Source organism: Helicoverpa armigera, chromosome 14 (assembly GCF_030705265.1).
Source record: "Helicoverpa armigera isolate CAAS_96S chromosome 14, ASM3070526v1, whole genome shotgun sequence".
Lineage (NCBI taxonomy): Eukaryota > Metazoa > Arthropoda > Insecta > Lepidoptera > Noctuidae > Helicoverpa > Helicoverpa armigera.
The window spans coordinates 62,528-204,071 of record NC_087133.1 but is presented as its reverse complement, the minus strand read 5'-3'; the positions used below and the strand labels follow the sequence as shown (position 1 = coordinate 204,071).

The window sequence follows — 141,544 nt, the reverse complement described above, 5'->3', positions numbered from 1 at the left end:
ATTATATACCGCTGATGTAGATAATACAACTGCGTAATGTGATACGTTGTTAACAAATGCCATGCATGTAGGTATATTGCAAATCATCGGTTCAGCGAAAATCGCCCTTCACGGCAATATAGGTAGATACACTAACTTCACGAAGAACAAGGGTTCGATTTTGCAAATTTTACTAAGGGTCGATTTATACTATAAAAAAAATATCGCAGAGTCGAAGCGTATCGAAGTGTCTATCCAAATCTGAACATAGGTACCTAACAAATTCAACCTTAAAGCTTGTGGCACATTACATATAGCAGCACGGCGTCGCCTTGAATTAAGACCACGGCTAGCTGCCAGCGCGCCAACCACGCGCTGTCCGCTCGCCGTCGTCGCGCCGGCCGCGAGGTGTAAGCTTGCTGTCACCGCAAACTCAATATTATTTTAAGACGATTATGATTGAACACGACGTAATGACGTTGTTTCGCTGCCGGCTCGAAGTCGGCGCGCTGTACGCATGAGGACCGCTCGCTTGCAGCACGCGGGCGGCGAGTCGAGTTGTGTGGAAGCGGCAAGCACGCTGACTGCTCGCCGTTGGCTTTTTCATATTGACATTACGAAATATATTATAATATAATATACACGATTGAATGCTCTAAATTGAATGACAACTTAAATGCTGTTGCGGTGCTGCTGTAATGTGCCACGTCCTTAACTCCACGGCTTAACGCACACATTAGGTACGTTTCGGTGATTTTAAAGAGACGCGCGCATTCGTGTGGCTTCGCTTTAGTTGTAAAAAATTTGATTTAGTATAAATCGACCCAAGAATATTTGATATCCCAGGTTAGAACTGCTATTGACACTGCATTAATTGTCAGAAGAATCAAGCCCCTGCTGATATGTATGGCAGTGATAATAAAATGTAGGTAATGTAAAATAACAATTATCTATCTAAATATATATCGCCATGTACATACCTACAGCAAAGAAGAGGTGGAGCTGTAACCCTTGTCATCCAGTAAGTAGGCCGCCGCGCCAAGATGAGCGTAGGACGTAGCTACAATCATCTATGTATGTCTTTCATTGCACGATCCTGTCTTGATATCATGACTGGAGACAACAGTAGGTGAGCGTTACGTGGGAATCGGAAGCGCATAGTAGCGAGAAAAGCTCACCATGCTTCAGTTTGCACCATGCTTCAAATTTTTCTTCCCGTAGTACTACCATGCGGTCTGGCAGTACCACGGGCAAGAAAAAACTACCCGTGGTACTACTGGTAGTACTATTGGTAGTACCACGGGCAACAAACGGAAAAGAGACTTCCGGCAGATATTTGGTTTGACCAATAGATGGCGCTGTATGTCCAGAATATTTTTTATTTTTATAATATCCTACGTCCTTTCCCAACTATGTCTGTACCAAATTTCACACAAATCGGTTCTGTAGTTTTGGCGTGAAGAAAAGAGACACAGAGTTACTTTCGCATATTTTGTAATATTAGTTTGGATGTATGTAGGACTGACTTGTAAAAAGTAGACGTAAGTATATGTAGGTAAACGATTTTTTTAAGAGGACGAATTGGAATTTTTGGCGCCAAGGATGTCAATTTTTCTCAGTAAATACAAAACGGATCAAAATACAACTTGGTTACCTGAAAGTTCATGATATAAGCCTTATTTTGTTAGTTGTAGAAACATGATTAGGTAACTTTTATAACAGAGAAAAATATATCAAACATACCTCTTTTTAAAAAGAGATTCACATATTATGGGCAAACGGGACCGATTTAAGCCTCTTAACTTTTTTAGTAGTTGAGTATATACATACTCTTTAAAATGGTAGTAGGAATTTTTATTAAATTATCATTTCTAAATATTAAAATTACAAAACCATTTTGTCGCTTACGACTTTTAGTTATAAGCTAGCGCGCGTATTGTTATCCTCGCCCCGCTCAGACGCTCCGACCCCTTTTGGCGCCTTAGATGCGCGTGCCGGTTATGGAATTATTGTTGACCACTTCCTCGCCTTAAACAGCTAAACTAGGTAATCGTTTTAACGATTCCGTATCCAAGACGGCAGTCGGCACTTTTTTAATATGGTCCATCATCATCTCTGTCTAACCTTTCCCATGTTATTATATACAGTTGTATACTATATTGGGGAGGGCTGCATCTGGTGAGTCTGGTAGCTGACTCCAATATGATTGGGAAAAGGCTCGGGAGATGATGATAAGGGTCTGCTTTATATATATATTTAAAAATACTATTTGGACACACTTGGCCATAACATAAAAGCACTTTAGAATCTACAGAAGGTATTTAAGGAGTGATATCTCATTGGAATGACAATGCCAACCTTAGCAGAGCTAGAGGGGTTAATTACCAAACTGCTTCTTCCTGTTCCCAAGTTATTTGGCGTTGTTTTATTCTTCCATTTCTGTCTGTCAGACGTCATACTGCTCCTTTCTTTATTAATTGTCCTCTTTCGGGCAATCAATTTTTCCTTGGTCTACCTCTACCCCTCCATCCTTTCACATTCATAGTTAATAATCTCTTGGTAGCATGACCTTCTGGGGCCCGATTCTCCTAATTTTACTTAAGCAACATACGATTCACGTTCGACTCGATTCGACTGAGATCCGATCCCGACTCGATTACGATTGAAGCGTATGTGGCATTCTACTATTTTTTCTTTGAAATAAACGTTTTTATCATTTTCTGTCATTCAATAATGAATCATTTTGTCTGCAAATGATTTACGATTGCAAAATGATTGTACAGCAAACTACCGTATAGACCAAAATTACCAAAATAGCAGACCAATCGCACACCAATCAAATGTCAATCGAATACGATTGGTCTTTTATTAGTAGCAGAATGCCCGATATGGTTAAAACTGCTATTGCGATCATATTGCGATTCGATTTCTATTCGATTTTGTCAGTATTAACTTAAGAGAATCGGGCCCCTGATCACATGATCCTCGTCAAACGCTGACCTCTTATTGTTTGTCCCAGCTCGAAATCAATCCATCAGAACTATAATCAGGCACTTTTCACTTGTTTTCTTATTTACGTAAAAAATGCAAGAGCCCATGTAAGGTAAAGGCATTCAGCAGCGCGATGCAAGCATTCTCCAATGCCCCTAGTATTAGGTAGTCATATTAGTGATGCGTTGCAGTTTGTGGTTATAATAAATGTGAATGATCGTTGTAATATGTGTTACGCAGAGGCGCGTTTTAGCCAGCTCTGTATGGAGTGAATCTTCTGGTGACTGGCTGGTTGCGTAGCCGAGCCGGGGTGCGGGAGCGCAGCCACGCCGCGCCAGTCGGCCGCGCGCTCTCACCCCGCGGAGGACGCTCGCTGGCTACTTCAGGAATACGCACCGTGAGTACTATATCTTACTATACTATACACATATGTATATTCGAGTTGAAACACCATACTTTATACATTTATCAAATTTATTTTTTATCGGTTTTGATTAATCTTTTTCTGTTAAAGGACCTCACTATTCACTTATAAGTAGTTAAAATAACTTCAGAAGCAATTTTACTAAGTCGGTGTTATTTTCTGGGCTATGAAAATGTAGGATAAGCGCCAACTTCGCGAAAAATTCAAATGAATGCAAACCAGATGCAATGGCAACACGAGCAGCGTGTTTAGACGTTTAAATTTTGAAAACAGGTTTAGGGTGGTCAGACAGGTTACCATTTTTTTGGGCTCTGGTTTGCATTGATTTTCGCCCAGCTTATTATCTTCCAGAACGGCAATTTTCTAGTATTACCATGAAAGATTTGGGTTAACGGGTCTTTGGAAATGATGTCAAATCGGAAAGGAAGTAGGACGCAGTACGTAGACATCTTCACACACTGACACACCACATCTTTTAAAAATACCTAGTAAGTAAAACATGTGACATGTAATATATTATTCCCTTGCATCGGAGATCACGAAAATATCTGTCCTGCTCCTGATCGCTTTCCGGTCGTGTCGGTTTGTCGTCCCATCGGCCTATGAGAGTTAGGGAATAGTAAGAACAGCTGTGTCTGTGCAATGCTTGTGCACTTTAATGCCTATGTCCTGCGCAGTTCGCAGTTCACGTCTAATCTCCATAGGTACATGAGAACAGCCGCCATGGCCGATAATCGGCTAAGAGGACATCAATGTTTTATTCACACAATTCCAACTGTCTCATTTTGTCATCGGTAACACTACGTATATTGTAGCTATTGTAGCAGATCATTCTATCGGAACTTTGATGGTTATTCGATTCCTCATCGCATCGGTATTGTCTTAAGAATGTTATACTATGTGCATTTGCATTCCTGTAATTATATATAAGTAAGCAGGTTGTCGATTATGAATCGAATAGGCAGATAGACGTGGCGGACGACTTGGTTTTCATGGGCGATACCCAGAGGCGTCGTCCTAATTGAGAGCGATCGCACGATGGTGAGATGCGTTTTTCATCTCACGATCTCACTATCTCACTTGCGAGGTTCAAATAGGACACTCTGATGAAATCTGTATGTTTGTACTCATCGAACGACGAGAACGCATCGTGTCATCGCACGATTGCTCCCAATTAGGACGACGCCAGAGGGTAAAATCAGGACCCTCTATAGGCTTCTGCTGTCCGTAGAGAAAAGTTGAAATCTTCAAAGATAATGTACATATCTATTTCTGAAAAGAATTATCGATATGTCTGAGGTACTGATACGAAACCCTTCGTATTAATATAAGTAGTGGTGGAGGTCCTTCAATCCTAATTTTATTTCCGAAGTTTCTTATAAGAGGAGCAGGAGTATTTTTTTTGGAATTGCTGGTATTCCTACCTAAATTGACACCACAAAATCTAGTCCGCTCGCAAGTCTAACTAACGTTTAGCTGCAATTCGGTATTAGGCTAGTCGACCCGTAGATGACTAACATTATATCCAATATACGGGGTTTTGCCAGATTTATAACTGATTTACCATTTTGATAATACAGTAAATCAATAGGTATTATCAATTAAAGCCGCTGACGAATTGTGATATATATATAATTAATAACATTATTGATGACTGAAACGACATACGATGATGATCTGATTAAGTTGCGTACAATTAACTTGCCTAATCTGCCTGCAATAGCCTGCGTATCATACATCCATCATATTTGTGATATTTCCTTGCGGAACTACATACGTGTTTCTGTTTTGGTAATAATCTACATAAAATGAACCGGATTTTTGATAATATATACTTATTTTTCTGTAGTTGACTAGATATTTTTAATATTTGTTTTGTTGTTTGTGTTTCATGAATGAGCATCGTTCATCTTCGGTGCTTTTAAAGCATTGGCAACAATGCGGCTAGGTATGTATGAAGCGTAGTTAGCCGGCGCTTTGCATCATCCGCCATCAACAAACGTTTGTGATGCGTGTGTGCGATGAAATAACACTATTATGCAGGTTTTTGTTACATATTATTAATCGGCTCTTGTTGACAAACATTATACTTATTTGTCGTTGCGAAAATATTTCATGAGCGAGTGTTCGTTGTAGTGGAGTCATCGTAAACGTGTCATCGTATAGTCACAGGATGTATTGATATGCAAAACATGATCACGTTATTATAGCTATGCATTTGTACCTACACAATAGTACACAATTATTACTCGCAAAGGTATTCAGTTATATTTGGCATTTTTGTCGCAATGTGATCGCCGCGTGATTGCCACTATGGCTCAGCGATAATATCGTACCGGGTTGGGCGCACTGCACGCATATCGCGATACGATTCCGCATCACAACCCTTTGCCTATTTAATGTCTTGGATAGTTAATAGAGGCGTTACATCAGTCATCGTAACATTATCAAAATTCCGATTTAGAATTGATGATTAAACGGTGAACAAACAAAATAAATGTCTAATCAAAATTGTATCAAAGATCCGGTTCGTTTTAGTAACAAAATACAAAAACAAAATTAGCGTCGAAAATACAGGAGGAGACTTGTTCAATAAATAAAGATGTCGGTATCTGGTAATTAATACTATTTGATTGATATTCCATTCATGTTCGATATAAACTAAGATAAGATAATGAGGGAACGCTTTTTCAATCGAGGATTTGACTTAAAAATAACTATACTTACCAAATTAAATGATAGGTTCTGTTAGGTTATTATATCTATAGTGTATAGGTTGCCTAGTTTTAAATTAATAGAATGAGATGGAGTATTTCATCCAATATGTCAATATGTAAAATATTCATTTAATTCCAGTTTTAAGTATTTACACTGTTGCACCGTTTCCTCATAACGATAACCAATACAAAATTAGCTATAGGTAGGTACAGGATTATTAAACGGTAAGGTTATAAGGTTCTTGAATTCAGCCAGGGTGACACGTAAGTTGTGAAGTGGTGAACTAGTAATAGGGACACGTTTTATCCTTTGGGTATATAGCTTCATTATTAAAACAATCAACAAAATACAAACGGTTGCTTAGTGTACTAGAGCCTATAAGCTAATAATCAGATTGATCACAAGTTGAGAGGTTGCTCTCTTGCTGACCGCCATTGCAAGTGGTGCAAAAAGTTTTCATAACAATGTTGTGGATTATCAGGCGATTTTACAATATAACATAAAATACTTGGTAGTGGCCAGTAAGTGGCACAAAAACTGATGTTTTTAAATGGTTATCGCGGCAGGGTCATGTTATCAGCGGACACTGGCGCGAAGCTTCCGTCCGTGCTTAGCGAAACCGCCGCCAACAGCTATGACCCATTTACTCATTTATTATTCGCACGGATGTCCAAACAAAGGATTGCGAATCATCAATTATTATCACCTAGCGGGGCTTATTTCCTATTTCAGACAAAAATGCTACAAGAGCATCTTTGTTGTTGTAGGCACTAAGCTATTTAAGAATTAAACGAACAGGGAAGTAGTCCGAAGCAGTACTAGAACCAGAGCATTCTTTTTAGCACTGCTTCTGACTGACTTGTGACCTTCACAGCATGTCAGTTATTTTTTTACAGTCGACTTACCACTGTTACCAGCTAGCAATAATTCCGAGTGTGAATCCTGGGTGTTGGAGGCGACGCATGCGCAGTGTCATGTTATGCCTCACATTCATGTGAACACGCTGACTCGACTAGTGACGTCACCTTCTAGGTATTGAACGTTTAAATGGCGCGATGCTCACACATTTAGATAGGCAGGATTTAACAATCTGTGTTCATAGATAACGTATACAAGACATATTAATCAATCGTATAGCCAATTAAATTAACGAAAGTACCTAATCAGTTACTTATCCGTATTAAATCTGATTAAATTCGTACTAACGTCAAAATATTTTTTTTGATCAGTAGGTAGGTAGGGAGTAGGTAGAGGTAGTTAGTACCTATAAGTAGGTAGGGACACGGACACTAAATTTACTTAACACTTGTTTGTAGCCTTCTGACCCTATAAACATTTTATTTTACTACATTACTTGACAAGCATAACCCATTACCAAACCAAAATGCTCCAGAATGCTATTTTGTTGGTTTTATTCTCACGTGTATCGTCCAATCAAAGCCAACTGACAACTATTTAGTAGGGTATTGCCAGTATTGCTGTGTTGTCACGGTGTGTCGCTATAGCTAGTATTTATTACGATGTATTGTTTGTATTTATCACAATGTTTCTTTCATCCTCATTAAGAGGACGAATTGGAATTTTTGGCGCCAAGGATGTCAATTTTTCTCAGTAAATACAAAACGGATCAAAATACAACTTGGTTACCTGAAAGTTCATGATATAAGCCTTATTTTGTTAGTTGTAGAAACATGATTAGGTAACTTTTATAACAGAGAAAAATATATCAAACATACCTCTTTTTAAAAAGAGATTCACATATTATGGGCAAACGGGACCGATTTAAGCCTCTTAACTTTTTTAGTAGTTGAGTATATACATACTCTTTAAAATGGTAGTAGGAATTTTTATTAAATTATCATTTCTAAATATTAAAATTACAAAACCATTTTGTCGCTTACGACTTTTAGTTATAAGCTAGCGCGCGTATTGTTATCCTCGCCCCGCTCAGACGCTCCGACCCCTTTTGGCGCCTTAGATGCGCGTGCCGGTTATGGAATTATTGTTGACCACTTCCTCGCCTTAACATACAAAGTAAAACGGTGTTCACAAAGTCGGTGACTTGTATCTGTGTTAACGTTTGGTCGCTGTTGTTATCCAGTAATGAGTAAATTCAGTTTGAGTTATTTCGCCGTTGGTCGTAAAGCCGCTCCCGACACACTTGGAGCGCAAGGTTGGGAGGCTATCACGCCAGATAGTGCGGGTTCAAAAATACTGATGACATTATAATCTTAATTAAAAACGGCGATTAAAATACCCGAATTGGGTCTCTATTGATTAAATGTTTTATTTATACTTACATATTTATTTCCATTATAACCCAGATTATTATGGAACTGCTCTGAAAACAAATAGATATATCTTAGCGTTATTAGGTATCTGTAAACTAAGTAGGTACCTACGTAAACTTTTTACATAATTGCTAGCAATAATTCTTTACAACTTCAAAGAGACCTATAGTTACGTAGTAACTATTATATAATCTGTGCCTATAGTTAGCGATGGCGTTGAATAACTTTCAAAGATATCGGCGAACACTTGAACAGCCAGGGTGCGCACGTGCGCTCGCTTGGCGCGTTGTGATGTGCCTTTCAGAAATGAATCGTGTTCCGCTCTTCAGAACCGTACAGCGGCACGTGCGCTCTCTCCTCGCTTGTGTTCTCAGAGCTCAGGGGCTGCATTGATTAGAATAAGCTGGCATTGGCCAGGTGCAGCGCGTCTCCCGCCTCGAGGCGCGCACACGGCAGCGCAGGCGAGTGACGCATTCTCGCAACGTATTTAGGTCAATGGAAACAAATAGGCGCTCAGATTCAAACGCGCCTTCTAGACTGTTCCTCTCAGCCACGCGATGCAATTGGATCCGATTGCCAATTACAGTCATGTCGTAACAATAATGCATTGATTCCTCAGTGACACTAGCAACTAGTTTTCATGAAAAATGAATATTTCATAGAGATAGGTACAGTACAAACTGCTGCTGCTTTGAGTGAGCATAGACACTGTAATACCCATGCTAAGTTGAAGTCACCTGCTGGGACAACGTATTAATTTGAACTTTACATAAACTGATAGGTTCTTATGAACAAAAACTATTGCTCATGCGGACCTGTTCAGCTGTTTCAGCGGTTTATGCGGTGATCAGAAAAATACAAACCTGTACATGAGGAGTCACAAAAGGCTACAATATTTATAACTGATAGGTACCTATTTATAATCTCTGATAGATATTATTATAAATTAATTCTCTTTATAATAAGTAATTAGGTAATGAAATGAGTAATGATAAGTGATTTAATCTCTGATGACTATAACTTGTCATCAGTCATCAGTGTCCTAGAAAGCAATTTTCCTCAAAGATAAATTCTGTTAGTTATCGTCGTCATGGCTGTATTTTGCTAACAGTTAGTAATCGAGAAGACCTGGTGTCGACAGCTTCAGCTGTGACAAGTTGCAGCGCGCGGGCGAGCGCCGCGCAGGTCGATGGAGCGACGCTCCGCTTATGTTCTCTTTACAGCTCCTTCTTGCCCTCGATTGCATTTACGGTGGTTTATTTCAATATTCAGAATTTTAGATTTTAGTTAAGTCTATAGTCATCTCCGTGACAATCTTGACTATCTCGTAAAGATACGAAAATACATCAAAAAGTTCAAATTCATCGTTATTCATCAAAGCTCTTGCTTAGTGCTTACTTAATAAGCTGATGACGGATGAAGCTTCTGTCAGCAGCGCGGTACCAAGCCGAATCGAGCGCTCGGCCCGTGCGTGGCTGTATCCAAGCGGACCTAATGTAATACACAAACAATATTATTGCTGCTTATCAACGTATTTCTTCAATGTACCTAACACCTAACACTCAATAATAGGGTTGCCAGACGAGAATTATTTTGTTTGTAAATTCACATGATGTTTTGTAAAAAACAAAACCTATGCAAACCTATGAGGTTTAAATATAAGTTCAGAAAGTAGTGCACTGCATCGCTAGCATACCGTGACACGTTTTGCGCAGAGATTTCTCAGAACGGCCTCATAAAACCCATGCGAGCTGAATTGTGCAGATGTGGGGATGAGGTCACCACCATCCGCTGTCCGCGATCTCTGCTACGATCGTTAAAATTGAATAACTGTGTTATGTAGATAACATATCGTTGTTAGTGAAATCATATTTTTAAATAACTAGACCCCAGTGACCAACGATGGGTAGGTTATCGCAAAAAAATACGCATTTTTATTAAATATCTTGCAGAAGGTTTTTTCTAGAGAGACGGAAGATGGGTAACACTTTTCTTCAGACCGCAAATCTTTAGCTTTACGCTAATTTTGGGCATTCAGCAAGGTTGTTTAGCCTGCCCTCGGCCCTCCTGTCACAGCACGTAGATGACGCAGCGAGGACTGGCGCACGTTTCCTCGCGATAAGGTGTGACCGGCGCACGCGCAGCTTCCGAGTGGCGACACTGCGCCGGGGTGCGTTGCCCTCGCCCCCCGTGCCATTGACATCGTGAACCCAACCTGACTCCCTGCGCGAGCCAGCGAGCCCTGCTCCTCACTCACGCTGTAGTCATGCACTGTTTGTGCAAACTACTTCAAGCTAGAAAAGCTTTTATTTTTTTAACCCCCGTAAAAATTACGGCCTCTGATTATTCATCATCATCACGGATCAATTGCATCGCTCAGAGAGTTTTCTCTAAGTATGAATGAATTGCGTAAGGTTTTAGTTCTTTTTTTTACTGTCGATAGGCTCGCGTTTGACCACTAATGAATATTCAGCGAACATTGGAACAGAGGAACCAGGCATTGTTGCTTCCAATTTATAGTTTGTCAAGTCTGATTATTCCAAAGTCTATGGACACAAGCATTGCCACTATGAACATTGACCAATCAGAGAGCAGTGTGTTATTTTACGTATTTCAAAGATCGTATATTTAAAAGAGTTTCTGTGATTGGTCGAACCATATAATATCTTAGGAATAAATATTCGTTATTTTATAAATTTACTGTATGACGTTGGAAATTGATAAATTTACGAAAATGTGGACGTAAAATATTACAATTTATCTCCCGTTTAGAATCTTACGAAAGTTTATAAACTTCCTAGTACATTGATAAACTTACGGATCTTGTTATTTTCCGGTGACAGTGAAATGAAATGAAATGAAATGAAATGAAATGAAATGAAATGAAATGAAATGAAATTGTTTATTTTGCAAGTTGGACATTACATCACTTTTACACGTCATTTTAAGAACGCTGAGGCCGGCATTTCCTAACTGACTGATCCCTGAGAAGAAACGCCGAAACAAACTCAAGGGTCATAGTCTCTTTTAAAGTCCAAACATGTTATAAATGAAATAATTATGTGTGAGTGTCACCATGTACGCGGTCTGGAATGGCCTTTTGAGGAAAGAGCCACATCAGGCTGGAGCTGACCAGTCCCAACAGACGGCACGCATGCATCAGTCGTCGTGTAGCTCAACCATATCTTAGGGAGCTCAACGACCTGTCACACGACGATACCAGATCTGCAGAACATTTGCGTAGGCCATTTAAAAAATACTCAAACCCGCCAGACAGTATTTATGTTATAAGGATATATAATGTTGCTCGCATACACGATACTCACATTCACAATAATAATAATAAATTTAAAAAAAAAAAAAATACAATTATAACATATAAATGTCAATAAAAAGAATGTCATTAATAAAAGTTATCTGATGATAATAATATTTAAATGTCAAAAGTAACAATACACAGGCATTTAAAAAGATATCACTCACTAAGCGAGCAGCTCATTCCCAAGCTTCTTTATCATTTAAATAATCAGATATTTTGTAATATCCTTTTTTCAAGAGTTTGGATTTTATATGATTTTTAAATTTCCTGATAGGTAAGTCACGAACCGCTTTGGGAAGTTTATTGTAAAAGCGTATACATTGACCCATGAACGAGTTGCTTACTCTGTGGAGGCGAGTAGCATGTACAGCGAGATTATGTTTATTCCTAGTATTTATGCTATGAACATCAGACATTTGAACAAAGTTAGAAATGTTTTTACGAACGTACATTAAATTTTCAAAAATATATTGGGAGGCAACAGTCAGAATGTTTATTTCTTTGAATTTCTCTCTGAGAGAAACTCGAACAGCTCTTTTCTGTAGAATAAATATAGTTTCAACATCCGCACAGTTTCCCCAAAGGAGAATCCCATACGTCATTGAACTATGAAAGTAACTAAAATAAACTATTCTGGCTGTGTCCACATCGGTGATAAGTCGGATCTTTTAATAGCATAGGCGGCTGAACTAAGCCTTCCTGACAATTTAACTATATGTGGGCCCCATTGGAGTTTGGAATCAACGGTCAAACCAAGAAATACCGTTGACTCAACAGGCTTCAACTCTACTCCATTTAGTTGTACATTGGTGTGTAACTGCCTTACGTTAGGCGTTGAGAATTTAATTAACTTCGTTTTAGATTCATTTAAAAGAAGATTATTGACATTAAACCAATGAACAACCTTAGAGAGTGCATTGTTAACTTCGTCAAAATTGTCGAGTTGGCGCTTGATTTTAAAACGAGTGAAGTATCATCGGCAAACAACACAATCTTGTGATTATCCCTTACGTGATAAGGGAGGTCATTAATATAAATAAGAAACAAAAAAGGGCCTAGAATTGAACCCTGTGGAACCCCCATGGTGACCGTAGATCCAGAAGACCTCTTACCATTGACATCCACCCTCTGAATTCTATTATGCAAATAAGAAGTCAGAAGGTCAAGAGCCTTGTTTTGATACCATAGTGGTGAAGTTTCCTGATGAGTATATCATGGTGCACGCAATCAAAAGCCTTGGACAAGTCGCAGAAAATACCGAGCGCATCCTGCGAATCCTCCCAGGCCTCGAATATATTTTTAAGCAATTCCACGCCCGCATCCGTAGTAGAACGACCCTTGGTAAATCCGAATTGTTTAGTGTGCAACAAGTTGTTTCTATTAAAATGGCTCAACAATTGACGTAATATTAACTTCTCAAAAATTTTACTCAAAGTGGGTAAAATTGAAATTGGCCGAAAATTTGATGGATCGGTTGTACTACCAGATTTAAACAATGGAATTACTTTACTAAGTTTCATCAAGTCAGGAAAAACACCTGATGCAACACAAGAGTTGAACACAGTTGCTAAATAAGGTGAAATTATTTCAGTAACAAGGATCAAGATTTTAATAATAGCTAGAAAATCGTTTCTTGTATCGTTTGGTCCACAATAAATGGGGAGACTTATGGACCTTATAGAATAAAGTGTATGGTGGGTGTGGTGCGCGCACCGGACATCGACAATAAAGCCGATACGAGCGTAAATAGCACGCTCATGAAACACTAGCTACAGCTATTAAAAACATTCCTGTAAATAACTCAGTCATGGCGGCACTTATTTCCAATTCTCTCTCAAACCGGTTCATATTATACGTAATTGTTACAGGTAGTGCCATTATAACATGAGGGGTCTTCTCGTGTTGGCCCTCGTGGTCGCAGTCATATGCACAGCCGACGCAGAGGTAAGCTAGCTCATCAGCTCAGTTGCTTCTCAGCTATCGGCTGTGATAAAACCTAGAGACACATGCGTGCAGATTGTGATTGACGTGGTTGTATTGCAGCGGCACCGGCGGCGCCACCGGCGACTGCGCACCACCACCACGGAGCGGCCGGCGCCGCCCGACCTGGCGGCTCCCGTGCGCGAGGACTCGGAGGCCGAGCATCTTGAGCTCGGCATGGCGGAGCGACTCGACGAGCGCCGCTTCCAGGTGACTACGATACCCGTGTTTTTTCCTGTTCACTACTTACTAGCCAATCCTAACAGAATGTTGCTTTGAAAGTAATGACTAATTTCGCATTGCGTTGCAGGAAGCTGAGAGATCCCGCGTCAACGAGATCATGAACGAGGCGTCTTCTCACGAGGGAGGCGGCAGCGACAACGAAGTCAACCTGCTAGATGGTAACTCGAATGTTTAGATAGTACCTACCAGTGGCAATTTTGCCGCCCTCGATTTTAGTTATATTATTAGTTAAGGTATATACTTTTTGTCTCCCATTGAGGGGTAATGAAACTCCAACCACACGGGCCGTAGCCAAGCGTGATTGGTGGGTTATGTAATGGAGTATGTAGACGATACAGATGTTGTTGTCAAGAATTATCTAGTGATGCGGCAGGTGTTCAATATAACAGCTTTCTGGATGATGTGTGATGTGTATTATTATGTATATTGTTCTTCATTATTTATAGAAATATTTTTTGCCCGTGTACAGCCATTAAACAAGCGCCCGCTAAAAATTGAAAGATTATGACTAGTAAGAACAATACAAGTAGGTATTTAGAGCAGTTTCGAAGGAACTTAATCAATTTTACTGCTTGTCTAAATTGGTGGTTAATAAAAAAAACATGTCTTCTGAAATTTTGCTGCCTCATAATTCTTTCATGAATATGCGTAGCTGTAGAGGGAGGAAATAAGGGAAGTATATAAGAGTACTTAGGAATGTAGATAATAAACAAGGAGAGTACGTATGCGCAGTACATAAGAACATATAGGTATTAGGGAAGAGCACACAGGGAAAGTAGATACATGGGAGTTTATGAGGGGAGTACATAAAAAGAAGAAAAGAGTGTGTAGCTCCGGCAGTGAGCGCGTTAGTCAGGTGACGGTGGTGTGTTGCAGACCCGTGCCTGCGCGTGCACTGCAGCGCCGGCCGCGTGTGTGAGATCGACGAGCACGGCGACGCCGTCTGCAACTGCATCAAGGAGTGCCCCTACGAGACCGACTCGCGCCGCAAGGTGCGCTCTCCTACATATTCACTTATTGCTAGCAAACAGTCTATCTACAACATTCTCGCTGTTTCCAGGGCTCTATCTAGCACAACGATCTTTTCAATAGTAAAGTTAACAACGATGTCCAAGTATTGAGATTAGTTAGATTAGTTGTAAAGAGATATCTGGTACATGTTCTTTAGACTATACATAGTCTAAAGGCTAATTCCTGTTTCGTTACATGATGGAGGAATTCCGAGGAATGCGCGTACGGTGTGAGTTGACGCGTTGTGTGCGCAGGTGTGCACGAACCACAACGAGACGTGGTCGTCGGACTGCGAGGTGTACCAGCAGCGCTGCCTGTGCCTGGACGGCTCCGAGCTGTGCCGCGGCCCGCAGTACCACCACGTGCAGATCGAGTACTACGGCACCTGCCGCGAGATGCCGGTCAGTGCCCCGCCATTTCATATTATGAACACAGTTCTTCCAGAAATAATTCATCAGAATTCTTTTCCCGTTATCCCAATTTTATTTGTCGTGGGCGCGACACGTTTTGTATTCCGTGGCATTATATAATTGTCCATCACTTAAACCAACATCCATCACTTCATTGTCATCATATTGTCTTTAATTTATCACTTTTGTGGTTCTCGCCATTGCAGCATAGGAGATCAGAACTGACAATTATAATTTAGAGGATCTTTCCGTGCGGAAATAAGTTAAACATAAGTTTTTTTATGAAATCAGGAATGCAGTGAAAATGAGATGCTGGACTTCCCGCGGCGCATGCGCGACTGGCTGTTCAACATCATGCGCGACATGGCGGAGCGGCGCGAGCTCACGCCGCACTACCTGAAGATGGAGCGCGAGGCCGAGTCCAACCTCACGCGCCGCTGGACCAACGCCGCCATCTGGAAGTGGTGCGACCTGGACGCGCACGACAATGACAGGTGCACTCCAATAACCAATCCACTAGTCAGAGAATCCTTCATCCAGTTAGACTGGAAGCAGACCCCTACATTGCGTAAATGCTTTACAAATGATAATGATTGATATGTCGATCGATACTGATGTGTTTCTTTGAATATGGCAGATTCGTGTCCCGGCACGAGCTGTTCCCGATCCGAGCGCCGCTGATGTCCCTGGAGCACTGCATCGCGCCCTTCCTCGACCGCTGCGACGAGGACGACGACCACCGCATCACTCTCGCCGAGTGGGGCAAGTGCCTGCAGCTCGACGAGGTGCGTGTCTGTCCGTGCGCCGCACTCTAGCGTTCAACTGATAATGACATGTACTGCACACCTGCATGATTTCAGTACGAGCTGGAGGACCGGTGCGACGAGTTCACCGAGGAGGCGCCGGTGGGCGTGTAGACGCCGTCCGCGACGCCCAGCGCTGCCGGGACTGCGCAGCCGCCGCGCACTCCACAGAGATTCATACTTTAGTTGACATAAACTTAATGTTACGTTACATAATTTACTTTAAAATAATTCAACTTTCAAGTAAATCGGCTGTTCTGAGCCTTTGTAAATACCAATTACTGTGATGATGCTACCAAAAGTTTGATATTTTACAATAAACTCCAGAAAATTGTACCAAAAGAGTTTTAAATTTTCACCTGATTTTCCTCTTTCCTGTAAATATCATGGTACTCATACAGGGCTTGTATGAACTTTGTACGAACCAACACAACGTGGTCAAAGCGCGTCTAGAGTATTCAGCTATAGGTACCAGAAGCGCATATAGACAGACTACTTGATATTATATTCTTAGAAGTTGAAGTTCCACGTGACGAGCTCTTATACTGATAACATTGTGTGTGTCGAGTGGCTCGCGAGCCCGCCCTGGCGGCCCCCGCGGCGCCGGCACTGTCACTGTCGACTGCAGCATGAGCGCGCTCGTGGCGCTCGCCTGCCTGCTGGCGTCCAGCCGCCTGCTCGCCGCGTACGTATACATTATACATACATCCACGCACTACTTTGGGAAGTTCCTTATTGAGGTTCCGTATGTTTTTTTTTCTTTTTATGTTTGTTCGCGCGTATCGCTTACCGACCAACTCGAAGCATTAAGTTTATGTTTGACAGAATTAAGTTCATCAGTCCAGGATCTGATATTTGAAATCCTGAGAAATCCAAGGCAAGTTTCGAAAGTTGTGTGCATGCTTAGGGTGGAAACACTGGAAACAAAAGAGGGAATGCTTCAAGTGCAAGCGGAAAATTATTAAACTGTTTTTTTTACCTAGGTAGAAATAATATAGTCGGGACATCTTTTTTTTTTGTCAGGGGGGAAAATCCTCATGGACTGTACTCCACCTGGGGTAGGTGGAGGGGTGTGCCGGACTCTTAACGGCTAAAAACCCTACCTGGGGCTCGATTCTCCTAAGTTAATAATGTCAAAATCGAATAGAAATCGAATCGCAATATGATCGCATTAGCAGTTTTAACCATATCGGGCATTCTGCTACTAACATAAGACCAATCGTATTCCAACGACATTCGATTGGTTTGCGATTGGTCTGCTACTTTGGTGATTTTGGTCTATACTGTAGTTTGCTGTACAATCATTTTGCAATCGTAAATCATTTGCAGACAAAATGATTCATTATTGAATGACAGAAAAGGATAAAAACATTTATTTCAAAGAAAAAATAACGGAATGCCACATACGCTTCAATCGTAATCGAGTCGGGATTGGATCTCAGTCGAACCGAGTCGAACGTGAATCGTATGTCGCTTAAGTAAAATTAGGAGAATCGGGCCCCTGGTGTTGCCTCCAATTACCTGTTGTCGAGGGCACGGGTATCGCCAAAGCATTCTTCCGCACTCCCGACAGGTATTGGCCCGCCAGATGTTCGAAGTCGGGCTCCGTCACCCTCTGTGGCCGTCACCCAGCGGCCACAGTAACTCCACTAAGAGACGCGCGCGCAACACAACGCCACCGTCTCGAGGCCTGTTTCTAATCGGACGACAGACGTCCCTAGTCTGTCGCCCGCAGGCGCCCCCTACGTCTGCTGCAGGCGGGGCGAGAGGTAGCAGATTCTCCCTCCCTTTAAAACCGTCACATCCTCGCAAAAGGAGGCGACGGCATTCCACTCTTCTTCGCTGCTGACCATGCAAGACACGACGGCCGGCAGCGAAAGATTTCCCGCAGCATCCAGTACCGCAGTTAAATCACGGCGCTGTGTTGCCCATGCTGGGCACTCCGCCAACGTATGCAGCGCCGAGCTGTCGGTACATCTTTCACACAAGGTCGGTTAGCCCCATGCTAAGTTATTCATTAACTTGTGGGGTGCTAACACATAACAAGATGTACTACATAAAGCTACATATATACATATTTTTAAATACATATTGTAACACTGAGACCACGGCCAACAATCATGCTCATCACACAAATGTTGACCGAACCGAGAATCGAACCCGGGACCTCAGGTTCGGCAGTCCGGCTTGGTGACCATTGTGCCATCGAGGTCGTCAAACCATCCATCGAGGTAGTATCAATCAATCATATACCTCGAAGCATTTTTTGAAAATCTGGTTGGTTTAGTTCCAAAAGTTCTTAAAATTCAAATACAATGCGATACATTGTTATAAACTCTTTTGCAAAAAAAGCGGGCACTTGTGCGAAATCTTAGTTTTAAGGACTTTTCGTGTATTTCAAAGGGTTTTAATGATTGTAGTATGTTTCTAGCATCAAAAGAGTTAGCCGAGCATGCTCGAGGGTGTATTCTTAATTTGAATTTTGTACAATTGCTAAGAAATTGGTTAAACCTTGTTTTGGACTAATTGCTGACAAAAAGTTCGTCGGTGTTTCGAAAAGTTTTTGAAGTGATTTTCAGGAAAATGATAATGCAGTTTTAATTAACGATTAATGTTCTTTTTTATTAGATCAAAACATTTTTGAAAAACTATGCGTATTTGTTAAAATTTTCACCTGCTCTAAATGGGCTATACTGATGGTTGATGGCAATGTTAAGAGTTTCGGTATTTTAGTGTAAAGCGTTCTATTGTTTAGATATTGTACCCACGTGTTTTAAAATATCGCTTTTTCATAATTAAACACTATTTAGAAGAGTATCAGTACCTTTGGCTGCGACAAAACCAATTTAAAGTAAGCAGTGCCGATCACAACTCGTCTCCTATCGGACTTTGACATTAAAAAATACCAAATTTTGTGATAAATGTTAAAATTAACCCGATGAAAAATGATGAGGAGGGTTAAAGCTATCTGAAAAGTCAAATTATTGCCGCGTTGAAGGTCTCGATAACTCCATAGGTATCGGGTTACTAAACGACGATTTAGCTGAAAGGGAGTCAAAAATTCAAAATTATTGGCCAAACGTATGTTTCTTAAGAAATGAGCAGATAGCCAATTATTGTTATGATTTAAGCAGGAAAGTGCTGTAGATGCCAGAAAATCTCATTGTAGGCAAGTTTATTTAATAAAATGTCCATGGGATGAAAACACGCTATTTGAACGCTCAGACTCATAGATCTTCAGTGGTCTACGGAGTTTCCCAAGAGACGAGGTTGTTTAAAAATCAGTGATTACGAGACCTTAAGACCTCGTGCTCACAGTCTATGCGCTATTTTCTGTATTTTGTAGAATTTCAATACTTTTAAAAATGTCAAAGTCCAATAGGAGACGAGTTGTGATCGGCACTGCTTACTTTAAATTGGTTTTGTCGCAGCCAAAGGTACTGATACTCTTCTAAATAGAGTTTAATTATGAAAAAGCGATATTTTAAAACACGTGGGTACAATATCTAAACAATAGAACGCTTTACACTAAAACACCGAAACTCTTAACATTGCCATCAACCATCAGTATAGCCCATTTAGAGCAGGTGAAAATTTTAACAAATACGCATAGTTTTTCAAAAATGTTTTGATCTAACAAAAAAGTACATTAACCATTAATTAAAACTGCATTATCATTTTCCTGAAAATCACTTCAAAACTTTTCGAAACACCGACGAACTTTCTACTAGCAATTAGTCCAAAACAAGGTTTAACCAATTTCTTAGCAATTGTACAAAATTCAAATTTAGAATACACTCTCACGCATGCTCGGCTAACTCTTTTGATGGTAGAAACATACTACAATCATCAAAACCCTTTGAAATACACGTAAAGTCCTTAAAACTAAGATTTTGGAAAGGTGCCCGTTTTTTTTGCAAAAGAGTGTATTAACATCGCGTACCGGCCCACTACACCACAGTACAGTACAGTATACTACCTCGAAAATTCGAGAAAAATACATGGCTTAATGCATTATTTTCTTGTTATAATAATTTTTTATCGATTTTCAGCATGGCCTCTCCCATTTAAACACTTTGTGGTGAAAAAAAATATAGTGAACTATAGATTTGACAATTAAGGCAAATAAACATATCAAACGTCATTAATAAATCACCATGACGACAGCTTAGGGCTATACTATAGAATAGGCGGTTCACCCGCCGCAAGAAACTCGATTTAATGTAGGTATTGTATGCATACTACACTGCACGGTTTCTCACCGCGTTTCATAGGCATTGAAAATACGACCGCTGAATGCAGCGTCCAACCGCCGCTTCAAACTAAACGAACGGTTTTCGGAGGGTTTTCGGCTATTAAGTAATTTTGTAAGGGAGAATGGCGAGTCTATGTGAATGAACAATAGATAGCGATAAACCGCAGCACGTAAAATTTGATGGCCTGCGGCAACTTTGTGGGACTTAGTCCCGCGGCGGTAAAACTGCCCCTGTATAGTGTTTGCCTTACCGCCATGATGGGTTTTTGTTGTGTGTTGCAATTTAAACTGTACAATTTGTTATTTTACAGTAAAACAAAGCCAAAATAAATTAATTGAATCGTTGAAAACGGTTTGAATTATTTTTTCCTACTTTTTAGTATGGTGTTCAAAGAGTGTGCCGGGGTTCCATACCCTTTGAAATATCTCCTTTTGCAAGTTTCGGAGCAAAACAAAGACATCTCAAATTATTTTGAGGTATATTACTACCCCGATCGATAAGATCACGCTGCATATCGAATGTTAACTCAGGTAAAACATCAAAATAACCATTTTATTTTGAATTTCCCGCTACTAGGTAGGCGAAGCATTAACCTTAACACTCAGGTGTATGTCTCAAATAGTGAAAAGAAAAAAAAAAAGACTTCTAAAATAGTTTTCAGAAGTGTGCATTGTTACATAGGACAGTACAGATGGATGATGATGCGGTGGTTGTTGACAGGAGTTCTGCGGTTCGTGACATCCCAGCGGCGTGCGCGCGGAGCGCAGTGACGACGGTGCGGTGCGCCTCGCCGGGCCCGCCGGACGCGCTCATGCCGCACCCCGACCACTGCGAGCTGTTCTACTACTGCGAGCCCAGCGGCGCCGCGTGCCGCCAGTGCCCCGCCGGCCTGCACTTCAACCCGCGCCTGCACGTGTGCGACTGGCCCGCCAGCGCCGGCTGTACCGCGCATGCCCTCACCACCACTGCCACGGACATACCAGTAAAGGAGCCCACAGCTTTTGCCACTCAGTCTACCAACACACCAGAAGAGGAAACCACAGCGCGTGCAACTCGGTCTACTATCACGCCAGTAGAGGAGCCCACAGCTTATGCAAATCGCTCTACCAACACACCATTGGAGGAAGACACAACGTATGCTAGTCGGTCTACCATCACGCCAGTAGAGGAGACCCCTGCTTATACAACTCGGTCCACCAGCACAACAGTAGAGGAGACCGAAGCGAGTACAACTCGGGCTACCAACACACCAGTGGATGAGAACACAGACTATGTAACTCAGTCTACTAGCCCACCAGTAGAGGAGACCAAAGAGGTTGCAACTCAGTCTACCAACACACCAATAGAGGAGACCACAGCACATGCAACTCAGTCTACCAGCCCACCAGAAGAGGAGACCACAGAGCATGCAACTCAGTCTACCAGCACGCCAGTAGAGGAGACCACAGCGCATGCAACTCAATCTAAAAGCACGCCAGTAGGGGAGACCACAGAGCATGCAACTCAGATTAGCGATACACCAGTAGCTAAGACCTCAGCGCGTCCGCTTACAACCCAGTCTACCAACACGCCAATAAGAGCGACCACAGCGTTTACAAGTCAGTCTACCAGCACACCGGTAGGGGAGACAACAGTGTATGCAACTCAGTCTACCAGCACGCCAGTAGACGACACCACAGCGTATCCGAGTGCCGCCACAGACACAGTAGCAGTGGAGAGCAGCAAGCCGGGCGGGACCAGCCGCGCCATCAGCACCGGCAGCTCGCGACGCACCACCGTCGGCTGGAGGACGCTCAACTAACCTGACACCAGTATAACTGACGCCACTACGCCACTGTGGATCTCCATTATACATAATTATAATATACATATGTAGCTTTTTTATAATCCCAAAAAGTATAATTTGTTGATTTGGTTTTCATTTAATTTTTTTCTTAGCCCGAACTGGCCCATTGCTGGGCAAAGATTTCCCCATTTGGTCTCCACACCTCTCCATCCTTTGATTGTTTCCACCAACCAGGGTTGTAGGCTTCGGTTCATCCCGCCATCTTTTCTCTCTAGTCTGCGTTGGCCTTCTTGTGGCATCTACTTGGGCCAGTTTGTCAGTTTAAAAAAAGATAGCAGAGGGAAATCGATTACCACATCGAGAATATTCGAGAACTGCTGGAGAAGCTACTGAACAGATTTGAAAAATTCTTCCTCTGTTGGGAAGATAGAGTATCGACGAGTAACATCGGCTATATTTTAGGCGGCTACAGGCGGTAGTTTCCACGGGACGCGGGAAAACAGCTAGCAACAAATAACGGCCGCGCCACGTGCGACGACGAGGCGGGCGCTAGAGCGTCACGACGCCACAGGCGGTAGCATCGTTTGAACGCGGACATGACAATCTCGTAATCCGGTTAGATATTGGGTTTTCAAAACAAATAATTACTTAATATCTAAATTAATTATCCTGCAATCTGGAAACTGATTTGAGCGTCATAATCAGTATTATTTGATAAACGTAATATGTAGGTGCCGATGACGACACACGGTATGTCACACGTATGATGCGGCTACAGAGAAGCCCCTGCTTCAGGCACCACGAGCGCAGTTGTCCACTGAGCAGGGGCTGCATTGCAGCATGGCTCCTGACTGCCAGACACTCGTACTAGCAAATCGGAAATAACTCATCTAAAGTGCACACTCATTACTATAAATATAAATTACCGATACTATAGTTTATCGTGATCTATCTATAGCCAAACTGATAAGTACCTCAGCCTATGTGTGCGAATATATAACTTTATTAGGTAATTATTACGTAAATGTAACGAAAATCTTATAACGTCAATAAATATGGGAACGTCCCATTCAAGCTGCCGAAGGGAGAGCGGAGGGTGGTATCCTACAAATACATAAGTAATGTTCATGGCTAAAGGTACCTAAGTAATTAAATATATTTAAGGCATATGTCATAGGCGTAGGCACCTAGGTACCTATCTATTAAACTTAACTAGTGACCCGCCCCGGCTTCGCACAGGTGGTGGATGCTATTATAATACATTATAAACCTTCCTCATAAAAAAAAACCGCATCTAAATTCGTTGCGCAGTTTTAACATTTAAGCATAGGATATAGGGTCAGAGAAAGCAACTTTGTTTTATACTTTATAGGCAGTGATAGAATCTTAGCAATTACATAGCGTGATATACAATAAATAAAATATGAGCACTTTTTTATTACATAGGTACATATAGCAAAAATAATGAATATTAATTGCGGGAAACATATATGTGTCAGCTGATTTACTGTTAACTAATTCCATGAACAAGAATATTGGGAAAGCATTACAGTACCTATATGAAACAAATCACAGGTGACTAAACTGGTTAGGTACATTTTTGCAAATGACTACGGTATACTTATTGTGAATAGGGAAACTGGAAGGAACTGCCTCGCTGGTCTAGGAGTCACATATCGCGACTCGATTGTGCACAAGGTCTTGACGAAATTTTATTATTTTATAGAACTTCCCAGGAAGAGCTTATTAATAACAGCCTTTTTTAAAACCTCATACGCTCCACCTCCACAATTATTAAATATTATAATATACGAAGAGCTCAATATTATTGCATTTTGATATTGAAAATTGTATTTTTGCGTGCCGAACCCAAGGGGTGAAACGGGATCCTATATCTACTGTATTACGGCGGCCGCAATGTCACACGAACTGGTGTAGGTAAGTCTATGTATGACACATGTCGATATAATGATAAGAACTTAATGATACACAAACAATGATTTTAAGGATATTAGCAAATATAAAATCACTATCTGAGATCGCGCGTCGTGCTGATAACTGCGGTGCGGAGTCAGCAGAAGAAGGCGCTTATCAGCTCCGGTTCTGGGGAACAGTATAATTAGTTGTGCGAGCTGGCGAGTCCGTCAGTGCTCCTCGCCTCACGACAGCGCCGACATGTACAAGCTCCTGGCGTGCTGCTGTCTCCTCGTCAGCGTCCTGGCTGACCTGCAGTAAGTTACTCTCAAGTGTTTACACTTCTGCACCATTCCACCTAGTTAAGTCGGTAAGGTCCCTTCCTTACCGATAGACGATCTTCTTGGATGAGTCACTTGAGTGTGCAGGTGCAAACCTGCAAGTCTTATCGATAGCTTTTGAATAGTTATTCCCGGGAATGTATTACAGTGCTGAAGTCAAATAACAAGCCCATAGAGACAGAGTGTTTATTTAAAGTAGTAACTCACAGTCAAATTCTATTCCTTAACATTAAAAGTATCAGGTTATTAACAGGTTATTTATCAGTTGCAATAAGTTATTTATTACCTAAATAGAGTTCTATCAACCAAAACTGCTTTCAAGTGTTTAGCCTATTTCTAAACATTTGCTGTTCTAATCTCAAGGATGTTTCTTTGTCTCGTGCCCATATATTTGTGCACGCAATACCTATTCATTTCTACCAACTTCAAGAAAATAAAGAATGAATTGTTTGTTGTAGGTTTCAGCTGAAGGAGGAACCTCGGATATGGCGAACGGCTACTAGAGATCAATCTGAGAAGATAGAATCATCTGCAAATAGTTCCAAGTGGGAACATGAAACTAATACCACAACCTGGGCGCCACCCACGGCACCCACCAACAGCACTACCTGGGGGCCCGTAACGAACGGCACTACTTGGCAACCGACCACCTGGGCACCACCCACTAATGGCACTACCTGGGCACCACCTACCAACGGCACTACCTGGGGACCCATCACCAACCCCACAACTTCGCAATCGACCACCTGGGCGCCACCTACAAATGGCACTACCTGGGCACCACCCACTAATGGCACTACTTGGGAGCCCATAACCAATGGCACGACCTGGGGACCCGTCACTAATGGCACTACTTGGCAACCGACCACCTGGGCACCACCCACTAATGGCACTACTTGGGAGCCCATAACCAATGGCACTACCTGGGGACCCGTCACAAATGGCACTACTTGGCAACCGACCACCTGGGCGCCACCCACTAATGGCACTACTTGGGAGCCCATAACCAATGGCACGACCTGGGGACCCGTCACTAATGGCACTACTTGGCAACCGACCACCTGGGCACCACCCACTAATGGCACTACTTGGGAGCCCATAACCAATGGCACTACCTGGGGACCCGTCACAAATGGCACTACTTGGCAACCGACCACCTGGGCGCCACCCACTAATGGCACTACTTGGGAGCCCATAACCAATGGCACGACCTGGGGACCCGTCACTAATGGCACTACTTGGCAACCGACCACCTGGGCACCACCCACTAATGGCACTACTTGGGAGCCCATAACCAATGGCACTACCTGGGGACCCGTCACAAATGGCACTACTTGGCAACCGACCACCTGGGCGCCACCCACTAATGGCACTACTTGGGAGCCCATAACCAATGGCACGACCTGGGGACCCGTCACTAATGGCACTACTTGGCAACCGACCACCTGGGCGCCACCCACTAATGGCACTACTTGGGAGCCCATAACCAATGGCACTACCTGGGGACCCGTCACTAATGGCACTACTTGGCAACCGACCACCTGGGCACCACCCACTAATGGCACTACCTGGGAGCCCATAACCAATGGCACTACCTGGGGACCCGTCACAAATGGCACTACTTGGCAACCGACCACCTGGGCACCACCCACTAATGGCACTACCTGGGCACCACCTACCAACGGCACTACCTGGGGACCCGTCACAAATGGCACTACTTGGCAACCGACCACCTGGGCGCCACCCACTAATGGCACTACTTGGGAGCCCATAACCAATGGCACTACCTGGGGACCCGTCACTAATGGCACTACTTGGCAACCGACCACCTGGGCGCCACCCACTAATGGCACTACTTGGGAGCCCATAACCAATGGCACTACCTGGGGACCCGTCACAAATGGCACTACTTGGCAACCGACCACCTGGGCACCACCCACTAATGGCACTACTTGGGCACCACCCACTAATGGCACTACCTGGGCACCACCCACTAATGGCACTACCTGGGCACCACCTACCAACGGCACTACCTGGGGACCCGTCACAAATGGCACTACTTGGCAACCGACCACCTGGGCGCCACCCACTAATGGCACTACTTGGGAGCCCATAACCAATGGCACTACCTGGGGACCCGTCACTAATGGCACTACTTGGCAACCGACCACCTGGGCACCACCCACTAATGGCACTACCTGGGAGCCCATAACCAATGGCACTACCTGGGGACCCGTCACAAATGGCACTACTTGGCAACCGACCACCTGGGCACCACCCACTAATGGCACTACCTGGGCACCACCTACCAACGGCACTACCTGGGGACCCGTCACAAATGGCACTACTTGGCAACCGACCACCTGGGCGCCACCTACTAATGGCACTACCTGGGCGCCACCCACTAATGGCACTACTTGGGAGCCCATAACCAATGGCACTACCTGGGGACCCGTCACTAATGGCACTACTTGGCAACCGACCACCTGGGCGCCACCCACTAATGGCACTACTTGGGAGCCCATAACCAATGGCACTACCTGGGGACCCGTCACAAATGGCACTACTTGGCAACCGACCACCTGGGCACCACCCACTAATGGCACTACTTGGGCACCACCCACTAATGGCACTACCTGGGCACCACCCACTAATGGCACTACCTGGGCACCACCTACCAACGGCACTACCTGGGGACCCGTCACAAATGGCACTACTTGGCAACCGACCACCTGGGCGCCACCTACTAATGGCACTACCTGGGCGCCACCCACTAATGGCACTACTTGGGAGCCCATAACCAATGGCACTACCTGGGGACCCGTCACTAATGGCACTACTTGGCAACCGACCACCTGGGCGCCACCCACTAATGGCACTACTTGGGAGCCCATAACCAATGGCACTACCTGGGGACCCGTCACTAATGGCACTACTTGGCAACCGACCACCTGGGCACCACCCACTAATGGCACTACTTGGGAGCCCATAACCAATGGCACTACCTGGGGACCCGTCACAAATGGCACTACTTGGCAACCGACCACCTGGGCGCCACCCACTAATGGCACTACCTGGGCACCACCCACTAATGGCACTACTTGGGAGCCCATAACCAATGGCACTACCTGGGGACCCGTCACAAATGGCACTACTTGGCAACCAACCACCTGGGCGCCACCTACTAATGGCACTACCTGGGCACCACCCACTAATGTCACTACTTGGGGTCCCGTCACCAACGGTACTACTTGGGGACCCGTCACCAACGGTACTACTTGGGAACCTACCACATTGACGCCACCAATTAACGGTACCACTTGGAGCCTGTGGCAATAGTACGATGATACCTAGACAGACGTAGGCACGTCTGATTCGGCAATATTATGTACATTTTCAATGTGATTTGTATTATACCTTCCATGATTGTAAATACTATTCAATAAATATTTAGAGCAGAACATGTAGTTAAACCAACATTGTTTCAATCGGAACATATTTCTTCTCTTACCACAGATTTAGGATCCCACAACCGTCTACCGTTTGATAGATCGGCAATGCGGGGCAGATAACCAGTGTCGGGTCATGACACACTCAGTATAGGGTTCCGTAGTTTCCCGAGTATAGCCCATGCCCATACCTATCCCGACCATTAACTCAGAAAGAATCTTAACAACTCGAAGTAGCCCAATGTACAGCGACATCTCTCGGGATGTAAACTAGATGGGTTATGTATGTCTCGTTTTCGGTGGTTATTTTGGTTTGCTTGAACCGATTTGAATAATTTATTTTATTGTATTACTATAATTGTTTATATTTTATTTGAGTGAACATACCTTAATTAAGGCTTATAAAATATGTAAACTAAGTTAAAAAAATAAACGGTTAAATAACAAACTTAGTTTGGAAGTTAGTAGCGAGTTCGAGATGATTCAAAAGTTAAAGGGGGGAAGGGATTCACATTATTTTCAATTTACGAAGAGGTTAAGCTTCTGAAAATATCAATATTATAAAAAAAATCTGTAAACTCCTGTTTTTTTTTAATAGCTATTCAACGATATACCTCTTCGATGCTCTCGTGCGCGCCCGAGCGGCTTTATTATTTTGTAGACCATATGTCAAGGTAGTTAAAGATTATATTAAATTGTTGTCTTCAAATGCGCTCCGACGTATGTCGTATGTCGAAAAACAAAGCCGACCCGAAACCACTAGCTACACTTGTTCGGCTTGTGCCGACTGAAAACTGATTTGCTCGGTAAAAGCCGACCAGGGCCCCGATTCTCCTAAGTTAATAATGTCAAAATCGAATAGAAATCGAATCGCAATATGATCGTAATAGCAGTTTTAACCATATCGGGCATTCTGCTACTAATAAAAGACCAATCGTATTCGATTGACATTTGATTGGTGTGCGATTGGTCTGCTATTTTGATGATTTTGGTCTATACGGTAGTTTGCTGTACAATCATTTTGCAATCGTAAATCATTTGCAGACAAAATGATTCATTATTGAATGACAGAAAAGGATAAAAACGTTTATTTCAAAGAAAAAATTGCGGAATGCCACATACGCTTCAATCGTAATCGACTCGGGATTGGATTGGATATCAGTCGAATCGAGTCGAACGTCAATCGAATGGCGCTTAAGTAAAATTAGGAGAATCGGGCCCCAGCATGCGTCGACTCCTGAAGTTCTTAAGATTCCCGAGTAGTGTGTACCTATAGTGATTCCCGAGCATTTATATCTTCATATATTCGGTTTTATCGCCCAGATGCGCCGAATAATGCCGGACCGCTTATATGTATAGCAACCATTACTTCAATAAATACTTCTAGCTAAAATAACTTTTCATTATATTGCTAACCTGTTATCTGTAACAAAGCACCTTCACTTTTAAAATTGATTCAATTTATTATAACAGTTGTGAAATGTAGTAGTTATGTTGTATTTATAAAAAAATAAAGCGAATGAAGAAACCTTACTTTACTTTTAAGGAAAATCTACGTAAAACGGAACGCATAATGTTCCAATTTTATCCGTAACCTATAGAGCTTGGCTTGGCAGCACTGTAGCTATCGATGACCCGCCCGCCAATTCGGAACGCACGGATTGGTTGTACGCCTGCAAGTTGAGAGTTGTTAGTTTTTTACGCCACTTCCGCTTACGTACAATTGGCTGCCCTGATTGCAACGTACGAACGGCGGCGCTGCCATCTTTGTTTCTAGCGCTTTGGCTTGGCGCCTTTCCTGTGTTGGTTGTTCACTGTCTGTAGTGGTCATAGTGTGTTACACGTTTCAAAATGGTGAGTTTTGCAAGATTATGTGAAATTTAGTCATTGTTGTTGTGATTTTATTGTGTAATACGGTGGGCAGTGGTGTTATTTACGTACTGGCGAAGTTTCAAATCTGAACGAGTGAAAATAATGGGATTTTTCATCAATTTTAGGCTGGCGGTAAAGCGGGTAAAGATTCTGGTAAAGCCAAGGCCAAAGCAGTGTCCAGATCGGCAAGGGCCGGGCTTCAGGTAAGTTTATCGGTTTTCTTAATTTATAATAGGATTTTTCGTGATATTTGCAAACACAGAATCGCTTTATTTAACTAAATCATATAATTGAATAATATGAATGACCCTAGTATTCCATTATGGCGGCGACCATTACTTCGAAGGGGAATAATCAATACATAGAAGCTTAAAATATAATGTATGTTTCCAGTTTCCCGTGGGAAGGATTCACAGACATCTTAAAAATAGGACTACGAGTCACGGACGAGTCGGGGCAACAGCAGCCGTTTATTCAGCAGCTATTCTCGAATATTTGACGGCCGAGGTAAGCTTTGCGCGACGCCCTGTCAATATGGCGGCACGCCATTCAATCTAGCGTACTTATTTATACGTAATTTCTTATGCTTTAGAGAAACTAAACTAACTTGCCCCGTGTTTTGAAACATATTTTTCAATGCGTTAACGATTTCATTTAGTTAGTCGTTAAAAACTTTTTATCTTGGCCCTAAACAATTTTGGCGGGAAACACCAAAGTTAAGAATAAGTAAGTAGGTAAATAACTAGTGAAATATAGGCACCTACCTATGTAAACATCTTCAAAAGTGTTTGGTGTGGATGCTTGTTGATCATATTTTATACCTAATCGTTAATAACTAATAACAGTCTTACATTTGAGAAAGACCAAAACAACAATTATATTAAATCAAAGCTTGATATAATTATAGCTTCCTAACAAATTTTAGGTATTGGAGTTGGCGGGAAACGCGTCTAAGGATCTAAAGGTGAAACGTATCACACCGCGTCACTTGCAACTAGCCATCAGAGGAGATGAGGAGCTAGACAGCTTGATCAAAGCTACCATCGCCGGTGGTGGTGTGATTCCCCACATACACAAGTCGCTCATCGGCAAGAAAGGCGGCCCTGGTGCTCCCGTTTAATTATAGGTATGTAAACAATAGTCAGGTCCCTTTCACTTGTAAAGTCTAATAGAGTACTGTACGGTTTACTAATCGCAAGCTGCACCACAACATGACTAAACAGAAATTGATCTAACTCTAACAGAAACAATCTATTCAAAAAGTTGGTACTTGGGTAATCGCTCAACTCAGTTGTATTATTTAATGTATTGTTTTTTGTTTATTAGAAATTACTCTCTTTCTCAACTACAATTCCTCGACTGGTAGCAAAAATTTAGAATTAAAATGATTTCTTGATGTTTTGCCTAAATATACCCAATAATAATGTTGACAAAGTAAGTTTTGATGGCTTTAAAAAACTCTGAAAGTTCCTTCAATTCAAATTTGATCTGATAAATGTTTAATAAACATTAGTTCCAATTATATTTGAATTGTAACAACTTTTGGAGTCAAACAAAGACTTGAAACATTACTGTGAGGTATATCATTATTGAGAGGCCTATGTCCAGCAGTGGACTGCGATAGGCTGATGATGATGATGATGATATCATTATTGTGAATGATGAGATCACGCCTCATTTGAGCTGTTATTTTTTTTTATTTGAATCTCACTACCAGTCGTCACATTCACCTTAACATGGTGTTTCCAGTTCACTGAACTTGTCCTTTCACACAAACTGAATGCATTTCTGAATGAAACCTTTTCTCTTTGTCTTACTGGTAGTGCAGCCAAGTATGGGGCAACCGCCTACCTATCCTCAACCCAGTTATCTAGGAAATAAGTTTTTTGTGAGAATAGTTGTTACTTTAAGTTTCTGTATTGAATGCCAAGAATGTATATTATGATGACCATTTACTGAGACCCATTAATGTCACATGTTCTTATACGGAGAAACTCTTCACAACTTTTTTGCATGTATTGATTTTTTACATCCCAATTAATAAATTACAAGATAGTCACACATTCAAGGATTGACCATGCTGTGCATGTGTGGCTGTTACTTAGCCACTAGCTCCTATTCACAAGCTAATAATATATACACTTTTATAATCTACCCATACTCCATTTGAGTAGGTATTCACTTCACTAAAAAATCGTGTTATGAATTTTTATGAAAAACTCTGTTTAAAAATGAAATATGGCTAAAACCCAATGAAAATACATTAAAATAATGACTACTTAATATATTGAAACATTTTTTTAAGCAGTAGTATATATGTTACCTTTGGTAAGTGCCTACACTGCCTACTCAAATCTAGTGCTAATGCAGCACAATGTATAGTTATGAAACATTGACAGGTGCACAACAGTTTGAAGAAATAGATCTTATAATCATATAAAATTAATAATATGTTTTGTATACAGGTAATCTTCGATACCACCTTGCTGCATTTGACTCCGGGCATGTTTTCTATGAAACTTATCAGCTGATTGACAAATAGTTTCCAAACAAGTTAGTGATGTGAACTGTGGAGTGTTTCCAGGGAACTGTTGGGTCCGGACTAAATCGTTTAGTAGTTAATAAGTACTAGAAATATCTTAGTAATAAGGAGATTTAATACTATTGTAGAATTAAGTTTAATTTTCTTGTTTGTTCATGGGACATGATATTTTTCTAAAACATTGATTATTACAATGACATAAACATAACATTATAATTATCATGCTACCAGTTTCAGCTGATGTTGAACGTGTCTGTAACTGTCAAAGAAACTGGTGCTTTTTAATTTATGGTTTGAATTTAAATTTCATATTATGCAACCTTAATGAATACATAATTTGTTTGTAGCTATAAGCTGTTGTAATTTTTTTGCAGCATTTTGCATTTTCAAGTGATGGAGATGAAAAATTTGTAATTTGGTATGATTGAACTGTTACGAGTTGTAAGAAATGTATTTTGATCTTTGAAATATATTGAGAAAACACTGATGTCTGTTTATATTTTATTGTACTTCCTTCAAATTAATTGATGAAATGTGTAAATAATTCCCCTAATAGGCTTAATGTTGGACCAGAGGTATCCACTCTAGCCAACGATAATATTCTTGTAATATACCTATATTACCACAACTCTGACACCCAAGACACAGGCATAGCCTGGTTCGGGGACCACTGAAATACTCCATGTACTGTAGTTGACTCTAAGCAATTTTAAGGTATTATTTAAATTTTATAACAAGTACCTACCTACTAAATTATTGGGAAACTCGATTGGATATGTTAATTAAAACTTTGCAGAAGTATATGCGAAAGTAACTCTGTTTGTGTCTGTCTGTTACGCTTTCACATCTAAACCACTGAACTGATTTTAATAAAATTTGGTACGGAGATAGGATTATGACTTTTGAAGAGTTAAATACCACCAACCAATGAACCCATTTCTAGTATTTTCGAAATCTTGTCTGTTTATTTGTGCATGCATCACGAAAAAAAAAAATTGACAACGTTAATAGAATAAAAGTGTGCACGTCTAGGGCTATCACTTAGACTTTGTTTAATCAAAATCGGTTCAGTCGCAACGCAAGTACCAGCAACGCCATAATGAATGACTTGACAGTCAACTGCATTATCGATAGATGGCGCAGTAGGTAGTGAATTTTTTTTAGCACGATGCGGGAGAATGATGCTACTAATACAGGAATGAATTTTAAACAGTGCACAAAAAAAGTCTGGTGGTCCAGAATCATTAACAGAACATATCTGCATCATCAGAAAAAATTTTTTTTTTCATTCTTTTGTCCGCCCTAAAATCATCAAAATATGGATACTTACTATTCTTACGCGCTTGGAGCAGCGCTCGCGTCAGTAAACCGGTTTCGCGTTGCCGCCGCGCCTACTATGACGACTGCGACCGTACTATCAGTTACAAAATAAACATCTTTCGATATCAATAACTTTTCTTTTTTGTACTAAAACACGACAAAATATACGTATCTATAAAACTTATTTATCTATAAGTTGACAAAGTTTGCGCACTGGGGCCCGATTCTCCGAAGTTAATAATGTCAAAATCTAATAGAAATCGAATCGCAATATGATCGTAATAGCAGTTTTAACCATATCGGGCATTCTGCTACTAATAAAAGACCAATCGTATTCGATTGACATTTGATTGGTTTGCGATTGGTCTGCTATTTTGGTGATTTTGGTCTATACGGTAGTTTGCTCCACAATCATATTGCAATAGTTAATCATTTTCAGACAAAATGATTCATTATTGAATGACAGAAAAGGATAAAAAAGTTTATTTCAAAGAAAAAATAGCGGAATGCCACTTACGTTTCAATCGTAATCGAGTCGGGATTGGATCGCAGTCGAACGTGAATCGTATGTCGCTTAAGTAAAATTAGGAGAATCGTGCCCCAGGCTGTATCTCATGAACCGTAATAGTTGGAGAGTTGTCACAGCTGATATGTATTTATGTTGCCGCCATAACAACAAATACTGAAAACTATAACAAAATAAATATTTTAGTGGGCTCCCATACAACAAACGTGATTTTACGCTCATGTTATAAATAATGGTACGGGACCCTTGGTGGGTACGGAAACCAAGGCTTAAAAAACCGGATTAGCGCGAGTCCGACTCGCACTTGGCCGGTTTTTTAATGCCCAAATACAATATTTAAGACGATTTCATTGTAGATAAATTTTATTAAATGTCGCAATAAGTGCAATATTGAACGTGTAAAGCACAATGTCAATGTAATGTAGAAATATAATACATTTTTTGGTCCCTATGAATTTAAGGCTCGGGCCCACGGATGCAGTGGACACTGTCGTCGGCACCGCAGATTGCTTTGTGGACACCGCTCTCTTATGTAGATCATATCCATTGCAACTACTTATACGATTACTTATAAATTCTAAACTAAAAATATACCGATCATCACATTTCTGCATTCTGTGTTATTTTATTACTTTTATTATTTATATCCTATACCATACAAAACGTAGTGATTATATTTACTCTCTGTACCATACCTGGTTCATAGTCTGTGCTATTCGCCATTTTGTTTGAAAATACTTGCTTGCCGATGCTGCTGCTTGTGTTCTGTCAAGCGAGGCTATAGAGAATGGGAAATCTGCGTTTAATTCCGAGACTGATATTAATATTGTGGAAATGAAGTGAACATGATTGATACAAAAAACTAAAGTACTAATCGGCGTAACCTAACAGTTGCCACAAAATTATTTTTCACACCTAGTTGTTAATAGAATTCCTTTGGTAATTAATTGACAATATTTTCTTACATCGTGTCAAGTGTTTTAATTTAACAAACGCGCGGTATGAGTTCAAGACATCGTGACCGTAGCCGTTCAAGATCTCGCGACCGCGAGAGGGACAGGCACAAGGAGAGAGATCGTGATAAGAACAGGGATCGAGATCGTGATAAGGAAAGGGAGCGGGACCGAGACCGGGACAGGGACCGGGACCGCGACCGCGACCGTGATCGGGACCGGGACCGCGACCGGGACCGTGACAGGGACAGGGACCGTGATCGGGACCGCCATCGCTCCAAGAGGTACACGATTACGTGTCACAATATGTAGTTGATGATTAAAAGTAAACTGTGGTTAATGTGAGCACTAGAGGTGCAGTAAGTGATAGTAATGTATTGTGCAGGGACAAGGAGCGAGAGCGCAGCCGCAGCCGCGACCGGCATAAGGAGAAGCGCCGCAGTCGCAGCCGCTCGCGCTCCCGGAGCCGCAGCCGCAGTCGCAAGTCTAAGGACAGGTGAGCAGCCTCCTTCACATCTCACTCATGCTAGTCACCAATGTTAAAGTTCTCCCATTTGTATGCTAAGATCTTGTGTAGGCCAAGCTTTTTATATTACACCAATATCAAAGACGTTGATTGCTAGTTATTATTATGAAATAAATCAGAATATACCAAAAGTCCAATATTTTAATGTATGCTATATACCTTTCTCATTTTGGTAATGTTTTGAGTGGGCAGAAAGAAAGGTCTGCTAAAACAGACTGTAAATTTGACTTGAAAAATTAATCCTGATAAATCAAAAGCTAGGCACAACAAGGCAAATATAAATGTGCTGCTGCAACAACTGGCACATGCACATGCATTTAAATCTTTATTATTATACTCTCATGTCCATGAAATGCAAATTCTCAAAATAATGTATAGTCTTTTAAGAGTGAGCAAATGATATCTGTAAAGTGGATCAGCATTGAGGTGGGCGGTGATATCGATAGTGCTGTGTGTGCAGGGACGGCACCATCGCGCTGCTGGACCAGATGGTGGGCACCACCACCAAGGCCACGGCGCGGCAGGTGAGCAGCAACGGCGCGCTCAACCCCGCCGCGCACGCCGCCATCCTCGCCGCCGCCGCCGTCGCGCAGGTCACTCTCCACTCCAGCTTACTGCTATCAGTGCTGCCACACACTTTGAGCATGCCTATTTTTCAGCACATTGCTAGTAAACGACAGTTAACTTAGATGCAACTATTATATACTTTTACGAGCCATGATCCTAAAGCCAAGCCCGAGCCCAGGCTTTGATCTACATAATTCCTTAGTCAATCTACTTAGTACCAAAGCACTAAGGACGCAACAGAGAAAATATTTGCTAGTGGTCTGCCCGACTGTATACGATATTGTTATTTAGATACATAGCAATTACTCTTCTTTTTGAAACCATGTTTTAAATTGAAAATAAAAATTATAATTTAATTTTTATAGAAATATATCAAATATGTGGTAAGCAATAATTTCATTCTTAAAGTTTTATATTTTGAAGCGGTTACAGTAAGTAGGTAACTTTGTAATCAAGTACAATTATTATATTTCAATTGTATGAGGAAAAGTGCCCCCTCTTGACGGTGCGATCCGTCGTCGTAGAGCAATAGCAACGACGCATCAATGTTGCATGTTCAAATCGTAAGCGATCTATTGGTCGGTGACGTGATCGCAGCAGACACCGAGGTAGTTAGCGAGTGTGTGGAGCTAGGCGTAGCGAGCAGACGTGATACTGGCGGGCGTGCTACACAGACGTTTGTGGCGCAGCGGCGCATGGCGGCGCCCGTGCAGCCCGCCGCCGCCGCCGCCGCCGCGCTGTCGGCCGCCACCGCCATCCCGCCGCCCACCTCCGTGCAGCAGAAGCTGGAGCTGCTGCAGGCGCGCTCCGACTCGCGCTACCGCCCCGAGCGCCACCACGACTACCATCCCGACGACGACCACGACGACGGCCTCGGTCAGATATACATATTGTTCTCTATCTCTCAAATGTTCACTTCCCTTCCGAACACACTTCGCCTTTACACTGACTAGATGCATCCACTCAAATTTGTGTTATGTATGACGCTTTATTAGAAGGGCATTTCAGAGCTCGCATACATTGTCGATCGCTCACCAATACCGTGGCGTGGCGCAGGCCCGGCGGGCGAGACGGCGGCGGAGCGGCGGGCGCGGCGGCGCCGCACGCGCTGGATGGGCTCGGAGCACGACAAGACCTTCATCCCCGGCCTGCCCACCGTGCTGCCGTCCACGCTCACGCGCGACCAGGAGGAGCAGTACCTGCGTGAGTGTCGCCCCCCGCCCGCACCGCTATATGCCACATATTATACCCGCATACTTTACTACTATCATTGGGTTTCAAAACCCTCTTTTACAGTCCTTTCTTTACTTAATTTCCAAACAATATGTTGCCAACATTGCTTGTTAATTTGGAAGAAAAGTAAAATAAATTAGGAGAATTCAAATTGTCGTCGAAGCGAGCACATTTTCCTTACAAGAATTCTTCAGAACGCAAACCTCACCGACGCCGGTCCCTCGTGACGAGTCGTCGGCGGTCCGAGCAGCCGTCACCCGGTGCTGCCTAAGTGCCTACTAACTACTCTAGTCTTTATATTTATGTACAAACTTGAAAATTAAGAGAAAGGGTGTCTGCGAGGAATATAGTGTTCCGTTTCGACGTCACCGTTCTGTAACTAGACGTATGATGTACTTGACTTGTGTTGATAATGTAATTGTTGGTTTGATCGAAGCCAGTGTGCAAACAGTACGCTATCGTGTGATGTGCGTGGGCTGCGGTCAGTATTCTAATGGTTGCGTGTGGCCGCGGTGGGCTAACCCGTTCCCTTGCAGTGCAGCTGCAGATCGAGGAGGTGTCGCGCAAGCTGCGCTCGGGCGACCTCGGCATCCCCGCCAACATCGACGAGAGGTCTGTGCCGCGTACCCATGAGTATACGCCTTACTTATTACCGTAGGCGCCGCTCCACGAGCCCCACCACACCAACTACTACTACTGGAACTCATTGCTTGCTAGTTTTGAATAACTTTGTATTTAAAAAAAAACGTTATTCAGGCTACATTCAGTCATTTTTCATGAGAGATAAAACTTTTAAAAGTACACATTGTCATGTCAAAGTCAAATCTATTATTTCTCTTAGAGCTTTACAGCACTTTTACACAGTATGTAAAAGTAAAATAAAACATAATTTCTAACATGTGATTGACCAGCGCTGCGCCGCTAGCCGCGCCACCGCTCACTTCTACTGTCAAATGCAATAGCTATATCATTTTGTATTGTCTGCCTTTTGAACAAAGAGAAATATGCAATGTCTTAACACATGCCAGACTCTGGACTGCGGAACAGATGGTCCCGGGTTCGATTCCCGGTGCGGTCAACATTTGTGTGACGAGCATGCTTGTTGGCTATGGCCTGGGTGTTGCAATATGTACAGTATGTGAGTGGAGGAGTGGCGGTGCGGCTAGCGGCGCTGAGTGTGGAGTGTGGCGGCGTGTGGCGCGTGGAGTGCGCGAGCCCGCTACTACTAATGAGCCATTTTCTTCAGTTGCAGGTCGCATACAGACTGCTCATAAACACTAATGATTCAATTAATTCAACTTTAATAATAATTATTGATAATTTTCAGCAGCGACAGCTCAATAATAATATCTAATAATGAGATTATTTTCAGGGCTAATAATGAGCTTGATTAAAATTTCAGGACAAAATTAATTGAATTATTTCTCCCCCGGGCGTTAGGATCTAGGCGTTAGTATTAGGTCGGCCGCTGCGGCGCTCGGGTAGCGCGGCAGCGGCGGCATGTAGTGCGTCTGCGCAGGTCGCCGTCGCCCGAGCCCATCTACTCCACGGACGGCAAGCGCCTCAACACGCGCGAGTACCGCACGCGCCGCAAGCTGGAGGAGGAGCGGCACCGCCTCGTCACGCGCATGCACCAGATCAACCCCGACTTCAAGCCGCCGCCTGACTACAAGTAACCACACACACCTACACAGGCCGCACTCGTCTCTCGTTGTGAACGTAACCGCATGCGCCGGCGTGTTGCAGGCCGCCCATCATCCGCGTGCACGACAAGGTGATGATCCCGCAGGAGGAGCACCCCGACATCAACTTCGTGGGGCTGCTCATCGGCCCGCGCGGAAACACGCTCAAAGGTAACCGCTCCCCACAACCACTCTCTAACACGTTAAGCAATAGTTCACTTGTAGAAGCAGTCAATAAATTTTAAAAATAATCATCAAAGGAGTTAACTTTATCTTCACTAATACATAATATATACGAAAAATCTAATACATCGACCACCCAGACAAGGTTTATTTTAAACCTGTGCTTCAGGTTATCATTGAAGCAAAATAATATGTATTTATGGATATTGTAATTATAATTCTATGACATAAGTTTATCATAAAAGACTAAGCAGGACAAGCTGTCCTAAATTATTACATTACCACTACTTTTATTATATAATGACAAGCTAAACAGTTAATTGTAACACTTGTATCAATGTGTGTATGTGTGTACGAGCGCGTGTTGCGTGTGCAGCGATGGAGAAGGAGACGGGCGCTAAGATCATCATCCGCGGCAAGGGCTCGGTGAAGGAGGGCAAGGTGGGCCGCAAGGACGGCCAGCCGCTGCCGGGCGAGGACGAGCCGCTGCACGCCTACATCACCGCCACCAACGCCGACTGCGTCAAGAAGGCCGTCGAGAAGGTGCGCATATCCTTGTCTAAACTAGGAACCCCTTGTACCTTCGCCATGTCTGTCCGTCCGTCCGCGCTTAATGTTACTGATCGTTGCTAATATGTATATCGATCACGCCGACAAAGTGCATAAATAAAAAGTGGATAAAAATGTTTTATTAGGGTTCACGTGTAAGTGGAGCGTAACACGGCGTTGTCGGCGTGTTTGATATACATATTACCACTTTTTAAGTTTGTAATCTAACTGTATTTGCAAAAAATACGTTCAGGAATCCTGAACGTATTTTCGTTCTAATAAATAAAGAATTATTGAAATCATCTTTACACATGAGATACTTAATTTCCCAAGAGATGACGCTGTACAGTGGCCTACTTCGAGTTGTCAAGATTTTTTCTCGAGTTGATGGGGTCGCGATAGATACGTGCTATATTCAGGAAACTACGGAACCCTTTACTGAGCGTGACCCGACGCGTTCTTAGCCTGCTTTGAAATAAAAACGTACGTATATACGTACGTTACGTTGGGAGCTGATTTGTAATGTAAAGTGACACGCGCTATCGTCCGGCAGATCAAGGAGGTGATCCGGCAGGGCGTGGAGGTGCCGGAGGGACAGAACGACCTGCGCCGCATGCAGCTGCGCGAGCTGGCGCAGCTCAACGGCACTCTGCGCGAGAACGACGCCGTGCGCTGCGCCAACTGCTCCGCCACCGACCACAAGACCTGGCTCGTCAGTACCGCCCCACCCGCCCCACCCCGCCCCGCCCGCCCCGCCCGCCCCACCCGCGCTCACCTCGCGTCTGTTGCAGTGCCCCGACAAGCCCAACGTGACCAACAGCATCGTGTGCTCGTCGTGCGGCGGCGCGGGCCACATCGCGCGCGACTGCCGCGCCAAGCGCCCCGGCCAGGCCGCGCTGCACAACGCGCCCAACAAGGTCACTACTTCATGTTGTACGACCTACCGACCTAGTCATGCTGTTCTATAGTCGCCAGTATTTTTTTTGCAAAATAATATTGTTAGGGACTTGAAAGCATGCAGCGTGAACAGTGTTCGTATAGAGCTGATGTTGTGTCGTGATGTGCAGGCTAAGATCGACGAGGAGTACATGTCGCTGATGGCGGAGCTGGGCGAGGCGGCGCCGGGCGGCGCGGCGCGGCGGCTGCCGGCGCTGTTCCCGCACGCGCCGCAGCAGCCCGCCCGCGCCATCATGCCGCCGCCGCCGCACCGTGCGTACTCACCGCCACGTCGCTCAGCTTCTCACTACATATACTGTATATAGTGCGAGCATTTGCTCTGAAACAAGTCTACCCTATATTCCTTCACTCTCACGGCCCGATAGGATGGATGGATAGGAGGAACCTGACCAATAACTATTCACTACTATTGTTTGTAATACCCGTGTAACAAATGTCAGTTGCACAAAGCTCCATTAAAGTTAAAGCTTCATTAAGTCTATTGCTGACACTTTTTATCTTGTTGCAAAAGAAACAGTCAGCAAGAGATTTAAAAAAGCTTTAACTTTAAGAGCGTATACGCTCGGCGCGCGATGTCAACTTTAGGTAATTCAACGCAAAAAACCGCGCAGACTAGCGTCGCGGCTGTGTGCGTGCCTATCATACTTCACGTATAGTCACACAAACCATTTTGATCCTTTCGAGTGAAATTGGTAGAACAAAAAATATATTATTTAGTAAATAGTTAATAGCGGGAAAATAGTGTAAGTCTATGGATGTCTAAAATATAAAAGCATGAAAATAAGTCGTTAATACTTACACTCTTTTGCAAAAAAATCGGGCACCTATGAAAACCTTGGTTTTGAGGACTTTCTGTATATTACATACAATTTTCAACAGTACTAAATAGTCGACTGATGATTAATGACAATGTTAAGAGTTTCTGTATTTTAACCGATTTCAAAAAAAGAAAGGAGGAGGTTTCAATTAGATTGTTTTGTGATTGTTCTCGATTTCTCAAAGACGCCTGGACCGATTTGAAAAATTGATTGTTTATATGAAAGGTCCAGTCCATCCAGACCGAAAAATTGTGGTCAAATAACAACAATTGCCGGAAAGCCAAATATTGGTGAAGAGCTTGGGTTTACCATTGCAAATAAAGTTTAAGTTATCTATCCTATATGCTTCAAAAGTTATTCGAGATCAAAAGTCAAAATTTGGGTACATCCAAAATGAAAAAAAAAAAATAATATAGCTCGATTGGTAACAGACATCTGCAAAAAGTGATTTCTAGCCTAAGGAGTCCACCATATTGGATTTAGACTCGTGACACATTTTTTTTCGAGTTATTCATAGCAAGCCCTTTCATTTGATACCCATATCGTAGGAATGCATTAAAAACATTTTTTTCTCTATCTTGGGTATACCGCCATATTGGATATAGAATCATACATTGTCATTAAAACTGAACATTCAAACAACATTTCAACTCAATCGATAAAAAAAATATGCTTCAAAATTGAGCTTTAAATAAAATAGTAATGTATCAAGATTTGTTGGTCGCGCTTGAAATGTACTATATTCTCGGTATCCACGGCAGAGGTTATTCACCCTACGCGATGTGACGGAGCGACACGTCCTCTCTCTGTGAAGCCTTGCGGCGGTCTGGTTTGAGTTGACTCGCGTGCAGCATTTTATAGTAGTTTTTAAATAATTTATAAAAAAATAAAAACGAGAGATAAAATTATAATATAAAGTTTATGTTTTAAAGAAAGAGTTATATTACTATAGTAAATAATTGTTATATTAAATTAAGTAAGATAGATAGGTAAAAAAAGCATTTGAAATTCACAATTTTTCACATTGTTAAAATATTTTTTTCTGAAAGATAGAGACCTAAATCAAAAAATGTTTTCAACTAACTATAGGCATGGGGATTTCGTCTATGAGTAAAAAAATAAATATGATTAGATTTGCCACTGTTTTCACATGAATTTAAGCTTCGAAATAGACGCTGAACGGGAATATTATAAAACATCTGTTACGTTATAGGGGTTTTAAGTATTTAAACTACACAAATTGAAATTTATGTTCAATTAACTATATAGACAGTGAAATTACCTTGCGTTATTAAAAAATAACATAGTTATAGGATAAGTAGTTACTGAGAAACAGTGGTTTGAAAAGTACCATTTTAGGCCAAATGGCGCGCGGTTGACGTACACGCTCTTAATGGAACTTTGTGCAACTGACGATTTCAAAACTCAGTTTAATAATAAAATGCGGCTGAAAATTATTATGAATACAATAATAAAAGTTGTCTCAAATGGGCTTCAGCATGTTGACTTCGGCACTTCGTGGACTCCCTATACCTTCACTCTCATAACCTGATGGGACGGCAATCCGACACGACCGGAAAGAGATCATTCAATTAGTGTTGTAATAAACAACAGTGACGTATGATGCTCCCGACAAATATGTACGTGACGCGACTCGATGCGAGAGATGTTGCAAGCGAAGTAACAGCAGTACCGCGTGTGTGTGCAGGCGAGCTGCCCGTGTCGCTGCTGCCGCCGCCCGGCGCCTTCCCGCCGCCGCCGCCGCCGCCCAGCACGCAGCCCGCGCCCTGGCTCGGTCCGTACGCCCAGATACATATCGTCACATACTCATGCGAGCTTCATATTGACGCGGTCATCGCGCCATTCAAAAATACATCTCTACTTTAACTAATGGACAGTCATTTCGTGTAGAGTTGTAACATTTTCTACAATCATGCATCAACCATTTAATGTTCGTCGTGTGTCAGGAGGCGCGGGGGCGCAGCCGCCGGTGCCGGGCGGGCCGGCCGCCTACCCGCCGCCGCCGCCGCCCGCGCCGCTGCTGCCCGACGCCAAGCCGCCCGCGCCGCACCTGCCGCCGCCGCCGCCCGGTCAGCGACACCAGCCTATGCTCACTTATTTTTAATTATTTTACACGTGTATTTGTTGGTTACGCTTACACAAATACTTTGATTTTAATTATTTAGAAAATCGATAGCAATGCACACGATGCATAACAAAAATATAAAAAGCTAATAGATTTGTGTTTATAACTTGTGTTTACGACATGAGATTGCCTGAAACATGGTCGGTTGTGAATGTGTCGTTGACATGTAGAGCCGAGTACTCACCTGCGAGCTGTAACATAGTCGTCGTGTGGACGTGGCCGCGTTGTCGTCACTGTAAGCGAATGGACGCGCAGTAGTCGTGCTGAGGTCGCGGAGTGCTGCGGCTGCACCGCTGCACAGGCGTACACCTGCCGGCGACCGCTGCGGCGTCCGCGACCTCACTGCAACCCCTTTGAGTTCGCAATAAACCCGACAAACAGCTCGCATCGATCTACAACTGGCTCGCGAATTACGCCCTCGCCTATCTGATACTGTAACGTTTAGAGTAACAGCTTGCAGGTGAGTACACAGAGCTTAGAATCACAAAAACCATGAACACGTGTGTGAGCGATTGTAACCGAATGAACATGAATATGAATATGTGCAGGCATGATGGGCATGGGGTGGCGCGGCGGCTTCAACCCGCCGCCGTGGACGGCGCCGCCGCCGCCCGCCTTCCTGGCGCCGCCGCCGCCGCCGCCGCCCGTCTCCGGCGACTAGCGAGCCGCACACGCGCTATCTACAGCGTAGATGTTGACGATGCAATTATTTTGATCGACCAGATTTATTTAATTTGTAATATAATGAAATTTAATAATTGAACGCCATTCGTTTCCTTTTTTCCAAGTCACCGTTGTCTACTGATTTCCAACAGTGTCCGTTCCCTTTTTGTATGAGGAAAAGCCTTGGTGAAGCTGTCCCAACGCGTCGAGTTTGCTTCGTATTAAGTATCGTAGTACACAAATCAACTCAGGAAGGGGAGGAACTCGAGCCGTTTAGTATCAATTGTACGAAACTCCCTGCTGCACACTAATCGGAATAGTAACGTAATCGACTTGCAGAACCCGCGCTCATGGCCCTCCGTACCCTCGCTTCTTCTAGTTGATTGTAGATTCTAGTTTTGTTTTGCAATTACACCTTTTGTAACCCTGGCCTCCTGAAAGCGACTGTTCATTTGCAAGCCCATATATTTTCAATATCAATCAGTATAATTCATGACACACAGAAAAGTGATTCCTTGAGAACATTTCCTCAATAGTACCACGAAATTACGCAACACCTAACATTACCCAGTCAGAGTTGGGTAGACCTAGGTGAGCATGGGTAAATCCCGAATTGAAATTTATTTTACTTATTATTCGAACTTTACCCAAGAAGCTTGGGTAATACTAAGTCAACCCGGGTAAACCTAGGTTTACTCCACCTTCTAGCATTACCCGTAACATCTACATTGTACGCGTGCGAAGTCGGAGCGGGTCGCTAGTAATATATAAACTGGACAATAATAAACAACAAATATTAAGAAAACTTAATGTTTTATTCAGAAATTGTCTAATTTTAAATTAAATACATCACTTTTCAGTCGCAACATAGATCGATATGATTGAACACGAAATCAAAATATATTAAATGCACAAAATATATCTACACCACTAATATTAATGCTACAAGAGATTATAATTGCATTAAACCATAAATACACATGAGACGTACGAAATAAAGATTTAATCTAATAAATACTCTTAGACTGTCGTCAATCATCAAATAATAAATAACTTAGCGAATAGCACATCACATAGTGGGACATCGTCACGGCGACAGTCGCCGCTGCTACCTAAATATACCATTATACTTCATGTATCAAATCTAAATATTTTCCAAAGTTAAATTGCATCTATATATAAACTTATTGATAGGAAGGCCGTCCTGTGGTCTCTGTAGCCGCGGGTCAGTGCTGGCGGCTCCAGGGCGACGCCACTCCTGCCCACATTGCCCGCTCAGCTTCCAAGAGAGCAATGTCTACATGAGCCGTCCGCTGTACGCTAATAAGATAGTATCATTTACACCAACATATTAAAGAGGAAACATTTCTTGTTTGCACCCTAAAGCCATTACCGCCACTACTGGACCGATAAAACTATTATTATACTAGCTGGTGCCCGCGACTTCGTCTGCGCAGGTTTAGTATTTCGAACAATATGTTTACAAATTGTAGCCTATGTATTATTCTGATGTATAAGCTATATTATTGTAAAGTTTCATTAAAATCCATTCAGTAGTTTTTGCGTGAAAGAGTAACAAACATCCATACATCCATACATACAAACTTTCGCGTTTATAATATTAGTAGGATACTAGCTATTTTGTCGCGGGTTCATTCGAATCCCGCAAGATCCTCTTCCTGTTCCCTATAATATAGCCTATGTCACTCGGGAATAGTCTAGCTAGCAACAGTGAATAATTTTGACCATTTTTTTTATTCAAATCGGTTCAACAGTAGCCTGTGGGATACAAAAACAATTCCTCTTCAATATATTAGTATAGATGTATATTTACTTTAATTATTTAACACCAGTATGTTCGAGTTGCACAAGTAATAATGTTAGACTTGTCGTTTTTTACGATTTACGCTTACTTTACTAGTATAACGTAAATAGCATAAACACTACTTAGGTAAACAAAATTAATTTAAAATATAGTTATCATGCCAAGTACCCGCCAAACCTTAGGGAGGAGGCATTTTAAAAGTTGTATACTCGCAATACTCGTGAGTTCGCGTGGGGCCGGAGTGTGTGTGTGTGTGTGCCGGCGGGTGGTGGCGGGCAGGGGGGGGGACTCATCGCGCCTCCTTGGCGGTGAGCTTCTCGATGAGTTCCTGCAGCGGCGCCAGCTCCCGTCGCTCGATCAGGTTGAATTCCTGCACGTTAATAACAATAGTAGTACATCCATGAAGACAGTTAGCCTTTAACTACTATTGTAGTACTATTCACAGCTGCAAATCTAACTCGTTACACAGGAGAGTGTCACCTGCACGAAGAAGATGAAGTGCTTGAAGGAGGTGTTGAGGTGCGCCTCCTCGCCGAGCTGCACCACCTCGGGGAAGTGCTGGTGGTAGATGTGCGCGTACACGCGGAACAGCCGCTTCAGGATCGTCTTCGCCATCGCCAGGAAGTTCTTGGGGAACGGCACTCCTGCAAGAGCAGACACACGTCACACGAGTGCTGACTGCCGGCCTGGCGCAGTCTGTACCTACCTACTCACTTAGCAGTCCCCTTCTATGATCTGTCTAGTGACGATACTTTCATATGTACATAGTTGTTAAACGATGTCTATTTTGCCTATCTCCATTTTTGTGATACGTGATAGGTACATAACTATATCACAGACAAGTACGAGACTTATATACTTCTTAGATTATATCACAGTAAGACAAAACATTATAATCTATACTTCTATACTAAAGAGAAAAACATTTTTTGTTTGTACCCTGGATCGATTTGAAAAATTCCTTCACTGTTGGGAAAGGTACACTGTTTCTGAGTGACATAAGCTACATTTTATCCCGGTACGGACAGCAGCCCCCACGGGACGCGGGTGAATCCGCCAGGAACCGGCGAGTGTGAATGTGAATATTGAACAACTAGACGGAGTCGTACCTATCTTGGAGGGGAAGAGTGTCTCGTCGTCGAGCTGGTCCTGCGCCCACGTCATGAGGTAGTCGATGTACTTGGGCGCGGAGCACTTGATGGGCTTCTTGACGGTGTGTCCGTCAGCCCAGTGGTACTCGTACTTGGGCCCCGCCGACATCACGGCGCACGAGTCCTCCGTGCAGAACTCCGTGATGGTGCCGTACAGCATGTTGATCTGGTTGAAGAAGTCCACCGCTGCACACACGCACAACCGTCACTAATCATTATCATTCATCATCTTTTCTTTTCTCAATTATTAAAAGATAGTCAGTAGAATACAATTCTTCCATATGGTTTCCATGGAATTTGGATATAGTCTTGTCTGGTCCCTATGGAGTAACAGCTCTAGGGAGTCAGTGAGTTATCGTTGTATCATGGATAGATTGAATCCTAGCATTGTGTAAGGATACTGTGTCCAGGTGCATGAAGTAGTTCATTGGGAGGTGAGTTCAATCACCAATAGCAGTATGATGTTTTTCAAATATTCATTTTTATTACTGAAGGAATATTCTACGATGTGCGAAATTCTCTGTGTATTAAAAATGTCTATTGTGTATTTATAAATGCAGAACTACACATAATTACACCATTTTCAAAACTGATCCTCTCATAAGTTGTAGTGACGAATGTGAACATAGCAGCATTTAAATAAAGTTAATCTACCTGTGGAGTTATATTCATAGTCAGGGCTAAACATACCTATGTAAGTTCATCTACTTGTATTGTATGTCATTCAAATAAATGTATTGTTTTCCTTGCAACAATAGTCATTTAGTCATATAACATGGAAAGGAAACAGTAGAGGAAGTTGGCTTGATAGCGGCGCGAGCGGCGCGCGTGAGTCAGCCGCCCGCGGCACTGTGCTCCACGTCATGTTCACGCCACAGAGACAGTGCACTCACATCAGATCCCGTCAGCCCTCCAGGACTTACTGTCACGACATTCCTAGCCTTACTACAATGTCATGACAACACCCACATGATGCTCATCTACACTAGAGCTGAGCTGTGTACCAGCACTCCTAATAAATAATGACTAAGGTAGCTGGTAAATATTCGATATTTTAAATTGATACGGGTATTTCCTGCATTATGACCTACCAGTTGTTACTTATTAGGAGTGTTAGTACAAGGCTCAGCTCCAGTGTAGATGAGGGCATCATGTGGCTGTTGTCATGTCATCATCCTCCAAGACTTTTACCCAACTATGTTGGGGTCGGCTTCCAGCCTCCCTATCTGACCTCTTCAACCCAGTTACCCGGGCAACCCATAACCCCTTGGTTAGAGTGGTGTCAAACTTACTGGCTTCTGACTACCAATAATGACTGCAAAGGATGTTTAACAACAGCCGGAACCTACAGTTTAACGTGCCATCCAAAACACAGTCATTGGTGTCTAAGATATACTTAGAAAAGTTGCAAGGGTACTTGCCTGACCTGGAATCAAACCCGCACACTCATACTTGAGAGGTTGGTTCATTTCCCACTAGGCCGCCACCACTATTCATCATTAGCGTAATCAAAGTGAACTCAGTAGGTGGTACTAACTGTTGACGGCCACCCACTCGTTGAGGTCCTCGCCCTCCGGCAGCATGACGGCCAGGCGCAGGTTGCCGGAGCCCAGCGTGGCCGCCGCGTGCCGCATCAAGTCGTACTGGTGCGTGCCTTCCGGTATGTTCTTCTTCGGTTTGAAAGTCTTGTTGGAACGACTCCCACTGCAACAGGATTAGGCTAGTCACCGATTGTCTTGCGGTAAACAGACCAAATTTATGCTGCATTGTTAGTCATGCACAAAGACTGCAATATAATATAGGGGTCATGCAGCAAGCTGCGCCTCGTAGGTAATGCCCACCGGCACCTCTTATGGTCACGACGCCTAATACTAGCGCCGTAAGCGCAACGAATAAATGATCAATTTTGTAACTGCACCATGAAGGTAAACAAGACGTCAGCGCAGTACAACGGAAGACATTTAGTTATAAATAGACACACACATGACTGCTGCACTGCAACCTCAGATTACTTACAATAAAAAGCTCATTTTGAAAGCGTTATTCCAGCTTTCGATGGTAATAGGTATTTTGTTCACTAGGATAGCACCGAAACATTAAAATTAGGTTATTTCTATAAAATTAAATCTTTGCAGTTGTCAAACAGTCACAAGTAGTACCTATTTCTTCTCTGTGCATTGTTATTTTTTTTATTTTAATTTTGTTATTTTTTAGCAATATTGCCAATAGAAAAAAAATACAGAATAAGCTACATGCATGGTTTTGCGCAATTTAATTGGTCGTTCGTCTAAGGGGTACCTAACGTAAGAAAGAGTCGGTTTTGAATCGCGGGATGACACTCGCGGATGACAAAATTTAATTTAAATCGCTTTTGTTAGTATTTGTTACGTGATTTGTTACATATAGTTTAAATTCGTTGTATATAGTGTTAATTTAAGTGTTGTTAACAAAAATATTTGAATAATGAATCGACTATCTACTTATAAAAAATACTAAATTGACCGACTAACTTACTAATGTCATTGTCAGATTTTTTTTCAGCAAGAAATAAAATCGCTATTGCAAAGGGGCCTGACTGCTCTGCACCAGAGTATACTTGCTTGTATTTCAGCCTTTTGGGCGTATTGTTGTGATTTCTTTAATATAAAGTTACCAAAATGCAAGGTTTATCAATTGAGAGCTTGAAGAAGCACAAGGCTGTAAGTTACACGATTCTTTGTTGATCAACGTTACTTCTCGTCTTTACAGTTCTTACATTACATAATTAACCTCTTACGTTTATGTTATCAACGGTGTATTTTAATTCTCACTGTTGTTGATTACGTTCTTGAATAAATAAATTTGTATAGTCTTATCGGTACTTCTTGAAAATATGTATTATAGTATAAAATATAGGGCTATCAAATACCCATTGGCTGCCATTTGTAAAATCTAATCTGAGTGCTGAACGTTGCAGTAGGGTAGAGCTCGAGTACTGAAATGTAAAAACTATAAATGTATGCCTTTTATCAGAGGCATGTGAACATTTTCTTATATATCGGATGTAGCCTTGCCAGCATTAAGCAGCTGCAACTTAGACTTATTTTATCACTCTATCAATGGAAAAATATATTAGAATCCTGATTAGATTACCAAGTCGCTATAGTATAAATAAAATATTGACAGTTTCTAAATATTGATTTAAACTACAAAATACTACAGATATTCAACTGCCCCTTAGATGTCCCACTGACTGAGATTTGCTGATTTTTTGTATATTTTAGGTGAGATAGACATATTGTTTTAGTGTAAAGACAAGTTTTGTGCTGCACAGTAGACAACTTGGTTTAGAATTTTAGAAGAAGCGCACAACCAGCACTGTGTAGTGTTCTGTGACTATACCTGTAATCTGTAGGGCAACAATCGGTCAGTGGGACGTCTTAGGGGCAGAGTCTAAAGAAACCTGTTATCAGATACTAGTCTTATTTAGAGTAGTAGTTATACTGCATAGCAGTTCTATCTGGTCTAACAATTGAATACCTGTCTCCAGCTGATCCCATTGTACGTGTGTGTGGGCATTGGGTGCGCAGGGGCAGTGTTCTACATCGGCAGGTTGGCCACACGCAACCCTGATGTCTCCTGGAATAAGAAGACCAACCCTGAGCCCTGGGAAGAATACAGGGCCAAGCAGTACAAGGTATGCAAGTTGTCCAGTTTCATGTCTGCTAGTCAACTGGTAGTCACAGTTCCACCTGCAACTCAGAGAAGTACTTCCTGTTCTGGGTTAAGTTGTACCATTTGTTAATCAGTCTATCAAGAGCTTGGCAAGCTTGTTAAAGACACTTCCCTGGTCCATGCGGGGAGCGGGATCTAGGTGACGGTGGTGATTATAGGGCATGCAGGATGGTGACATACAGCTCACAGGACAGAGGTTTACTTTATTTTTTTGTCATATTGAAAATAGTTTTATGAATGGCATTGGGAACAATGAAAGGCAAATGAAAATTCTTTCACTACTATATAGCTTGTTTATCAATATTGCTATTTATTCAGGGTGCGCACAGTAGTCCCAAAACATTAAAAGTGCTATAATTTATCAAAATAATTCCCAGTTGTTTAGATTCTCTTTATTAATAGTAGGGTAAATGTGGCAGATAAATAAGAAATATCAGTACATTAAATAACTTCCTGTGCTTGGAATAAAAGTATTGTCCTGTGATGTCACCAGGACCAGTGAGCAGTGTACACACATTCTGCACTGTCACAATGAACTTGTTGCTTGTTTCAGTTCTACTCGCCCATCAGAGACTACTCGAAGGAGGAGTCTCCCGCACCCAAGTACTAGCCTACTGCATACAAGCTAACTTAATCAAGTGTTAACGCGAACTTTAGATGGTATAATTTAATAAATAGCAACAATTATGTGATAAAAATATTTGTTTTATTGAGTTACCCAACTTCGGGAATAGGATAATAAACATTGGAACTTCAAATTGTTAGTTTGTTCTGTTGACTATCCAAAAAAAAAAAGACAAAATGTATAAAAATCAGTGGTTGTTCTGCAGGACCTGTTTGACGGCATCACAGTGGCGTACCTAGGTAAGCAAAGGCCTTGAAAAATAAAAAAAATGGAGTCCCATCAGTCGGTGCAGTCCGCAGCTTGCTTCCAAAACTTCCCTTTAACTAGGTATAGCCTGGTCAAAATCTGTAGACATTTGAAATAACAATAATTCCCGAAAAGCCAAATTGTGATGGAGAGCTTGGGTTTACTACCTATTTCAAATAAAATATTAAAAGTCCCCATCAATCTCATGTGCGCTAAATTGAAGGGCAAAATTTACAAATCGTCAAGACCTGGGGCCTGATTCTCCTAAGTAAATAATGTCAAAATCGAATAGAAATTGAATCCGCAATATGATCGCAATAGCAGTTTTAACCATATCGGGCATTCAGCTACTAATACAAGACCAATCGTATTCCAACAACATTCGATTGGTTTGCGGTTGGTCTTCTATTTTGGTGATTTTGGTCTATACGGTAGTTTGCTCTACAATCATATTGCAACCGTAAATCATTTGCAGACAAAATGATTCATTAATGAATGACAGAAAAGGATAAAAACGTTTATTTTAAAGAAAAAATAGGTATAGCGGAATGCCATATACGCTTCAATCGTAATTGAGTCGGGATTGGATCTCAGTCGAATGTGAATCGTATATCGCTTAAATAAAATTAGGAGAATCGGGCCCCTGTCGTCCTGTATGGATCGGAGTGTTGGGCATTGAAAACGAGGGATGAGAAGAGAGTGCATGTAGCAGAAATGAGAATGCTGAGATTGATGTGTGGTGTTACAAGAATGGATAAAGTGAAGAATGATTACATTAGAGGAAGTCTGAAAGTAGCGCCAGTTACTGAAAAGATGAGAAGTAGAAGATTGTCATGGTACGGGCATGTAATGTGGAGGGATGATAATGCAACAAAGTCTGTGCTAAGTAAGAATGGATGGAGAGGAAGACCTAAGAAAAGATGAATGGATTGCCTGAAAGATGTCATGAATAGGATAGGAAGGGAGTGAGTGTCAGTGGTGACATGGGAGATGGAAGAGAATGACATAGGTATTGCGCCGACCTCTCATTAAATTGGGAACAGGGCAGGAGGAAGAAGATCTCATGTGTGTGTCAAAAGTTATTCGAGGTCAAAAGTAAAAATATAAAGTTTTTTTTTTCAAAAACTAAGTTTTATCAAAAAACACATCAGACCACAGTTGTAGATCTTATAATTGTCTACAAATTGTTTTTTTGATTTTATTTATGAAAGTTACCATTCGTATTCTAGAAATCGCGTTTCTTAGCGTCACACTATACATGTCATGCACAATTGCATACTCGGCGCGTTACGTACCTACTTGATTGGTAAGGTAATTGAGTCAGTCGTGATTGGATCTCAGTCGAATGAAGATCGTATGTCGGTTAAGTAAAATTATATTTTATTTGTAATGGTAAACCCAAGGTGTCCATTTCGACCGCGCGGCCACCTCATAATTTTTGATGAAACTTTGCCAGGAATTAGTAGTAATTTGTTACTTTTCACTCCTCTTTTCCTGAATTTGTTACAAAAAAAACCAAGCCGCTATGACAAAGAACAGTTGGCCGCTAGAACCGCCACTTGCCGTAGTCATCGCCCGTGATTACTCAGAAACTATACAATGCAGATAGACGAATGATACATCAAAAGAAAGGTCTTAATTTGTTAAATTTGTTACAAAAATAAAAAAGGTCAAAACGTAGATATACAAAAAGTTATGCAATGTTAAGTTTTCAGGTTATGAGTAGGTAAGTATATCACCGTAGGCACCAAATTAATAGAGGCTAATGTGTATAGAAAATTAGTCTTTAATTTGTTACAGCGAAAAAGACAAAAATACTAGAAAGCAGGTTCAATAATATGTTAGAGTCGATTTTAGTTGGCCGCGCGGACGGCAATATGCCTAAAATACAATTTCGTTTTCTCGTTATTAAAAGTAGGTTTTAGCTTAATTAAAGTACTAGTCGATGGGTAACGTAACCTAGTTTGAATAAATATAGCGAATTTAACTGCAGCATTCGTATTTTAGGAGATATTTACAAAAACACAGTGGTATGAAACTGTATGAGAGTAGGGTGTCCATGCATTTTCACATATTCGAAATTTTCGTTATTCATGTCTTATTTTTTTAGGGAGAGTGCATACTTTATAAAGATCAAAGTCACAAATAGATTAAAATTTCTTTATTCACAATCAACACAAAGGCAAACAAATCAATTGTTTGCCTTTGTGTTAACACAATGTGTCAAAATGTGACACAGAGTTGAAAGGTGAACTTAAGCTAGGCGAGATCATAACATTTGATTTAAACGGAGCTGCAGACTCAGTTTTACTCACTGAATTGCCGATTACTCTTAGCATTAAGGATAATTATTATTTCTTAGTTGGTACTATAGAATTTATACCAGGCACAAAAATAGGCCACTATAAATGTAATTTTTTAAATAACAATAAATATTTTTGTTACGACGACAATTCTTTTAAAATTGAAATACACACATTTTCGTGTCTAACTGACACGAAAATATGTGACACAGAATTTATAAATATTATGTTAGTTTATGAAGATTTTATATTTATCTGGTTGTCTTTTATTACTTGATTTGTTTGCCTTTGTGTTGATTGTGAATAAAGAAATTTTAATCTATTTGTGACTTTGATTTTTATAAAGTATGCACTCTCACTAAAAAAATAAGACATGAATAACGAAAATTTCGAATATGTGAAAATGCATGGACACCCTACTCTCATACAGTTTCATACCACTGTGTTTTTGTAAATATCTCCTAAAATACGAATGCTGCAGTTAAATTCGCTATATTTATTCAAACTAGGTTACGTTACCCATCGACTAGTACTTTAATTAAGCTAAAACCTACTTTTAATAACGAGAAAAACGAAATTGTATTTTAGGCATATTGCCGTCCGCGCGGCCAACTAAAATCGACTCTAACATATTATTGAACCTGCTTTCTAGTATTTTTTTGTCTTTTTTCGCTGTAACAAATTAAAGACTAATTTTCTATACACATTAGCCTCTATTAATTTGGTGCCTACGGTGATATACTTACCTACTCATAACCTGAAAACTTAACATTGCATAACTTTTTGTATATCTACGTTTTGACCTTTTTTATTTTTGTAACAAAGGACAATGGGCAGATTGGTATACCCCACCAATAGCAATGTCATATATATCATTGGATAGGCCTTTTTATGTAGAACAACATTTACTATGACAGCTTTGCTGAAATGTTTGTCCGTTCTGAGATATAGATGAAAAACTGTGCAAAAGTTAGAACTAAGTAATCTATTGATAACTCAAGTTTTTAAAGGAAAATCTAAGTACTACCAAGTGTAAGTCTTGTAAGTGCTACCTGCTGTGCCCGTTAGGGTCCATAATTGTTACTATTATGTAGCATTTCAACCTTTTATTGTATCAACTGGATTTTGGGCGTAATGAGAAACCGCACCAATAGCAAAGTCATATATATCGTTGGATAGGTCTTTTTAATTGGAACAATATTTACTATGACAGCTTTGTTCTATTGTTTGTCCGTTATAAAAGGTTGAAATGCTACATACCTAATAGTAACAATTATGGACCCTAACGGGCACAGCAGGTAGCACTTACAAGACTTACACTTGGTAGTACTTAGATTTTCCTTTAAAAACTTGAGTTATCAATAGATTATTTAGTTCTAACTTTTGCACAGTTTTTGATCTATATCTCAGAACGGACAAACATTTCAACAAAGCTGTCATAGTAAATATTGTTCTACATAAAAAGACCTATCCAATGGTATATATGACATTCCTATTGGTGGGGTATACCAGGTCCCATATATTTGTGCCCATTGTCCTTTAACAAATTAAGACCTTTCTTTTGATGTATCATTCGTCTATCTGCATTGTATAGTTTCTGAGTAATCACGGGCGATGACTACGGCAAGTGGCGGTTCTAGCGGCCAACTGTTCTTTGTCATAGCGGCTTGGTTTTTTTTGTAACAAATTCAGGAAAAGAGGAGTGAAAAGTAACAAATTACTACTAATTCCTGGCAAAGTTTCATCAAAAATTATGAGGTGGCCGCGCGGTCGAAATGGACACAACCCAAGCCCTTCATCAAAATTTGGCTTTCTGGGAATTATTGTTATTTGAGCACTACTTTTGTCTAAATTGACCGGACTATAGCTTCTGGTCCATCCAGGTCACTTCAGCGAAGCCTGATTTATTTTTGAATTAGCAAGGGGTCCCAAAAAATAACACAATAATCTTAAAAAAATTGTCTCTTCCACATTTTATTTACGAAAATAATAACAAATATATTTTTTTACATAGTTATAAATGAGGTTGCTGTTTACCAGTGAGAAATATATTCTTATAAAGCACCAGCGTGCGCGGGCGACGTCCCGGCGCCGGCTTGCGGCGGTCCACACCTTCCCGCGCGGCATATCCTTAATACTATACGTGTCTCCTTCAAAAGCATAACTTCATATCTAACATGCGTACTTTATTCCTTATTACAAACTATTACGTCGGAGTGACGACCGAGATTATACAAGTATAACAATGTTAAATAATTTATCTCATTTACATCACAATTCCCTCTCATCTCAAATTCATTTTATAATAAAAAAAAAAATATAGATAAATGATATTATGATATTTGGTGGTCTGAGCCAGCCAGTGCATGCGTTTGAAATGCAAGGAGCAGGTGCGCGCGCACTACTGCGGCGGGTAGGGGTTGTAGCCGGCGGGCGGCGGCTGCGGCGCGAAGGGCGCGGGCGCGGGGTACTGGTAGGGCTGGTAGGGCTGCGGCGGCGGCATGCGCGCGTGGCTGGGGTAGGGCAGCGTGGCGTACGGGTTGTACAGCTGCGGCACGGGCGCGCCGTAGTACGGGTAGGCGGCGCCCGCGCCGTACGGCACCGGCATGCCTGCGGACCACGAGTCACTTACAGCACCCTGCCTTCTGACTGAACGACGTCATTCAATCACGTGTTTGTACTTATATCGAGTGTGTCCTACCTAATCACATTCAATCCTATCACATATACTTTATGATATTCTATGGGTATTTGCAAAAAAAACCTAATCCATTCAGTGGTTTGACCACAGGAGTAATTTTTCAGTCAGTTGACAGCTGTCAGTTTTCAAGAAAGAACTTCAGTTTGTTGTTATGACTGACTCTTATACGGTGTTCTAATTCTCGCTCATTTTTTTTCTATTTACTTTAAAAAAAAAACATTTTTTTATTTTTGCGTATTTATTTTTTGACGTGACAACGTCTTATAAATTGGTTTGCCGGGTGACACTTCAAGAAACTGCGTTGCGCTCCGCTCACGTTATGCGCTCACAATGAGAGCGAGTGAGAGGCACGCGTCCCTTCCACTCGGGCATGGTTAGCCCGCCTAAGAGCGAGAGAGACAGACATAAAAAGTGAAAGGCACGCGTCCCTTCCACTCGAGCACAGTTAGCCCGCCTAAGAGCGAGAGAGAGAGAGAGAGTGAGAGTGAGAGAGATAGAATTGTTACTATTATTTCATCCTTCTTCCTACTATACGAATGAATATTCACATTAAAATTATTTTACCACTCAAAGTCGTTGTCACGTAAAACTTTCGCCCGTATACCGACTTTACAGGCAACCAATTTTTTTCTTTATGCTAATCGACATGTATCAGTATATTAACGTACTAGCTTCTTCCAGCGGTTTCATCCGCATCCCGTGGAAGCCTCTGCACGAACCCGGATAAATAGTATATTCTTCCTCGATAAATGGGCTATCTAACACTGAAAGAATTTTTCAAATCGGACCAGTAGTTCCTGAGATTAGCGCGTTCAAACAAACAAACTCTTCAGCTTTTAGTATAGATTGAATATAATATGATTAGGTTGTACTTTGTATGTATTTGTATTAGGTACTATGTATTAAGAGCGTGTACGTCAACCGCGCGCCATTTGGCCTAAAATGGTACTTTTCAAACCACTGTTTCTCAGTAACTACTTATCCTATAACTATGTTATTTTTTAATAACGCAAGGTAATTTCACTGTCTATATAGTTAATTGAACATAAATTTCAATTTGTGTAGTTTAAATACTTAAAACCCCTATAACGTAACAGATGTTTTATAAAATTCCCGTTCAGCGTCTATTTCGAAGCTTAAATTCATGTGAAAACAGTGGCAAATCTAATCATATTTATTTTTTTACTCATAGACGAAATCCCCATGCCTATAGTTAGTTGAAAACATTTTTTGATTTAGGTCTCTATCTTTCAGAAAAAAATATTTTAACAATGTGAAAAATTGTGAATTTCAAATGCTTTTTTTACCTATCTATCTTACGTAATTTAATATAACAATTATTTACTACAGTAATATAACTCTTTCTTTTAAACATAAACTTTATATTATAATTTAATCTCTCGTTTTTATTTTTCTATAAATTATTTAAAAACTACTATAAAACGCTGCACGCGAGTCAACTCAAACCAGACCGCCGCAAGGCTTCACAGAGAGAGGACGTGTCGCTCCGTCACATCGCGTAGGGTGAATAACCTCTGCTGTGGATACCGAGAATAGAGTACATTTCAAGCGCGACCAACAAATCTTGATACATTACTATTTTATTTAAAGCTCAATTTTGAAGCATATTTTTTTTATCGATTGAGTTGAAATTTTGTTTGAATGTTCAGTTTTAATGGCAATGTATGATTCTTTATCCAATATGGCGGTATACCCAAGATGGAGAAAAAAATGTTTTTAATGCATTCCTACGATATGGGTATCAAATGAAAGGGCTTGCTATGAATAACTCGAAAAAAAATGTGTCGCGAGTCTAAATCCAATATGGCGGACTCCTTAGGCTAGAAATCACTTATTGCAAATGTCTGTTACCAATCGAGCTATAATTTTTTTTTTTCATTTTGGATGTACCCAAATTTTGACTTTTGATCTCGAATAACTTTTGAAGCATATAGGATAGATAACTTAAAACTTTATTTGCAATGGTAAACCCAAGCTCTTCACCAATATTTGGCTTTCCGGCAATTGTTGTTATTTGACCACAATTTTTCGGTCTGGATGGACTGGACCATTCATATAAACAATCAATTTTCAAACCCGTCCAGGCGTCTTTGAGAAATCGAGAACAATCACAAAACAATCTAATTGAAACCTCCTCCTTTCTTTTTTTGAAATCGGTTAAAATACAGAAACTCTTAACATTGTCATTAATCATCAGTCGACTATTTAGTACTGTTGAAAATTGTATGTAATATACAGAAAGTCCTCAAAACCAAGGTTTTCATAGGTGCCCGATTTTTTTGCAAAAGATTGTAAGTATTAACGACTTATTTTCATGCTTTTATATTTTAGACATCCATAGACTTACACTATTTTCCCGCTATTAACTAAATAATATATTTTTTGTTCTACCAATTTCACTCGAAAAGATCAAAATGGTTTGTGTGACTATACGTGAAGTATGATAGGCACGCACACAGCCGCGACGCTAGTCTGCGCGGTTTTTTGCGTTGAATTACCTAAAGTTGACATCGCGCGCCGAGCGTACACGCTCTTAATCAGTGTAATGTTCGGTTTGGCCGCTAAGGCTGCAAGTCTGGCGGGAGTCGCTCACCTTGCGGCTGCTGCGGGTAGGGCAGCGACGCGGCGGCGGCGGGGGCCGAGCCGGGGGCGGCGGCGGGGGCCGAGCCGGGGGCGGCGGCGGGGCCGAGCCGGGCGCGGCCGCGGGGGCGGGGGCGCGGGGCGGCTCGCGACGCGCGCTCGGCTGCTATATAAGTTTCGTCAATGCTTAAGTTAGGATATAGGCTACAGCACTTTTATATTTGGAAAGTTAATAATTGCCAACCTAACTATGTGAGAAAGGAACTAATTTATGTTTTATTTTTTTACGACGAAAATACAACTTAAATAGACTCACACTGTATATGTAAGATTAAAATACATAAATTAAAATTGTAGGTAAGCTTGTTTTCGGCTACACATCGCACTCATTATGATATAAGGAGCGTACCTCTGCGGCGGTGTGGTGCTGCGGCGGCGCGGGCGCGGGCCGCACGGAGCCGCGCGACGCCTCCTGCGTCAGGTCCTTCAGCAGCTCGTCCTTCTCCGTCTTCCGCGCGAAGCAGAAGTCCGACACCTTGTTCTGGAACGCCACCAGCAGCTGCGGCGAGAGACACGCGTGAGTGCGGGCGGCGCGGGACGGGGCGGGACGGGCGGGCGGGGCGGGGCCTACCTGCGTGAGGTCGTTGTAGAACTTGATGCCCTCGTTGAGGTTGGCGGTGAGCTCCTGGAAGGCGTCGGCGGCGGCGGCGAGGCGGCCGAGCGCGGCGTCGCGGCCCGAGGCGCCGCCCCGCGCGGCCGTGAGCGCGGAGTGCGCGGCCTGCAGCGCCGCCAGCAGCTCGGCCTGGCGCGCCAGCGTGGCGGCGGCGCGGCGCTGCAGCGGCGCCAGCGCGGCGCCCAGCGCGCCGGCCGACAGCGCGGGCTCGTCCACGGCGCCGTCGGCCGCCAGCGCCGCCAGGAAGCGCTCGCGCAGGTCCACGGTGGTGTCCTTGAGCTCGGCCTCGATGGCGTCGCGCTCGGCCTTGAGCTCCTCCACGTCGGCGCAGAGCTGGCGCAGGCGCTGCACGGCGTCGGGCGCGCCGGCGTCGCGGTCGCGCTCGGGCGCGTCGGGCACGCCGGCGCTGAGCTCCTGCTCGCTGCCGCCCAGCAGCGCGATGTTGTCGCGGTGCTGCGCCAGCTTCTGCTGCACGATGGCGTCGGCGCGCACGGCGTTGTCGATGATCTGGCGGTACTTGTCGGCGTTGGCGCGGAAGGCGTCGGTGAGCTTGGCGGACTCGGTGCGGGCCCAGCGCGCGCCGAACTGCTGCCGCAGCGCGCTGTCCGCCTCCGCCTCCTCGCGCAGCATGCGCTCCGCCTGCACAAGCCGCCCGGAGCTACACTCACGAGTCTCTACTTGCTTTGCTACTACAAGCATTCGCACATATTTCTTACGATTACAAAATATATAAAAAGGTAGTGAAAGGCGTCTCGGGGCGTCTGCCTTTTCTCGTATTTGACATTCAAAAATACCGGATTACAGCCGAGTTTGATTAAATGATAAGTTATCTTTAAGTCAGTGAACATAATTGGTGAGTAAATATTGGGAGGTGTACATATCTGACCGGGCGTCGGTCACCTCCGGTGTAGAGCTACCTCATCGAGGATGTCGCGGTTGCGCTGCAGCAGCTCGGGCAGCTCGGCCATGAGGCGGCTGAGCTCGGGCAGGCCGCCGGCGTCGCGCACGGCCTGCGCGCGCGCGCGGATGCTGTCGGGCAGCGCGCCCGCGTCGGCGCCCTCCAGGCAGGCGGGCAGGCTGAGCTCGGCCAGCACGGCGTTGAGCAGCTGCGTGGCGTCGCGCAGCGCGGCCACCTCGCGCGCCACCAGGTCGGCGCGGCGCGCGGCGGCCGCCTGCAGCGCCGCGTGCACGGCGTGCGGCACCAGCGCCGCGAACAGGTCCCGCGCGGCGCCCCAGCGCGGCGGCGGCGGCAGCGCCTTGGCCACGGCGGCGCGCGCCAGCGGCTCCAGCGCGGCGGGCTCGGGCACGCGCTCGTGGTAGATGAAGTCGTTGTCGCGCCGCGCCGCCGCCAGCGCCCGCGCGGCCCGCGCCGCCTGCTCGCCGAGCCAGCCGCCGCCCCGCGCGGCGCCGCGGAGCAGCTCCTCCGCCAGCGCGAGGCGCGCGATCTCCTCGCCCACGCTCTTGGCGGCGTGGCAGACCTGCGCCTGGTGCAGCTGCGCGAGCCCGCGGAACGCCTGCTGCTTGGACGCCATCTGCCGCACACCGCACCCTCACTACTCTCGCGAGACACCACATCGCGCATGCTTATGTCTACTTACTGACTTTTACAGATAAAGTTTTAGTTGTAAAAGCAGTACGTAGGTAAATATTATTCTGATATGTAAGCTACCTACAGTACTGCCAAATTTCATAAAAATCCGTCCAGTAGGACAAACATCCGTGAAGAATTAAACTAGTTGTACACAGATATGCTGTGTGGCACGGAGTCGATCGCACGAATGCCTCGTCTACGCTGCACTTGAAGGTGTCAAGGCCGAAGTTTTTTTATTATTATTTAAAAAAAAAAGAAGATGCACATGCATGTACTTGTAAAAAATTTGGGAGCCAGCGATTTTATTTTTATATTATCAATATTTGAGTAGATGGAGGTAGGGCGACAGTACAGTAAGATATAGTCACTGACCACGAGCAGCCAGTCGCGCTCCCACAGCGACTTGAGCTGGTCCTTCTGCATGGCGCGCAGCGCGTCCGTGTACAGCTCCTCGCACTGCGCGCACACCTTCGCCACCATGCTGTCCTTCATCTCGTCTGCAACACACGCGACACTGTAGCCCGCGCCCGCAGTGCTCAGCGCCGCCACCGAGCGTCACTCACCGCGGATACACTTGAAGGCGATCACCTCCTGCGCCTGCGCGAGCATGAGCTTGGCGAGCGCGTCCAGCGTCTCGGGGTGCAGGTCGGGCGTGGTCTCCTGGTGCACGGCCATCATGATGTTGGCCTTCAGGTACAGGAACACGCCGGCCGCTTGCTGCACAGAGAGCGAGTCGTGAGCGGCGCTGCGGCGCGGTGAGCCCCCGCCGCCCGCGACCTACCTGGAACAGCTTGGCGGCCTGCTTGAGCGACTCCTCCGTCTCGACGGGCTGCTGCGACGCGATCAGGCTCTGCATGGCGGCGATGTTGAACAGGATGCACATGCGCTCGTACGCCAGCGAGCTTATTGCTGCAACATACGTGTCCGTGTGCACACTCATACAGGACTAATAGCTCATGCTAGCTGAGAGAGAGCGGATGCAACCTATAGCTTCGTAAAGAGGGTGTATGTCATCCGCGCGCCATTTGCCCTAAATTGGAACTGTTCAAACCACTGTTTCTCATTAACTACTTATCCTATAACTATGTTAATTTTGAATAACGCCAGGCCTGTCTATAGTTAATTGAACATAAATTTCGATTTGTTTAGTTTAAATACTTAAAACCCCTATGACGTGACAGATGTTTTATAAAATTCCCGTTCAGTGTCTATTTCGAAGCTTAAATTCATGTGAAAACAGTGGCAAATCTAATCATAATGTTTCATTTTTACTCATAGACAAAATCCCCATGACTATACTTAGTTAGTTAAAAACATTTTTTTATTTAGGTCCCTATCTTTCAGAAAAAATATTTTAACAATGTGAAATATTGTGAATTTCAAATGTTTTTTTCACGTACCTATCTTACTTAATTTAATATAACAATTATTTACTAAAGTAATATACATAACTCTTTCTGTAAAACATAAACTTTACGTCATAATTTAGGGATGATTTATATTAGGCCGGGCCGTGTCTGGGGCGTGCCGTGTACGGGCAACCGTACGGGTAGGGCTGCCACCCGTCCGGGTTTCCCCGGATTTGTCCTCGTTTTGACCCCGTCCGGGGGTCGTCCGGGCGGGTTTTCAAGAAGCGTCCGGGGAAAACCCGGACACTTTTCATGTAACTACGGGGCACGGGCGTGAAACGTTACATACAATTTGTATGAAGTAAAAGCCCGGACACGGCCCGTCCGGGCCACAAACGACGCTCGTCATACAAAATGTATGTAACGTTTCACGCCCGTGCCCGGTACGGGCGACGTACACGGCACGCCCCGGAAACGGCCTGATTTTTTGCGTTGAATTACCAAAAGTTGACATCGCGCGCCGCGCTTGTACGCTCTTAACTAGACAGAGATTTGGCTATATACCCTATTCACTGAGCAGTGAGCCAAAATGTAAACAAAGGATTACACTTTTTGAAGATGGCGCGTATAATACGACCAATGACAAAACGTCACTATTTTATGTAAAATGTTTGCAGTATCTGTGGTCTACAATTTAGTAGGGTTCTATGTTTGACAAGTCAAGTCTTTTAGGTTCTTTTACATGTAAACGATTTAATACATATGAAATTAAAATTAAGAAAATAATTTACGACATTTATTATATTTGATTACAAATAAGTCTGAAAGGATTACATAAGTTCTACAGATATCGTTCTAAAATATCATTTCTAATATTGTCAGTGTCTTACTTCCATGGTTATTTTTATAAACTACTTCAATTGTGAATTATACAGAACCCTTTTTATGGTTTGTTTACCATTTGGCTCATGGCTCCGTGAATAGGGTATAGTTATTATTTCATGAAACTTCACTATCTATTCACATGAAATGCAGTGAATCCTAGGCACGTGAACATGTACAAGTGGGTGAAACATTCTACAGCACAATAGTTTTTACAGCCGACCACGCTATTCTCTGCGAGCGTTGTGCACACCTGTAACTAACTTATTTACACAGAACTAACAATAATTGTAAACTTATATATGCATAAGCAATTGTAAATAAGTTGTTGGTGTGCCTTGTAAATAAATAAAAAAATGCAACAATGTTGGAATTACACCAAATTCTATAGAAAACTATCCGTCACTTGACTATGCTTACATTCATAGTGTGTCAAACTATGACTTGAGTAGACACAGAGTATCACTTCACAGTTAGTTAAATGTAAACAATCTTGATAGCACTTTCAAACAAATAAACTACTGTTTGTACTGTTTATAATTTGTTTAAAAGCGGGACATACCATGAAAACACATTGCGAGGATAATCATTAATGTTTTTTTCACATTCATGAGTCAATAAGTGCACATGTACTTGATGTACTGACTCATTGTAAAACATAACAATATTCATGGACAAGTGCAATGGATGATATTGTCTACCTAATGGATAGTATTATTTATGTATGTAATGGTGAAAACGTTAATCCTGAACACAACTTACTGAGACTCATCCGGCCGCCGAATAAAGAGCCCTTGTCGAAGGCATCCTTCCACTTGAAGGGGATCTGCACCTCCTGCGGCGGCACCTTCGCCTCCAGAGACGCCAGCTGGTCATGGTAGCTGCAACACCGACCACACACATTAGTATCGGGCGCGCGTCGCCGCATCCTACGATATCTTTGTTTGTGTGTGCTGTGATGACATCATTTCATTAACACCTCCATCACAATCAAATACAAATCAGCCTCAACTCTTTAAAACCTTTACTATTAGTGATTCAACCGTCTCGGATGACTCATGAGACATAAATATTGAATTTACTTGTAGATAATATCCAGCGACGTCTTCTCGAACACTTTCCAAATGGCGTTGGCTCTCAGACGGCTTAGCTCGTTCAGCGCTTCTGTGTAATCCTCATGGTGGTCACCGGTGTTATATGTCGAATTTATCAAGTTCCGCAATGGTTTCACAATATCTACGTCTGAAGACTTTTTAAAAGGGACAAACAACAACTCCGCAGCCATTTCTACGAACGAATATGACAAATGATGACAAGCATGTGACAGTCGTGACAGCCGAGACTGTCAGTCAGTCAGTCAGTCACTGACTATTTAGTGTTGCCAATGAAAACATTAGGTTTCTGACTTTGGTGTTGTTAAATGTCAGTGAGGGATTTTATTTTTATTCTTTTGCTGATGCCTAGATGCTAATTTTGGTACGGCACTGCAAGGAACGAAAAAGGAGAAAAGAAGTCAATCAGATTATTTATTATCCGAATCTCCCATGAGATTTCAACAGTTTGACCAGAAATTTGACTTTCTTGAACCAAGTCACATTAATAGTAAGGTCAATTTAGACATAAAAGAAGTGGTTAAAGAACAATAATTCCCGAATAGAATTTTGGTGGAGAGCTTGGGTTTACCATTACAAATAAAATGTCAAAAGTCCCCATCGATACCATGATGTGCGCAAGTTATTCAGGGTCAAACGTCAAAATTTAAGGTTTGTTGGATTTTTCTCGAAAACGGTAAGTTTTATAAAAAAAACCGGCCAAGTGCGAGTCGGACTCGCTCTCGAAGGGTTCCGTACCATAATTAAAAAAAAAAAACACGTTTGTTGTATGGGAGTATTCTAGCTTTCAGTATTTGTTGTTATAGCGGCAACAGAAATACATCATCTGTGAGAATTTCAACTCTATAACTATCACGGTTCATGAGATGTCTGATGACAGATGGATGGACGGACAGAGGAGCGAAAACAATGGGGTCCCTTTTTACCCTTTGGGTACGGAACCCTAAAAAGACGTCAGACCGAAGTTGTAGACCTTAAAATTTTCTACGAAATGGTTTTGTTCAAGTGAATATGCGTACTTATTAAATAACATCTGGGACCACTAATTGAAGAAATGACCGTTTATCACCATGCATCACTATGCTCAAGGCGGATTGGTAATTCCAGAGTTTAGGTATCAGACGTCCAACATAGATTAGAATTCACACATTCGTACTGGAGAGGATGAGGCCAACGGAAGGATACATAAAGCATCTCTAGATCGCTAAAATAGTAAAAATCCAGTACCCATGTGTTGGGAGATATGAGATATACTGATTGTACATATTTCAGGTGTTACAGTCTTTTTTATGTAGTACACAACTGATTTTTATTGTTTTATTAGTCTGGTTACTGGTTATACTTGTGGATTAACAAGGGTCGGCGGAGTTGGTCTGTGAGTGGGTGACCATCTTGTCATGACGAGTTCCTCTGCGTTTCGGATGGCAGATTAACGGGTTCTGGCTGTCATACCTTTCGGTTTTAGCAGTGGTGACGAGTTGCCAAAAACCCTTCGAGGACGGGTAAAGCGCCGAGTATACTATCTCACATGTGGCTTGGAAATGTGTGCAATTGTGCATGTCATGTATAATGTGAGTCTTAGAGTCGCTATTTCTCACGAATGGTAAATCTTAGGAAAAAAATCAAAAAACAATTTTGTAGAGAATTTGAAGATCTATAACTTTGGTCGGATGTCTTTTTTTAATAAAACTTACCGTTTTTGAAAAAAATCCAAAAACCTTAAATTTTGACTTTTGACCTTGAATAACTTTTGACGCACACATGGCATCGATGGGGACTTTTGACATTTTATTTGTAATGGTAAACCCAAGCTCTCCACCAAAAGGAGATGGCCAAAAAAACACCCAGAATCGACAGGAACTTCATATGTATGATTGGATTCAGTATAATTTGTGGATTTTAAAAAGTATTTCAAATCATCTAAAAACCATGGGGTTCTCTTCTTATAACGTTTTTTCGATCAAGATTTTAGTTCACAAAAAAGTTTACTTTTACTGTTTGATGTTCGTTAGAAGTTGAATGCAGACTCGTGATTGGACCGTTTTGCATTGTTAAGTCATTTGTTATATTTGACAATGTCACATGGCGCGATTTTCAAAGACAATTTCTCCAAAAACATTTCATAGCCAGTTGTGAAGGTTGCATGTAACTGCGAAACCTCTCCAAGTAGGTAAGGTCGGTGCTTAATCGTATCTGGAGTGGTTAAATACAAGACCTTTTAATCTCCAGGCAAATCTGCTGTAACTTTGGGGATATTACCATTGGCTTGTATAATGTTAGTGTACCTTGTTTTTTATGTGCCTTGATGTAAATAATCTTATAAATCAACATAAATTCAACATAACCTATTTTTGTGAAAATATGATATAGCTCCTTTACTCCATGGATTTTAGGCTGGATTTTTTGGCACCATCAAAGGTCAATAATAATGAACCCATTGGTACCCATTTTGTTGCTGTCGATTCTGGGTTTTTTTTCTATGAAAATTTGGCCATCTCCTTTGGCTGCCCGGGAATTTTTGTTATTTCAGATGTCTATTTTGACCGGACTATAAAGCATTTTGGAAAAAGGCCCAGTAGGTACCGTAGTAGGAACAACGCCATAAAAACTAGGATTTCGTTTTATTTTCGAAAAGTGATAGCTTTAATTCTTCGAAATTCCACTCTCACTCTAGTCACTAAAACAAATGTATGTGCATAAAGTCCTTAACACTAAGTTTTTCTTAAATGCCCGTTTTTTTGCAAAAGGGTTTATGTGGTGGAGACTGGGCCCCGATTCTCCTAAGTTAATAATGTCAAAATCGAATAGAAATCGAATCGCAATATGATCGTAATAGCAGTTTTAACCATATCGGGCATTCTGCTACTGCTACTAATAAAAGACCAATCGTATTCGATTGACATTTGATTGGTGTGCGATTGGTCTGCTATTTTGATGATTTTGGTCTGTACGGTAGTTTGCTGTACAATCATTTTCCAATCGTAAATCATTTACAGACAAAATGATTCATTATTGAATGACAGAAAAGGATAAAAACGTTTATTTCAAAGAAAAAGTAGCGGAATGCCACATACGCTTCAATCGTAGGTAATCGAGTCGGAATTGGATCTCAGTCGAATCGAGTCGAACGTCAATCGAAGGGCGCTTAAGTAAAATTAGGAGAATCGGGCCCCTGGTTGTCATAGAAGAGAAGCCGAAAATCGATCTCAGTGGCGTGCACTTGGAGACGCCTATGTCCAGTAGTGGACTGCGATAGGCTGATGATGATGATGATGGTTGTCATGGTATGGGCATGTGATGTGCGGGAATTTTGTGTAAATTGGTTGTTAGACCATTATGTCAAATCCATGTAACGGAACCATAGCGGTAATCAGTTTACATGCAAACATAAAAAATAATACATGTATATGTAGGTATTTAAAATTATGCAGTGCCATGAAATCGTGTATAATCATGAAGCTGAAGAGTAGGTACGAATATACAGTGAAAGTAGGGGACGACCAAAAAACTATGGATAGAATTGTCTCAAAGTCGACACGACTAGAAAGAATGTTACATTCTTTCTACTTTCTTGTTACTTGTGAGATGACGCTTGACGGCAGACAGAAGAGTATGGAAGAAGAAAACGTGCTGCGCCGACCCCAAATAAAATTGGGATGACCATCGGTGGTACGAGTTGATGGTGTGATGAAAGTAAACCATCTACATTAGCATGATTACTTGTGAGCAGTAGCGGCTTTAGGGTAGGGCGCGGTTGGGCGACGGCCCAGGGCGCCGGGCATAAGGGGCGCCGCAGGCGCCCCCAACCAAACCTTGATCAGAATTTTACTCCTATTTTTGTTTTAAATTTCATCAAAGATCGCAGCTTACAAGAACGGTATCCAAATGTATGCATAGCATCAGGGCCGCCTTAACCTATGGTGCAGGTTGTGCGAATAACCCGGGCGCCGCGGGCTCAGGGGCGCCGCGGTACGCTCCTGGACCAAGAAATTTCAATTAAATTAATGTATTGTCATACAATGCTGGGCGCGTTACATATACTACTTTTATGTCCCAAAACTCAAAAATTTTCGCGCTCGCTTCGCTCGCGGTTTCTTTACTTTACACTTACATTTTTTTCCACATATAGCTACTTTTAATTTAATGTCCCAATACTCAAAAAAATTCGCGCTCCCTTCGCTCGCGGCTTCTTCACTTTTCGCGCTCCCTTCGCTCGCGGCTTCTTCACTTCTCTTTTTCGTATGGGTTTGAATTGCAGTTGGGGGCGCCGTAGAAATCTCGCCCAGGGCGCTAGTAGAGTTAAAGCCGGCACTGCTTGTGAGCCACATTCGTAGAAATACTAGCTATGGCCCACAGGATGAAGCATTCTAATGCCGTTTAACGGGCAATGGTAAGCAGTAATCTAGCAATCACTGCAATGTAAAAACGTACAGGTCAGCGTTATATCGCTGTGCCGAACCGCACAATCTTCAAAATTCTTGGTTATACCCAACGGAGGCGGGAAAACTTCAATTGTTTGAAGTCAACGAGTATATCTATGAATGAGTTTCTCAATTTAATTTTTCGTCTAGACATCGTGACGTGTGAATAGAAAATTTACAAAAATATGATAAATTGTTTGTAAACTTTGTAGGAAAAAATGGTTATTAAAACTATATCCGTACCGAAACCGTGAGTGTTAACATTAAACTTAGTTCACTATGCATTTAGCTCAAAGTTTGGTTTGTGTGCACGAGTGTATTTATGATATCCTAGCAACATCTCCATAGGTTCGGTAGTAATAGTTGGTAAGTAGCTTGCGGTGGACCATCCTGGTGACGACTACTCACACATGTGTATACAGCCTGCACTGTAGTCGGAGTAACGAGCTGACGAGTACAATGCATCGGCTGTGGTGTTGTACATGGTGCAGTCGACTGATGGATGAGACGGGAGTATCGGCGACGGCGCGCGTGCGCGGCCGGGCGCAACAGTTGCTCTGCAATCAATACGGCACACTCGCTGTGCTTTTGTTTATGTCGCTGCTGCCCAACAGCTGCCCTCCGTGACTTTATGTTGCACGATCAGGCCCGAGCGCTGATCCGCCGCTCTTAATATGTGATACATTATTGTAATTCGCTTCACTACAGTGCGCAATATCTTTGGGGTGAGTACTGCTATCATGATGGGTCCCCGTTTGAGTAAATTCGTAACAATAAAAAATTAGGTAAAACAGAGTTCACTCAGATTACAGAAAACAATAATTATGTTAGTTTTGATATCGAAGCAGATATTATGGGTTGTAGTTGACTTATTGAAGTACTTCAATAGCTGAGTGTGGTCGAGTGCATCGTTCAGCATTTAATTTGTGATTCAGCTGCGGCCTGCCGGGGTAGGCGGCGACATCAGTAGAATTAGCGGCTGGCTGGCCTTACTACGTCGTAGCACCGTGTAGCCTACGCGGCGCTACGACGTAGTAAGGCGAGGCAGGCATGCGGGCGCGTGCACCGTGCACTGCCACAGGCGGCTTCTACCACAAAATGAATACACGTAGTCCGCAATACAACTACATCTTATTTACATTTTAATTAGTATCACAACATGTAAGTAGGTACATATTATTTGTATTATAAAACCACTGTACCTAGCGCTCTTCTGATGATCTTGAACGCAATTAAAAATGATATGCAGTTTTTACCAGTAAGTAGAAAGAAGGATCACGAGGAAGGTTTAAGTATACTATAATTGACATCCGCGAGTAGTCGTCGGGTCGCTGTCTGTACATGCTAATATTAGTAAGAGGAAAAAAAAATATTTTTGTTTATTTGTAATTGATAAACTCAAAAGCTACTAGATCGACTTTAAAAAATCTTTCAGCATTAGAAAGCTACGTTATGTATTTATAAGTAACGTAGGGTATATTTTAACTCGGTACAGGCAGTAGTTCCCACGAGACGCCATTTTACATAAATCATTCATCATTCGTTACTAAATCTAAAATAAAAAGCTTGGGTGCATCGGTCGTGGAGTCAGTGTCTAGAATAGGCGTAGCTACTAGGAGGTGACCAGCAAGGGCCCTGGGGCAAATAAAAAAAATGCTTAGATTTTATCAGGTAAACAATATTAAATAGAAATACTTTTAAAATGCTGTTTGATAGGGTATATCTCCCCGGTGATCCCATGATTAGGTCAGGATCTGATGATGGAAATCCTGAGAAATTGAGGGCAACTTTCAAAAATTGTAGGCATGCATAGGTTAAAAACTTGACAATGAGGTGTACGTCTGATAACACTAGTGAAGGTTTGGAGCTGACCTGATGATGGAGACTAGAGAAGGTCGAGGGAACTCGACAGCTGAATGTGTAAACTACCTCGTGTTTGGGCTCATTCATATTGATGAGAACTTACTAGTGCGGATAGTGACAACTAACTATGCTTGTAACTAAAAAGCAAAAATAAAAAACTTTTTACAAAAAAATAAAACCGACTCCCAAAAAACACTGAAAACCAAAACAAAACTATTGTAAGGTGCATCGGCGTAGAAGTCGGTGGCGAAACAAATCACCATCCAATACAATACACACATCAGCACACCATAGCTATCCAATCATCGCGTCGAACTAAACTCAAATAAAATTGAACCACTATATTGATCAGTCACATTAGCATTAGACATTAGCTGACTTACTGCTGATTACATCATTTTGAGATTCCGACACGTATAATAGATCGTCTGCATAAATAATCTCAACAATCTGTGCACACGATACTTTAGTGCTAAAACCTTACAACGCGAACTGTGTGGGCGCAAGAACATATTCTTGGAGAGCGCTTTATAGATTAGCAGATTTTTTTCAAGTTTGTCATTTTATGCCATACTCTTGTATTTGTCACAGGTCGAAACGTGAGGTGGAATCAGAACCTGGGGACGTGATCGACCTGGGCGCGCCCCGGCGCACCCGCCGCGCGGCGCCCGCGCGAGCCAAGCCGCGCGCCGCCCGGCCCCGCCCGCCATACACGCCCAACCCGCGCCTGTGAGTAAGCGTCGCCGGCCCGCCTCTAGCTGCTCGCGCCTCGACTGACGCCCAGGCCGCCGCAGGTACCCCGGCCCCCGCCCCAAGCCCAAGCCGCGAGCCAAGCGCGCCGAGCCCCGCGGCGGCGACGCGCGCGGCCGCCGCCGCGTGCTGCGCCGCGCCGTGCCCAACGCGCGTACCGCGCCGCTGCGGCCCGCGCCGCCGCCCGCCTGGCGCGCCGCCTGGCCGCCGCCCGCGCCCGGCGCGCGCTCGACACCGCCTCGCGCGCCGCGCTGCGCCTCGCCGAGCAGCGCTGCGCCCGCCCGCGCGCTCCCCGCGCCGCCTCGTCGTCACGCTGCCCGCGCCGCCCGCGCCGCCCGCCGACCCGGCGCCGCGCTACCGCCCCGCCAGCGACCACTTCCGTCTGCGCTCGCTGGACACGGACTCCGGCGCGTCCACGCCGCTGGCGGGCCGCCCGCCCGCTCGCGCGTCGCGCCCCGCCCCCGCGCCCGCCATGGACGCCGACAACCGCCACTCGACCAGCCCGGAGGACTGCTCCGAAGGCAACGAGACCCTGTCGGCACCCAGCGAGTTCCTCGCAGAGGTAAGCCTGACGAGCGAGGGTCTGCGGGCGCGGGTGAGGAGTGATGCGTGACACGAGTCTGCTCAATTTCAGTTCCTGTCGGCTATAATGCGTCGGCAGTACGCAGAGGCGCTGAAGTACTGCCGGCTGATCCTGCAGTACGAGCCGCACAACGCGACGGCCCGCGGCTTCTTCCCGCTGCTGCAGCACAAGGTGGCGGCGCGCTCCGCCAGCCCGCGCGACAGCTCCAGCGAGGACGCCAGCGCGCGCCGGCCGCCGCCCGCCGTTGTGAGTGCCGCGCCGGCCCCGGTAGCCCCGGCAGCACGGCAGCGGGCACGAGGTAAGCGTGGTGGTGTGCGCAGGAGCTGATGGAGCAGGGCGCGGACTCGTCGCGCTCGGGCTCGCGCTCGTCGTCGCGCGGCTCGGTCGCGTCGCAGTCGTCGCTGGAGCTGGACTCGTCGGGCAGCGCGCCGCTGTCGCAGCGCTCGGACAGCGCGGCCGTGAGCTCGGGCGCGTCGCGCTCGGAGCCCGACGACAACGGCAACGAGCCGGCGCTGGCGCGGGACCCGGCCGCCGAGCTGCGCCGCCTGCGCGCGCGCTTCACCTGCTCCATCAAGTGATCGTTCCGTGTCCTTGTCTACTATTACAAGCGTCCATTTTTAGTTTCGAGCCTGTTTTCTTTTATTTCGTTGTTATTTCATTTGTTAGGACAAAAATTAGGCGGTCACATAAAATCTTTTGGCCTTACTACAAAAACTAAACGTCTGTTTTACACTTGTCTAAAATAATTGTGGCTGCAAAATGAACCAAAGTCAACATCATAATCTGACATTTACGTTTAAAAGTTTTTGTGGTAAGACGGTTTATGTCATACCTTGTAGGACCAAAAGTGGAGCATATCTGTTACTACCACGGAGGAAGGAAAGATAGCGGAGATGTCATAAGGAAGGTAGGTCGGGCGCCTTCTTGGATCAGTTAATAAAAAGGCGAGGCGTTTGAGTTTCTTCTTTGATTATGATTTTGATGAAAGATTAGCCTAGGTGATTGATTGGTCATTTTATTTTGAAAAAAGTGGGCGGGTTCTAATACATGCGTGGGAATAGTATGTAATGCTCCTCGTCCCCCGCCACATTTTTCCGCGTTTTCTTAGGAGATATTGGCTATTGCGTTGTGACATCTTCGCTCGTCAGTTTGTCCTCCATGGTTACTACGTATTATAGTTGTCTAGTAGTTGTCGTGTGCATGAGCACGACTCGAGCACTTGTAGGCCTATAGGTACATACAAACTTGGTGTGGTGTGGATAGCAAACGTCACATTTAGTTGTAACTTGTCCAAGTCGTACCTGCCTACTTGGCACTCTCATAGTCCACGCGGGATGGCGTGGTTTCGACTGAAATCAAAACATCCTTTTTGTTGATGTACTACGTATGCATATAATAAGCAATTTGTTTAAACGGTCTAATATATATAAATATCTATAACATACAGGGTTTCCAGTGTAGTTAACAGGAAGACATACTCACTGGGCACGTATGTAAACGTCTAATATAGAATAAATATTTTAGGGGGCTCCTATACATACCTACAACAAACCGAATGTTTGAGCTTGTTCCAAAAATAATGACATGCGCGACTTGGCTTAGCGCATTTCGCTACCATTTTTATGAGTATGATCCATCAATCCACTTGAAATAAGTACAGGGGGGTGGGGGGCTTGTTGGCGGAAAAGATATGGTCTGCAGCGGCCGCCGCGACGCGTCGCTGCACTCTGCAGCCTGCCTAGACGCGCACTGCGTGTGACTCGTGTGAGTCGCGCCTCCACCGCTCTCCGTAGGCCCTAACTTCCAAATTCAAATGCGGTATATTTTTTACTGTTTTCGCTTTCGCACGTTTTTGTTAAAATATGAACTTAGAGGTGCATTTTACCATAATGATACAATTATTAATTAAGAAATATTTTAATAAAATAAGTACCTAATATGAATTGTGACGATAAGTAATATTTTTTATTTAAACTATTAAAAACGTATTTTTTATTGTATCTACTTAAGTACAGTTATCGGCACGGATATCGAGCCATGACCTTCACCTGCGCAGAAGCGATTTACTGCCTTATTGCCTTATGCGTACGGGTGCGCAAAGCGATCCCCACTCTTCCGCCGAGAGACCAATATCCGTGCCGGTATCTGTAATGAACTAAAAGGGTAAAACGGTAAAACGGGACCTTATTACTAAGACTTCGTTGTCCGTCTGTCGTTCTTTCTGTCCGTCTGTCACCATTCTGTAGATATCTCATGACCCGTGGTAGTTAAGGCTTCACCGATGATATATTTCTGTTGCCGCTATAACTAAAGATACTGGGGCACGATTCCACTAATTTTACTTAAGCGACATACTTACAATTCACATCCGACTGAGATCCAATCACGACTCAATTACGATTGAAGCGTACCTATGTTGTATTTCGCAATTTTTTCTTTTAAATAAACGTTTTTATCCGTTTCTGTGATTCAATAATGAATCATATTGTCTGTAAACTATTTACGATTGCAATATGATTGTAGAGCATAGGTATCTACTACCGTATTAGACCAAATGGCAGACCAATCTCAAACCAATCGAATGTCATTAGAATACGATTGGCCTTAAATTAGTTATATTAGTAGCGGGCCCGATTCTCCTAAGTTAATAATGTCAAAATTGAATCGCAATAGCAGTTTTACCATATCGGCCATTCTGCTACTAATATAAGATCAATCGTATTCCAATGACATTCGATTGGTTTGCCATTTTGGCCTATAGGTACGGTAGTTTGCTCTACAATCACACGACATAATGGCTGCTAGATGTAGCATAGTAGCAGCGGGCAGTTCAGCAGCGACGTGACATATTCGCCTTTTTCACGAGCGTTTACAGCCAAGAATGCATTTGTCACAGTAAGATTACAAACATCGTTAGATTACAATCTATCTCGAGAGATTGTAAACTGTCGAATTATTGTGAACCGTAACATCTGATTGCAATTTAACGTATTATTTTTCGCTATATTATAATCTATCAATGTAGAGGCGGTCAAATTGTCAACTGGCGTAGAACGGAACGCATCTAAAAGTCTCTTATGTAAAAAAGGTAATTTTGGCCTCAGACAATTTAAATTGGACAATTATTAAAAAAAAAAGTTAAAAAAAAAACAATTACTTTGTCTTGTAACACAAATTAAAATTAAAAACATAAAAACCTCAAACGCAAATTAAAATAATGTGACAAAGGACAATGCTCAAAAAAAGCCCAAGCCCGGCGCAAACGAAAAGTAACTCAAATAATAGGTAATAATAAGATATGAAATACTGCATAGGAGGCATCATCAAAATCAATGGCTATATGTGTGAAATTGCTATTTGATTTTTAAAGGGGTAACATGAGCAGCTTGGGGCTTATAGTTTAATTAAAGTGCTATCTGAAACAACAAACAAGTACCTAATATGGCAAGTAATAAGCCTCTCCAAAAAGATAAATCAATACCGAAGTACAGCTCGGGATTTTGGGATGCGACGCAAGCCTTGTCCAAACCGGGTTAAGTTCACTTTAGCAGTGTTCCTTTACACCTAAATTCTTTATACGAGGGAAAATGGCAGGAATGGCATATCAGGATATTACTGCTCCTGTATTCATGGGTGGAGGACGTTGGGCTGCAGCGCCCACGTCATCGCGTCAAGAGCGTTTTACATTACTTAGGGTGGGCTAGACATGAGGAACAGTTCGCGCATCTCGCAACATTTTTGGATCATGTCGTGTTAGAAATAAAGAATCGATGACTTTTAAGCGTTATTATTAAAATGAAAAGTACATTCATATCGTGTTTTAGTTCTATCATCCTATTATCTTGTAAAAGTAGGTAGAATAGTGGAGAAGTTGCCCTAAACATGTCATTATGTAAACCTTTAAACCACAACTGTATCTGTTTGCTGTTCCTTTTACTAATACATTATGTTACCTCTAAAATCTCGAGTAGCAATGTACCGCAGATGTTAAAATTCGAATAGCAATTTCACACATATAGCCACTGATTTCGATAATGCCCCCTATATTTTGAGTTACATTTCTTTTGCGCCGGGCCTGGGTTTTTTTCTCATACTTCATGAGCATTGTCCTTTGAGTCTTAATAATTAAATAATTTGTTTTTTATAAAAAATTAAACCGTCACTTATTTTTGCACGTCAAAGAGCTGTGGCACTGGGAGTTGCAAAGAACATTGCCTTTTTTGACGTTCTACCAATCAGCGCGCAAGATGCATTCCGTTCTACGCCAGTTGACAATTTGACCGCTCTACATTGATAGATTATAATATAGCGAAAAATAATACGTTAAATTGCAATCAGATGTTACGGTTCACAATAATTCGACAGTTTACAATCTCTCGAGATAGATTGTAATCTAACGATGTTTGTAATCTTACGGTGGTGACACATTCAAACTGGAGTAATTAATATAAACAGGGTAATTAAAATGAAAACAAATTACTAATAAGAAGGCATTCATTCAAAAGTGAGAATATTTTCTGTGTAAGAAATGTGGTACCTATTTAGCTTGTTTGTCCGTGCTTGTTTCTAAGGAAAAATTTAAAAATAATTTCTGGTTTGACCGTACTACTTTCAATTTTTTTTTAAACTTTATTTATACTACGCGCGGCGAATCATGATCCATGACGTTTCGAGTTGTAATAGTATATTATACATACAGTCATGGACACATAATTAAAGACACCCCCGACTCGAAGTGAAATAAATAGTTATGGTACTGACATGAGCTTAAGCACGGTATAAGCTGTAGTGTAATAATTATTAAAACAAACATTACATTGTGATCTTTAAATTAAGGACAAAAAATATATTTTCTTTCTTTAATACTTTAGATATAAAGCTCTATGGGAAATGAACACTAACTTTTGTAGCTGATACTTGTCTGGTCAGCTAATTAAAGACAGTTAAAGCCCAGTTAAGAAAAAAACGAAAGATACAAATAGCTGCCATACTTTTTTTTAGAAGTGAGTAAAATACGGCTTATGTTTAACTGATCACCAGATATAGTAACAAACAGCAGACAAAAATAGTAAATGATCACCAAAATGAAACTCGCATTTTAATGTAAAACTATCACCAAAGTTTTAACACTTTGCTATCCTATTAAGGTGAAATTACTCCAAAATAAATCATGCGTAAGCCAAAAATAGTAAATGATCACCAAAATTAAACCACCATTTTAAAGTAAGATGATAACCAAAGTTTTTAAATTCTGCTATCCTATTTAAGCAAAATGAGTCCAAAAAAATCATTGTTATCCCAAAAGTAGTAAATGATCACCAAAAGTAGTAAATGATCATCAAAAAAGTTTTTACATCTTGCTATGCTGTTTAAGTAAACTGACTCCAAAAAAATAAGTTCGGCCTGATAAAATAAATGTAATAACATTATGGGGACCCTTTTCCTGAACTAGCGTGGAAAATTGTCTATTGCATGCCTCTAAACAGTGCGATAAGAGTGTATTGAGAAACACATTCTTCTTCTTCTTTCTCCTGCCCTGTTCCCAATTATACTTGGCGTCGGCGCAATATGTCATTTTCTTCCATTTTCCCCTGTCACTCGTCATACTGACACTCACGCATGCATTGCAAGCCGGACACATAACTTAATATGGCATCATAATACTTTATTTGGTAATAAGCCTACATTTTATGGCAATCACAGTGACTTATTTAGGCAAAAATAATACATTAATTTGGTCGTCAAGAGTTGGTGATCATTTACTAAATTTGGTGGTCGAATACAATTTAAAGTGAAGTCGTGACTAAAATAGCTGGTACTATTACATTTTTAGACTTTATTTTTCTGGTGTTCAGTAAATATTTCTGGTTGCAAAACTTAGGGTATCAAAGCATTTTATGGTGGTCGTTATATTTGTTCCCGTAAAATACTTATGAAAACTCGAATTAGGTAATAATTTAGGTTTATTTCATTAAACATTTTCATTTTAGTCCTATCAATAAGACTAGAACAAAAATTCAAGTAAGTAAAATGTTTTAGGCTTTTTAATATTATATTTTGACATACGGATTTATTCATACCACTTGATCTATAGTAAGGACATGGTAATAAATTTATTATTAAAGATTTCTTATCAATGGCACTAAAAAAGGCATGGTCTGAGAACAACTCTAAACCGACCCCAAGGGAAACTTGTCCGCAAACAGGCTTTAAGGCGGTGCTATAGGCAAATAGTGAACCATTTACATGATTCGGTACTGGTTTTTTTGGGAGTCATCTGATGCTAAAAGGACGAAAATTGTGTCTGCAGAACTTTTAGACTACAACCGGGTCGGGAAAAGCTGTAAGGCATGGGTATCGGAAGATGTTACTTTTGGAAAAGCACCGCGTGTCCATACTGTAGTTGGCTATTTCTATCAAATGTGAAAGGTATAGTTAACAAGTGTTCAAAAATGTTTTTTTTTCTCATTAAACAAAGGGATACGAATAATTCTAAAATGATGTATCGAAATTAGTCGCCTCCAAAACATGAGATGGAACCAAAATACACTAAGAAAGTTCTCAAACATAGGAAGCGAAAAAGTAATAGTGTGGGGCTTCTCTCCACTACTTGGTGTGGTGATCTTTTAGAAAGATATTATTAAAAATAGGCGAATTCAAGTACTATTATATTTTAGAAATAGCATTTTGTTATATGCTAAGCATAATTTACCGGTCCTTAGCGCTTTCCAAATTAGAAAAGTTCTGAAAAACACTGTAAGAGTAGTAAAAAGGACTCTTTGATCGGGCAACTTATGACGGTTTTGGTTTGGCCCATCGCAAATTTAATAGAAAAAAATCTGGTGATCGGCCAGAAAACACAATGGCGATAAGTCATACATGAAACATTGATCAATTTTACACAGATTTTTATGAAGCATGGAAGAAAATTCCCGTAGCGACTTAAAACAAAACTGACCGCTTGCACGCTTAGGGATGTCGTGCTGTCATTGAGGTAAAAGGAAATAAACCAAATATTAGTACTCATTAGAGTATGCTTAGTTACAGTGTAGGGAATGTTGTTATAGAAAAGTACCATCAATAATATTAATAATTTGCATTTCTTCCTCTGAGCAAATGGAGTGTCTTTAATTATATGGCCAGGCCAAGTTATGGTTCATACCGCTCGAGATTCGGATAAAGCGAAAAAAAACTTGTCGCGAAGGATCACTGAAGATAGTCTTTAGTTTTAATATTTCACAATGCCCTCTTAAATATTTTAAAATAGAAAATAAAGTTCCAGTAGCAATCAGAAAAAGAAATACAGATGAAATGCGGCAGCAATTTAAGATTCCAACAGTGTCTTTAATTATGTGTCCATGACTATATGTATACTAGCTTTCTGCCCGCGGTTTCACCCGCGTCCCGAGATAACTGCTTCCCGTAGCCGGATGGTGACAAAAACTCAAAATCCTATGTCCTTCTCCTGGCTCTTAAACTACCTCCCTGCTAATTTTCAGCTAAATCGGTTCAGCCGTTCCTGAGTTATAAGTGGTGTAACTAACACGACTTTCTTTTATATAGGTATATAGATTATTATTTTTACTCAAAGCATTTGTTATTTTTTTCCTACAAATTATCGATATTTTGTTTATCGATGTGTCCCTTTTTTTCGATAACAGCTTGGCGACGTAACTTTTGCAGGACGTACCATGTACATTTGCTTTGATTTTTTTTCCGTTATTTCTGAACTATAGTCTGTTTTTTAATCTCGTAGACTAAATTGACACTTGCAAAATGTCAAACTTTCTAATAATTTTGCTAGCTCTGTGGTGCAGTGTTGTACTTACGACACCGGTTCGTTGAATCGTAACTTTTTATCTATAATAGACGAATTTAATATTCATTCAAAGTTTTATATTTAAAATTCACGTACGTACACATGGCTGTACGACGCGACGTGCTACAAACTGCGAGGGATATCTGACCACGCAAAGCCATGCGTTATCGCGTCTATTATAGATAAAAAGTTACGATTCAACGAACCGGTGTCGTAAGTACAACACTGCACCACAGAGCTAGCAAAATTATGAGAAAGTTTGACATTTTGCAAGTGTCAATATGGTGTCAATTTAGTCTACGAGATTAAAAAACAGACTATACGTAATAATTTCTTAATATTCATTTTTATAATTTATAAAAGTACACAATTATGATTTTTTCGAATTTTTAATGGTCCTGTAAAGGATTTGTTGTGACAGGACGTCACTACAATGTTAAGCGCTAACGAACTGTCACAGGGATCATCATTCGCCGCGCGTAGTATAGGTAGGTAACGTACATATTTTATAGTAATGATCGTATCTTCTTTCGCAGATCGTACCTGTCTTTTTTTACGCAATCCAAAATTACCAGTCCATCCAACATACCTACCTATCCCATCTAGTATAATTACGGATGAGTTACCCAATTTCCTGAGAGATGTCGCTGTACTTTGGGAAGGCTTGATGGGGTCGGGACGCTTAGGTTAACTATAGATAGTGCAACTATGATCAGCTAACTACGGAACCCTACACACCCGATACGCTCTTGGAGGTGCCTGTTTGCCTATTGTCTACTACACGTTTTTGAAGGTTTCCATTATAAAATTCCGTTCGTGTGAGTTGCCTAAATAAAAAATATTGTTTTAAAATGTCGCAATCCGCCATCCCTTCGTGTCAGTCAAATTCGTGCGAATTAACTACTAACCCTTTGGATCCCAATTTAGTTTCATAACAAGATCCCTCAATCCAGATATTGAGTCATCTTGGCGATAGCGAGTACCTAGTCGCGATCGTACGACTCCGACTTGACTCGATCGTCTACTCCAATTCATATCATAATATTTATGTAGATAGGTACTGGAGTGTAAGTTCTGTGTGAGCTGAGTGTAACGAGAAGACTGAATGAAGGGTTGACTAACATGTTGTCACTGCACCTACTTATTATACCTAAGTAGATCTTTCATGTAATATACGGTGTATGTGAAGCATATAAATCTTTGGTATGAAGACACGACACGAAGTACCGGGTTTCGGTTCAGAACATAGGTACAATACCTACATAGGTACAAGTATACCTAGTTATCGGCACGAATCTTGAGCTCTGACCTTCACCTGGGCATAAGTAATTTATTGGGTCCCTTTTGTGGTATGAAGCGCGGGGGCGGGCTAAAGCGGTGATTGGCCCGCAGTGCATCGCGTCATAGCCGTCACTCGGGATTGGTTCTTTCCTACGACCGCCGCCGACAAAAAAAGGTGCTCAGAAACGGCCATAATTATTAATCGTTAGGTTTACTGTAGGTACTCAACTATTTTTGTATACCTACTTAGGTTTTTACTTTTTAACTTTTTGATGTGCATCGTAGGTACAGTCGGCAAAACGGGTAGGTATGCAGGCCACACGAAAAGAGCGGATCTAGCTTCGCGAAAGGAGAGGGTCACACACTCGTTGGCCGTTGATTGTGTTTGTGAAGCAGCACTTATGTTAGGTATAAATATGCGAAGTAAAACACGTTTTGCTTTACGCACACTAACACTGTATGTTTGTGTGTGTGGCCTGCATACCTATCCGTTTTGCCGACTGAACATACTTCCTACGTTTGAATACCTACCTGCCTATCTCTTAGTTACCTAGGTATTGTAGATAAATTGTGTACATAGGTAGACATACCTAGTCTGGTTTTACAGTCACGCTGACCGTCAGAGCGCCGACGCGCGACGCCGCAATAATACCTATACCTACTTACCTAGTAGGTAGTATGAAAAATATGAGAAGAGTTTTAAATGGCACGTACCTAGCTATCAGCTTAGAGCATGCAGACGATGTTCAGACAGGCTTTTAGCTGCCTGTGCGCTCAGTTGTCTGCGACGACCATCCGACAAACGGTCAGTGCGACTGCAAAACCTGTCCAGGGGCCCGATTCTCCTAATTTTACTAAAGCGACATACGATTCACGTTCGACTCGATTCGACTGAGATCCAATCCCCCGAGGCCCCAACTCGATTACGATTGAAGCGTGTGTGGCATTCCGCTATTTTTTCTTTGAAATAAACGTTTTTATCCTTTTCTGTCATTCAATAATGAATCATTTTGTCTGCAAATGATTTACGATTGCAAAATGATTGTAAAGCAAACTACCGTATGGACCAAATTCACCAAAATAGCAGACCAATCGCACACCAATCAAATGTCAATCGAATACGATTGGTCTTTTATTAGTAGCAGAATGCCCGTTATGATTAAAACTGCTATTGCGATTCGATTTCTATTCGATACGATTCACATTCGACTGCGATCCAATCACGACTCAATTACGATTGAACCGTATGTGGCATTCCGCAATTTTTCTTTGAAATAAACGTTTTTATCCTTTTCTGTCATTTAATAATGAACCGACCAAAATCACCAAAATGGCAGACCAATCGCAAACCAATCGAATGTCGTTGGAATACGATTGGTCTTATATTAGTAGCAGAATGCCCGTAAAGGTTAAAATTGCTATTGCGATTCAATTTCTATTAAATTTTGACATTTTTAACTTGGGAGAATCGGGCCCCTGCTTTTGAATTTGCATCCATTATACTCACATTTGGCATTCATCATGCCTAGTTTTGGTGATGCAACCGGCTGTCAATCTATACTAACTGGTAATAAATATAACGATATCTGTTTGTATGGAAATATAAAACTGTTATAATATATATTTAGAATATTATTGGCCACCCTAGCATCCCTTCCCCGTTTCTCTGGCGGCCTCTTAACAAAAATACCCGTTACTGTCTGTCACAAATAATTATCAGTCAGTATTATCAAGGTATAATATTATCCCATAATAGTATCCCTGTTAGAGAATAATATCCTCCCTAAACGTCAAACTTTCATAACGAGCTGTGTATCGTAGCTGTAGTCTACTCAACTCCTTCTCGGCAGCTGTTCTCATATTAAGGTAAGCGAACTGTGCAAGCAAGCACGAGCATTTGCGCAGACACAGGTGCATTCTCATAGCCCGATGGGACGGAACTAGTCTAAGACGAAAAAAAGGGCACGACCGGAGAGCGATCAGGGACCGACCGACGCGACGTTTACGTGCCTCTCCGATGCACGGGTGTACCTATCATTTACCAAATTCCAGACAAGGGTCGATTTATACTAGCGCAGAGTCGAAGCGCATCGAAGAGTCAATTTTTTTTACAACTAAAGCGAAGCCGAGCGAAAGCGTGCGTGTTCGCCGGAATACGCGAAATCGACCCTAAGGGCGGCCTTGTGAAAGTTTCTGAAACCCAGCTATGGCTTTCAGCTCGACCCGTAAGTATATGTAGGTATACAGGGTGTGTCGTACCTACCTACCTATCACATCAAATCCTATCATATACAACATGTAACGTAATTAACGCACACCCTCAAACACCCCAATTAGAATATTATGTTACAATCCTATCCTATCCTAAGGTATTAACCTGTATATGCATTCTTATTTACTAAATTAGTTATACCAATTCTTGGAGAACTTTTTGGTCATACTACTAGGCACGCAAATACCGCGCCGCGCGCCGCTCGACTCGACACAACATAACGAAACTACGGAAAAAGCCGACAATACACGAAGTCTTATTACTTTGAGTTACGGTCTATTTGAATTTGTTTTGACTGTACAGGGTTAATATGACAATAATTTCCGTAGTTTTAATTATTTTTGGGATAAAAAATTACCTATATTAAAAATGATATAAATCGATTCAGTAAACGATTCTGAACAAACTAATTTCAGGATGTGCGTTAATTAAGTTACATGTTGTATACTTTATAATATTCTAAGGCGAATTTTAAAATAAATTTTCTAATCCATTCAGGGGTTTAGCCACAGCAGTCATTTTTCGTTTTTTATATTTACATTTATGTACAACATCGTGTCAAGCAGCGCGATCGATCACAGCTGCGCGCGGCCTACGAATGTCGTCGATCGCTCGCGACAATAGTCAAACCACAGCCGTACATTTACGGCACCGCTGCCGATGCTCGCGACAGTCGCGCGCGGCCGTACGCATCAACATGGCCTAGCGCTTAATAACATCTATAGGATCTAAGTAAACTCAGATTTGAAAAAAAAAAAAGATATATAATTATAATAGGTACTAATTTGAGGTGCATCGGCCTTGATGTCGGTGTCTAATGGATGTAGGGCTGCCATTTCGAATTTCGCTAAACCCGGACAAACATTAAAAAACCCTGACATTTGGCGTAGATAAATCGCATTTTTTCCCCGGACGAGTCCGATTTTTTTTTAAACAAAACAAGACCAAATTTTCAATATTACCATACCATATAGGTTCTTAAATTCAATGAGGTGCTTCCTTACATGAAAAGTCGTGTCCATTTCGACCGCGCGGACAACTCATAATATTTGATGAAACTTTGCCAGGAATTAGTAGTAATTTGTTACTTTTCACTCCTCTTTTCCTGAATTTGTTACAAAAAAAAAACCAAGACGCTATGACAAAGAATAGTTGGCCGCTAGAACCGCCACTTGCCGTAGTCATCGCCCGTGATTACACAGAAACTATACAATGCAGATAGACGAATGATACATCAAAAGAAAGGTCTTAATTTGTATAATTTGTTACAAAAATAAAAAAGACAAAACGTAGATAAACAAAAAGTTATGCAATGTTTAGTTTTCGGATTATGAGTTTCGGAGTATGTAGGTATATCACCTTTTTTTTTAACGACGTCAAAAATCATCAAATGACTCCTCCCGCTGTGGGTTAGCAGCGGTGAGGGAGTGTCAGAACTGTCAGACTCTTAGGCGTCGTCCTAATTGGCAGCGATCGCGCGATGGCGCGATGCGTTTTTCATCTCACGATCTAACTATCTCACTTGCGAGGTTCAAATAGGACACTCTGATGAAATCTGTATCTTTGAACTCATCGAACGACGAGAACGCATCGTGTCATCGTACAATCGCTGTCAATTAGGACGACGTCTTATTAGATGAAAAACACATCGCGCCTGCGCGCGATCGCTGCCAATCTTCATGAATTTCATGTCATTTTATATATAGGTACTTAATAATTATAAGGACGTACCTACTACAGTTTATTACTTTATACAAGTCATCATAAAATGGTTAAAAATAAACTTACCGCAGTCGATTTGGATCCCTCTGCAATACACTTTTTGGTGGTGAGTTGAGTTCCAACAAACAGTGGGCACAACTGATAACTAAGCACTTTTGGACACTTCTGGATTTGGAATGATAAGTAAGCGAGGGAATCAAAAGAGCACGAGGTGAAAAATCTTTGCACTCGAGTGCAACACGTAACCTTTCATCCCACCTCATCGAGGAAATTCTAAACTCAAAAACAGAAAATGGCATGCACGTTACACTTGGCAAATTAAAAAGATGTACCTATTATTTATGCAAAAACTCAGTTTAAAAATGTAATGAGGTTTAAAATCACCTCAAAACAATAAAAAATAAAAATTCCATCCCACTTCATCAAGGAAATTACTAAATGCAAAAAAACAAAATGGCGCGTACATATGAGTATCAAATTAAAAAGTAGTAGGTACCTATTAAAGTTCATTTAATTGAAAACTCAGTTTAAAAATGAAACGAGGTTAAAAATATACGTAAAAACAATAATAAAAATTACTTAATTAATTGAATAATTCTTTTAAGCAGTATTTTATTTGTTTAATATGTATTTGTTTGAAGTCTTATCAAGACTGTCACAAATGGAGTATTGCACACGATATTCTAAATTCAAATCACTTTGCCGCTCTAGAGGATAAAAACAGCTTTTGCGCTCAGATGAAAAAGGGTAAAACTACTCCTTCCGAGATGGTGGGATGAAATAGTTATTTGTTATACAAGAGTGCAAAGTTGCTTTTTAACCGCGGGCTCAATTTTAATGACCGAGCAAGCGAAGGATTCTAAAATTGAAACACGAGCGTAGCGAATGTTTCAATAATTAGAATCCTGAGCGATAGCGAGGGAATCAAAAGAGCACAAGGTGAAAAATCTTTACACTCGAGTGCAACACGTAACTTTTCATCCCACCTCATCGAGGAAATTACTCATCGAGCAAAAAAACAAAATGGCGCGCACATTCGAGTATCAAATTAAAAAGATGTACCTATTAAAGTTCATATATTTGAAAACTCACTTTAAAAATGAAACGACGTTAAAAATCTGTGTAAAAACAATAATAAAAAATACTTAATTAATTGAATACCTAATTATTTTAAGCAGTATTTTATTTGTTTAATATGAAATTGTTTGAAAAGTCTTATCAAGATTGTCGCAAATGGAGTATTGCACACGATGTTCTAAATTCAAATCACTTTGCCGCTCTAGAGAATAAAAACGACTTTTGAGCTCAGATATCAAAGGGTAAAACTACTCTTTCCGAGATGGTGGGATGAAAAATGAATTTGACCGTTACTTTTGCTTTAGACATTACTTTGACTTTTACTTTTGATGAAGAAACTGGCTGTTAGTGACTTGTCCCTTCTGCCTGCGCCATCCTGGTCATGCACATATGTGCCGACCGAGATGGCATCCCCCCCAAGATGTGGTACCCGGGGCGGACCGCCCCCCCTCCCCTTACGCCGCTACTGATTATTTGCATAAAAAAAATTATCGCTTTTTAAACAGCTTGCGACAAATATTTTTAACAATAGATTGAAAACAAAGAAATATTTTTTCTGGAATCGTTCCCATAATAAAACACCTGCGGAAAGTCAATGAAACGAAATTTTTATCAGTAAACTAGCTTCTGCCAGCGGCTTCACCCGCATCCCGTGGGAACTACTTCCCGTACCGGGATAAAAAGTAGCCTATATATAGCCTTCCTCGAACTACCTTACACTGAAAGAAATTTTCAAATCGGACCAGTAGTTCCTGAGATTAGCGCGTTCAAACAAACAAAGAAACAAACAAACTCTTCAGCTTTATAATATTAGTATAGATGGGTTCTTTAAAGACCGCAAAAGGAACCGCATATTCGCTCAGAATACAAAATTAACAACTTGCCTTTGTACTAATGTAATCATGCATCTACTAGTATGCACTCTACAGTTTCATACCACTGTGTTTTTGTAAATATCTTCTAAAATATGAATGCTGCAGTTATATTCGCTATATTTATTCAAACTAGGTTACGTTACCCATCGACTAGTACTCTAATTAAGCTTAAACCTACTTTTAATAACGAGATAAACGAAATTGTATTTTAGGCATATTGCTGTTTGACTTCTTATCCTCTCAAATCGAGTGATCGTCCTCTGAAATCTGCTGGCCCTAGGCCTGTATGGCGTTGGCGTGGGCGCTCTGCGGCTATTTTGCAAATATGGGTACACAAAAGTTCTTCGATGCCCTCGATTTCTCAGGCTTTCCATCATCAGATCCTGACCTGATGATAATGGGACCACCTCGAAGATATACGCTATCAAACAAAAAAAGAATCATCAAACTCGATTAATAGATGGCTGAGTAATCGCGTAACAAACATACAAAAAAATAAAAAAATACGATTGAATTGAGAACCTCCGCTTTTTGGGAAGTCGGTTATAAATAGCGGAATGCCACATACGCTTCAATCGTAATTTAGTCGTGATTGGATCTCAGTCGAATGTGAATCGTATGTCGCTTAAGTAAAATTAGTAGAATCTATCAATTATACCTTTGTATATGTTGTGTAATAATTATATACAATTATTATATAGCTGGTAAGTATATAACAAAAAAGGAAGAAAGAACACGCTTCTATTTTATAGTCGGGAAAATAAAATAAATACTAACTTCTCATTTTTGTGTTTTTATTAAAAACGTTAAAACCTTTGCATTTTTTGTTCGTCGAAAAACGTAACATTGCATTTGATTCAACAAAAATGTATAGTTAGTGGAAGAGCGACGGCGGCGGCATGCGGCAGAGCGATGAGAGCGATGAGAGCGACGCGAGCCGCTGCGCCGTCGCCGTCACTTCACAAACGGCGTCAACACCAATATAATTTATCTATTACAGTAGAGTCTGTAGCGCTGAGCCACCGGGACCTCTCGCCATTCCTGCACTCGACACACAGACCACTCATGCAACACTACATACTTAAAACTAATTCAATCTATTTAATGAGATATAAAAATCATTTCAAAAATGCCAAACTTCACTATGTACGTACCTAAGTATTAAAGTTAACATCGCCGAGGTACTCCCCCGAATTAATTATAATGGATGTACATAATTATTATTATTTAAAGCGTATGATCCATTCAGTACCTTTACATAGTCTATTGCGGAATGTGTGTTGGGCGGGACGCGGGCGAGGTGCGACTCCGCCGCTTCTCATTCCTGCGCTCTAGTCAAGTCTCGCCGGCTTAGCCGCAGGGACAACCTGGGGCGCAGACCACCAGGCCCCATTTCTACATGATACCGCATCACTTAAGCGAGCTTATGACGGGGACAAAGATTTTGTTGATGGGCGCCAACAAGATCTCTGATAGCGCGCTCACGCGTTATTGGAAGAGTCGGCTATACAGATACTAAGGCACTGATAAATAATATTAACAATCAAGCAGCATCGCACTGTGGCAGCGCGGCGGGCCCCGCACCCCGCGCCCCGCGCCCCGCGCCTCGCGCCTCGCCGCTCGTGACTGCTCGGCGCCGACCGTGCTGCGCGTGTAACGCTCGATAGTTTCACTTCGCTCATCCGTTGGTTGTTGCGATTTGCTTTATGGTCAGATAAGTGTGACATAATACATGTCATCGGAAAATAACCAGCTCTGCTGAGTTTATATACATTTCATAGGAAATTATAAACCTTCGTAGGATTCTAAATGAGAGATAAATTGTATTATTTTCGGACATATTACCTTAAGGATTCATGTACAAAAGAAAGTCGTATTTATAAGTCAATGCGGCTGAACGATTGGCTTGACATAGTTGAGGAGGACGCTTACAGCCAGGATATGGAAATACATATATTGAACTTTATAATCCCATCCGGGTACTGCATTGCTTTGCAGTTTTGCATGGATTTAGATTTTAACACGACAGCCACGAGCAAAATATGTGTACTTTCACAATTACACATTTTCACTTTAACAAAATGAAAAGCAAGTTGCATTGATTACCGCTTAATGTTTTCTCTAGCATTATATTTTAGAAGCCACAATATTACAAAATAGCTGTCGTCTCTTACTGACTTTCTGACTTTACGACACATGTACATGTCAGGGAAACTGCACCGGCGCCGACCACTACTCGCGACTTCGTGGAAAGTGTACAACAGCTACGACAAACATAACACTAGTATATCGGTATTGCATCAATACAGTAAACGCACTCGCCAACATTACATCACCGAGCACAGTCTGCTTGGAGTTTGACAACAAAGTGTAAAGTTGCGCAACGACATTATTATTAATTACAACTAGTTAGTGACGACACTCTGAGTAACTGCTCCGCGGACATGCGGCGGACATGCGGCGGACCGGCGGCGGAAGCGCGGCCGACAGGCGGCACACCCGTGTCTCTGTGAGATTGCCACTCCACATATTATCACTCGAAATAAACATAGAGCAGCTGCCATTGCTGCTACGAATTGCTGTTTCGTAGTTTGAAAAAAATCATCTTTTAAAGTCGGCAGAGTTTCTGTAGTAGTAGTTTTTGAGTCGTTTACAAATAGGTAGTCGGGATGATATGGGGAGCGACAGTCATTCTGATGCACAGCCGTGCGTGCTCGAGTACAACGTGTCGGCTGCCCTGGGGCCAGCCGTCATTATCGTATTACTGCTGCTCGACAATATTTCTACCGAAGTCCTGATGACGGACCATACTCGTCGATTCACTTAAATTAAGAGAGCACTTGAGACCTTTTCTGATCGAACAGTGAACAAACAGCCTTGAGCTGCGAGCAGCGCCGCGACGTCAGCCGCCGTCTGCCCGCACTCGCTAACTTCACTTATCAACTATGTTTAGTTATTGGCACCTGCTACTTACTTTGGCTTTTTATCGGTTGCAAGCCGAGGCCCGAGGCACACAGCTGCGCCGACTAGTCTACCTAATAATACTTAGCTTACTGGCCCACTCAACGAACGAGCCGTACGGCTTGCATTGTCAGTGTATAGCGATGCCGGAGGTGTAGCTAGCGGGGACGGCCGCAGATAGTCCCTTCTCAAGTTTATCTTACGGAATTAGTCAACGGTGGTTCAAAGCAAAACGCGCTTGGTGTTCGTTGAGTGAGCTATACAACTGTTAGACGTTAGGGGCGCCTACCACTAGTGTTACAACTAAGTCGTCCGACGTCCGCTAGCTACCGTATCATAAGATCCTAGTGTGGGGTTATCCTAGTACATTAAGAACACGTCGGTGTGCGAGCACGCTGCTCTCAGCGGTATTGTCTGCGGTGCTGCGGCGCCGGTGCGGCTACACGAGCACGTCCATGCGCGAGCCGCGGCGCAGCAGGCGCGCGCCCGCCGCGTCGCCGCCCAGCGCGTGGAACGACAGCGTCACCAGCTGCTGCCCGAAGTTGGCCTCGAACCTGCGCAGAGCTCGGTCACCCTCCGTGCGTCCCCCGCACCCCCCCGCGACCCGCGACCCGCGCTACTCACTCGGTGGCGATGTTGACGTGCGGCGGCGCGCCCACCGCGTTCTGCACCACCAGGAACAGCTTGGTGGCCAGCTCCAGCACGTGGCACGTGCGCACCACCACGTCGCCGCGCCGCCGCCACGCGCCCTCGCCCTGCACACGCGATCGTCAGCTCCGCGCCGGGGCCAGCCCCCCACCCCGCCCCGCACTCACCCCGAAGAGACAGCCGGGCGCGTCGGCGGCGTCGCGCTCGGAGCACTGCGACAGCTCGTCGGCGGCGTCGAGCGCGGCGGCGCGCACGTGCACCACCAGCAGGTCGTCGCGGTGCGGCGACAGCGACAGGCGCCACACGGCGTGCGCGGGCACGCGGCGCTTGAGCCGCAGCGAGCGCGCCTCCAGCAGCAGCAGCGCGCCCGTGGACAGCACCGCCAGGCAGCGCGCCACGCGCCCGCTCGAGCGCGCCACCTTGCCCACCACGTCCGCGAACACCACGTAGCGGTCCCCCGCCGCGCCCAGCCCGCGCCGCCACGCCGCCGACGCGCGCAGCCGCACGTAGTCGCCCACGAACGGGTGCGCCACGCTGCACGCGTAGTTGGCCTTGCGGTCCTTGAACAGCACGCTGGCCGTGACCTTCTCGCGCATGCGGTTGCGCGCCGTCTGGTCGAAGGCGGCGCGGTACAGCCGGCAGCGCCAGGCGTGGTGCAGGCGGCGCAGCAGCGCGTCGGCGCGGCCCAGCAGGCGCGGCGCCGGGCACGCGGGCCAGGCGGCGCACGCGGGCGACAGGTGGCGCGGCGGCAGGCGGCGCCAGAGCCGCAGCAGCAGGGGCCGCGCGGTCGCCGCCCAGGCGCGCCAGCACGGCGGCGGCGGCGGCGGCGCGCGGCGCGGCGGCGCCAGGCGCGCCAGCACGGCCTGCGCGGCGGCGCGGCGGCGGCGCGCGGTGGCGGCGCCAGGCGCTGCGCGGTCGCCACGAGCGCCGCCACGCGCGCCGCCCGCAGCGCCTCCAGCTCCCACACGGTGCGCGGGCTGCGCACGAACACGCGCGTGCGGCCGTACGCGAACTCGGCGCTGGGGATGGGCAGCTGGCGCAGCAGCGCGCGCGCGGCGCGCACGGGGTCGTCGCGCGCGGGCGAGGCGCGGGGCGAGTGGGGCGGGTGGGGCGGCGGGTGGGGCGGGCGGGGCGCGAGCACGCCGTAGCGCGCGAGGGCGGCGCGGGCGCACATGGACTCGCACCAGCCGAGGCGCCGCAGCTGCGCCATGTCCATGATCCTGCGCACGTGTGCCGTACAGAGCGCGCGCCTCCACCGGGTGCGTCCGATGTTATCCAAGTCATTTCATGTATTTAAAATTAAATTTAAAAATGGCTCATCGACAAATGTTTTTATTCAATATCTGAATTCATATCATGTACTACAATAAATATACAGGAATACATTTTAAGCAGTGCAAAAAGATATCTGAAAAGATATATCCAGAATCATTAACAGAACATATCTGCATCATCAGTAAAAAAAGATTTTCTTTGTTTCATCCGCCCTAAAATCGGTATAGTGGAAGAATACCAATGTAATGATGTCATGCTATTCCTAGATTCTAAGAGTATATTAAATAATGTAAGTATCGATTATATGGAGTAATAAATCATATTCGTTGCTAACTGGACGTGTTCTATTTCTCTCCCGAGTCGAACCTTTGTAGTAATAGGGGTTAAAGTATGAAATTGCCGATTTGTACTGAAAACCTAAATTGTATTTTTTTTTAATTTTTAACAAACTTATTTAATCAAAATAGTTGCCATTATTATCTATACATTGCGGTCATCTAATAAGAAGGTCATTTATGCCTTTACGATAGAACTCTGAGGATCTAGACTGAACAAACAGTGTGAAAGAATTTTGTTCTGCCTCCTGGGAAGAAACTTCTTGTGACGTAGATAATTGACCAAATCACAAAAAAAATGGTCGTCCGTTAGAGCAAGGTCTGGCGAATATGGAGGAAGACGAATAGTTTCCAACTGCAGTTCCTGAAGAGTTAAAACGGTTTATTTTGCTGTATGAGGCCTCGCGTTGTCATGGAGCAATAGCGGTGAAGATCGATTCATGAGTCGTGGCTGTTTTACTGCTAATTTTTTCAACATTATTCGGTGTTCGGCTGGGTATCTGGGTAGTTTGACTAGGATCGGCGTTCACCGTCTCTCTTAATTTCTCGTTAATCACCTGTCAGGCGGTCTTTCTCATGGCTCGTTCTTCAAGTCGAAGTTTCCACCACGAAAGCGTTTAATCCAAAATCGCACGGCGCGTTCTTTAGCAGACACCTCTTCAAATGCAGCATTGATATTGCGGGCTGTTTCTGCCGTTTACTTCCGCGTCGGAACTCATATTCAAAAATTACTCAAATTTTCGCAGTATCCATCTTTCTTGTTTAAGTTGAATAACAAAAACAATTGAACATCGATAATCAAATGTTTCACATTTTTTAAAAGAAGAACATCACAGAAACCACGTGAAAAAAGTTCCATTCGAAAACCTCAAACCATGAAGACTCTATGGCAATTCAAAAACCTACTTGAATAAAACGGCAATTTCATACTTTAACCCCTAATATAAACATCGAAGATCTGGAACACCTGATGTGGAACTTCAGAGCAATACTACACTTGAAATGTATAGAAATGAATGTCATGAAATAGGTATGGTGAATCAAAAAAAGTAATTATTCCGTCTTTTAGATAACCCTAAAAGAATGGACACGCATTTTTCTTTTCTCTCTCTCACAAACAAATAATAACGAAGATAGAACAAAGCTTGAATTTCGTGTTAATTAAGTCACTGCTTAGTACAAATTTTACATACCTAGACGTGGCGTCACGAGCCCCCACTCTCTAACTTTGTTTATTTATTTATTTAAACTTTATGCAACAAAAATATTACATAGGCGGACTTAATGCCATAGGCTTTCTTTCCATTCAACCTTAGGGTGATGCAGAGAAAAACATGGTAGGTGCATTAGAAAATAAAACGAAAAGTTAATGATGAATAAAACACTAAATACTAATTAAATACAACAATATTAATACAAATAACAATAAATACATACATACATACATATATACATATAATATACCAATAAATATTATGATGATGATTCTGCCAACGATTTCTTAAGCAAGTACTTCCGCACAGCACTCTTGAAAGATTGTTTGCTGGGTGACTTCCTGGTTTCTGATAGCAGCGCATTCCACAGAAGAATAGCTTGAATGTGAAAAGAAGAGTGGATAGTGTCAGAGGTATGAGCAGGACAGTGAAGAAGAAGATTGCGAGAAGAGCGAAGATTTTTGGAATGACCGGAGCAACGGTATTGAAAATGAGGAATTAGATCGATCTTCTGTGACGAATGGACATCCATTTCAATTGCGTCCTATACTCAGAAACATGATCGTACTTCCGCAGGTTGAAGACGAATCTTATGCAGCTGTTGATGAGCCGATCAAGTTTGTTGAGCAAGTCCGCATTGAGGTCGTAGTAACACACGTCACCATAGTCGATAATAGGAAATATTAGGGACTGCACAAGCATTGCTTTGGTTTTCGGCGGCAAAAAGTTTCTTAACCGATTTAGATGACGTAAGGTTCCAATTACACGCTTACTCACACTAGCGACCTGAGTTTGCCAACTAAGCGTACTGTCCATATAAAGACCCAGGGGCCCGATTCTCCTAATTTTACTTAAGCGACCTTCGATTGACGTTCGACTCGATTCGACTGAGATCCAATCCCGACTCGATTACGATTGAAGCGTATGTGGCATTCCGCTATTTTTTCTTTGAAATAAACGTTTTTATCCTTTTCTGTCATTCAATAATGAATCATTTTGTCTGCAAATGATTTACGATTGCAAAATGATTGTACAGCAAACTACCGTATAGACCAAAATCATCAAAATAGCAGACCAATCGCACACCAATCAAATGTCAATCGAATACGATTGGTCTTTTATTAGTAGCAGAATGCCCGATATGGTTAAAACTGCTATTACGATCATATTGCGATTCGATTTCTATTCGATTTTGACATTATTAACTTAGGAGAATCGGGGCCCAGGTTCTTCACATTGAGATTTGTTGCATTATATCTCTTGAAAAAATAAATAATAAAAGGGTGTGTGTTTTTTCTTGCCATAAATGTACGATGCGCAAAGCTATCCCCACTCTTCCGCCGAGGGCTCGATATCCGTGCCGGTAACTGTACTAACTATTCTCACGCGCTTGGAGCAGCGCTCGCGTCAGTAAACCGGCTTCGCGTTGCCGTCCCGTGCCTACAATGACGTCTGTGATCGTACAATCGGTATAATTATTATTCTTTGTACTAAAACACAACAAAATAAAAATATACGTATCTATAAAACTTATTTAACTATACCTGGACAAATTTTAGAAAATTTCAAATTAATTAAAAACGAAGTACTAATTAAAGTTATAGTACGCGCCAAATAAACTTGCAATAAAGGTCATTCAACCGCCCTGCCGTCAGGGGCGCACATAGACATAATATTAGTAAACAGGACTGCGCATATAAACCCAAAAAACGAGCCGAGTGAAACAGTTAGTACGGAGGCTGTCTGTCCCTTTCTAATAGGGTGACTATGAGATTAAGCTATGTGAGACAAATCCGAATTTGCTAAGATTATTAAACACAGATTAGTATTGAAGTTTTAACTTAAGCAATTTGTGACCTTAAGATACTAATAAAGGCTTTTAATAATTAGCGGAAATTAGCAGTATAAAAGCAGGAAGATTCGAAGTGAAGACTGTTTTTTTTGTATTTCTACTTCATATATAGACTGCTGAGCCATTTATGTCGCCTTTCTTCATTTTTTGGGAAGCTATAACAATAGTACAACAGTTTTAAAATCCATCACCCATATTTTGACTCGTTACAAGAATTCATGGGCACCCTAGTTGTTTGGTTTACGAAAATGTTATTATTAGCTAACCTGTGGAACGATATATTGCAACCACCATAGGATTCACTTTTGCAAGTAGAAAACGCAACACTTTTTCACCATTTTAATAGTTTAAATTGATTTAATACAAAAAAATATAAACAAAATTTTAAATGCTGATTACGCGCCAAGAATGTTCAGGGTTACCGCTAGAAAATAAAAAAAAGCAAAATAAAAATTTATGTTGTTTATGTTTTAATAATAAATACGAATAAATTAATGCGATTGTTATTAATTTGTTGACTTACAATTGTTAAAATAAGATAAAAATATAAGTGATTCAATTGTTTTTTGGGAAGACAAAACTTTTGATCACAACATTTTTTTATGCTGGCAAGGTGTTAGAAAGAGACAAACAGCCTCCGTTCGAACTATCCCTCTCGGCTCGGATTTGCCTCTGTGTATTATGCAACCAATTTAGTACCTTATTGCGTTAGAATAGAGTTCATTTTCTCAATGTCCTTCCGTCATTCCGAATTTGGAATGCGCTTGTCTGCCCATATTTGAACTAAAAACGACTGATCATAATTTTGACCAAAGGTTTGTAATCCTTTGCGACAAGGACGCCTCTTACCACGATACACTTGTATTGATCGTGTTAGCGACACTGCCCATACATTTTTTTCGTATCGTTTTGAAATATTGGGATACATTAGTAGAAGGAGGTGAACAAACTTTATTGCACGCTTATTTGGCGCGTACTATAGTATTGATATATTTTGTACTATTTGAAAAGATAATTAATAGGCCATGTTATCTCACAAAAATCTAAAAGCCTTAGATCTTATGAGGGAAAATCGATCAATAGTCTCTTAAACGAGATAACAGTTTTTGGGACAGTATGCGAACGAAAATATCTCAGATTTGAAATTTGATTTTAAACTATAAATATTTATTATTTCCCTATAATTGTGATTACAAATACACAGGACATAATAAGACTTTACGTTCATATCCTTAGATGTAATCATATGGGGTGAGATCAAGTTAAAAAAAATGGTCTGGGACATTACAATTTCGCATAGGTACACTTTTTCTCAAAAATGCCCTAATAATATGAAATAGTTTTAAATTGTAATTCCACATTATGATTATGGCCATATAAAATTTGCATGTCGGTTAAACGGCGAGACATGTGAAACACTTATATCTACCATGTTTCTAGGAAATAAATTTTCTTATTCTTATGTCAAACACATAGGTATTGTACGGGACGTGACGCGGCAATGAGGCACAAGATGCGGAGCCGTGCGCTGTGCCTGCTCACCACTCAAACCCTGATACTACTGTTCGGAAATATTAACCTGATACTACCAACCTCATTTAAACCAATGTTACTTAGCAACACTGGAAATGTCAAATATTAGTCCAACAAAAACAACAATAACAGACTGTCGTCAATAAATGTCTTTGGTCTCGTAACAGCATAGCATCTGTTGAACATGGGGTCTCAAATTCGATTCCCCATCGGGCCGAAACAAAGCCCGCGGTCGAATGGGAGTATGAGAAAGCGGGCGCGTCGCTCACCCCTGGTCCTGGATCTGTCGGCGCAGCAGCGCGGCGTCGAAGCGGTGCGGGCGCAGCGCGGCGTCGGCGCGCAGACAGCGCACCAGGCGCGGCGCGGGCGGCAGGCGCCGCACCAGCGCGCCCACCAGCGCGCGCTGCCGCGTGCCCAGCGCCGCCGGCCGCCGCGGCGACGCGCCGCCCGCGAACAGCGCGCCCAGCAGCGCCGAGTCCGCGCCGCCCAGCACCGCCACATCGCGCGCCGCAGCGCCGCCGCCGCACACCGCGCGTGCAGCCCGTCAGTCGCGTGTGCTGTGCGTGCACTGGAAGTGGTCGGGCGGCAGCACGAGCAGGCGCGGGTGGCGGCGGCGCTTGAGGCGCGCGAGGAAGGCGGCGTCGGAGGCGGCGTCGGCCAGCGCGCCCAGCACGGAGTCGGGGCCCGCGTCCAGCAGGTCGGCGGCCGCCTCGTGGTCGGCGTAGCGCAGCGGGCGCCAGGCCAGGCCCTCGCGCGCGTACTCCTCCTGCTCGCGGCGCAGCGTGAGCGCGGTGACGGCGGCCTGCACGCGCTCGGCCGCGTAGTTGATGAGCAGCCGCTCCAGCCCGTTGTGCGCCAGCGCCTCGAAGCCGTACACGTCGAGGATGCCGAGCGCGCAGCGGCGCCCCGCCTCCGCCGGCTTGAGGTGCTCGTTGACGGCGTTGATGAGCCACGTGAAGAGGCGCGAGTACAGCACGCGCAGCAGCTGGTCGCGCCGCGCCGCCGGCCACGCGGGCGCCGGGCCCTCGTCCGCCGCGCCCAGCGCCGCGCCCAGCGCCTCCGCGTCCACGCCCACCAGCGCGCACGCCTCCACCAGCTCTGCGGCACACGCGGCACGTCAGCGGCTCGCTCGCCTGTGCCTGTCCGCCGTCACACGGCACACCTACCGTAGCGGTGGTGCAGGCGCGTGCCGATGCTGCCGTCGATGTTGTGCTGCGGCTCGAACTCCACGTTGCCCAGCTTGAGCAGGAAGGCCAGCACGCGCAGCACGCCCTCGCACGCGCCGCCGCTGAAGCCCAGCGCGCGCATCGCCTCCTGCCACACGCGCTACGTGTCAGCCACGTGGTGTCGCTCGGGCGGCGGTGTGTGAGTGAGGGCGAGGGTGGTACCGTGGTGAAGGCGAAGTGGTCGCGGTCGTGCAGCGCGGCGGCGGCGGGCGGCGCGGACGGCGGCGGGGGGGGCGCGCGGCGCGGGGAGGCGGGCGGCGGGGCGGCGCCGCGCAGCACGCGGTACTGCTCCCAGCCGCGCTGCAGCCGCAGCCGCTCTGCAAAGCCTCACGCTACACGAGACCACTACCTCCGAGACACTACTACCTAATTACCTACACCTCGTTTACAATAATGCCGGCTAAATGCACGAATATAACACAGAATGCAAATCAAAATGTCGCCTAAAACAAAGGATTTATCGTTTGTGTTACATTATTCTGTAATGATAATTTTGATAATCAAGTACAATATGTAATTAGTGTGCGAGGCAGAAGGCTCGATGTGACTCACTGAGCAGCGCGGCGTCGGCGCCGGCCAGCAGCTGGTACAGCACGTGGAAGTTGCGCTCGCCGTCGGCGGCGCCGCTGACGCGCTCCTGCAACAAGCCGCGCTACAGAACCCGCCGCGCGCTACTCACCGCTCGCCGGCGTTACCTTCTCCAGCAGGTCTGCAACACAAAGCAAGCGTCAGCCCTCGGCCTGGCCGCCACTACACTACCTAGCGCGCGACACTCACAGTGCGTCAGGTGCCCGCCCACCGGCTCGCCCTTGAAGTCAAACTCGATCTCCAGCAGCTTGCCCTGCAACACCGCGCCGCTTAGCTCTGTCTCTGCCGCGAGCCTCAGTACAATGTTCAAGTAGCGGGAACAATATGGAAAGTGCTTTTACGACATGTCACATAGATTAAGTACATCAGATACGAGGGGTGATGTTTTCATTTGTGCTAATATTACTAATGGGCAATATTTAAATAACGTTTTATTATAAAAAGAGTTGATCTAGGTTGTGATACTGAACTTGTCACTGTTCTTCCAATCCGAAATAAACATTTATAATGTTTAAAGTTCGAACAATTCCGCAGCCTACAGTACCTACTTAGTTCAAAGTGGCCCGCCCCGGGTACCGAACCCGAGACCTCGAGCACAGAAGTCGATGACTCATCAGCTATTATACTCGTAGGTAGTACAACCAAGTTTTATCAAAATCCAATTGAAACAAGTTTTCAAGTTTATCTGTCTCGTTGGTATCTTGGTTACAAGTCCGACTTCTGTGCTCGAGGTCTCGATGAGCCTATCTTAACAAAACCTCGGCCTGATGATATCTAAGCACTTAACAGCAATAACAGAATGTAAAAGCGAACGAATGAAAGTTAGACGTATGCAGTGGAGTGAGGAGTGTGTCGTGTGGGAAACAGTACAAATCTGCTGGCGTTGTGGTTGAGCGCCGTGGCGGCGTTGCCGAAGGCCTCGAGCAGCGTGCCGGCCGCCGTGAGCGCGCCCGCCGCGCCGCGCTCCTCGCCCGCCACGGCCGCGCACTGCAGGCACACGCGAGCCGCCTCCGTCTTGCCGGCGCCGCTCTCGCCTGCGACCGCACACACAGCTCTCATGTTGCATCAAAAAAACATATCTTGAAACAATCAATAACAGTTGCTAGTTGACGCATCGCTAATGGCGCCGCGGTCCGCGGTGGTTCTATCAGCTGTAGCGTTGAGAGTACGGTTACGACAGCGAGTATTGAAGTGCGTTGTACAGTCAACGAGTTGTTGTTGCTGGTGAGACGAGTGCGACATATGAGTTGTCCTCACCGGTAATGACGATGCACTGAGTCTCGTTCCTGTCGCGCACCCAGCGGTAGGCGGTCGCCGTGATGGCGTAGAGGTGCGGCGGCAGCTGGTAGGGCGGCCGCGCCAGGTAGGCGCGCACCAGCTCGGCCGAGTAGAGCGGCAGCGCGCGGCACGGGTTCACCGACACCAGCGCGTTGCCCACGTACGTCTGCAAGAGCGGCGCGTCAGCGTGGCGAGCGGCCCACGCCGCGCGGGCTGCCGGCGCACACTCACGTATATGATGTCGCGCTTGTAGCGCACGTGCAGGTTGTGCAGGAACGTGTCCTCGGACAGCGGCGCCAGCAGCACCGCGTCCGCCTGCCCCGCGGCCTCGGCGTCCGCCATGCCGGCCCGGCGCCCGTCACCGAGCGCCGCGCCGCGTCGCCGCTCGCGCCATGCTCAACACCCGCCGCTCTGCACGTCACATATCATTCTTATCTCCCTGTTGCAGTTATTCATATCGAGCAAAAACATTACCGGTTTTCAATTTTCACCTTAATAAATGGTATTTACTTTAAACTTAGTTTTTAACTCGTGGGTAAGTCACACCATGCACTTGGAGAGGCCTATGTCCAGCAGTGGACTGCGATAGGCTGATGATGATGATGATGAAGTCACATCATAAGGTAAAGCAACGCTTGGCACAGTCGGTTCATGGATGGGTGACCGTCTTGTCATAACGAGTTCTTCCGTGTTTCGGAAGGCAAGAGTAAACTGGTGAGTCCCTGCTGTCATTTGAACATCTTTGGTAGTCGCAAAAGTCTACTGCTGGTTTTACAAAGTTTGTAATTTAACTGTATTAGCAAACATTGACTACAGAACTCTACAAAAATCAAATATCAAATCAAGAATTAAAAGCTTAACAAATGGGCGTCCCACGAACTCAATGAATGCTAGCGCGACGTGCGCGTCGAGACGTGCCTTGCACTGCTCAACAGATGCACAAATTAATGAATTTTTCCATCGTCCGCCAGTCACCAGACCTTGTGCCCACACACTACAACTTTTTCCAGAATTTGGATTATTTTTTGTTGGGTAAAAAATTCAATACCCAAGAGGCAGTACAAAATGCCTTTGAACAAATGGTTGCCTCCCCTTCAGCTAATTTCTTTAAGAAGGGCAACAATTCACTGCCACTGCGTTGGCAAAGAAGCATTGATTTCATGAGTGATTACTTTGATAAATACAAATAACACCTACATGAAAAAAAAAAGCATTTAAATTTTTTAATACAAAACGGCAATTTCATATGTAAAGACCTATTATTATTATGTTTGTTTGTTTGACTGCGCTAATCTCAGGAACTACTGGGCCGATTTGAAAATTTCTTTCAGTGTTAGATAGCCCATTTATCAAGGAAGGCTATAGGCTACTTTTTATCCCTGTATGGGAAGTAGTTCCCACGGGATGCGGGTGAAACCGCTGGCAAAAGCTAGTTTATGATATTTTCATGTTCTAACACTATTAATGTGTGTTTTTATTAGCATTCTTTAAATGTTTCAATAAAACAAAAAATAAAATAAGTTAACATTCTGACTCTGTTTTAAGAAAATATATTCCTTGAGTTGGTTCTTCAAGTAACATGTCCATCTAACATTTAGTGTTGTTCACTACATAGAGGTTCACCAAACACAGGTGATTGTGAGCAGCACCAATGTCAATGCATTATCACGTACAGCCTTGTCATCTTACGTAGCATTATTGTGTGAACATACAAATCTGTACATATGTTGCTAAAGAACTTTCCCAATATTGCATGACACTGATTCACTACAGGCATACTGACAACTGAGCCAATATGCATCATTACAATATCAAAGACATTGATCATTGTTAGAAGGAATATTGTTCTTGAACACCTGAGCCTACCCACTGACCCATTTACTTTAATTCACCAAAAAGCCTAATGCTATAAAAGGTATACATAAAATATTCAAACACCAGGTTTGTTGATCAAATTAGGGAGGCAGGTAGAGAAACATACCTGGACAAAAATATCCAAAGTACATCTTTAATTCTGAACACTTTCAACGAACTGTAATCATTTTATCTGTAAAAAGATCAAGCAGAAGAAGTTATCAGTCCACTGTCTTACGTTAACTTGTAATACACCAATAAATTGAAGCTGTCCTATATCGTTACTACCGCGGTGCACATATAGACCTTACAGATACTATACAAACAATACGTCACGATCGAAACTATTTCAAAAATAGATTCTATTCAGCGAACGTTTAATTAAAGGCACCATACCATTTGTGATTAGATAGAGGTTTTTCTACTACGGATACTACAGGGTACGACCGACGTACGATTATGCTTCTTAATGGACTTTTGACAAATATAACTTTGACGTAAGAGGCTTCGTACTTCAAACTCATTTTGACATTTATATTCATGATAACAACACACAAAAAAGGCTAGTTGGGGTTGAAACTCTGGGACCATGGGGCCCAGGTGCCCACAGACTCTTTCGAGAAATTAGTAAGCGATTAGTGGAGTCCACTCGTGACCAAAGGGCTGGCCTATACTTCGGTCAAAGGATATGCATTACCATCCAGCGTGGCAATGCAGCTAGCCTTTTGGGCACGATCCCAGCTGACAGCGATGCGGATAAATATTTTGATACCTAGTTATAATATTTCCCTATAATAAGATCATTTTGTAAAACTATTGAATAAATAACGTTTAAAAAGGCTAGTAATAAAAGCTCCGACAAAAAATAAGAATTTATCTTACTCAAAATACTAAATCTACTAACTAAAATACTAACTTTCCGACTACTTATGTCCGAATAAAAATGACGAAACGACCGAATTACATACTGAAATTCTCGACAAGTAAACATGACTGTTTATTGCGGTACCTAATGTACAAATACATACTATCATAGGACTTGCATCCGACGCAAAAAACAGTAGGTACCTACTTTACCTTTTACCTCTATTTCGACCCACAAATCAAATGTCAATCGAATACGATTGGTCGACTCTCCTAAGTTAATAATGTCAAAATCGAATCGCAATATGATCGCAATAGCAGTTTTAACCATATCGGGCATTCTGCTACTAATAAAAGACCAATCGTATTCGATTGACATTTGATTGGTGTGCGATTGATCTGCTATTTCGGTGATTTTGGTCTATACGGTAGTTTGCTGTACAATCACTTTGCAATCGTAAATCATTTGCAGATAAAATGATTCATTATTTAATGACAGAAAAGGATAAAAACGTTTATTTCAAAGAAAAAATAGCGGAATGCCACATACGCTTCAATCGTAATCGATTCGGGATCGGATCTCAGTCGAATCGAGTCGAACGTGAATCGTATGTTGCTTAAGTAAAATTAGGAGAATCGGGCCCCAGACTCGCTCGCCCTGCAACCACAGCGGGACGACAACATTTGATGATTATAAAGAAAAAAGAAGGCCTATTTTCAACAACTATTTACCTACAATGATTTTATTCGATCAATTTTCTTAGTCAACAGTTACCTATGTACCTATATTTACTTATGCTGTCGGTGTACTTGGGCCTAAGAAGAGTAAGAAATAAGCAACAAATACAAACCTAAACCATCAGGATCGCGCTAATTCCTGACTGCGAGTCTCGGCAACAATTAGCTTAGGTAGGTATATATTAAACTACCTACCTACATATCCTAGATTGCTAGTAGGTACAGACTAGTAACAAAGCTACAACTTCTAGTCCATGATTGCTATACCTACTCCTTAATTAAAACTCTTTTCTTCAAACGAGTACGGTACCTATAATTAACTCAAAAAGTAATAATTTATGTCAAGCGCTCAAATCTTGCTGTCGAGTTGAAACTACATTTCAACATTGCTGAATTACTAAGGCTTGCTTGTAGGTACCTAAATCGAAACACCAACTTGTTTGTATTTTCGTTCTCATCCTCCTAGTATTTGTGTAATACTTAATTATTTATAAATAAGTACCTAAGTCATTGTTAAGTAATGGATTCGCTTTTGTATAGTACTAAACGTAAGAAGCGGAAAACACGCAAATGTCTCGACGAACTCAGAAAAAGGTCTCGCCGCACGGGACGAATTATTTTTGAGAAAGATAGTAATAAATTATGTGGCGATAATGATAATAAGTATCTTATAACAAATAATCGTTTAACATTGAGGATGTTTCCAAAAGCGGTTCGATCTGAAACAATAACAAGACCAGTGTTAGAAAATTTAAAGCAAAAATCTAATTTGAATTTGGATATATTGATTAAGGATACTAAAGTCCTTCGGGCATTAACTTCAACCAAAGTAAGTAAATTGCCCGGATTTATCGATAGTAACGTTGAATATTTGGACGAAGAAAATTTGAGATTTAAAGTGATGTCCCATAATTGTACTCTTGAAGACTCTAATAATGGCGAAGAATTGGATGTGATAAATATGAAGCCTCAAGAAAAGTTATCTGGCAATTTAGATCTGTTAACTTCCATTGATTCAGAAATAACCGATAAATCTCCAGACAGTATAGGAGCGCAATCAGTGTCCACTGTCACATCGGACCAATGTTTTCTCAATGATTATGGTTACGATTTGTATGAGGAGTTTATGTCTGAAATACCAAATTATTTAAAAATAAATTCACATGCCACATTTTTAGAAAATGATTTTATGAAGAAAACTAAAATATTTCTACAAAATCTCTATTTAGAAAATTGTTATCAACAACGTGAAGATAATTTGTTGAAATGCGTGAAAACTAACAACACAAGAAACATTTTCTGTTCTACTAGTGAGAGGATCGTTCATAATCCAATGGACTATATCAGGCTAGGTCATGTTAAACAACAGAACCTGTTGCATCAAACATCCAAAATAGAAGAAATTACCGATGGAAGCAGTAGTATCCCTCAATCTCCCATAGCGGCCCCGTCGTCTTCTGCGGCGTCTCCAGACCTGAGTGTGATCGTACACGACACGCCAGATTATGCCTACTATCCGCATATACTCAATTAGCATTACCGCTTAATACTCATTTGCAATGTCAGCAAATTACTCAACGACTATCTTTATGATTATCAGATAAATGTAGGTATTCTTCTGTGCCAGTTGTTATGAATTTAAACAACATCGAAACAATAATTATACATTTTTATTTAATTATAAACCAATATTTTCCAGCTGTGCTATAAGATCCATGTGCTTAAAGGTATCCGGGTTCTTTGTGAATGTCTGGAGCAACTGCAACTTGGCAGCATCTTTGCCGCTATAGTACATTTGAAATTGGTTTGCCAGGCATTGAGCTTCTTGGCCATCCAACACGTTCTGAAATAAAAATAGATATTTGATTATAGAAATTATTCTGATTTGATAAGGATTGTGCATGATAAATAATTCGCATACCCTTATTAATAAAAGGGAAATTATAAGTAAAGCCACAAAATTATTTATTGGACACATGATTAAACTTCTAATTTTATAACTAAGCAACGGGGAAATGACATAGCCTCTAATAAAATAATTCGTCTTTTTTACAACGCCAACGAAATATTCTATAGAAAGCTTCAAGTAAAGGTCATCAATTATTGTGACTTGTCCTTCTTATTTATACATTGTCGTCTAATTTACTAACTCGGCCTCGTTTTGAGCATACTGCCATTCATAACCTTCAATTAAAAAACATTGTATTAAAAATTGAAGTTAGTGACGAAAACGAATCGCTGCAAAACCGACTCCACGTAGTCTTGTTTGCCCTACCCCTAGAGTGCAATCAAAACCGCGTAGGCGCGGAGGGGCGAGGCTGTGGTGAGCGTGAAAACCATCTGCGACGATAAGCTCGCATGGGACCGCCGGAGCCCCGCAGCGCCGGAGCCTTGACAGAAGCCATGCATGCTGCATGTTGCTTGCTTACATTTTAAACGTACTGAGTTAAAAAATTAGAAGCTAAATAAATATATTTTATTATGTCATTTAATAGTATTTTAGAAGTTTACTGTTAGAATGCATGCTACAAAAGATTCTAAAAAATAACCATCATGCTGAGTTATATTTAGAGTGGTTTCCTTAAGAAGATAACGAGTGGCTAAGATAGTATTATTTAGATGCTCGTTAATTGTGGCTGACTTAGTAATTTAGAAGGCAAAATAGGTGCATTTTTGGGGGCGAATAATGATATTAAAAAGAAGCCTGTTTAATTAGCACCCTTAATAAAATAAGATACAAAATTTTGTTTGTTTAGTTCTTCAAGTTAAACGTCGCAATCGATCGAGATAAAATTGGATTGACTAAGAGCTGATCTAGGAAGGGTGAATTCGCCGCGAAACGTTTCTTGCATTACTGAGATACTATGTACATTGCACATGACAGATTCAGTAAGATATGCAATCATAATTTCTAGTAAATCATCGAACGATGTTAACGACCTCCAAAAGTATACCTAGATGAAAAACTTTTCAGAACTTGGCACTATGCGTCGATGTTAAGGAGCATATTCCGGTGTGTTTTTCCCAAACGTTGAAGGAGTACCTAAGAGACTGGCGCTTATGCGAGCTTAAAAGTGCATCATCGTTCATAGGAGTTGCACGATTTACAAAGGGAGCAGCATTAAAACTATTCCTATTGACGCGACAGCCGCGCGCCGATGGCAGACGTTATCTTATGCCGGCACCACATTACTGCCGAGAATCCTTGCGAATAGGTGTGAACGAGAATGTGGATGGCTCTCGCGGGGGTTCCCGAGTAGGTATTCAAGCCTGGGGCGCGATTCTACTAATTTTACTTAAGCGACATACGATTCACATCCGACTGAAGCGCATGTGGCATTCTGCTATTTTTTCTATTAAATAAACGTTTTTATCCTTTTCTGTTATTCAGTAATTAATCATATTGTCTGCAAATGATTTACCATTGCAATATGAATGTAGACAAACTACCGTATAGGCCAAATGGGAGACCAATCGCAAACCAATCGAATGTCATTGGAAAACGATTGGTCTCATATTAGTAGCCGAATGCCCGATATGGTTTAAACTGCTTTTGCGATTCAATTTCTATTCAATTTTAACATAGGAGAATCGGGCCCCTGGTTCACCCTTGTTTGGTCGAACAACATTCGTCGAAAATGACTTCGCCGAATTTTAGTTGCAATAAAGTCATATTCATTTGACCTAATTTCATTGGTTTTTATTTAGCATCATTATTTATTTGACTAGTTTCATTTCACCGAATTTTCAAATGCACTAATTTCATTTGATCTAACAATGATTTAGTCGAAAGATCGTGCCGAATATTTAGTTTCTTTCATCTATAAACTAACATTGCTCCTTCGCCTGTCGAATCAACGCCACGCCGCGCACCGTACTTAACTTTATTTTTTGGGAGGGGGAAACCCACATGGACTTCCTCCGCCTGGGAAGAGGCGGAGGGGTGTGCCGGACTCTTACCGGCTAAAACCCTCCTGTGTCTTCCTTCAAATCAAACGTTGTTCGACCAAACAAGGGTAAAACTTCAAGCCTGTACCCAAATAGGTAATGTGGCACGACTTTCCCGGGAATTCTCAGCGATGATAGTGTGGAGCCGCCCTAGCGACTTAGGAGATCAATGGTAACCAATAAAAGTGGGACCTTGTCGAATTCACCGCGCATGAGGATGATACCCTTGTCAGCCAGCTCCGTGTAGTGCACCATGGTGAGGCACTCGGGCGCGTTCTCCTTGTGCACCTGCCAATACAATTCATTTTATTAAAATAATTTAAACAACTAAAAAAAACGCTTTAAAAAAAATCTATACATATAATAAATCTGTAAAAAAACTGTGTCTGTACATTGAATATATTAAAAAAATAATAATTGGGTGGGGTTTAGAATCAGTAATGGAGCACAAATCCAAAAAAAAAAAATCTGTCTGTTTGTCTGTATGTCTGTTTGTTTGTACACGCTAATCTTCGGAACTACTGGACGGATTTCAATTATTTTTTCTTTGTTTTATCAGTATTAAGCCTGGTCAACATATAGGCTATAATTTATCTTCGAAACTTGAAGACCTGGTGCAGAACTCCAACAGACCAATAAAACTATAAGAGATACAAATACGGTGCCTTGGCAAAAATTGTTTCATTTCATGAGCATTTTCAGCTGAGATAATAAATTTTAAGATCTGGAACACCTGATGTGGAACCCCAAGAGCCCAGCTTCTCTGTACCATATACAGGTATGACGTTTTAGCAAAAGTTGTTCAATTTGATAAGCACTTTCTATTGACTTATACAAATTGAAGATCTAAAACACCTGATGTGGAACTCCAGGGGCCCAGCTAGACTATAGCATATAGAGGTATGACGTTTTAGCAAAAGTTGTTCAATCTAATAAGCATTCTCTGTTGACTTATAAAAATTGAAGATGTAAAATACCTGATGTGGAACTCCAGGAGCCCTGCTAGACTATATGAAGCATATGAAGATATGACGTTTTAGCAAACGTGGGGCCGAAGCCATCACGCTGAAGCCCTTTTGAGACAACTTTAATGAAATGGTGACACAAAACCCACGATTATCCCTTTATACACTATAGAAATGAACCCAAGGACAATCCCCGGTTCTGTGCTAAACTATTGCTAACTATGGACGAAAACTACTTGGGCTATTGTGATGGGATGTTAGTGGATGACAATGTATTAGGTACATGTAAAAACGGCAGGTCGAGACTCGCCACCTCACTTACTGGGCCCCCGGGAACCAGTCACTGAATAGCAACAAGAGGACAACAGGGACATGAGCGGCTGAAGGGTGAGGATACCTCGGCGGACTTTAAACGCAGATTACGCGCTCCCTGTGCTTACCATGAGGCACCTACCCTCCGAGCAGGGCTACTAATCCTGCTCTAGCGACTCCACTCTGGACGGCCAAGCCAAGCCTGAGGCGTGAGACCTACCCCCGTCATGGTTCACTCCGACCGGCCGGAGATGGGGGACAGTATACACTCCCTGGAGAACTCAGTATATATAGCCCCGCGGGGTCAGCCTCAGGCTGATGACGGGGAGTAGCGATGTCCTGCGGTGCTTATATCTCATTATTATTGTCGTTATTATCTCAAGAGCCTTTGTCCCAATTATGTTAGGGTCGACATCCAGTCACGATGCAACTGAGTACCAGTGTTTTACAAGGAGCGACTGCTTATCTGACCTCCACAACCCGGTTACCCGCTCAACCCAACACCCCTTGGTAAGACTTACTGGCTTCTGACTACCCATAACGACTGCCAAGAATGTTCAATGTTCAATGACAGTCGGAACCTACAGTTTAACATCCCCTCCAAATAACGGTCATTGATATCCAAAATATACGTAGAAAGTACATACGAACTTAGAAAAGTTGCATTGGCAGGCACTTGCCAGACCTGGGGCCCGATTCTCTTAATTTTACTTAAGCGCCATTCGATTGACGTTCTACTCGATTCGACTGAGATCCAATCCCGACTCGATTACGATTGAAGCGCATGTGGCATTCCGCTATTTTTTCTTTGAAATAAACGTTTTTATCCTTTTCTGTCATTCAATAATGAATCATTTTGTCTGCAAATGATTTACGATTGCAAAATGATTGTACAGCAAACTACCGTATACACCAAAATCATCAAAATAGCAGACCAATCGCACACCAATCTAATGTCAATCGAATACGATTGGTCTTTTATTAGTAGCAGAATGCCCGATATGGTTAAAACTGCTATTACGATCATATTGCGATTCGATTTCTATTCGATTTTGACATTATTAACTTAGGAGAATCGGGGCCCTGGAATCAAAGACGCACGCTCATACTTGAGAGATTGGTTCTCTACCCACTAAACCACCACGAATTCCTCTAAGTCACCACGACTTTGTCATCTATTTCATGTTTTTTTACGTAATAATACGTGTAATATTTTTGCCTCACACAACTTAAATGCGGACTAATTAGAATCACTACTTTTATCCCTATGGTCACGTCTATTGCGACTATTCAGATCTTTGATTTTGCTGACCCCGTAGTCGCTGGCATAAGGGACAGGATCCGCGTACGAAGTCGCGGGCAGAAGCTAGTACTAAATAATTTTATTAGTCCTAATTTGTATTTGCTTCAATAGTGACTCTATTGAAGCACAATAAGCCTTTTTTATTAGGGTTCCGTACGGCTCTGTCCGTCCATCCGTTAGTCCGTCTGACACCAGGCTGTATCTCATAAACCGTGATAGTTAGAAAGTTGAAATTTTTACTGATGATGTATTTCTGTTGCCACTATAACAACAAATACTGAAAACTAGAATACAATAAATATTTTAGGGGGCCCCCCATATAACAAACGTAATTTATTTTGCTCATTTTTGCTCAATATCGATATCGACAACAGGTAGTTGCGGTTTTATAAATAATGGTACGGAACCCTTCGTGCGCCAATCCGATTCGCACTTGACCGGTTTTTGTTATATGGATTTTATGTTAATATCGATTTTTGTTATACCACGAAATAAAAAAAGACATTAAATTGCATGCCCTTGCTCAGTAGAACCAAGGAGTAGGTGAGTAGGTGATATTCATAATTTTACCAAACATGAACTGACTGCAACTAGACTGATTTACCATCAGAAATTCCAAATGAACAGAACTTGCTTAAATATTACAAATTCAGATCATCAACAACAATATACAGACTTTATCGTTTATTAAAGTAAATAATGTAACCCAACGCAGCTCTCATCTAGCTAGCTTACCTGTCTTGCCAAAGATACCAATTAACTTCCGTAAGAAAGATTAAACTTTAGCCAGAGGTTATTAACTTATTAATTAATTACTTAAGTTTTTTATTTACAAATACTATTATATTACTTAAGTAATTAAGTTCAACAGTAGAGGATATTTATTTAACTTACTGTATATTGTGATAAGTTGTGGTGGCCTAAGAACCAACCTGTCAAGTGTGAGTGTGTGGGTTTGATTCCAGGCCAGTCAAGTACCAATGCAACTTGTCTAAGTTTGTCTGTACTTTCTAAGTATATCTTTGACACCAATTATTGAGAGGCCCAGCTGGATATTAAATAAAATGCTTGATGACACTAAAGTTAATATATTATAGCACTACAGATCACCAATACGAAATTGTTACAGACACATAAGTTTTCCAAAATCCAATATAGTTACAGGCCAATTATATAGTAATTTAGAAACTACCATGTGTGTGTCCCTACACCAATGACTGTGTTTCGCAGGGCACATTAAACTGTAGGTCCCTGCATTCATTGAACATCCTTGGCAGTCGTTATGGGTAGAAGCCAGTAAGTCTGACATAAGTCTAACCAAGGGGTATTGGGTTGCCCAGGTAACTGGGTTGGAGGTCTGATAGACAGTTGCTCCTTGTAAAACACTGGCATTCAGCTGCAACTGGTTAGACTGAAATCTGATCTAACTTAGTTGGGAAATAAAGATCCCGACAAATTGTGAACCTCTTCCTTTTTGGGAAGTTGGAAAAGGAGATAATGATTTATTTAAAATATTAAACAAATCCAAACCTGATAAGCAAGGAGAGGCGTGAAATGTATTGTGTGAGCGTAGCTCTGGCACATGATGAACTCGTAGCCCTGGGAGCGCGGCAGCGGGAACAAGAAAGTGGGACACAGCTGCATGTTCTGTTGCAGCAGTGCATACGTCTCTTTCGGAATAGTTGCTGATATCACTTCCTTACTCTTGTGATACTCCTCCCAAATAGTTCTAATCTCTGCTGCATCTTTATCTTCAACAAGATCCACTTTAAATATATCACTGAGCCTCTTGACATTGCTCTCAGTAACTTCTTTTAGTGCTTGTTTAGGATTTAACACAGAGGAGAATTGTCTGAAATAAACAAAACATATAAATAATAAAATGAAGTGATAACCTCCTTGTTTCTGTGAAGTCGGATAAAGAACACAGCAGAGCTAGGAGTGGTTGTAGCGGCGGCGGCCAGCACCGCCAGCACCGGGCCTACCTTGTGTCCACGGACGCGAACTTTTTCTTCTTTTCCTCTTCCTTGGACTTTTGCTGAACTTCAACTCTTTGCATGAATTCTTCGGGTGATGTTTTCTGTAGATCTGCGATGCGTGCAGCGTACTTTTCGTAGTACGGATTGGTTTTTAAATTTTCTAATGCTTTTTCCATGTTAGTTGAAGTGGTCATAAAACTGCGTAAACTATGTGTTATTGTTACATAATTTACAATCCTGAGTTTTCCCAAAAATGTTTTGAACCCTAAGGCCATTAATAATCTGTAGAATTATTTATGAAACAGTAAATTTTTTTGTTTATTAAAACGTTTTGCGATAGTTATTTATTAGAATTAATTATGTACAACCACAATTACAACTTTAAAATATAGATAGTATTTCATTATTCTATTATGTACCGTACCTATATTCTTGTTTAACAAGTGATTTGTCGATGTCAATGTCAATAATTCTGCCAATGTCAGATGTGAGAACAAAGCATCGGAGCAAAGCAGAGTAAAGCAGTAAGAGAGCTTTTTATGTACTATGGTATTGTGAATGTGGTATAGACGAGGGCACGCTTGACCATATCTTTCTTAATTATTGCCCCTTGAATAATGCTTTCTCTTTTGATCGTGTCAAAAATTCAATACCCAGATACCCAGCAGCGATACCCAGTAAATGTTCGTCATCTTCTTTCATTCTTCCCTAACCCTCTAATGGTAAATGCTTTTGTAAAATTTATTTCTTCTAATAGTATTAAGTTGAAACTTTGTAACAATATTTAATTATTTCATAAAGATATGATATGTAAAGTATATATAATTACTTGTGTTGTAAGTTGGTAAATTCATTAATACTATTATAGTATTTTGTTGCAGGCTCAATTTCTTCCACCAGAAAAGCTGAATTTAATCTTTAATTTATATAGTTTTGTGTATTTTCCCCATGTGTCGTCACTCTCTCACGCGAGTCTCTGGCAGAAATCGCCGTTAATTGCGGCAGATTGCCATAAAAAAAAATGTACTATGGTCCTATGCATAGTGATGAGGCCCGTACTTTTTTTTTTGTATGGCATCTCGCAGTTCAGCCTAGGAAACCGTTTCCTGCTTTTCCCTCTGGATGCCTAGAATTTAAGGCCTCCAGCCAAGGACGTAAACACTTATAAACTAAGCGACCGCGCTAAGGGCGTCCCTGTGGGGTCCCGTACTCGAATCTATAACCTGTGTTTAAAACCCTCATGAAAAATCCACTCTTATCCGTCACTTCTGACAGTGACAGTCGTCAGTATACAATCTATGGCATACGGCCATTCAAAGACATTGATAGATATCGACATTATAACGATGTATGTTACTGTCAGAAGACAGAAGTGTCAGACTGACACTAGGTATGACATAAGGTTATACCTGATGTGTTACGAACGAATTGAGAATTTGAGATCGGACATACTGATAGTTATATTATTGGTTTTTCTAGGATACTGTTCTCAGATGGAAAATTTTTCAAGAGTAGAAAAAATAGGCGAAGGTACTTATGGCGTAGTATATAAAGCAACGGATAGAGTGACTGGAAAGGAAATTGCTTTGAAGAAAATAAAATTGGAAAAGTATGTTTTGGCGCCAAATGATTTACATGTGTGAATACTTAGAATATAATGTTTTCGGTATTGAGTAAGAAATGGTCGTATTGAGCTAAAGGTGCTGAGACGTTGCAGTGAGCCGGAGGGCGTGCCGTCGACGGCACTGCGGGAGATCTCGGTGCTGCGCGAGCTGCGCCACCCCGCCGTCGTGCAGCTGCTGGACGTGCTGCTGGCCGACAACAAGCTCTTCTTAGTCTTTGAATTCCTTCACATGGACTTAAAGCGCCTTATGGACATTACCAAAGGCCCACTTCGTCTCGATCTTGTTAAGGTGAGTACTGTTACATCCTCTTTATCGTCCCACTGCTGGGCACAGGCCTCTTCTCACACGGAGAAGGATTGAGGGTTGGAGTGTAGCAAAGGGTGTGCAACGCTTTTGGGACTAGGCAAAAGGTGCCCAGATGGTTTTCGCCTTATTTTTAAGTATTCTATACGATAGAAATGAAAGAGACATTTTCAGAAATTTTTTAAGTTCCAAAAGCCTTGCACACCCTTTGCTACACACTAACCGGATTGAGCATTGATCACCACGCTTGGCCAATTTTTTTTTTTCATTTATTCCTTTATTTCAGGCAACTAGGGCCCATAAAAATACAATACACATAATATATCGTACGTTAAAATGTTTATAAGCGAATACATAAAAAATTACCTCACTATGCTTGCTCATTGGGGTTTATAGTCCAGGTTTTACTCAAGATGTTTTGCTTCACCTTTTTATCAGCCATTGATGTCCAAGATATACTTAGAAAGTACATACAAACTTATAAATACAGTTCATTGGTACTTGCCTGACCTGCAATCAAACCCACACCTTCATACTCGAGAGGTTGGTTCTTATACCCAATAGGCCACCGCAACTTATTGGTCAAGGTAAGTAGATGAACTCAATTTTAAGCAAAAAATATTTGGTAACCAGGTGACACTGGTTGAAATTATCAGCTATTTTCAGTATTGCTTCCCAAGGTTCTCACTCTATGGCATAATGAGCAGTGAGGTTGTAGTTTAAAACATAAAATTATAAAAAACTAGCTTCCTCCCCCGGTTTCACCCGCATACCAACATAACTGTTTCCACTATTTAATGTATGTTATTATTCATATAAACCTTTCCCTTTAATCACTCTGTGTATAAAGGGATCTAGGGCCATAAGGACAGAAGAAGCGACTTTGTTTTATACTATGTAGTGATAACATATAGGCTATTTTTATCCATGTGCAGGAAGTAAATTTCTAGGGACACGGGTGAAACTGCGGGTGGAAGCTAGTCTATACTAATATCGGGTGTGTCGTCGTATAATAATAAACAAATACAATTTAATATAAAACTAAACTGTGCACTGTGCCATGCAACACTGCGCTAATGCATAAAAGTGTATTTTGCCTAGCAACTCTCATAGACAACAAATTACCGAAACAGATAAAGCCCTTTAACCCTTAAATAAGTTTGACTTAAAATTGAAAAAGTTCCAATAAGCCTGTGTGTGTACGCAGAGCTACCTGCGGCAGCTGCTGGAGGGCGTGGCGTACTGCCACGCGCAGCGCGTCATGCACCGCGACCTCAAGCCGCAGAACCTGCTGGTGGACGCCGCCGGCAGCATCAAGCTGGCCGACTTCGGGCTGGCGCGCGCCTTCGGCATCCCCGTGCGCGCCTACACGCACGAGGTCGTCACGCTGTGGTACCGCGCGCCCGAGATCCTGCTGGGCGCCAAGTTCTACTCCACCGCCGTGGACGTGTGGAGCCTGGCCTGCATCTACGCCGAGATGGCGAGCGGCCGCACGCTCTTCCCGGGCGACAGCGAGATCGACCAGCTGTTCCGCGTGTTCCGCGCGCTCGGCACCCCGGGCGAGCGCGTGTGGGCGGGCGCGCGCCGCCTGCCCGAGTACCGCGCCGCCTTCCCGCGCTGGCCGGCGCGGCGCCCGCGCGCTGCTGCCGGCCGCCGCGCGCGCGGACCCGCTCGCCGGCGCGCTGTTCGACGCCATGCTGCGCTACGAGCCCAGCCGCCGCCTGCCCGCGCGCGCCGCGCTGCTGCACCCCTACCTGGCGCACGCGCCGCGCACGCCGCCCGACCTGCCCGCCTGACCGCCCCGCCGCCCCAAAGCCCCACCGCCTGTACGATGACACCGACCGGAGACGCGATTGCTCTGTGCCTAAAGCGGGAGAGTGCCGCTCGTACTCATATGTATACACCTACAAGTTTCATGTGCTCTATTTCCAGACTCCGCGAATTATAGCGAATTCGGCCCGACACACGGGAATCGAACCCGATACCTCAGTCATAGCAATCGCGATTGCGACCACGAGACCGACGAGGCAGTCAACTTCACATACTGCAATGCGAGAGATAAAATAAGTTTTCACATAGCTCTCAGAAGTTGGTGTATGCAGGTTGTTACTTAACTATGCTTTCTCTTTCTTTGACTTCTAAAGCCATTTGAAAATATTATTTGTGTCTTTTATTGTCCTGTTGGTTTAATTTTTTTTTTGTAAAAAGTTTTTTACTTTATGCTTTTGTTTTTGGCTCCAAAAATATAATATTTTTAATACCACAGTGGAAGTACCCATAATGGTGGAAAATCCTTTAAAAATTTGGTAAAATATGCCCAATCAGGATAGCTGCTATCAACCATTAAGGAGAGTTCCCTAAACTGCACTTTGCATTTATTTCATAACATATTTCAGTGTTAAGATTCGGTCCCCTTCCAATTTGGCGAAGTTATCGTCGCCAAGTGAGTTAGGTACCATACATTTAAATATTAACTGCTTGGATACGTCACCATGGCGTCTACATGACTGCCTCGTTGGTCTAGTAGTCGCAAGCGCGGCTGCTGTGCTCGAGGTCTAGGGATCAATTCCCGGGTCTTGCCGAAATCGCTTTGTGGGTTTTCTTAAACTTTCACAAAGCAGCCCGTAGTCTGGAAGTTGGTGATTGATTCACCCGTGCATCGGAGAGCACGTAAATGTCGGTCCTGCGCCTGATCTCTTGCCGGTCGTATCGGATTGCCGTCCCATCGGGTTATGAGAGTGAAGGAATAGGGAGTGCACCTGTGTCTGTGCAACTGCTCGTGCACTATAATGTCCTGAGAACAGCCGCCGTGGCCGAAATCGGCCGTGGACGCCATTACATGAGGCAGCGCTCTTAGGAAAGAATTTTCCAAATAGCTTTAAACGCTTTCGAGAAATCGAGTCACAGAGACAAAAAAACATCGAATTGAGACCTCGAATCCTCCTTTTTGGGTAGTTTAGACAAAGCGATTCCAGTGATTGTGTTTGAAATGCAACCAAATCGGTTCAGCTTAGGAGTTTGCTGAGTTATGCTGGCATAATGAGGGATTTTTCTCTTAACTTGGCAAAGGTACACTCGCGTTGTTGGTACAAAACGCGTTGCTGGTTGGTTTTTTAATTCCAAAGAAAAAAAGAAAACTTCCCAATATTTCAATGGGTGTGGGATAGTTTGAAAACAATTTGACTCGGTAGGTGGCGCTGCTGTCGGTGTTTGTATGAGGCTATACGGCTATACGGATTCGCTTGGACAGCTGGTTACTGTGTACGTGAAGAGTAAGACTGATATGTGGCATTTTCAAACGTAAAATAAATTATTATTATTTTGTTTGTCTACGTATATCAATATTTTTCTTCATTATGTACCTAGCATAAAGAGAAAATAACTTGTAACCTTCGTGTGCGTTCGCGCAGCGGAATGTTGTTGAATTTAAAGATTTTAATTATGCAGATAATTAGTGTAAGACGTCCTATAATTGTGTATGGTAAATAAAAAATTGTGTATGCAGCCATTGTGGAGAAATTCACCAAAAACAGATTCCGCTGGGCGAACGTTGGCGAACGTTGTCCTGGCGGAACTTTTTTTAATCCATAGACTTTAGAAGAAAAGAGATGTGTCCGAAAATTAGTGTGTATTTGTGTATAATTGATTATGTATGAATGAAATCAGTGCATGCATAAACTCCGGAGAAATTCAAGTTTCCGCTACGCGAACGTTTGGCCATTAGCTAGTTTTCATATAAAGCGCTTACATAGAGAGCTGTAGATTTTTATATACGTTGTCTTGAATTTGTTTATATTTGTTTAAAAAACAGATTTAGAAAAAGTCGTAGGGTTTAAAAGATAAAAATATAAACGTAAAATACACTTATTAGGTCTTAGTTCTTAAAGTATGCAGTTTGGGGTCTAGATTTTCACGTTTACACAAACCTTGTAATTGTCTCCAACATGTTGCCAAGTATCAATGATGTTCCGTTAGTAATTAAAAAGTTATAGGATATTTCACCATGAACAGATCACTGTTTACAAAGCAGTCGAATATCACGACGTTCTAAAGGAATTGCATGGTAAAATGTATGCCAATAATTAGTTTAATCATTCAACTATTCACTTGCAAAATTTCATGTCATTAAATTCAGTAATTAAAGAAAGACAATTATAATACTGACGGAGCATCGAAACCCTACATAATCCGACCAAGTTCGGATAGCTACAAAAAAGCGGCCGTACCATATGTCTAAGCTACGTTCTAAACTTGGTAGGTTAGTATTTATTAATATGGTACAGTTGCGTACACAAGCGTTAGGAAAAAATAAAACAATTGTATTTGTTGATTGAAAAATATTTTTTTTATAATAATGCCACTATCTACGATAAAAATAAATCTTCAATTAACAAGTACTTCTCTATTTAAATATCCGTGTACAAAAATATTTTTATTATTATTACTTACATAAATTACTTGACTACGTGATTAAAAATAACGTTAATAAACGTTACGTATTTTAACTAAAATGTCGTAGATAGTAGCATTATTATTAAAAAAATATTTTTCATTCAAGAAATGCAATTGTTTTATTTTTTCCTAACGCTTGTGTACGCAACTGTACCATATTAATAAATATACTAACCTTCCAAGTTAAGAACGTTGCTTAGACATATGGCACGGCCGCTTTTTTGTAGCTATCCGAACTTGGTCGGATTATGTAGGGTTTCGATGCTCCGTCCAGTAGCGGCGTAAGAGGGGGGCGGGGGGGGCGGTCCGCCCCGGGTGCCACATCTCGGGGGGTGCCATCTCGGTCGACACATATCTGCACGACCAGGATGGCGCGGAAGGGACAAGTCACTAAGGGTGCCATTCTAATCTGCGAAGCCTAGGTTCACTACCATTTACTGCGCGATATTCAAATTTTAAACAAAACTACAACTGTGCATGAGTGAGACATCGAGGCGGTCACCCCTCTCAGTTCGACTGTCACCCTTCTCTTGTATATTTGCTTTTATCTGATTACTTAAATTAATTCCTCAAAGTTTGAAAAAAATTTCGCGCTCGCTTCGCTCGCGCCTTCTCCACATTACAGTGCTTTTTTTCAAACTTTTTTGGGAACTTCTGTGTTTAAAAACTCAAAAATTTCGCGCTCACTACGCTCGCGCCTTACACTTTACAATTTTATTCTCTGAAGTCTTTACATATCTCTTAGCGTCCCAAAAATTTCGTGCGCGCTTCGCTCGGCCTTCTTCACTTTACAGAGCTTTTTTCCAACTTTTGTGTTTAAAAACTAAAAAATTTCGCGCTCGCTACGCTCGCGCCTTACACTTTACACTAGTTTTTCCGACGTCTTTACATATCTCTTGGCCTCCCAAAAATCAAAAATTTCGCGCTCGCTTTGCTCGCGGGTTCTTCACTTTACGGTGCTTTTTTTCCAACTTTTGTGTTTAAAAACTCAAAAATTTCGCGCTCCCTACGCTCGCGGCCTACACTTTACACTGGCTTTCTCCGAAGTCTACATATCTCTTGGCATCCCAAAAACTCAAAAATTTCGCGCTCGCTTCGCTCGCGGGTTCTTCGTGTGTTAATACGTTGATGATTTTTTTACTATGTTATTATATTTTGTCGTTTTTTGGGGAGGTGAGAGGGTGCTCAATAAGTAGTTCGCCCCGGGTGCCACCCGATGCTACGCCGCCACTGGCTCCGTCAGTATTATAATTGTCTTTCTTTAATTACTGAATTTAATGACATGAAATTTTGCAAGTGAATAGTTGAATGATTAAACTAATTATTGGCATACATTTTACCATGCAATTCCTTTAGAACGTCGTGATATTCGACTGCTTTGTAAACAGTGATCTGTTCATGGTAAAATATCCTATAACTTTTTAATTACTCACGAAACATCATTGATATTTGGCAACATGTTGGAGACAATTACAAGGTTTGTGTAAACGTGAAAATCTAGACCCCAAACTGCATACTTTAAGAACTAAGACCTAATAAGTGTATTTTACGTTTATATTTTTATCTTTTAAACCCTACGACTTTTTCTAAATCTGTTTTTTAAACAAATATAAACAAATTCAAAACAACGTATGTAAAAATCTACAGCTCTCTATGTAAGCGCTTTATATGAAAACTAGCTAATGGCCAAACGTTCGCGTAGCGGAAACTTGAATTTCTCCGAAGTTTATGCATGCACTGATTTCATTCATACATAATCAATTATACACAAATACACACTAATTTTCGGACACATCTCTTTTCTTCTAAAGTCTATGGATTAAAAAAGTTCCGCCAGGACAACGTTCGCCAACGTTCGCCCAGCGGAATCTGTTTTTGGTGAATTTCTCCACAATGGCTGCTTACACAAATTTTCATTTACCATACACAATTATAGGACGTCTTACACTAATTATCTGCATAATTAAAATCTTTAAATTCAACAACATTCCGCTGCGCGAACGCACACGTAACCTTCGTCCACTTCCCGCGCCAGTGGAAAAAGTACCTCCTTTAAAATCCTATGTTACTTATTTACAATATAGAATTAATACAAGAAAAAGAACAATGCATTACAAAGGCACTGCTTATATGCAGACAATATGATTCATTTTATATTATTGAATCACAAAAACGAATAAATACGCGAGCCCGACTCGCACTTGGCCGGTTTTTTTACACGTTTATATTAGCTTCACTTGTACTATGTATGTAAGAAAATCTTTTGAATCTTTATTTGACCCACCTCCCTGTCTGCGATTAGGATGCAATTTTGGAAATGCTATGATTTCTGGGGCCCGATTCTCCTAATTTTACTTAAGCGACATACGATTCATGTTCGACTCGATTCGACTGAGATCCACCAATCCCGATTCGATTACGATTGAAACGTATGTGGCATTCCGCTATTTTTTCTTTGAAATAAACGTTTTTATCCTTTTTTGTCATTCAATAATGAATCATTTTGTCTGCAAATGATTGTACAGCAAACTACCGTATAGACCAAAATCACCAAAATAGACCAATCGCACACCAATCAAATGTCAATCGAATACGATTGGCCTTTTATTAGTAGCAGAATGCCCGATATGTTAAAACTGCTATTTCGATCATATTGCGATTCGATTTCTATTAGATTTTGACATTATTAACTTAGGAGAATCGGGGCCCTGATGACAAGCTCAGAAACTTACAAATCCAATATGTCGGACGGCCTAAGATGGCGGACTGGCTGTTGGAAATGCACCCAAAATCAAATTGTTTTTATTTCAAATAGGCCTTTGCAGGCTCTTATGAAACTTCAAATTAATTGCACCCCTATGATAATGATGGGTGTCCAATGGAAGGGATCTCAGGAATACGAGAAAAATAGACATATGACCTAAATCCAACATGGCTGCCGTCCCAAGGTGGCGAATTGGCTAGATATTTGAAATGCGGCCCTATGATTTATGTATAAAATCTTTATTAGTTTTAATTTTATTTTTTTTATGTAAATATAGATTTATGTATAAAAAATAATAATTTAAAAAGCTAGAAAGTCCCTGTGGCGGTGTGCCTCACACATCGCTCACCTTACTTTACCTAACTATGCACGTGCACTTATGTGTGTCCCTACAGTCCCCAAAAGGTACCTAAATAATAAGGTTCATGTATAAGAAAAACTACTGTAAAATATACTGCTTCCCGCATTTTCAACGGCATCTCGGGGGCGGGGGAATTTCCTCCCGTAGCCCGATAAAATACAACCAAATAATTTTTGAAATCGGTTCAGTAGTTTGGAACTTTCAAGATATAAGTACTGTCTGAAGTAAAAAAAAAATATTATTGTTCTCGGATGTTGCAGAAGATTGCCAAGTCTGATAACAAACGAAAAAAAAGTTACCAATGCGCGGACCCTAGAACAAAAAGCTAATGCTTGGCCACTACACGCCCCATCATCATTGTGTATTTGTGTTGCGCAAATTAAATATAGTAGTGTAGTCTATAATATGTTACAGCCAAAGTGATTAAATAGATATTATTCATAATCACTGGTCATTATTTACAATACCCAAATTGACCTGGCAATGTGATAAATTAATCACTTTATCTAAATATTATTCATAATAGCTGGTCAAAGTTAGCCAAAGTAATAAATATGGTATAACCAACTTACTACTAACTAATTCTTAAAAACGGTTTAAGTTATTGTCGACTTTTTTATGATAAATCATCAAATGATTCCTCCCGCTGTGGGTTAGCAGCGTGAAGGAGTGTCAGACTGTCAGTTAAACCCAATGGAGTTTGCTGAATCTCTTCGTGGAGCGCATGAAACAACGCGCGCTGCCGAGACAGGCCCGTGTCTTCTAAGAGATGGAAGGACGATGAGCCACCCGAAACTCACCGCCCACAACAGACCCACGCCTACGATGGCCGGGAGACGTCACTCGACACCCGAGGCGCTCTGGTGCCTCCCACGTCCATGGCAGCAGCTGGGATGAGAGGTGTTAACTTCTCTAGCGTCTGCATGAGACGAAGGCATACCATTACCCCTCAACCCAGAGGACCGAGAGGTCGCCGCTGCCTATTGCCTCGACGAGGACACGGCAGTGTCCTTCCCAGGCAGAGCACGACTGTGTGGTTCATCGTGTCCAACGGGCCGTCCGTATAGTGGGCCCGAGCCACATCTCAAAGAGGGGACTTTTGGCTACTATTATGGCGTGCCCTGCACTGGGCTAACTGGCCTTTTTCGAATTATATTAAGGTCAGCTACCAGACACGTAGTTAACATGAAATAATAATGTTTACCTACTTGTTTTATTACATTATCCAAGTCTATGGAGATATTATATAAAATTGCTGGTTAATGTCATTAATTTTGTGTCGATTGTCACTTTATCCAAATTGAGAAGATATTACAAATAATAGGTAGATAATATATATGTTACAGCCAAAGTAATAAGTCCGCATATTATACATATTATCTAGCTATTATTTATAATATCTACTCAATTTGGATAAAGTGACAATTGACACAGAATTAATCACATTATTTAGAAAATTTATATAATATCTCCATAGACAAACTTAGATAATGTAATAAAACAAGTAGGTAAAGATGATTATTTTATGTTAACTAACTAAAGTGCCTGGTAGCTGACCTTAATATAATTCGAAAAAGGCTAGTTAGCACAGTGCACTCCATAATAGTAGCGAAAAGTCCCCTCTTTGAAGTGTGGCTCGGGCTATTGTACGGGCGGCCCGGAGTGTGCCCTGCCCGGGAAGGGCACCGCCGTGTCCTCGTCAAGGCAGTCGGCAGCGGCGACCTCTCGCGCCCGGCCCTGGTTCAAGCCAAGGTCCGGGGCGAGAGGTACTGGGATGCCATCGTCTCCTTCTGTGTGGTCGAGAGACGACTCCCAGCTACCGTAGACGTGAGCCTGTACGATGAGTTCGGGTGCCTTATCTGCCTTCCGTCTCCTGGGACACGGACCCGTCTCGGCGGCGCACGTTGTTCAACGCGTGGGTTTAAGCCACTAACAGTCTGACCTCACGCTGCACGCTCACGCTCTCTGAGTCCCTCACGCTGCTCTCCTACAGTGGGAGGAATCATTCAATGATTTATCATAAAAAGAGTCATAACTTGAGCTGTTTCTAAGAATTAGTAAGTAGTCAGACGATTATACCATATTTATTACTTTGGCTAACTTTGACCAGCTATTATGAATTAGATCCAGATAAAGTGATTAATCTATCACACTGTCTAGCCAATTTGGGTATTATATACAATAACCAGTCATTATGTATAATATGTATTTAATCACTTTGGCTGTAACATATACAATATTGAGACTTATTACTTTGGCTGTAACATATATATAAAAATGAAACCCGCTTTCCGTTGTCACGACATAACATGAAAACGACTTGACCGATTTGGCTGAAAATTAGAGGGGAGGTACAGCTTGGCAAAAAAGAGTCTGACGCGGTGACAGTTGGAACTAAAAATCAAAATCAAATAAAAATTGTTAACATCGTTAATATTGGACATTGAAGTGTCCAAGGGACATCGCCTACTTAAGATTGAATATCTCCAAAAATAACAAATATCAAAATCTGTGAATCGTAGTATCCCGGTTGCCACAGGTGCGATAGTGCTGACCTCATTTATTCCACACTCTTTTTTGCCAAGCTGTAACTTATACCCGGGAGAAGGTTTTAGGATTCATTTTCATAGGATTCAGTTTTTGTCACCATCCGGCTACGGGACGCGGGTGATATCGCGGGCGAAAGCTAGTATAATATAAATATTCGTGTCCTACAATTGTGCACTCCAGCACGGAGCGCGTGGCCCATGCCCATCACAGGCCATGGTGTACTGTGGGTTTTATACGTAACGGTTGGCAACTTTGTTGTCTTCATGTCAATTTATTGTCAAATAAAACTTCTGTCAAACGAATCTGCGGAGTAAATATTGTGGTCTTCTTTTGGTCGTATTTCGTTATTGAAAACAGCTGGTTTGATACTGTTTTCGGAAGCTGCTGCCTGTTAAAACACCCAAGTTTTACAGTGCTTGTTTAATTAAATTCAGACATCCAGTTTATCAGTCTCATTTCTCCATAAATGTTTTTTTATTGTTAAAGAGCGTGATTGTTTTACATTATGTCTATTGAAATAGAATCCGCCGAGTGAGTGTCTGATATATTGTTAAGCTGTTTGTTAAATGTCCGTCATGTTCATTTGAGGATGTTAATTCGGTGTATTCATTTCCAGTGTGATCCGACTGATCCAGCAGTACCTGAAGGAGTCTAACCTCACCAAAACACTTCAAACGCTGCAGGTACGTGACTATTCAAATCAAATCAAAGTACCTTAAAGATAATCATATTATAATATGAACGAAACTACTAGTGTCCATGTGCAATGCATTGTGCAGATACAAGTACAGCCCCAAGGTGTTGTCCACAACATATACGGCGTCCGTCATGACATCAACAAACCACGGTCAGGGGTTTTAAATAGTCTTAATAAACCTTTGCATTCTTTTGATGGCTAATTTGATTGATTTAATGCTATTATCATCAGCGCAACCAGCGCTCAAAAGATGTATTTTTTTCTTTAACATGTGAAACAATAAATACTGCATCTATCTGATAGTTAACATGAATGAGAGCAGTATGCGAGGCTCTTCGCACGAAGCAAGCCCCCAGCTGGTGCGGATGTGGCCTAATTTTATAAATTTCATGAAACCGCAAGTAGAACCTGTGTTCGGGGTTCATATATTTCACTTAGTTTATAAGAAGAATAAGAATATCATTTATTTGCAAAAACATGGTACTTATACAAGATGGTAACTTAAAATATAATTGACGAACATACATGTTTTGCTTAATACATAAGCGTGCAAATTTTACATGCATAACAATACAATATACTTCCACATATACATCACAAAGAAATGGTTTAATGTAAAAACTCCTAAGAAAGTAGCACACCAAAATGTGTTTGTTTGAGGCACGTGGTACGTTAATAGCTCTGCCCTAGACACCTTTATTAGAACCTGCACATTATTTTCAAAATAAGATTACCAATAATACCAATCCAGCTAGACCAATCTTACATTGGTTTTAATTTATGAAGCAACACAAACGCCTCATTAGTTCTAGTTACTGACCACCCCTACCTACCATACGTTGCTCGACCTACAAGAAAACGTCTGACCTACCTGTAAGGATTGTATTGAGTAAAACACTTGGCTGCTGATTAAATACTGACTTTTATTAATAAGGATTGATATTTAAATACACGAGTAAGATACATTGATATATGCGAACTTAGAACTATAGGTTATACACTACACCTTCCCCGGAGGGATAAAATAAAATATTACGTTAGTATTATTTTATTTTTATGATTAAACATGATTAACATACAAAACTTTTTTTTTTTTTTTTTACATTTTAGTTCATAGTTTATTAATGTTAATTAAGACATACAAAGTATAAAGCACCTACGCAAGAGTATAAGGTTAATATGAATAAGATTACAAGATAGGTATAACTTACAAATTAAAATGTTCCTATGTGGAAACACAATAGGGGTACAAAAATATTATGAATAATACAACTTAGTCCTATTCTTATGAACTAAATCAGTTTTTCCATTATCTTTCAATATTTCAACATTTGGTGAAACATCTTTGATTACTAAATATGGTCCATTATAAATACTCTGGAGTTTGTTTCCTGTCTCGTTTTTCACAAGTACTAAATCATTTTGTTTATAAGTAATAGGATTACACTTTAGATCATACTTTTGCTTTCTTGCCGATTTACTTTCATATAAATTATCATACGCTTCTTTTTGAGATGTTTGCAATCTGTATTTTAATTCCAAGGGATAATTATCACAGTTATACAATGGATCTACTGAGTTTTTAGTTAAATTGGATGGTATATTGCATTTTTTTCCGAATACAAGCTCAAATGGCGTAAATTTAGTAGCGGTGTGAACTGAGGTATTATAGGCAAAGCACCAAAAGGGCAACCATGCACTCCATGAATTTGGATGGTTGTCCGTTTGAATTCTTAGATAATTACCCAAACTTTTATGAGTGTTTTCCAGAGAACCTATGGTTTCGTGATGGTATGCGGTAGAGTTTAAAGTTGTTATGTTGAGAAGTTTACATGTTTCTTTGAAAACAGATGACAAAAATTCAGTGCCTCTATCAGTAGCTACTCTAGCGGGGATACCAAATCTAAGAATAAAATGGTTAACAAAATTTCTCGCTACCTCCTCAGCACTTTTCGTTTTCATAGGGTAAGCTTCTACGTACTTACTCAGCTCACATTGTATAGTTAAAATATAAAAATAATTGTAATCATCTCGATCTAAGGGTCCTACTACGTCCAAGAATATTTTTTCCATTGCCGAATTAGCTGTTGTTGTAACAATTAACGGTTCTTTAATGTAATGAGAAGTATGTTTTTGTCTTTGACACTTATCACATTTTTTAATGAATTCTTTTACATCTCTTTCAAGGCCTGACCAAAAGTAATACTTTTTGATGTTATTATACATTCGTCTTATACCAGCATGGCCACTTGTTGGTAGAAGATGAAAATCATTTAATATTACTTTTTGATCATCCTTGTTTTCAATTATTTTTACGTCGTTTAATATACACAATCGCGGACCGGTCCAGTTTTTATATGACTTTATTTCTGTCACTACTTTTTTAATAAATTCATCGTAGATTTTACTTCTTATAAAAATTAATTCGTGCACGTTAATTTTTTCACAAAAACATTTTAGTTCCCTCACAAATGCGGCTGGCGTCAATTGTGATCGGGCAACTGGATTTATAAATAACGTCATTTTTGATGACGAATAACAAAACTCCTTGCTATCCATGTCTATGTCATTTGACCTACGTAGGTTATTTAACTTATCATCATCTATAAATTTAAGTTCTACAGACATCCTCGATTTACTATGAATCTCCACGACTCTTGGTTGCGCAGGCCAATCGTCAGTAGTACCCATAGCACTTGGAGAATGTTGTGACTCTTGCACCTTCCTATATTGCGAACGCGTCATAACCGTGAGTATACTTTCATGCATATTTTTTAAGTCAGTTGATGTGATAGGTAATCGTGACATTGAATCTGCTGGAATATTTGTCGATCCTTTAATATATTCTACGATAAAATCGTACTCTTCAAGTAGAAGTCTGAACTTTAAGAGACGACTAGATGGGTCACGCATGCCAAATAAATAAATAAGAGGTTTATGATCGGTTTCAATAACAAATGTACGGCCATACAAGTATGGACGGAAATGTTTTACTGCCCACACTATTGCTAACAGCTCTTTTTCCCCGGTGGGATAATTAATCTCGGCCTTATTTAAATTTCTACTCGCGAATGCTATCGGTTTTCTGTTGTCATTGCATAAAACTGCACCCAACGAATATTTAGAAGCGTCGGTTTGTAAAATGAACTTATGATTACTCGAGAAATCAGGGTATTGAAGTATGGGAGGGCTAGAAATTATAGACTTTAAAGTAGAAAAAGCAGTTTGACAGTCTTGATCCCATATGAATAATGCATTTTTCTTTGTTAGTTTTGTTAAGGGATAAGCTATACTGGCAAAGTTTTTGATAAACTTTCTGTAATAGTTGGCAAACGCGATAAACCTAACTAATTCTTCAACATTTTTCGGTATTGGCCAGTTACTTAAAGCACTTATTTTCTCAGGATCGGGCAAAACACCTTCACTCGTTATAACGTGTCCTAGATATAATATATCCTTTTTAAGAAAATTACATTTACGGGGATTCAACTTTAAATTTACCTGACGCAATCTAGTAAAAACATCTATGAGGTTTTTGTTATGGTTTTCTAATGAATTTCCAAAAATAATAAGATCATCTAGATATACTAGACACTTCTCATATGTCAATCCTGACATTGCGACAGTCATCATTTTTGAAAATGCATTAGGGCTCGTTTTTAAGCCCATTGGCATTCTCGTCATCTGGTATTGTCCAGATAAGGAAGCAGTACTTTTTCCTTCGTTCTCGGAAACTTTAAACTGTCCCGAGCAAAATGCTGTGTATTTTCGACTGTCGGGGTCAAGGTCACATTGGTAATATCCATTAGAAAGGTCAAGTGTAGTAAAGTATACAGAACCAGAAAGCGAATCTAGAATTTCAGTAATATTTGGGAGAGGGAACTTGTCCTCTTGTATGCAATTATTTAATTTCCTGTAATCTATTACTAAACGCCAATTCTTATTGCCTGTATTATCTGCCTTTTTAGGGACCAGTAACATTGGACTCGACCATTCTGACTGACATGGTTCAATTATACCTTCTCGTAACATGTTGCTAATCTGCTTGTTTACTTCTGGTTTCTGCGAGTATGGTATTCTATATGGTTTACTAAAAACTGGTTGAGCGTTAGGTAGTAAACTAATTTTATGTTTGTAAATATTTGTTGTTGTTAACTTATCACCGGGCATTAAAAATATGTCGGAAAATTTCGCACAAATATTTTCTATAGTAATTTGCTCTTCCTCGTTCAAATGTTTTAAACTTAACAAGCTGAACAACTTTCGAACTCTATCGGCGTTAATATTTCTACACTGTTCAAAAGTACACAAATTATATTCACTAATTTTCTGTAATTTTGGATCAATTGTGTCAATATGAACCTCTGTTTCATTTGTATTTAGGATCAAAATAGGTATCACACCATTTATGGGTTTAACTAACAAGTTAGCAATAAATATTCCTGTTCGTAATTCTGACGAACAAACAAGACACTCTTCAGTAACATCAGTAGGTATGTAATGAATTGATTCAGACCTAGGTGGCAAAGTTAAATTATAAGAACCTCTTGTGTTATTTAGTTTTAAAGGCAAAATTACATTTGTATCATTATTATTTAATGTTAAACTTCTGCAGCCATAATCTAATACAGCATTGAATTTCATTAGAAAATCTTGTCCTAAAATAGCATGTGCCATACACGGCAAAGAATTAAAAACATAAAACTTCTGCTTAAATGTTTGTCCTCCTAAATCATAACAATTGCTCATGGTTAAATAAACATATCCGATTGCTTCTACGGTGCCTCCGATTCCGCTTATCTTAATGCTCTCTTTATGGATAGGTATGTTTAATTCAATTACATGTTTATATTTAATGGCGCTAATTGTAGCACCGGTGTCAATCAAAAATAAATATGTTGATGTATCTACGTACAATTCTACGTAACAATTACTGTTACTTGCAAATACAAACCCATTATTCACGAAAAAACTTGCTCTGCTCTTCGGTTGAATTAGATGTTGAGGGTTCATCGTTTTTTAGAACATGAATATGAGCATCAGAACGTTGACTGTTCTTTTGATGACCTCTGGTGTTATTATATCTATTATACGAATTATAGTACGTACCTCGATATTGCCTTGGCTGACCTCGGGTATAGTTTTGGGACGAACGTCCACGGCCACGGCCACGGTAGAAACTCGCACCACGATGGCCGGTAAACCTGCTAAAGTTGTTATTCGCGGAGTTGTGACGAGGTTGGTGATTGGCTCCACGATGATGCTGTCCTTGAAAATAATTATTACGTTTCCTAAAAGTTAAAACATCGAACGACTGAGACGGAAATGCAATGGTCTCTTCGTCTATAGCTGCTTGCACCGCGTCCTTTAAGGACTCAAACTTTCGTGCAGCTATTATCGTACTGAGCCGTCTATTACGTAATCCGTCGGCAAAACGTTTAATAGCTTGTTTTTCATTTAAAGGTTGTAAAATCTTTAGGTTTTCAGTTTTGCCCTCGGCTTGCGCTATAGACAAGTCCATAAATAGCTCAGTCAACTCCTTACCATAATCATTAATCGACCTTTGATCTTGTCGCGAAGTTTGAAGTTTATTTTGCAAGGCAATCGCACTCTTTTTAGGTAAAAGAATCATACGCATATCTGTCAGTAATGCATCAATAGATGGATAATCAGACTTAAGGCTTAATTTTGCTTGTTGAGAGAGACGACTTTTTAAAACAAAGTTAATTAAACTTAATTTGCACTGTTCGGTTTTTAGAGTAGAGCTGTAGTACTCGATACCATCTATAAGCTGACGGGTCGTCGATTCCTCGTTATTCATGACTGGCAACAAACTCAACGCTATCTTTAAATTAAACTCCATTTTGGATTCAAGATTAGATGTTTCACCAAATTGCTCACAACTACTTTTAGTTATAGGTAAATGTAACTTACTACAAAACTCTTGAATTTGGGCGTATAACTCTACAATTTTGTCACAATGAGATTTAACTAATGATAAACTATCGCCACTAATTGTCTTATTATCTATTTGCTTTCTAATGCTTACAAGTAAAACAGAATAATCATTATATATAATAGTTGCTTCATTCAACTTTTCTTTCAAACGTTCTGGTGTCCTCCTTTCCAAACTTAACTTAAACAAATTCTCTTTTAATTTTCTCAACTTTTCGTATATATCATTGAGCTCTAGTGCCATTATTTGACATTTTAAGGAAAGTGAAGCAACTAGCCTAAGTAATAATAACTAATAATTAGGTTGTACAATATAAACCGCTTACCACACATAGTTCAACGCTTTAGAATTTCACTTTACGCACACTTTACACTCACTTTACGCGCACTTGGTATCGAACTTTGGGTTACGCACCGAGATCTTCCTTATGAGGTGAACGCCTCTGTCCGGGACTGCTTGAGCACGCTGGACATCGTTTTCTTTCTGTAGTTTCCCGGCGACTACGCCGATAAGTCGAATTCCTCAGAGATTGACGTAGGATTTGGTCATTGATCCACTGGTGATGGCAGTTTTTATAGCATTTGTACAAAAAATAGGCTGCCACTATCAGCAACATACCCAGAATTATCATCATCACTATGCTGATCGCAGAAACGTGAAACTGTAGCTGTTCGGTACTAGCCACATTCGTAGCTCCAATGCCATTCTGGTTTATAATCACTTCTTCACGTTTTGGAGTATTAGAATTGCACATTTTAAAGTTTATTGGTTTTTATTATATTAATTTTGAAAGTTCAGTAACGCAACGTACACTTAGGATGAGAGTCTATACCACCCACGTTGTATGCCGGCATGGCTACCCGACACCTCAATACCAATCCTGGCAGGGTCGCCATGTAAGGATTGTATTGAGTAAAACACTTGGCTGCTGATTAAATACTGACTTTTATTAATAAGGATTGATATTTAAATACACGAGTAAGATACATTGATATATGCGAACTTAGAACTATAGGTTATACACTACATACCTATAGATATTCTTGTAGTTATTATTGAAATATAGTTATTAGATGAGTAAAGCACAAGGATAATGTTTGTCGTCGGTCAGGAGGAGACGGGCGTGTCGCTGAACACGGTGGACAGCGTGGACGGGTTCTGCGCCGACATCAACAACGGGCACTGGGACACGGTGCTGAAGGCCACGGCCTCGCTCAAGCTGCCGGACAAGAAGCTCATGGAGCTGTACGAGCAGGTGGTGCTGGAGCTGATCGAGCTGCGCGAGCTGGGCGCGGCGCGCTCGCTGCTGCGCCAGACGCACCCCTGCCTGCTCATGAAGCAGCTGGAGACGGACCGCTACATCCACCTGGAGAACCTGCTGGCGCGCTCGTACTTCGACCCGCGCGAGGCGTACGGCAGCGGCGGCGGCAAGGAGCGGCGCCGCGCCGCCGTGGCCGCCGCGCTGGCCGGCGAGGTGTCCGTGGTGCCCAGCTCGCGGCTGCTGGCGCTGCTGGGGCAGGCGCTCAAGTGGCAGCAGCACCAGGGCCTGCTGCCGCCCGGCACCACTATCGACCTGTTCCGCGGCAAGGCCGCCATCCGCGACGAGGAGGACGACCAGTGCCCCACGCAGCTCTCCAAGATCATCAAGTTCGGCCAGAAGTCGCACGTCGAGTGCGCCAGGTCTCACGCTATTCTCTTATTGCGACTCACTTCTACAAATATTTATTTGGTTTTTACTATCGTACTACCGGTGACTGTAACCCTAAAGTACGTACCTTTTTACTGTAGGTAACTTGCAGTAAAAATTATATATAAAAATTTTTCGTTTAAAAACTTTTAAAGAATCGCGAAAACCCATGTCAATATTACCGTCACGTGAAGCGGTCGCCGGCGCTCGCCGGTATCTGCAGCTGCTGCACCTAAACTCTACTAAGAAATTATCAACTCCACTTCGCCTGACCACTGCCTCCAACATTTGAAAATAAATGTTCCAACTTATAAAGTTGGTTCTACCAACAACGCTTATCGGCATAGTAAGCAGAATGTTTGAAGTAGTATTGTGTGACAGGTTCTCTCCAGACGGCCAGTACTTGGTGACGGGCTCGGTGGACGGGCTGGTGGAGGTGTGGAACTTCACGACCGGCAAGATCCGCAAGGATCTGCGCTACCAGGCGCACGAGGAGTACATGAGCATGGACGAGGCCGTGCTCAGCCTGGCCTTCGGCCGCGACAGCGACACCCTCGCCGCCGGCTCCAACGACGGCAAGATCAAGGTGCGTGTGCGACTGTGCATGCTCCCCGCTAGAACCCTCGCCCCCCTCGCCCCCCTCGCTGACCGCGCCGCCGTCGCCCGCAGGTGTGGAAGGTGTCGTCGGGGCAGGTGCTGCGCAAGCTGGACCGCGCGCACGCGAAGGGCGTCACGTGCCTGCAGTTCACGCGCGACAACACGCAGCTGCTGTCCGCGTCCTTCGACCGCACCATCCGCATCCACGGGCTCAAGTCGGGCAAGGTGCTCAAGGAGTTCCGCGGCCACGCGTCCTTCGTCAACGAGGCGGTGTTCACGCCCGACGGCCACGCCGTGCTCAGCGGCTCCTCGGACGGCAGCGTCAAGGTGTGGTCGGTCCGCACGGGCGAGTGCACGGCCACGCTCAAGCCGCTCGGCAGCGGCGAGCCGCCCGTCAACTCGCTGCTGCTCACGCCCAAGAACCCCGACCACTTCGTGGTGTGCAACCGCACCAACACCGTCGTCATCATGAACATGCAGGGCCAGATCGTGCGCTCCTTCTCCAGCGGGCGCCGCGAGCAGGAGGGCGGCGCCCTCGTCAGCGCCGCGCTCAGCGCCCGCGGCCGCCTCGTCTACTGCGCCGGCGAGGACCTCGTGCTCTACGCCTTCTGCACCGCCACCGGCAAGCTGGAGCGCACCATCACCGTGAGTATCGCGCCCCGCCCGCGCCCCGCCCCGCCCCACCCCGCCCCACTCAGCCGCCCGTCTGTTGCAGATCCACGACAAGGCCGTGATCGGGCTGACGCACCACCCGCACCAGAACCTGCTCGCCACGTACGGCGAGGACGGCCTGCTCAAGCTGTGGAAGCCGTGAGCGCTCGCCGGGCACGTCACACGTCGTCACTTCGCTAGCTCTACGTCAAGCCGATATTACACGGATCTACTTTGGTTCTATATTATTTTCATTTCATTATCGATGCGAGTCTTTGATAAGCTTGAACGTCCAACGCAAAAATAGCGCTGTTATGAGTGTCTGTCTGTGTGTCTATATGAGGCACATGTTTCACAAGCAGCGGGCAAGCCGTTTTAAAGTTATTATTTAATTATTTTTATTTAATTATCAACCGTGGCAGAGATGTCAGGTAAGCGTCCGTTCATATAGCCCGGTCTATCAAAAAGCATCGGCGCGCAGTTTTCTTTTCACACAGACCGGAGCCGATCACTTGCGCGAGCATTAAAGAGCATGCAAACGGAGCCAAACGTCAAGAAAAAATACACGATCGGAGCCGGTCGGCTCCTCTTATTATTTCACACCGAGCGCATTCGAGCATTCTCAATGACAAAAGCAGTGCGCATGCAAAAATAAACCTTACTTCAAATACTAAGTACTCAATTTTTAACGTATTAAGAATTTGCTCTGCTCTCCGAGCCGGTCTGTCTGAAAGGACCCTAAAGTAGCAGTTACGTCTTGTTGTAACTTCTTTTGATTTGTCGTTTAAGTTCAAATACTTCGCAAATGAAAAGAATGTCCGCACTGGCGGTCCCTGAGTGGAGACCCTGGCGCGTCGTATTACTCTCATTTCACTTGTAAATGTCAGTTCTCTGCAACGGTTTTGTTTATTATGTAATTGTTTCTATAGGTCGATCCGTGTAACATTTGTTGAAGATGTTTGTTGAGAACTATTCTAGTTTGCTACATGCTCCGCTGATACCAAACTTAGTGCAGCAAACTTGAATAGTACTTGATGGGCCACTGTGTCTGTAGATTATTATTTTGTAAGCATTACTTATAAGGTATAATAAAAGTAATAATGAATTCATGATTTAATTCAATTGTCTCCCCGTGCACATTGAAATTATCATTATCCTCTGAGCCTTTTCCCAACTATGTTGGGGGTCGGCTTCCAGTCTAACCGAATTCAGCTGAGTACCAGTGCTTTTGAAATTAAACACACAGTGCACATTGAAATTATAAGACTTAATTAATGTTTTGCTAAAATTGGAAAGGCCTTATCATCGTATCCATCATCAGCCAGCCTCGTTCATCTATACTAATATTATAAAGCTGAAGAGTTTGTTTGTTTGCTTGAACGCACTGATCTCAGGATTCCGATTTGAACTCGGATCATCGAGGGAGGCTAAGGCTACTTTTTATCCGGGTTAGTGTCGAGCTTCCCACGGGATGCGGGTGAAACCGCTGGCAGAAGCTAGTTCTGTTATAAAAGCGCACACAAAGCCCCACAAATGATCCGTTCACTAAATGTAGACGATAGTTAGGTGCGGTTAACTTATGTTTATTTCTAGTATTAAAATGACGTAGGTACGTCGCTGTTTTTACTATATGAGTCTAGGTTTTGCCTTACCTACGTATATTATATTGGCATAAATGTATTGAGACGCCACAGTCAGAATACCAATATCCTTAATCCCTTAGGGAGACTAGCACGGACAGAGCGCTTCTGCAGTACGAAAACATTCTCGATATCGGCAGCATTGCCCCACATAAGAATTCCGGAGGACATGATGCAGATTTGATAGATATCGAATTTGGTTTCAAAGTAAAAGTTACTAAGGAAGTTTATAAGGGGAGTACATAAGAAAGTACCTACATAAGGAAGTTTATAGATTAGAGAAGATAAGGAATTATTATAGGAGTACATAAGGAAGTTCATAAGGGTAGTACATATACAAGTACATAAGGGAGGATTAAGGGGAGTAGGTACCTACATGACGAAGGTCACAAGAGGAGTATATGTATAAGGAAGGTCATAAGGGAAGTACATAAGGAAGTTGAAAGAAAAGAGAGGATAAGGGATTACATTATAGGGGTGTAGTGTTCGCCCTACCTGTGTCTCTGTAATTACCATCCGATAATTAGGATATCGGCTCGCTTGCCCACATAACGTCTTACTCCCGTGCCACACACTCTCCCGGTTTCCCGCCAACTGGCCATAGAGTATAGTGTGCACTCTCCGCGTCTATGCGACAACGAGACGACAGATATCGGTGATAATACAGTACACTACATCCCTTCCTTTGTTTAGTAAAAACAAATTAAACTCCGTCACTTTGCCGACATCAATAACCAGTCTGGTGATCAGTCGATGGACACCGATATCCCGCCTGTTAGTCCATGTGGAATCAAACAGTCTCAAATATTGCTGTACGTTCAGCCAACGACCACTCATCTTGCTTGGTCCGATTCAAACAGTTTATTATCGAAATCATCTACTTATATATCTAGGCAATGACATATTCAGGTAGTTATCTCATGCTCGAAACAATTACGAACACTTGAGATCCACTAGCGGCAAAATCAAAATGAATATAAAAATAGATAAAACCAAACTGTACCTGCCTATTAATGGAATATAATAAATCTTCATACTCCCAGTGGTTTCCTCACATTTTACTCTAGCTACCTACTCCTTTCCCTTTTCCTTCAAATGACCAAGTAGTGCCTTTGCCCTTGTCGGGCTTTGACTGAATAATTTTACTTCACTTACTTGAAAAACAGTTTCAGAATGCATTGTCCCAATGTAAGAATTTTATTTCTAGCTTCAGAGTTAAGTTGAACAATAATGATGAAATGAAGTTTTTGCTGACGCTTCGTACTTGCGATTAAAGCCCCGTAATGACTTTTACGTGCATTTTACTAGCGTAGCGTTTGCTAGTGTTTTATAAACAACCGGACAACTTTGAAATGTCACTACACATGGGCGTAGCCACACTGGGGCAAGCTGGGGCACTTGCCCCACCCTGGGCCCTGGCTCTGACCTATAAGGTGTCTGATAAAACAATGTTATTTTTTACTAACTCTAACTAACAACATCAACAATCATATGTACTATCCGTAAGTTATTGCACAAAAAAATTGTCGACTTTGAAAAGAGCGCGATCAAAACAAAATACACGCTAGAGTTCCCGAACGTGCGCGGTGCGCGCGACATTTGAAAGCGAACCGTATTCCCTAAATGAATAGTTGCTATGTGGCGTAGCGAGCCGAGCCGTCCATCTATACCCAAAAATAGTGCATTGATGGAGATGGAACTCTTAGACGTGATCAAAATTTCGGAAATGCAATTTTATCCTAGTGTAAAAACCGCGCTCGCTATTTTGCTTGCCCAGCCATGTACGACCTGTACACTAGAACGATCGTTTAGCACAGTGGTTCTTAACCGGTTGCCCGGGGACCACTGGTGGTCCCTGGAGGCATTCCGAGTGTCCGCGAAGCTTAGCTGCGCGACGTTGCTATACGTTGCTATACTTCGACGAACCGAGCACGAGCGAAGCACAAGCGGAGCCGTCGTTCGCGGCATCAAGTGTCTGCTGTTGCAGCCAGCCAAGCCCTTTTTATAAAGGGCCTACAAGGGCAAAACTGACAACAGACGGAACGCAGCCGAGCACGAACGAAATGCTCGGCTCGTGCTCGGCTCTTCTAGCGTAGACGCAGCTTTAGGTATCTAACTTTATTTTTATCAACTTATCTATGCGAGCCAGGGGGTTTTCGTATGGACGTAAATTGGGTGTGTCGTACCTAGTCCCCCCATTCATGAAAATGTATACTTGGGTGACATTTTTGGTTTTGAGTCTTAAAAAATAATTAAAATTTCGCGCTCGCTTCGCTCGCGTATCCAGAAACTATTTGTATTTGTCAAGAAAAAAAAAGTTAAGTACGTTTGGGCTAAATTTTACGTAGGTAGTATTTGGTTTAAGTCCGATAAAAATTTCACGCTCGCTTCGCTCGCGTATTCAGTAACTATATGCCCTTATTTTTGCATTTGACAACAAACAAAAAGTTAAGTACGTTTGGCCTAAAGCTAAATTTTACGTAATATTTGGTTTAAGTCCGATAAAAATTTCGCGCTCGCTTCGCTCGCGTATTCTGAAACTGTGTGCCCTTACTTTTGGCTTTTGTACTGTGTGTCATTGTTTATTTTCTGTACCAGAAAATATAAACCTCTCAAATTAAGAGATCAACAAGTTTGAGATTAACGGCTCAAGATATAAAAAATCGGAGCGCCCCCGCTCTCCCCCGGGGGATACGTTGTCCGCTGCCCCACCCTGAGCCCAAAGCTGGCTACGCCCATGTCACTACAGTCGAATCGTTTTACACTGACGATTTATGGAAATTATTACCTTTACCTTTTACTCACACATTACCTTACCATTACCACTTTCAATAACCTTACCAACAAGTTACCGCCGCGCCGTTTAAAGCAAACCTTTGAGTGTTACTCAAGGACTCCACGACAGTGGAACGTGACTTTCAAGTCCATGCCAGGCCCTGCCATTTTATACTTGCACACAACATATACGAATCCTCGCGAACCTTGCTGGTCGCACCTCGTAAAGCTGTACAAGTTGTCGCCTTTCAGGCATATAGGTATATACTTGCACACAACATATAGGAATCCTCGCGAACCTTGCTGGTCGCACCTCGTAAAGCTGTACAAGACTTGCACACAACATATACGAATCCTCGCGAACCTTGCTGGTCGCACCTCGTAAAGCTGTACAAGTTCTCGCCTTTCAGGCATATAGGTACATATGATAGTTCTACTATCTAATACTTTCGCGCAACCTTACGATTTCTCACGGACCTTACTGTTAGCAACAGTGGAACGTGCCTCGCAAAGCTTTACGAATACAAATATAATAGTTCTACTATTTAATACTTTCGCGCAACTTTACGATTTCTCACGGACCTTACTGTTAGCAACAGTGGAACGTGCCTCGCAAAGCTTTACGAATACAAATATAATAGTTCTACTATTTAGTACTGCCGTACGATCTCTAGTTTTTCAAACATGTACCTACATAAATACATAGTAATTATGATCACATAAACGTACGTACCCGGTTGACTTCCGCAGTGGGCCCGTGAACTAGCAGATTTCTGCCAGTACTTACACATACATAATGACTAAAAGTAGAATTATAGTTCAGAAGTTTTTTTTTATTGATAACAACATAACACAATAATTTATACGGTTGTACCTAAGTGGTTAATTGTGTCTACAAATGAAATACCTTTGTATTTGCAATCTGCTTTTCAACGTGTCTAGGTGCCAGTATACCTATTATACAATGTTTAAAACTTAAACGGTCGAAACGCAGCTCTCCTGACGGAAAAGATATCTCGTTTACTCATGTTGTATCGTTAACTATTCTAAAAATTGTACTACTAGGGGAATTACATTTAATCTCGATGACAACAGAGCACTAACAGTTTAGTGCACTACTAATGTGTTAAGTAAAGGTAGGTAGGTATTCCTATTAGACTCGGAACCAACCTACCTAGCAATCATGTTTACATAGTTACAGATCGCTTGGACCAGCCACCGTTCACATCTAATTTGACACCCCATTGCAAAATTATTTAAATTATTACAAATGAAATTAATAGCAAATGCTTAAAACATAATATGAATCAAACTCAACTAATTTTGGTAACAGTTTCCTTTTACTAATTGAGAGTGGAATATATCAAAGCTTAATTCCTTATCTCAGCATTGCAACAAGTAATCTGGTTTTCAACCGTATGGAACAGCGCTGGCACTTGCATGCTTCTGCAGATACACTCTCTAAAAGAATTCTGATATACCTACCTAAGCTTCGAGTGTTCTACATCAATGAGTGTCCAGCGCAATTCTACAAATTTTACTTTAGTGCTATGTGTACGTTACGATTATAACGTAGGCACCTATAAAGCCGTTGCTTTATAGTTACGTTTAACTTATCAGATTTTAGGATTTTAGTTAACAACTACGTCGTGCAACGAAACGCGCTTTGACAGGTGTCATCAGCTTTGTAATCTGTAGCTGTGACATTCAGTGAAACTACAAAACACAAACAAACACCTTAACATAGAATAGAATCCATCAATAGAGACTCTCAACTACTGTTCCTCCTCCTTTCATCAAAGTGAACAGCAACTCACAAACAGCGCTTCCGTCGATGCACATTTCCCCCTGTAGAAACGATCGCCGACCCCTCTACAGCTTCCGTCCACCTATAGATTGGCCGCAGGATCCCAAATTCATGCGCCCACCAACGCCGAATACAAACCTAGAACCTATGAAGTAGGTACCTACTTAGTGAACAACCAAGCGCCGCAGATAAAATGCAGGTGCCACAGGACCCAGGCAGCTCGGCGCCGCTGCTTTGAAAATTTCAAGAAACTGTTCGGTCAGCAGGCATCTCCAGGTTTCACAAGTGGGTGGCAAAGCAACAACAACAATCAGTATGCCAAGAACATTTGTAGCCAACAACTGAGAAGGCTACACATTGTACCTACTTCAAAAAGATAGATGTATTAATCTCAAATCAATAAATGGATTCTATTTCATGTCTTGGTTATGTTATTCTCCCAACAATTTTCTATGTACTAAAGTTTATTTAGTTTACACTTATAATTCTTGTTGGGCACTGCAATACTGTAAAGTATAATTTACAAATAAATAGCAATATTACAATGAGGGCTACTCTGTTAAACTGCACCAATGTCAGTCAATTGTGATACCAATTAAAATCCACTCAAGCCTGAATCTTGAAGGTTATATTTTAGAAGCACAAGCAATCACCAAATTATGAAATCGAAATCATTAGACAGTACCCAGAGTAAGTATCTATATTGAAACTCCTTCCATGTTTCATTCTTATAAGATTTTGTCACAGATGTGAAACCCCAGTTAGGTAAATAAAGCAGCATTGTCCCAACAAATCTTAATGGGAATTAATTAAAGTACAAAAATGCTCCATTGCTTAGTTCCTTAAACTTTTGGTCTAAGAGTTTTATATTCACCTAAAATACTCAAATTAAGTTCGTTTCGAAAAGTGATTTGGATT

General features: G+C 42.2%; 13 protein-coding genes and 1 long non-coding RNA gene across 25 annotated transcripts; 10 read left to right on the top strand and 4 right to left on the bottom strand.

The window, feature by feature from the left end:
- The first annotated feature begins 3,211 nt into the window (after positions 1–3,211).
- Positions 3,212–16,511, top strand: LOC110381553 (SPARC). Its single transcript, XM_021341890.3, has 9 exons — positions 3,212–3,367; positions 13,591–13,666; positions 13,766–13,912; positions 14,013–14,103; positions 14,822–14,937; positions 15,211–15,357; positions 15,658–15,860; positions 16,004–16,151; positions 16,227–16,511. The coding sequence occupies exons 2-9, from the start codon at positions 13,607–13,609 to the stop codon at positions 16,281–16,283; spliced, it is 969 nt and encodes a 322-aa protein (XP_021197565.1). The 5' UTR covers positions 3,212–3,367; positions 13,591–13,606; the 3' UTR covers positions 16,284–16,511.
- A 210-nt stretch (positions 16,512–16,721) lies between these two features.
- LOC110381552 (uncharacterized) lies at positions 16,722–22,346 on the top strand. Of its 4 annotated transcripts, none has more exons than XM_021341888.3 (2): positions 16,722–16,854; positions 21,146–22,346. In XM_021341888.3, the coding sequence occupies exons 1-2, from the start codon at positions 16,799–16,801 to the stop codon at positions 22,224–22,226; spliced, it is 1,137 nt and encodes a 378-aa protein (XP_021197563.3). In that variant the 5' UTR covers positions 16,722–16,798; the 3' UTR covers positions 22,227–22,346. The 4 variants fall into 4 exon arrangements, with proteins under 4 accessions (XP_021197563.3, XP_049692833.2, XP_049692832.2 ...); XM_049836876.2 differs by having other exon boundaries at positions 16,769–16,909; XM_049836875.2 differs by having other exon boundaries at positions 16,784–16,914.
- Positions 22,347–24,284: 1,938 nt separating this feature from the next.
- On the top strand, positions 24,285–27,939 carry LOC126053813 (mucin-2). 2 transcript variants are annotated; one of them, XM_064037861.1, is made up of 7 exons: positions 24,285–24,442; positions 24,925–25,212; positions 26,008–26,034; positions 26,104–26,157; positions 26,254–26,664; positions 26,734–27,156; positions 27,376–27,939. In XM_064037861.1, exons 1-7 carry the CDS (start codon positions 24,387–24,389, stop codon positions 27,803–27,805), a joined length of 1,689 nt encoding a protein of 562 aa, XP_063893931.1. In that variant the 5' UTR covers positions 24,285–24,386; the 3' UTR covers positions 27,806–27,939. The 2 variants fall into 2 exon arrangements, with proteins under 2 accessions (XP_063893931.1, XP_063893930.1); XM_064037860.1 differs by having other exon boundaries at positions 26,734–27,348; positions 27,418–27,939.
- Positions 27,940–29,618: 1,679 nt separating this feature from the next.
- On the top strand, positions 29,619–32,816 carry LOC110381558 (histone H2A.V). Its single transcript, XM_021341894.3, has 5 exons — positions 29,619–29,769; positions 29,913–29,990; positions 30,181–30,294; positions 30,713–30,913; positions 32,253–32,816. The coding sequence occupies exons 1-4, from the start codon at positions 29,767–29,769 to the stop codon at positions 30,905–30,907; spliced, it is 390 nt and encodes a 129-aa protein (XP_021197569.1). The 5' UTR covers positions 29,619–29,766; the 3' UTR covers positions 30,908–30,913; positions 32,253–32,816.
- Positions 32,817–34,864: 2,048 nt separating this feature from the next.
- Positions 34,865–44,552, top strand: LOC110381546 (splicing factor 1). Of its 5 annotated transcripts, none has more exons than XM_049837009.2 (15): positions 34,865–35,412; positions 35,514–35,624; positions 36,115–36,247; positions 36,911–37,097; positions 37,278–37,424; positions 37,991–38,066; positions 38,974–39,126; positions 39,201–39,307; positions 39,696–39,862; positions 40,422–40,580; positions 40,660–40,785; positions 40,936–41,077; positions 43,352–43,438; positions 43,611–43,733; positions 44,338–44,552. In XM_049837009.2, exons 1-15 carry the CDS (start codon positions 35,177–35,179, stop codon positions 44,448–44,450), a joined length of 2,067 nt encoding a protein of 688 aa, XP_049692966.2. In that variant the 5' UTR covers positions 34,865–35,176; the 3' UTR covers positions 44,451–44,552. The 5 variants fall into 5 exon arrangements, with proteins under 5 accessions (XP_049692966.2, XP_049692964.2, XP_049692963.2 ...); XM_049837007.2 differs by having other exon boundaries at positions 37,230–37,424; XM_049837006.2 differs by having other exon boundaries at positions 36,896–37,097; positions 37,230–37,424.
- Positions 44,553–45,246: 694 nt separating this feature from the next.
- On the bottom strand, positions 45,247–49,619 carry LOC110381549 (MOB kinase activator-like 1). 2 transcript variants are annotated; one of them, XM_021341885.3, is made up of 5 exons: positions 49,445–49,619; positions 48,966–49,132; positions 47,387–47,614; positions 46,758–46,921; positions 45,247–46,647 (listed from the first exon to the last, which is right to left on the bottom strand). In XM_021341885.3, the coding sequence occupies exons 1-5, from the start codon at positions 49,456–49,458 to the stop codon at positions 46,567–46,569; spliced, it is 654 nt and encodes a 217-aa protein (XP_021197560.1). In that variant the 5' UTR covers positions 49,459–49,619; the 3' UTR covers positions 45,247–46,566. The 2 variants fall into 2 exon arrangements, with proteins under 2 accessions (XP_021197560.1, XP_049692970.2); XM_049837013.2 differs by lacking the exon at positions 49,445–49,619 and adding an exon at positions 49,276–49,293.
- A 342-nt stretch (positions 49,620–49,961) lies between these two features.
- LOC110381550 (cytochrome c oxidase subunit NDUFA4) lies at positions 49,962–51,840 on the top strand. The gene is made up of 3 exons (XM_021341886.3): positions 49,962–50,127; positions 50,958–51,104; positions 51,696–51,840. The coding sequence occupies exons 1-3, from the start codon at positions 50,086–50,088 to the stop codon at positions 51,750–51,752; spliced, it is 246 nt and encodes an 81-aa protein (XP_021197561.1). The 5' UTR covers positions 49,962–50,085; the 3' UTR covers positions 51,753–51,840.
- Positions 51,841–56,265: 4,425 nt separating this feature from the next.
- Positions 56,266–65,468, bottom strand: Alix (ALG-2 interacting protein X). 3 transcript variants are annotated; one of them, XM_064037858.1, is made up of 11 exons: positions 65,196–65,468; positions 64,876–64,994; positions 62,664–62,791; positions 62,446–62,599; positions 62,255–62,379; positions 61,209–61,823; positions 60,250–60,930; positions 60,028–60,177; positions 59,730–59,784; positions 59,632–59,673; positions 56,266–56,926 (listed from the first exon to the last, which is right to left on the bottom strand). In XM_064037858.1, the coding sequence occupies exons 1-11, from the start codon at positions 65,396–65,398 to the stop codon at positions 56,718–56,720; spliced, it is 2,481 nt and encodes an 826-aa protein (XP_063893928.1). In that variant the 5' UTR covers positions 65,399–65,468; the 3' UTR covers positions 56,266–56,717. The 3 variants fall into 3 exon arrangements, with proteins under 3 accessions (XP_063893928.1, XP_049692960.2, XP_049692961.2); XM_049837003.2 differs by having other exon boundaries at positions 59,632–59,784; XM_049837004.2 differs by having other exon boundaries at positions 59,632–59,781.
- A 4,292-nt stretch (positions 65,469–69,760) lies between these two features.
- LOC135117771 (uncharacterized) lies at positions 69,761–72,414 on the top strand. Its single transcript, XR_010277158.1, has 3 exons — positions 69,761–69,896; positions 72,101–72,238; positions 72,304–72,414. It is a non-coding gene; the product is annotated as an uncharacterized LOC135117771 (long non-coding RNA).
- A 56-nt stretch (positions 72,415–72,470) lies between these two features.
- LOC110381556 (glutamate-rich protein 2) lies at positions 72,471–73,469 on the top strand. Its single transcript, XM_021341892.3, has 3 exons — positions 72,471–72,821; positions 72,894–73,088; positions 73,163–73,469. The coding sequence occupies exons 1-3, from the start codon at positions 72,732–72,734 to the stop codon at positions 73,418–73,420; spliced, it is 543 nt and encodes a 180-aa protein (XP_021197567.3). The 5' UTR covers positions 72,471–72,731; the 3' UTR covers positions 73,421–73,469.
- A 15,196-nt stretch (positions 73,470–88,665) lies between these two features.
- Positions 88,666–103,737, bottom strand: LOC110381544 (unconventional myosin-Ib). Its single transcript, XM_064037913.1, has 16 exons — positions 103,049–103,737; positions 102,780–102,845; positions 101,030–101,209; positions 100,778–100,964; positions 100,391–100,554; positions 99,710–99,773; positions 99,628–99,641; positions 99,485–99,569; positions 99,095–99,249; positions 98,873–99,020; positions 98,276–98,804; positions 97,976–98,206; positions 92,352–92,717; positions 91,665–92,304; positions 91,474–91,604; positions 88,666–91,403 (listed from the first exon to the last, which is right to left on the bottom strand). Exons 3-16 carry the CDS (start codon positions 101,138–101,140, stop codon positions 91,289–91,291), a joined length of 2,940 nt encoding a protein of 979 aa, XP_063893983.1. The 5' UTR covers positions 101,141–101,209; positions 102,780–102,845; positions 103,049–103,737; the 3' UTR covers positions 88,666–91,288.
- Positions 103,738–105,905: 2,168 nt separating this feature from the next.
- On the bottom strand, positions 105,906–113,219 carry LOC110381557 (ATP synthase mitochondrial F1 complex assembly factor 1). Its single transcript, XM_021341893.3, has 4 exons — positions 112,768–113,219; positions 112,313–112,634; positions 108,395–108,490; positions 105,906–106,097 (listed from the first exon to the last, which is right to left on the bottom strand). The coding sequence occupies exons 1-4, from the start codon at positions 113,034–113,036 to the stop codon at positions 105,933–105,935; spliced, it is 852 nt and encodes a 283-aa protein (XP_021197568.2). The 5' UTR covers positions 113,037–113,219; the 3' UTR covers positions 105,906–105,932.
- Positions 113,220–114,134: 915 nt separating this feature from the next.
- LOC110381543 (cyclin-dependent kinase 2) lies at positions 114,135–116,633 on the top strand. The gene is given in 4 exon segments (XM_049837012.2): positions 114,135–114,370; positions 114,479–114,674; positions 115,897–116,318; positions 116,320–116,633. Coding segments are annotated over 4 exon segments (981 nt in total). The 5' UTR covers positions 114,135–114,173; the 3' UTR covers positions 116,486–116,633.
- An 8,217-nt stretch (positions 116,634–124,850) lies between these two features.
- Positions 124,851–135,509, top strand: LOC110381551 (WD40 repeat-containing protein SMU1). The gene is made up of 6 exons (XM_021341887.3): positions 124,851–125,347; positions 125,433–125,499; positions 132,581–133,149; positions 133,538–133,742; positions 133,826–134,398; positions 134,469–135,509. The coding sequence occupies exons 1-6, from the start codon at positions 125,322–125,324 to the stop codon at positions 134,565–134,567; spliced, it is 1,539 nt and encodes a 512-aa protein (XP_021197562.1). The 5' UTR covers positions 124,851–125,321; the 3' UTR covers positions 134,568–135,509.
- Positions 135,510–141,544: the final 6,035 nt, after the last annotated feature.

Coding starts and splice junctions, on each gene's coding strand:
- LOC110381553 (XM_021341890.3), top strand. CDS start 13,607: ATGAGGGGTCTTCTCGTGTTGGCCCTCGTGGTCGCAGTCATATGCACA. Junction 13,667..13,765: donor TATGCACAGCCGACGCAGAG/GTAAGCTAGCTC, acceptor GTTGTATTGCAG/CGGCACCGGCGGCGCCACCG. Junction 15,358..15,657: donor GCACCTGCCGCGAGATGCCG/GTCAGTGCCCCG, acceptor TTATGAAATCAG/GAATGCAGTGAAAATGAGAT.
- LOC110381552 (XM_049836875.2), top strand. CDS start 16,799: ATGAGCGCGCTCGTGGCGCTCGCCTGCCTGCTGGCGTCCAGCCGCCTG. Junction 16,915..21,145: donor AAGTTCCTTATTGAGGTTCC/GTATGTTTTTTT, acceptor GGTTGTTGACAG/GAGTTCTGCGGTTCGTGACA.
- LOC126053813 (XM_064037860.1), top strand. CDS start 24,387: ATGTACAAGCTCCTGGCGTGCTGCTGTCTCCTCGTCAGCGTCCTGGCT. Junction 26,665..26,733: donor CCACCCACTAATGGCACTAC/CTGGGAGCCCAT, acceptor GCAACCGACCAC/CTGGGCACCACCCACTAATG. Junction 27,349..27,417: donor CCACCCACTAATGGCACTAC/TTGGGAGCCCAT, acceptor GCAACCGACCAC/CTGGGCACCACCCACTAATG.
- LOC110381558 (XM_021341894.3), top strand. Junction 29,991..30,180: donor CGGCAAGGGCCGGGCTTCAG/GTAAGTTTATCG, acceptor GTATGTTTCCAG/TTTCCCGTGGGAAGGATTCA. Junction 30,295..30,712: donor TCGAATATTTGACGGCCGAG/GTAAGCTTTGCG, acceptor AACAAATTTTAG/GTATTGGAGTTGGCGGGAAA.
- LOC110381546 (XM_049837006.2), top strand. CDS start 35,177: ATGAGTTCAAGACATCGTGACCGTAGCCGTTCAAGATCTCGCGACCGC. Junction 40,581..40,659: donor CCGACCACAAGACCTGGCTC/GTCAGTACCGCC, acceptor CGTCTGTTGCAG/TGCCCCGACAAGCCCAACGT. Junction 43,734..44,337: donor CCTGCCGCCGCCGCCGCCCG/GTCAGCGACACC, acceptor GAATATGTGCAG/GCATGATGGGCATGGGGTGG.
- LOC110381549 (XM_021341885.3), bottom strand. Junction 47,615..48,965: donor CGAGTGGGTGGCCGTCAACA/GTTAGTACCACC, acceptor GCGTGTGTGCAG/CGGTGGACTTCTTCAACCAG. Junction 46,922..47,386: donor ACTCTTCCCCTCCAAGATAG/GTACGACTCCGT, acceptor CTGCTCTTGCAG/GAGTGCCGTTCCCCAAGAAC.
- LOC110381550 (XM_021341886.3), top strand. CDS start 50,086: ATGCAAGGTTTATCAATTGAGAGCTTGAAGAAGCACAAGGCT. Junction 50,128..50,957: donor GCTTGAAGAAGCACAAGGCT/GTAAGTTACACG, acceptor ACCTGTCTCCAG/CTGATCCCATTGTACGTGTG. Junction 51,105..51,695: donor ACAGGGCCAAGCAGTACAAG/GTATGCAAGTTG, acceptor TGCTTGTTTCAG/TTCTACTCGCCCATCAGAGA.
- Alix (XM_049837003.2), bottom strand. CDS start 65,398: ATGGCTGCGGAGTTGTTGTTTGTCCCTTTTAAAAAGTCTTCAGACGTA. Junction 62,600..62,663: donor AGGCCGCCAAGCTGTTCCAG/GTAGGTCGCGGG, acceptor CTCTCTGTGCAG/CAAGCGGCCGGCGTGTTCCT. Junction 62,380..62,445: donor CGCCTTCAAGTGTATCCGCG/GTGAGTGACGCT, acceptor CGTGTGTTGCAG/ACGAGATGAAGGACAGCATG.
- LOC110381556 (XM_021341892.3), top strand. CDS start 72,732: ATGGACGCCGACAACCGCCACTCGACCAGCCCGGAGGACTGCTCCGAA. Junction 72,822..72,893: donor CCAGCGAGTTCCTCGCAGAG/GTAAGCCTGACG, acceptor GCTCAATTTCAG/TTCCTGTCGGCTATAATGCG. Junction 73,089..73,162: donor GCCGGCCGCCGCCCGCCGTT/GTGAGTGCCGCG, acceptor TGGTGTGCGCAG/GAGCTGATGGAGCAGGGCGC.
- LOC110381544 (XM_064037913.1), bottom strand. CDS start 101,140: ATGGCGGACGCCGAGGCCGCGGGGCAGGCGGACGCGGTGCTGCTGGCG. Junction 99,250..99,484: donor CGCCGACGCCGCGCTGCTCA/GTGAGTCACATC, acceptor GAGGCTTTGCAG/AGCGGCTGCGGCTGCAGCGC. Junction 92,305..92,351: donor CCGCCGCGCAGGCCGTGCTG/GCGCGCCTGGCG, acceptor GCCGCCGCCGTG/CTGGCGCGCCTGGGCGGCGA.
- LOC110381557 (XM_021341893.3), bottom strand. CDS start 113,036: ATGGCCTTAGGGTTCAAAACATTTTTGGGAAAACTCAGGATTGTAAAT. Junction 112,635..112,767: donor TTCGCGTCCGTGGACACAAG/GTAGGCCCGGTG, acceptor TGTTTATTTCAG/ACAATTCTCCTCTGTGTTAA. Junction 106,098..108,394: donor TGCGCGGTGAATTCGACAAG/GTCCCACTTTTA, acceptor TTTTTATTTCAG/AACGTGTTGGATGGCCAAGA.
- LOC110381551 (XM_021341887.3), top strand. CDS start 125,322: ATGTCTATTGAAATAGAATCCGCCGA. Junction 133,150..133,537: donor TCGCACGTCGAGTGCGCCAG/GTCTCACGCTAT, acceptor ATTGTGTGACAG/GTTCTCTCCAGACGGCCAGT. Junction 134,399..134,468: donor AGCTGGAGCGCACCATCACC/GTGAGTATCGCG, acceptor CGTCTGTTGCAG/ATCCACGACAAGGCCGTGAT.